We start from the raw sequence: 144179 nt of genomic DNA on the forward strand, positions 1-144179 counted from the left end.
AGTGCATCTCCCCATCCTCTCCCCACTGATTGGAGGCTAGCTGCCTCTGTAAAGTTGAAACTAAGATGCAAAGGTTAAAGTGCATGTTTTTAAAAGTCTGAAGTTTCTGTGTAATTTTAAAGGCTGTATCTGATCCAGGTTCTCCTGTCTTTGAAATCCCCATCTTTCAAACAGCTTCTAACAAATATGGCAAGAGACTTGGAAGTGATTTTTGCAGAACCTTGGCTTTTTAAAAATTGCTAACTTGGATAGAGTGTTACTTTTCTGCGTACATAAGAATAAATATTAGCATTGATTGTTACTTTCCTACTTTTTCTCCAGTTATGATCTTAACCAAACTTGATAAATTTCAGATGTATAGATGTATACTTAGCGATGTATCTACTTTATCATCAAAGGCATCTTCACTTGTAAGTTCAAAAAGTTCCAGCCACCGCCCCCCCCACACACAAAAAAAACTGCAAAAGGAAAAACATAGAAAAGCAGGTAATCTGAGAGCAAGACTGTATGATCCATTGAGCAGTTGATTGAATGGTTATGAGACAGTGACCTGTGTTTGGGAATGAGGATTTCTTCTGCCTTGAATGGAGCTACAGAGGAACCTAATCATTCACTGTAAATGTCTTGAGAAATGAAGTTTGCCAGACTGTATAGTAGCCAGTAGGCACTGGCTCAGATTTAATGATGGTGATACAGGGATTATAAAATGACAATTCTTTACTTGAGAAAAAAATAATTTTGCATTTTTTTTTTGTGTATTCTTTCTTTACTTCAATGCAGACAATTTATATTTGCCTTAGTTTTAAAGAACATGAGTATTTGTAATTGATGCCCTTCTAACTTCAAAAAGGATTAGGACCACTTTACAAAGCAAAATACCTATAAAGGAGAAAAATTAAAAACATACAGACAAAGAAACCAATACATAACTAGCTAAAAAGAACTGAAGAGTTTGGATCCTGTTAAAATAGGTCAAATTATTCTGATTTCTGCTAATAGCTTGAGTATTCAAAGTAATACTAAGAATTTACTATAATAGTTATTTGAGAATAATGTAACAGGCCATATGTGCACATATATGTGTATATATATACATACACACTATATATATATATATATATATAAATGTGAAAATACTAATGCCAAATATCTCCCTTTTTAAATGAAAGAGAATAAGTAAGGTAATTTCCCAACCTAATCATATTTTGCTATTTTAAAAATTTCTTTGGGGAATTCCCTAATGGTCCAGTGGTTGGGACTCCATGCTTCCATTGCAGGGGGCACAGGTTCGATCCCTGGTTGAGGAAATAAGATGCTGCAAGCCACATATCATGGCCAAAAAGGAAAAAAAAAGAAAGAAAAAGGAAAAGAAAACAAAAAAAGAAAAATTAAATATTTCTTTGTTGTTTGAACAGATCAAGAAAATATTTAATTCATGGATGGTTGCTTTGCTCATTTAATAGTGAGTTATTTATCAACAGCACAAAAACTAGTTTTGGCAATTAAAAACATGTAATCCACAAACATTTTACATCTGATATGCTTATAGTCTCAATTTATGACATTTCGTATCCCTCTTAATAAAAACAGCCAAATCAAGAAGCACAATAAAAACTAGCATCACAAGTTTAATGTATTTTAAAACATAGAAATATATTTAAACAACATATTTAAAGAATAATATAATAGACTTTCGTTTCTTATTCTTATAATGGTATACCATTAATTCAAAAATATATTACTTAATGTACCCCAAATAGAGTTATTATCAAATTTACTTTAAGATAAACTGTATTTTAAAACTACATTGCAATATTCCTGAATCACGAACAAATCCATAACATTTTAAAGCTATTTCTGATACAAATTTTACTTAAAAAGTCCAAAAGGGTGATTAATAAATGGTGCTTTATGAATATTTTAGATGGACTGTAAATAATCCTAGCCGTGGAGCCCACATAAATAGCAAGTTTTCCACTAAATGTCATTCTTCCAAAAGTCAGTGGGTTAAAGACAAGCCTTAAAAGGCAGAGAGAGAAAAGGGAGAGAAAATAAATTAATTTCCGAGGGAAGAACACACATGCACATACACACAACAGAACCTTCCCATTTGGAATTATTTGTGCTTGGAGGAAGGTTTACAAAATCCCCCTCGAAAATAAGGTTTTCAATGAGCTCATTCTCCAAGATATGCAAAATGGATTTCAGCTGTTCTTTCAAAATGGCAATTCTGTCAAAGCCATTCTGGGATTTGGGGTAATTTCCTCCAGTTGAGTTTCAGTGCTTTTACCCTAAATAAAATTCCTTGCATCCCATCAATCAGCACACTCAGTTATAAAATAGAGCTACAGAAAATGGCTCTGTAGGCCTCTTTGCTCGGGTATATTTTATGCATGCAGTGACTCTTGTCTGTGGGGAGGGTAGGGGAGCACATGTAAATGTTTCTTTATTTTGGACTGTTTTTAAATCTGAAAAAATGTCTGCAGCAGTAGTGTTCTAGATAATAGGCAGACATGATTTATTTGAGGTAAGAAGGTTGTACTATGCTTTTTTAGTGTTAACTTGGAAAGTTATGGACACAGGCTCAAGTCTGTCTCCACAGAATTCCTGAAGCTTTGAGCTCTTTGAAAAATTTACAACCCATGAGCCAAGAAGGAACGCTTTCCTACAGTTACACCAATTCTGTTCAAACAAATAGTTATGACAATTATGTGCAACCTTTCAGCTTCTGTGTTCTGCCTCCCATTTATTTATTCAAATCCAGTTCAACATTTCACTTTATCTAACGAAGCAGAAACTCTCAAAGAAAAATTGTGTTCCTCCAAGAATTTTTGTTTGGGGTGGTTATTTTGTTAAGTTTTATTTCTAAATAAATATCTTATCAGAGTTTTCATTGGCACAGCCTAACCAAATGCATTCAGTTTCCTTCAACAATACTTAACAGTCAAAGGAGTTCTGCCTAATTTCAGAAAATTATGTAAAAAGTGTAATACTTTAAAAAATGTTGAAATGGAATTGGACTCAGCATATCCTATTGAAAGTTAGACTGTGTGATCTATTGCATACTGCAGTGACCTATAAAATACATTTTATTGAAAAGGCATCCACAAAGGAGAATATATACCTTTAAATAAATAAAAGTGACTATATACATGATATTGTACATAGGTTAGAGAGATGAAATGAGCCAGACTAATTTTATGAAATTCCCCTTTTATCTGAAAGGATACTTTTTATTGTAGTCATAAACCTTAACACAGATCTTTTTCTTATTACCATTATTATCTAATATTAGTGGCAGCCACACGAACGCACTACCATATTTCTGTATTTTTTCAAAATGACATTGGAGCTGTCATCAAAGTACAACACAGAGATGGCGTTTAATTTGGTTGGCGCGCAGCAAGGCTTTGGTACGTGGTCAGGAAACATCAGATGAACCTGGGGGGGAAAAACATTTTGTTCTTTAAGAATTAAGATAGACATTTTGTCTGCAGCTTGAAAGTAATATTCTTGTTTTATCACTGACTATCAGCACCCCCTTAAGCTACCTCTCTTTCTTCTGTTTATGTTCCATGGCAGGGTGGGGTAGGGCTGGTAGTGAAGGGTGTATTCTTAAGTATTAACACCTAGACTCGACCCACCAGTTCTAATTACATGTTGGCGCTTTAAAAAATATTCTACCAAGGAAGGAAAACTCTCTCTATGGAATATACAGTGGAAATTTTCCTGGAGGAAAGAACATGGCAACTAGCACTGGGTTGCTTTTGGTTAAAATGACCACTTCTATTTACTTCATGAGAAATACAGAAGTTCTAAATGCAAAATCAATGAAGCCATACCACTGCACTGTAGAAAGATGTGGATCTAAGAATTATTTTTGAAAGGATAACTAAACAGTAAATCAATAACTTTGTTTGACAATAAAATTAAAAGCTGTGCCAACTCTTCATTTTCCATGATAAAGGAAGCATACAAATCACAGCAAAATAAACTCCAGGTAAAATCCAATACTTGCTTTAAAACAATGATTTCAACTATTCTCCCCATAAGTTCTTATCAGATTGGCCAGAGTGTAACATCCTTTGACTTGCTTTCTCCCCTAGACAAGTGCCAAAAAGCAGGCTAAGCTAAAGCAGAGGCAAGGAGCCTAGATATTTTAAAAATTAAATATCCATCTTCCCCACCAAAGCCTGAAAAGGCAGCTGTACATGGACAATGAAATGCTTAAGTAAAGGGTTTGTTCTCACTTTGATCAGACTGGCGGGTTTGCCTCTGATGTTCAATAATCAAGGAAGGAGCCAGAACACTGTACCCCATTTCCCACCCACCCCTGCTGCCCCCGGCCCTTCCTCCAGAGGAGTTGATGGGAAGTCCCACTGCAGAGTCCTTAGGGATCTACAAAGAGAAAATACAGCTCTTAGAATCTTGGCTGCACAACCTCCTGACTGAAATGATATAGGAGCCCTGCCTATGGACAGACACAGCAGGAAAAATGAGGTGATCGGACACGGATGTGAAATTTCCTAAGACCTCACAAAACTGCAAGCTGGATGGTTTCTCCCAATTTCAGATGCAGCCTGCAGCCCTCCTTGGCTTTAACGTCCTCAACTCTCACACCAGTGATGGATAACCCCCTGCTTCAAGGACCGCCTCACCAAGCCATCATTCTGAAAAAATGGGATTGTTCTTCAATCATTTCTCAAACAGTTGTCACAAACCTGCTCTCCTTTAACAACAAACACGTCTGTCTTCTTGTTTCATGTCCTTCATAGGACAAACACAGAGAGTGTACAATGCCGGGGCGGGGTGGGGGGGAACCCACCAAACTTCCCACATCCCTTAAAGTTCTGGGATGACTTTATGCTCCACATCCCAGGACAGTGATCCAGACCAGGGTCCTGTTCCAAGTCTGTGTCAGTGTTTTAAAAAATGTTTGTTTTTAGACGCTGCCTTCTAGACTACAGTCCTAAAAGCTGACAGTATATAATTATATATTTTTTAAAAAAGAAAAAAAGAGAGAGATGGGGGGCATTTGACAAAGAGTTTTTTCCATACTTAAGCATTGTATAGCCTGAGGGAACTTGGATGCATATCTAAGGAAACACAGGAAGCTCTCTAAGTCATTGACAGTACAAAGAGCTTAACTGCTGGGAAATTAAGTGGCATTTCTCTATAGGCTAATAGTGGCTGTTCTGTCGTGACTAGACAGAAAGACAGTGACCAGGCCTCTTCCTTTCAGGTGTGAGACAGCAGCGCTCCTCTCTCTGCGATTGTTTTCAGATGACTCACGTTTCAGAATGTGAATTCTCATACAGAAGAATAGAAGGCTGGACTCCACAGACATTCTTTTCCTGGAGGAAATTTGAATACAATATACCCTTCCTTGTACCACATACCTGCTCCAGTAATGATATTCTATATCAAGAAGTGCTTATATTTATAGATAGCAAAGATGAAGGAATATGAGAATTTAAAATAGCCCCAGGAATTTACTCTATATTTTGCATATGGCAACCTTATTGGTCAAGAATCAATAAAAAGAAGAATATTTCTATGGCACTGGCAACATCAAAGCAAGCATGAGCGAGCCTGCTGTTTGGAATTTAGACTCTGGTTCTTCACTTTAGACAGTGAAATAAGAGCCATAGCAAACTAAGGTTTTCTTTAAATCAATATAAATGTTGTTATCAAGAAGGAAATAAGAGTTTCTCCCTAGACATATGGGTTTTCTGGGTATGATATATCAAAGAAATCTAGGGTGGAAAAATCGGTGTTGGGGAAGGATAAACATGAGCAAATGTTTTCCATTCATTATTAAAAAGCAACCTGATAATTTTATGTGATTGTATTCTGAAATAAATGCATATCTTCAAACTTGGGCAAAAAAAGAATATTTATAAATGACTACCTTTAAAAATATATATTTGTTTTATCTCTCTATTTCCTCTCTAATCCAAGGTTTTGACAATATCTATGCTTTACTTGCCATAGATATGTATCTTTGGTGTCTAGCTATCTTGCAGTACCTCTGAGGTCAGAAAGATGCCAGCAAAGCATCAAGTCAAATGATTTAATCTGTCAATGTATACATACAGTTCTTTATTCATAAGGAAACTGGGATGTTATTTCCATCAGCTTTAAATTGTAAATTAAGTGTGAAAAAAGGTAACTTTTTACCTTTTTACTCCTCACAAATTCTAATAGTTACTATCTCTGTTGGTCATAAACAAGCCTCACCCACAAAGACAGATGTTCTTCTAATAGCTCCTGCTCTCCTACTACCATCCACCAAGTGACTCTACTCCCATCCCATCATTGTCTTGATTCTAAAATAATGTGTTCCCTTCCTTCTGTCCTAATAACTTTTAGTTGAAATGCTCCTATGAACCCAAACTTTAATGTGGGATCACATCATGTAGGCTATGCATCTTCTACAAGCCTCTCCCTAGTCTTCCAGAGGCTGACCTCCCCTCACCCCACATATCAAGTCACACACAGTAAGGCAGGCACATCAGACTCTCAAGGGTTTTCATGAGCTCATTAGATACAGTATGACCATTTAGAGATGATGAAATAAACACTTCATTATCTTTTTCACAAAAATAAGCCTAGATTATTAGAGATTAAGTCACTGTTATATTCCTAAGTGTGGAAGGGACAAAAGGAAGGCTAATTTCCACCTTAAAGATTATAAAGAAAAAAAAGTATCAAAAAATAGAAACCAATCTTCTACTTATACTCTATAATACATTGAAGAGCTTCCATAATACCAAAGTACGTTATAGAACATTCTTAAATGATGAGAGAAAAAACCCTCAGATGAAATTCAGTACAACTGTCATTCAATGCTTTTGCAATGACTGCTAATGAATTGTTAGGTTAGAAACAGCGCCTGTGTGGTTAGTCATATTGTCTAATGAAAAAATCAGTACACAATGACCACTTTATGTGATTACTCCAATTTTCCTCGCTGAATCCTTCCCCATTCTGGAATCAGAATTATTCTTTAGGCCAGCCTAAATTTCCTGACTATATCGACAATTGTTACTTTGGCACAATTGTTACTTTAGGAGTTTGAGAAGAGAAGAAAATGCAGTTCTAACTATAAATGGATGCTTTCCTTTGAAATAACTTTATAGGAAGTTTGCATAATAAACCACTTTCCATCCTGCAAAAAGAAAGCATACCAGAGTCTGAACTATGGCATGGTTGGTGGCATTCATATGGGCATTGAGTGGAAAAGAACATTCTCCATCACAATAAAATGCAGCATATCCTTCTGGTGCTATAATCCAGTCCTAAAATGCACAAGAAGAGAAGAAATAATATCACCAAAATAAAAACACAGAAAATCAATTCTTAAAGAATACTCAAATATAATTAATATAATATAATATAATATAATCTGGATTGGTTTCTCTTCTTGGTCCAACAATTACTGTAATAGGACAGCCTCCCCCAAGCCCTTAATTTATGGTTAAGTTAAAGTTTACAACAAAAGTATAAATATTTTCACAAGAAATTGTCCTCTGTAATTTCTCCCAAGAGGTCACTATGTAAGATATTCATAGCCTGTATTAACCCATGTATTCATGAATAAAGCCTTAATCATGAAATAGCATTCTAAATATTGTTTAAACAGGAAATGATGAACTCTGGAAAGTTCAAGTGAACCAGAAAGGAAAAGAAGAATAAACTTAATTGAGATCATTCTCATTACTTCTTACTAACTCATTCCTGCTTTAGAAGCTTGACAAGCTCCTAAAGCTGTAAGATTTGTGCCTTGTCCTATTTTTCTTTCCATTCATGTGTTAACTTTATAGTCTCTTTAAAAGAAATGAATTGGAGAAAATTCCTGAGCAATGTACGTGAAAAATTTTAGGAAGCTAAAAAGTTGGCACTTAAAATGGTGGCCCTGATTTTTTTTCCAGAGACGTAAAACTTGTCACCGATGTAAAATTATTGAACAATTCATGTAAATTTAAAAATGCTTACTTGTTAATATTATTTCTCAGTATAATAGCTCATATTCTGAGGATCCAATGTAATGGAATAATGTAATCTAGGCAATCCAATTTAAACTATTTCAACACAGAGCCATTAAAAATTATTTTGGTTAAATCCTCCTTCCCACCCTGTTTGTGAAGCAGATGTAAAAGAAAGCAATAAGATTTTTAAGTACAAGAAAAAAATTTTTTTCTGTAGATCTACCTTATGACAGAGACATAGTCAAGGATTCTATTTCTTATACCAATAGTTTGGGACCATAGGAGGCAAATGGAAATTGCTTGAGTTAATCTGAAAAATGGTATTAAAATGAAAACTTGGGGATATTTAAACAACAGGGGTTTTTTTTTCACTCTCTAAGTGTGCATTTCTTCTTCAGCGTAATTGTTTTTTTTTTAACCATAAACTCTGTTATGTTTCAATGGTGAAAGGATAATGGAGAAATAAAAATGATGTGGATAATCTATATACTGAATAGTCACGTCGAAAATAATTGGTTACTGTATAGGAAAAATTCCTGACAAAGATTCTGAGTAATTCAGGATTGATAATAAAGCAAAAAAGAAGCAGCCATGTTGGCTGACCATTCTTACCTGCCATCCCAGATCCCGGAAGCTCACGTAGAGTTCATGCTTCTTACAGGCTTGTTTTTGTTCACTTGTGTTATAGTCTGAAGATAAAAATCAGATTTTCAACAAACAGCAGTCTATCAGGTATACTAATATTTCTTTTGTGAGTTCACTGATAAAATCAAAAGGAGGCTGTATTTGAAGTCGTGAAACATGAGTTTGAATCTCAAACATGAGTTTGAATCTCAAACATGAGTTTGAATCTCAAAAGCCACTTACTAGCCACGTGAACTTCAAGCAAGTCACTAGCCTTGAATGTTTTCTTCTGTAAAATGCAGACAACACCATGTACCTTGAGAAGTTCTAACAAGGATCAGGTTGTATCCTTTGTGTTGTGATGGTGAACAGCCTGACACCTGGCACTCAATGAATGCTTTCATTAATTCACTCAAACTACAGTGGTGCTTACTATATTCATGTATATTAAATATTCAAACAACACTTCTTTTATTCTTCCATGAGACAAACACTGGGAGAGGACCAACTGGGATGCTACAGAGTTGATTTTATCTTAATAAATATCTCAAACTCAGGATACCCGAAGTGGAGCTTCTGATTGCCTCCCCCCTCACCCCCAAACTAGTTCCACCTATAGAGGACAGATAGCAACTTCCCAGGCAAAAGAAACAAACACAAAAACTGGAGTCAAAACGTACTCATTTTATTTCTCACCTCCACATCCAATCTGTCAGGAAATCCTTACACATTTCACCTCCAAATACATCCAAAATTCACCCACCCTCACCACCTCCATGATGGGTTCTGGTCCAAACCAGCACCATCTCTCTCCTGAATTACTGCCACATCCTCACTGCTATTCTTCCTGCTCTGCCCTGCCCCAACCCACCCCCATATCAAAGCAGCCAAGAGTCAGCTCAATTATGCCACGCTCCAGCAAAATGTCCCACCGCGGTTCCCATATCAGGCCATGACGTCTCCTTTTTGTTTTGCGCACAGGTCCGCTTTCTCCCACCTTGGGGTCTTCACTCTCATCCCACCCCCCTTCCCTGCAATGCTCTTCCCCTGGATATCTACTTATCTAAGTCTCAAAGCTTCTTCAGTTCTTTGCTTAAGCATCATCTTGTCAACAAGGCCTTCACTGACTACCCTATTTCAGATCCCAACTCCCACTCCGATATTTCTCTCCCGCCTTGCTCTGATTTTTTTTTATCCATTTTGCTGATCATCTCTTAATATGCTACGCCATTTACTTATTTATCATGTACTTTGGTTCTTGCCTGTTTCTTCCCTCTAGAATGTCAGCTCCCCAAGGGTAAAAATCTTGTCTGGTCCCATTTGGTGCTCTGATATACCCCAAATCTCAGGAACAGTGCCTGGCACACAGTAAGTACTCAATAAATATTTGAGGAATCAAAGAATGAATTCCTCAGAATATTCCAGAAATGACTTGTAGCAAAGAAAATACATGATTTCCAGGACTTATTTTGGAATATAATCTGAAAAACCCATAACCTTTGATAACTGATTAAAGGAATTAAGAATAGAGAATCCCCAATCACGTCTGGAATAAAGTAAAACACTGCAGAAACACAAAAAATCTCTCTATATTATTGTCTCTGGGGTTTATTCATAATTTATATAAATAATATTCAAAAAGCTAACCCATTTTAATTATTTCTAACACAAATAAATGAAAGAGGAAAAAATTTAGGGTGATGGGAGCCACAAAATAATTTATTTTCAAAGAAGACAGCTAATGTTTTCATCTAGGAATAAATGCTACTTTCACTCTGACAGTTGTCTCTGGTAAATCAATGTAGCAGTTCACTGTGAAGAGCAGCCTGTCTTAAGGTGTCACCTTCCAGTTTAATTATCCTCAACCTCTAAGAAAATGTACGCACATCAAAGATCCAAGGGACCTGTCTTAACGGGCCCTGTCGTCTGCCTTTCACAGTGACTTCAACTAATTATTTATTTAATGTGAGTCTAGAAAACAAGATGATGATTAAATTTGAACACAGAGACTCTTTTACTTCTAGATCAGAGTTATTCCTGTGTGCAATTACCTTCATTAAAACAAATTAAATATATAGATAATGACAGAAAATGGAGAAAAGGGAATTTATTCGAAACTTAGCATTATTCTTCTTTGGGTAAACTTTTCTCCTAATTGAAATAGCAAATGAAGTTAAGTTTGTCCAGGCAATAAACAAGGGTACTGTAATAATAAGTATAATACCATGAAATGGATAAGTTTGAACCCTGCATCATTTTTAGGGAAAAGGAATAACTAATTCTAATATTAGTTTGACTGCATAAACTTCTTATTTTTTTTAAATTTATTTTTGGCTGTGTTGGGTCTTCATTTCTGTGCGAGGGCTTTCTCTAGTTGTGGCAAGCGGGGGCCACTCTTCATTGCGGTGCGCAGGCCTCTCACTATCGCAGCCTCTCTTGTTGCGGAGCACAGGCTCCAGATGCACAGGCTCAGTAGTTGTGGCTCACAGGCCTAGTTGCTCCGTGGCATGTGGGATCTTCCCAGACCAGGGCTTGAACCCGTGTCACCTGCATTAGCAGGCAGATTCTCAACCACTGTGCCACCAGGGAAGCCATGCATAAACTTCTTGAGATTTAGAATTTTTTAAAAATAAAGTCAGCTATGCATTAGACCAGGGACCAGCAAACGTTTACTCAAAAAGGACAGATAGTATATATTTCAGGCTACAAGTTTCCCCCTCTCAGTGACTCAACTCTGCCCGAGTAGCATGAAAGCAGCCGTAGATAGTATGTGAATGGATGGATATGGCTATATTGCAATAAAATTTTGCTTATGGAGCCTAAAATTTCAATTTCATATAATTTCTGAGTGAAACAAAGTATTATTCTATTTCGAGTATTTTTCACACATCTAAAAATGTAAAAACCATTGTTAGCAATTGGGCGGTACAAAAACAGGCGATGGCTGGATTTGACTCTTAGGCCTTACTTTGCCGAACCCTGCATCAGACAGTCATGGGAATATTTATTCATTTATCCTTGTCTTAATGAAAGGCATGGAATGTGAATAAAGACCTTATAGCCAATAACACATTCAAGTATATCTGAAAAGCCATAAACTATGTCTAAGGTTATTTGAATTCCATGTTTATAAAAAAAGAAAGAAAGTCAAACTCAGAAGTCAAAATAGATCTGTTTCAACTATGCAGCTTTTCATGCAGGCTCAGTGATGTATATAATGTAACATCACATAAAGGTAACGAGCAATAAATTTATAACAGAATCTTGTTCCAAGAGTCTGATTTCATAGAGCATTAGGACCATATGCTTAGTCTGTCAGAAATAAAAATGAATGGATACTGAGTAAATGTTGTACCCAAACCAGCAAAGTCTGCAGTTAGGTTTACTAAATGGTTGGCAGAATAAACTGTGGGAGGAAAGGCAAAGAAATTAAATTTATATCTTTAGAAAATAGTGATTGGCAGCCCTTCAAATATGAAAATGAGATGGACATGATGCTGCTGTTGACAAACCTGCGTAGAAATGAAGAGTCGCACCAGAAACTACTAAACGTTCTGGAGCCACAGCCAACACTAGAAAAGTATGCTAGCATTCCTCAACCACAAGGCAGGTATCGCAGACACGTATTTCCCTCTTAATGGTAATACTATTGGGAAACCAGTTCCAAAATATTGAAAATATTGTTAAATACTTTATGCCAATTTGTTTATGATCAATTTCTGGAAACAATGCAAATTTATTTATATCTTTACAAGCTATATTTTTTTCTTCCAGTTTTATTGAGATGTAATTGACATACAGCACCGTACAACTTTAAGGTGTACAGCATAATGGTTTGACTCACATACATCATGAAGTGATGATCACAGTAAGTTTAGTGAGCAGTCATCATCTCACACAGATACAAAATCAAAGAAATAGAAAATTGTTTTCCTTGTGATGAGAACGCTTAGGATTTACTCGCCTAACAACTTTTGTATATAACGTACAGCAGTGTTAATCATATTCATCATGCTGTATATTACATCCCTAGAACTTATTTATCTTATAAATGGGAGCTTGTACTTTTTGATTACCTTCATCCAGTTCCCCCTCATCCCCCAATAATGCAAATTTAATCTTAGTTTGATTTTTCTTAATTTTTGATTATTTTGTCATAGAAAAAAAATTAAATACATGATTTAAAAAAATCCTGAGGGCTTCCCTGGTGGCGCAGTGGTTGAGAGTCCGCCTGCCGATGCAGGGGACATGGGTTTGTGCCCCGGTCCGGAAAGATCCCACATGCTGCAGAGCTGCTGGGCCCGTGAGCCATGACCGCTGAGCCTTTGCGTCCGGAGCCTGTGCTCCGCAACGGGAGAGGCCACAACAGTGAGAGGCCCGCGTACTGCAAAAAACAAAACAACAACAACAACAACAAAAACCCCAAAAACCCAAAAAATATCCTGTGATCTACATAGGGTTAGGGCTTCAATGGTCTGTCCAGTAGTCCCTGAAGAAACAACCTAATAAAGAAACACATGCTAACCTAGCTATGAAGGGCACAAAAGAAATAAGTCCAAAAAACTCCATATACCAGTATGGGTTTCTTTTTTCTTTAAAATCTAGCATTAGTGTCTTTAAGGAATAAAATGTAGGTGAATCTGTAAAAGAGAAGAAAAAAATCCAAAATAGAATTTAACATTTAAATACATCAACAGCTTAAGCCAAATATGATGAGATACTGTGTTTCAAAGCAAAGGAGATGTCAACATTCTCTTACTTAATTCCTAGAGGGAGATAACGGACGGACGTCAGCACCCACAGCTTCAGGATGTTCATTAATTCATAGAAAATGAAAATGACAAATGAATGAAGGTATCAGAGGTAAAATAGCAGGAATGGTGTTACCGTAGACTGTTCAATACTGTAAATTTTGATATGGCCTTGGGGGTAGATAAACCCCAAGCAAATAGCAATCCCCCCCAAAGATGAGGGATTTCAAATGCCACTGCTACTCTCGCTTAATCTCCATCTCCCACATCCAGTGAATGACTCGTCCAAATTTACGTATGACCCAGTAGGAATTACTGTTATTTATTTATGTAGGGATAATTGTGTTTGTCTATGTATGAGTGTGTGACACAGAACAGGCACCACAACATAATAACTGTCTGGTGTGTTTGCTTAACTCTGCTTAGCAAAGCCTCTGTGGATGATGCAACAAACATTCTCACCTTAGAGCTCGTTGACATAAAAACCCATCCACAAACGTGAGTCTCCGAATGCCTACCAGACATCTATGTGTGAAAGTTTCCCAGAGGCCGCCGACTCACTATTTTTGTTTCTGACCTCATACTCCTTACATTCCTTCTACTTGGTTAACAGGATAACCAGTCATCTAGTGGCCCAAGACAGAAAATTGAGTACGTTTCTCGATTTTCTTTCTTTTACCCTCCTACCCTGCATTAAATCCATCCCCAACCCCCTTTAACCAACACACCTCTAGCCTAGTTAACCTAGCAGAAGTGCTTTGCACTCTTGGTCACCTCACACTACCCGGACATCCTGTTTGGGAATTTGGTCCTAGGATAACCCTTCATCCCTGTCTCCTCCTTCCTCTCTGACCTTAAGTCTTTTGCCTAGTTTATGGAATTCCTTTTTCTCCTTTGTCTATACTAAAGTGCTGATGTTCCCACTGGGGGCTCCATCCTTGACGTTTCTCTCTTACCCTGGTTTCCATGGCAGTGTCAAGTCCTGTGCTTCATCTAACCATTGGGGCTCATAGCTGCGTCTTTTTCCTACACCTTTCACTTACTCTTGACACGCCCATTTCTGGAGTGCTGCCGGCTCCATTCCACATATTTTGGTTTCTACTTCTTCTCTCTCCAATCTATAATCTTCACTGTTTGGGGTATGGGACTAGACTTTTAATCATATTTTCACGTTCAGTTTTACCCCTTGGCATCTCATCCATCATTTTGATGCCAAATTGAACTTTTTAAAATGTGTTTCTGATTGTGAGACTCCTTTTTTTCCAACTGCCTGCACAGAAGCATCATAGTTCCTGACCATCACGCACCTACACGTTATGACTTGGTCCCTGCATGACTTTCTATCTGACATCACACTGCTCTCGCACAAGAACCTGCACACCCGACAATTGGACACTGGTACGTGGTTCTATAACTGTGCACATAAGTCTGAAATAGCTTCACCCACCCCTCCATTTCTGGAAAATGTCTATTCTTTCTCATGAGTCACACACTATCCTTACTTCTCCCACACTACCTTGTACCTACTCTAGTGGAATTATCTCCTGATTAGTACTAGCGGGCATGTCTTTCCCATTGTCTGTGGGAGCGCTTTTTAAGAAGCAAAATTCTTATGCTACCCATCTTTCATGAGCATATAGTTAATACTTGCTTGTCACATTGTGGGTGCTTATTTAACACTGAATAAATATTTTACAATGAACCATGCCCAGATAAATTATCTCTCTAGAATTCTCTCTAGATAGAAATTTGACAATAAGTGACCAGGGGTATGGGTACTGATTAGAGAAAGAGGATTTCTAGTCTTCTCTTATGTAAAAGTCTGAACTTTTTAGGTACCAGTTCTGAAAAACCAAACCTTAATTTGACAAATAATAATGATAATGCCTAAACCTGAATGAGTACGTACCGCTGTTCTCCATTCTTTACACACATTAAATAACTAATTTAATCCTCACAATTCATGTAATTTTACCTTATGAGGCAGGTATTAGCATTTCCACTTCACAGATGAAGAAACAGACACAGAGAGACGTGACATGTCTCCGAGATTACACAACTAGGAAGTAGTGGACAGGGTTAAATGACAGAATGATAGATAGATAAATGTACAGATGGATAGATAGATGAAAAACATCTATCAGACTAGATCTAGGAACCAAAACAATTGTCGTCTGAGAAGGGATTTTCAAAATTTTGCATATTCAGGGCACAGATACCAGCTTTTAGTGTTAATTACTGGAAAAACCATGTAGATTAATACCATTCTCACACATGCAGCTTTGCAGGATTTTCACTGCAGCATTGATTTTGAAAGCTCCAATTTAAAAACAACCAAAATTTCTTTTTAAGAGTGACGTGATTAAATAAACTCTGATACAAGCGTTACTGAATATATTGTAGCAGTTAAAAAAAAAATGAAGTCACCATTTTGAAAGATGGCTGAAATATGTTGTTTAAAAACACATAAGACCAACTATATGACAACAAGAGTGAATCCTATGGTAAACTATAGACGTTGGGTGATTGCGATGTCTCAGTGTAGGTTCATCTTTGGAAAGAAACACACCATCCTGGTGAGTGATGTTGATAATGGGGGAGGTATGCATGTGTGGAGGCAGCGAGTACATGGGAAATCTCTGTACCTTCCTCTCAATCTTCTTGTGAACCTAAAACTGCTCTTAAAAAGTATGTAAAAATAGGAACCCTCCTGCACTGTTGGTGAGAATGTAAATTGGTGCAGCCACTATGGAGAACAGTATGGAGGTTCCTTAAAAATCTAAAAATAGAACTACCATATGACCGTGCAATCCCACTCCTCAGCATATATCAGGAGAAAACTATAATTTGAAAAGATACATGCACCCCTATGTTCATAGCAGCACGGTTTACAATAGCCAAGACATGGAAGAAACCTAAATGTCCATTGACAGATGAATGGATAAAAAAGATGTGGTAAATATATACAATGGAATATTATTCAGCCATAAGAAAGGAAATAATTCCATTTGCAGCAATATGGATGGACCTTCAGATTATCATACTAAATGAAGTAAGTCAGATAGAGAAAGACAAATATTATGTGATATCACTTATATGTGGAATCTAATAAAAATGATACAACTTATGTACAAAACAAAAATAGACTCACAGACGTAGAAAACAAACTTATGGTTACCAGAGAGGATGGGGGGAGGACAGATAAATTAGGAGTTTGAGATTAAAATATACACACTACTATATATAAAATAGATAAGCAATAAGGACGTACTGTATAGCACAGGGAACTATATTCAATACCTTGTAATAACCTACAGTGGAAAAGAATCTGAAAAAGAATATATATGTGTGTGTGCATATATATACATATGTATATACACACACACATATAGAACATAACAAAATATATTCTCCAAAAGTGATGTATATACGGAGGAAAAGATTTGGAAGTACATGTATCAAGTTGATACTTGTGTATCAGTATAACCTATCTCAAAAGAATTAGGTGTAGGTGATCAGAGGAGAATTTTAGCTTTATTGAAGACTTGATTATTTTTAAATAATGAAAATGTATATTAATTATATAATATAAAACAGTCTAAACAAATAACCCAATTAATTTTTCCTTCTGGTTTTAATATTTTTGTCCAAGAGGCATGATTTTACACTGTATCCATTAGGCAAGAGATAGTGCCTGTCAAAGAGTTGGGAGTTGCAGAGTGTCCCCATTTTATTTATTTATTTATTTATTTATTTATTTATTTATTGGCTGCACCATGCACGCAGCATGAGGGATCCTAGCTCCCCAACCAGGGATCGAACCCTTGCCCCTGCAGTGGAAGTGCAGAGTCTTAACCACTGGACAGCCAGCAAAGCCCCAGAGTGTCCCCATTTTAATGCCTCTTTGAAAGACTTCTTAAGAAATCACCATGGTTCCAGGCAGGGCACCAATGATTGGATTCACCTTCAAAGATCCCTAGTACCAAGCTTGCAATAAGCACATTTTCAAGCAGTTCTGCAGTGAATCAGGACTTGCCATGTGCCCTGTAAACTCTTAATGTTCTATTTTTTTCGGCACTGATATAGTGCTCAAAACAGCATCTTGCTTTTGGTAGGTTCTTTAAAATCTTATCAACTTGGTGCCTTTCCATCTTAAAGGGTGGCTCCCTTAACACTTAGCTAATGCCTACATTTTCTTACCCCCAAACCCAAGTTCAAATGAAAATCAACTGTGCTGGCTCATTGTGAAACAAGCAACATCTTTCACAAAGTGTCTGCTCAACTTTCTTGCCAAAAACCTGAAGAGGACCAAAGAGGGAGGATTTCTGCAGAAAATCTGGGAGCAGTGGTTCTGTGCATAGGCACCTGAAAAAGGAACTTAGTTTTTCCCATACAGGCAACACGTTAAGGTCTTCAACGTGTGTTTGTGAAGTTGCTATTTTGTGTTAGACCCTGTTCTAGGCTCTCCACAAAGAAGAAAGAAAAAAGAAATGAGGTAAAGGCAGCAAGAATGACCTGGGTTCTCCTGCACTGTTGGAGACTTTTAACATTTGAGGATATGCTTTGCAAAAAAAAAAAAAAAAAAAAAAATGCAACCAAGCAAACTTCTAATACGACTCTCTCCCTTCTTCCTCCTGGCCCCGTTCTTAGTTATGGAGTCTTCACACAGTATTTTATTGTAAAAGCCTAGTAGTATTACAGCATTTACTATTTATATTTGGATAATTTTAAAATTTCACTGGCATTTCAAGTCTCCTAAGTATCAAATTTTATGTTTATATTAACCCCCTGTCTTTCAGGCCAAATCCTATGAGACTTTTTCCCGTCTGCTTGATTACTAACTATTGAAAGGTTAAGTCTCATACACACAAACCAGCTACTTTCTTTCTTCTTATTATCAAAATATGAGCATGTTCCAAAACCATCTACTGCATATTTCACAGAAATGGGTGCCAATGACACACCTTTTAAAAAGAAAATATTGGTCTATATTAGAATAATTTTGTACTCTGAATGGTGTTAGGAAACTGATGAAAAGTTACGTGATTTCCGTGCCATGTGTTTTATTCATCTCTAGTTATAGAAGCACATTTGTTACTTGTGGTCAGGAAGGGAAGATAAATAGAGTTCACCAATAGGGAGAAGGATTCGGATGATTTCAGTTGCTGGAACGCCTCTGCCAGAGTCATTATGAGCTCTAATAATACGTAGGCAACTTATCCTTTTTCCTTTGTAATTTCCTCAAAAATTATTTACTAGTCTATTCAAGATTTAACAAATCTTTTTCTTAATGCAGTCTGCTACATTAAATTAAAAACATTTCAACCCATTTCAGAACCATTCTACATGGAAAGAAAAATATACAACTTTGACAGGCTAGTATTTACAAGGAAGAGAAGGTCTTAGAAAGTTATTTTTCTCCATCTTTCATATTAAGCCATTACAATGTTTGCCAAACTAAATATCTTGTGAAGATTTTTATAAAATAGCCTTGTAATAAGGCACTAATATCACGTTTTACTTTCAAGTGAAAGAGACAGTTAAACTTACTTGATGGAAAATTATTTTAAAACATGGCTTTCTGCGTAGCATGTAATTCAGTATGATGCAATTCCATATAGAACTCTTCCCTCTGCTTCTGTGGCTAGATGCACAAAACAGACTTCTTTCTAACACGATTCTCCTGTACCTGCACTCTAGGAGGGTTCCAGTGAGCTCCACTTAGTATTTTTGTTGAGTGTCTCAGGTTCAAAAAAAATTCTGTATATTCTTGTTTCATTTATAATCATTTATAATCTTATCTATCACTCATGCATATTGGAGTAATAAAAAATTACAATATGACTTGTCAGTTTCTAGCAATTGGGAAAAAAATGAAGATTTTTTTCAGGAATAATGGCAAACACTGTCTAAGTGTGTCTTTTTGGAAGAGCAAAACATTCTAATTTTCTGAAATACCCTATGCAGAGGTCATATCTGTTTTGTTCACCAGCTCATTCACTGTGCCTCACAAGTACACTACATATGGTGGCCATCAACATAGAAGAATACACATTTTACAAATGAACAAATATGCCATACTAGATGGAATGTTCTAGGGCAAGGTTTCCCCTTCAAATGGGTTTATTTTTCATATAAGACAATTCCTAGGAATAAAATAGCCATCATTTTCATCTAAGAACAGCTTATGAAAATTTGTTGTACCAGGACTAAACAAGGTACTTAATGGTATAAATTATATTATTAAATTACTTCAGATTTTCTCAGATGAGTTCAGATCAACTGTACTTTTATCTCCCTTTCTATCAATTAATAGATTAAATTGCAAGCATAGTGGGATCAATTGTGCATTTGTAACATTTTGTTCGATTTCACATATGCAGGTATGTGTACACACACACTCAAAACAAATTATCTAGATAACAGCACTCCAAATAATTAATGGAAATATAAATATTATTTCAGTTACCATAAAATCTTCCCTGCTTCTCTTGTCATAAAAAATTTAAACTTCATGATTCACATGTACTGTTTTAAGTACCAAAGAAATCTTTTTATTTTGAGTATACCTGGTTACCCATCTATATTTGAGAGGCCCTGGAAAGGTCAGCTCACAAGTTGTGGAGTTCAGTTTGGGTTAGCCTTTGTCGATGTAGGCATTCCATAATTTTATTACTGCCAGCTTGATTTTAATTTGAACTGCATCTTTCAACATATGAAGGCAAGTCCTACTTACAGTATTTTAAAATGAATTACTGAGTGATTTGCTGATGAAACATTTGGGGGATGCGAGAAATACCATTGGATGATTTAATAGACCAAATAAAGGTATATCCAGAGGGTAAACTTATTGTGGCTACTTGATTTGCAACACATGACCCCACCACTTTCTGTGCAGAACTGCTGCTCTGGTTTTTGCTTACCTCCAACACTGGACATTCTGGAGGAATCCTGATGAGAGCCGGATTTATTGCGGTTTTGATTTTTCCGTTTGTTGGCTGCTCTCACAGATCGGAGAAGTACCTCGCTAGCCTTGAAAAAGGCCACCATGAATGGTTGTTTTGACTGAGGCCCGTGTCTTCCCACGAGACCAGCCGACTTTACATTGATGCTGTGTCCTAGAACAGAGCGAAGGAGCACTGGGTTTATGAAGAAGAGATGAAGTTTACCTGATGGGAATGAACTCAGAGGGTACTTGCAAAAAGGGAGACTTTTTAAAACACTATCAGAATGTTTTCTCTGCAGGCCAAAGATTCTTATAAACATGGAAAGTTTACCATTACAGACAATTATCCATGCTTGATTTTCCATTTTGTATCCCTCTTTGGCCACAGAACACCGTCAGGCCTTCACTGATGGTCCCTTCTCAGACCTGGAAGTTGGCAATGTTCTAAATGGAAAGGCTTGACTCCCATTAGCCTGGAAATGTCCATGTTAAACAGTAATTTCAAAAAATTAGCTACAGGCGCTTCTGCATTAGGTGCCTTATAATTTTCCTCCATGTGATAAAATCTGAAAGGCTGGCTGGGTGTTTCTATTTTCACCAGCTTCTTTGGAGACTTTCCAGTGTTAATTAGTGTTGATAGCCTCGCCCCCTCACCTCTGGCCTGTGCCCATCGATCTTTACAAAGCTGTGATCTACTTAAAGCTCTTCAAAGATCCTTCCAGAACCCCTGCTGGGATGGAGATTTGCTGTAAGCTCCAGGTCTTTCTCCATGTAAAGGATTTTGAAGCAAACTTGAAAATTACGGAATCCCTCCCCTTCTGAACTTGGACATGCCCGAATTATGTTTACTGAAAGGATTTCAGAAGATGCAAACCAAGCCTGGAGATGCTCAGGAAAGGAGAAAAATTCCAGGTGAGCTTGGATACTCACCTTGGTCTCTAAACCAGCCTGTGTCCCAGACCCTTTTGAGCCCCTGGAGTGGTTGTTTATCAGAAAAGGAGTGCACCCAGGGCCTGGGCAGGAATGGGTGAGAAGTGTCCTGGAGACTAGGAGTAGATGTTGATAAAGTATTTCTCCTTCTGGGATAGCAATAATAATTCTTATCATTATAAATGATAAGTATTATCATTATAAAAAAACATGTTTGGAGCCCATGCTGTGTACTCTAGGCATTTTTCTAAGTGTTTTCCATGCATTATTTAATGTGATTCCACAAATACCTTAGGAGTTAGATATTACTGTTTCCCCCTTTTTACAATTCACTCTTGCTATGATCTTCTCATTTAAAATAATTATCACAGAAAATTATATATATGTATATATGTGTGTGCATATATAAAGAAAACCATTAGTTGATATTGAATTCAATGAAAATCAGCCAGAGAGGACAAACTGTTTAACCTTAAGTTGTACTTTTAGGTGAGAATTACTCAAAAGTCACGCAAAAAAAAAAAAAAATTCTACTCCAGATACAGAAGTTACCAATCTTTTCAGAGTAATATATCATGTGGTTTCAAATGCGTGCATGATTGGCCCTGCCTTGCACCCAGAAAGATGTGCCAGTTTTCTTAAAATATTTATTCAGTCACGACTGTGGGGTAGCCTCAGTCCATTCTAAGACCTGACCCACCTTGGAAGAAAAGGGAATAGGTCCCTAAAATCAATGGCATTTTAGCAAATAAACTCTTGCTCTTAACACAGTTTATTTTGGCAGCATAAACACTTTTGTGTATACTTGTATTGTGCAGGGACCCTCTACCATCAGAAAAGGAGACTGTGTTATGTGAGTCTGTGCAGCTGTTGGGAGGAACACAGAGGTCCTTTAAATGTGGAGATATTGGTTAAAAAAAATGCGTGTGTGTCAATGCAGGCAGCATCCATCAACGTCCCCAACAATTGCTCATTGGGAAAACTTGTTGCTTTCTTACAAATATGAAAATGGCCACCGGCTTCCCAAATGCCACTTCACTCTGTCCTAGCAGAGAAAGAACTTTCAAATAATCAGAGCAGTAAACCTTAAACAAATAAGCGTATGGGTTTCTCTTTTAAATGCAAACTTACAGTGGCTCCATGCCAGAGTCTATATTTCTTAGAAAAACTATATCACTGGCATAAATGAAAGAGGCAGTTTGATTTGTGGTTGGAGTAGTTTCCATTCTACTTCCACTGTAACAAATGTATTAATTCAGCTCAGACTTCCTCCTTCTGGCAGCCCTTTTGCTGTAAAAAGAGAAATTAGAAGTTCCAGCCAAATACCATACCTTGAACTGACCCACCTCAATACATAAACACTTTTACAACATGTTTATTCAGGTGTAGCACTTGAAATTGGTTTAAGATGTTTCCAGTGACAGAGAGTGCAGCAAAAGAAAAAAAAAAAAAACAGAACTGAGAAACTTGACTGTGATGGAAGAGAATAACTGATGATCTGTTCTTTAAATTTTGGCTTTTTTTTTCAGTCTTGGAGCACAACATAAAAAGTATTTGTTGAGCTCTAAGTTTGATGTTTTAATGAAGTGATAATTTAACAGGAACAAAATTTTTACTTGTATACATGGATGACTGCAGAAATAATTTTTAATATATGATCTTTCTAATACTGAAATAGGTTGCCACACGATGGCCATGAATGGAATGCAGTAAAATCAGTTTTCCATTCATCACAATACACACTGACCCTTTTCCAGTTAAATAAGCATTGAACCCAGAGTTCCAAGTTTCCTTGGGTTTGCAAGAGGATTCCTTTTGTTATTATTCAAAAGACTTTCAATATTTTCATTTTTATCTGTGGAGAAAGAAGACTGCTCTAAAGATTTATATTTTGAAAACTGTAAAGATGTGTGTGTGTGACAAATATGGGTTTCTTGGGCTTTACAAAGGTAGATATTGTGTGTGAAGCAAAGTCCCCTTCAAAGCAACGTGAACTCCCTTTAAAATAACTTTTGATATTATTAAGTTTCCTCTTGGTTTCCTTTCCACTTCAGCAATGATGTGACTATTAAGATTCCATAAGTTCATACTTACTCAGTGGCTCTTGATCTTGAGCTACACTGTGGAAGCATTAACTATATGACCTTGTCCTTCAGACACATTATACCTCCCTTGATTATGTTGACTGAACCTTTTGAATAGGGCTGAACAGTTATTTTTCTTAGAAGTGCTAATAGAAACCCAGACTATATTGCAGGTATTAAAAATAGTGACTATTTTGTAAAATCTATTTAACAATGTTGAATTTTATTATTAAAGGTACAGGATGTTTTAGATACTGCAAATATATCAGTAAAGAAACCTACCTAAAACATTTTGATTTAGGAAAACTCTATGTAGGTGTGTATTACTGTGGTTTTATTTTTCAAAGCTAATCTTCATTTTTGACTTATTAAAAAAAGTAGGTAGGAAACATATATACATTAAGGATTGAAAATACAGTGGATAGCAGATGCAAACTATTATATATAGGATGGATAAACAACAAGATCTTACTGCATAGCACAGGGAACGATATTCTGTATCCTGTGATAAACCATAATGGAAAAGGATGAAAAAGAATAAATATACATATGTATAACTGAAAAAATAAAAAAGAATATACAGTGGAAATAAACATAACCTGGGGTAATAAAAAGAGCATTAAAATAAAAGGGTGATAAGGGACACCAGCTGGAATCCAAGCTTAATCATTTTAAGATTCAGACAAGTTTAGGCATAGCTAGAACATGGGTAAGCTAAATTCACCAGGCATATATTAGGAAGAGAATAGAAAAACCTGAAGGGAGAGAACTCATCGGAAGGAACAGGTGAACCCCTAGAGTACAGATTCAGAACAATGTCCCAGTGAGTATAAGGAAGCAGGGATTTTGAGTCTGTAACTCAGTGTTCCTTCTGGCCTTGCTCCAATGTTTGCATGATTAACTTCTTAAGAACCCGGGGATTCAAGAAAATCTAACAGACCTATTTTTACCCAAAGTCCCTGTAAAATCCTGGGAGGGCAAGGGAGCCCTACTTTGGAGTTTGGTTAATGGTGTGATACAAGTGGTGGCCAAAGATTCTTCCTACTTCAGAAGAGTGGCTTCCAAGTAGCTCCACAATGGTACAAGATGGCAGCACCAGAATGTAGGTAGGTCCAAGATGAGTTCCTGTACCAGCATCAGCTTCAGAGAGTGGTAGCATTTCAAAGGCAAGCAAAGCAGCAATTTCATGGCATTGGGAGTTTTAAGGTGGATAAAAAACTGTCCCAAAGTGAGAGGCAGGGCAAATGATGGGATGAAATGGTCCTAGAATAAGAGGACACTTCCCTTGTGTCACATCTGACATTGTACACTAGGAAGAGGGAAGGGTAGTGATCTGCTAAATGGGTGGGGTGAGAGCAAGAGAGGGAGAAGAACTTGATTGCTGGGAGTCAATTCAAGTTTAAATACACATGGGATCTCCCACACAAATGGGAGAGGAGATAGAAAAGTTTCTTTGAAGGATATACCAGCATTCCAGTGATTTCACTGATGACAGCTGGACCCAAAGAAACATGGTGCCCAATTATCCCAGGTTTCTGTATCACAGAATTCTTGAATCATAAAATAAAAGGGTGATGAGAAAAAATATGGGAGTCCAGAGTTTGATACGGGCAGAGGTATCATCTCTTGCATTTATGAAAAGAATGCCCATTAAATCTTTCCATGTGAATGTTTTTTAGAACAATTCCTATCCTGGCCATCTTGTTTTCATCTCGAAATTACTCAACAGGTACTGAGGGAAGAGAAGCAATTTGAGAAGCAAATATATGGGCATTTGTCAGTTTTATTAACTACAGAATGAATAAAGGTGGGGTTAGGATGGTATCATCTAAAGAAATAACTATTCTTTTCACACAGGTATCAAGAAGATAGTATGTGAGGCTGGCGCTTTGACTTACACATTTTGCCATAACTGAAGATGGATTCAAGACATCCAGATCTTCTCCTCTGATCCTTATGACTTTATATAAGCCTGGGGGTCAGGGTATTGTATTCACATCTGCCTAAGGACATAACTAACTATTTTCAAATTTAGAATCATCAAGACAGTAGGCTGGCAAGCCAAAGAGCCATCCCCAACTCACTAGTTTTGTATTTCAGACCATTCTTTTTGGAAAATGTGACTTTCAAAATGTTTATTTCTTTAAAAACAGGGTTATTAAAGGAGCCTCTGACAAAACAGTTCTTTAGAGACATGTTGATGTTATAAGGACAAGTGGTTCCAAATATGAGCATTTAGTTTCCTTCCAGAATACACAATTTGAAAAACATTCACTTGAGGATTTATCAGAGTCTAAACGTTGATATCACTATAAGATGTTAGCATAAATTCCACTGTTTTCTTTCCTATAAATCCACAGTATTGAACTCTTAACCCAAAACACCTGTGATGAAAGTTGTGCACAAATTACCTTTTCAAAAGACGCTTACAGCATCCTTTGTGGACTAGTTCACAGAAAACAAATCACTGCGCTGTTTCTCATTCACATATTCTCTTGCTCTTTGCTTAGTTTCAATCTGTGATTAAATCTGATTCTGGTACTCTTAAAGTACAGTTTCCGTGGCTCTAAATTATACTGGAATCATACCCTTTTTAGAAACAGATGATTTAAAATGTGCAGAATTCTCTACCCGGCATATAGACTAAATCATTTTTATATCAGATTTTAAGGAATGTGGGGGAGATAGAATTTTGTCTACTTAAATTCCATATACGTTTTAACTCAGTGAAATCTTAAATTAAGCAAATTGTAATCTTGCTATGAATTTCAACTATGTCATACTTTGATGAAAAATTTGCATAGTTTCTAGTTTTATAGTAAAAGCACAGACCTACTGCCAGATATTTGAAGTATCATAAATAAAATTTTACATTCCTGCTCAGAATTTTCCTGATTTTAAGATGGTTTACATTGCCTTACAATCTCAAACGAAAACAATGAAAAGCTGGGATTTTAAACTATTTCAGTGATACTGAAAACTCCCAGTAATGTGGTACTGGTTAAAAAATATATTGGTATTGAACTTCAGAGTACAAGGTAGTTACATTTTTTTTTAGTGATTCTTCATGGTGATTCTGGGCTTCTGTTTAACAAGCCAGGCTCATCATGCAATTTCTTTGCTAGATCTTTTCATTTTCTTCTTTATCCCAACATTTAAAAGAGTAAATTAAAAAATAACCACTTTGTTCTATATAATTATATGTTGACAATTATACAGTCATTATTAAAAAGTAACAGGACTTCCCTGGTGGTCCAGTGGTAAAGAATCTGCTTTACAGTGCAGGGGACACAGGTTCAATCCCTGGTCAGGGAACTAAGATCCCACATGCCGAGGGACAACTGAGGGACAACTATGTCCACACACCACAACTACTGAGCTCATGCACCTCAACTAGAGAACCTGCATGCCACGAACTACAGAGCCCACACACTGTGGAACCTGCACGCCACAACTAGAGAGAGAAAAACTTGCACTCCACAACTGGAGAGAAGCCCATTGCCACAACAAAAGATCCCGCGTGCCTCAATGAAGATCCCATGTGCCGCAACTAAGACCCGAACGGCCAAAAATAAAATAAAATAAATAATAAAAATAAAAAGTATCAAAAACAAAAGAAGGGTCAAGTGTAATAACATGTGTGAATAAGGATAAGATTCTGTAGCTGATGATAGAGAAGAAACATTGGGGGTATGACATCCACAGAGGGCAACAGGGGACCATGTCCTGACATGCTAACATGAATGGGGGGTTGAGTATTATCTGCAGACAAGAAATGTAGTTACAATTCCTGGTAAATTCCTGGTAACACTGCCATAGAAGAAATTCATTTTCCTCTAGGATTGGAGTATGGGAAGGATAAAGTTTAAAGGAGGAAGAGATTTTTTAAAGAGTTTCCGTTCTTTCTAAAATGTTTATAGAAGGGATTCTCATGCCCTGCCGTCTGAGAAAGTCATGGGGATTAGTAAAGAAATTGGGATATTTGGTCAGAAACACGGGTATGATGGCTCAAAGCGTGATGGGGGGAAAATGCAAATAGTTGAGAACTGTAGCTCAAGAAACTTCTGAAAGGTGGGGTGGGGGGTTGCCTGGAGGAAGAAAGGCCAAGAAACAAAAAGGAGAAGGGCCAGAGGTTTAGGCCTTGTTGGGGAAGCTTTCCAGAATATTCAAATTTTTTATTGAACTGAGGGTGGGGCTGAGATGATGGAAAAGGATTAGTCTCCTTCCATGGGATGTGGTCTGAAATGTGGAGGCTTACTGTCTCAGGCGTGACAAGTCCCACAAATGCTTTTTACCGGGACCCTATTTTCAGCTAGTGGAAATATGAATCTCAAACTAGGAATTGTAGTTCACCTTCACATAAGCACGCACTTACTTTTTAATAGCTCCTCTCTTTATATAGAGAGCCTTTCCCCTGAGGCCCTATGAGTTTTACAGACATCATCTGTCACATGCCCCCAAAAGATTGGTTAGCTGTTGATCTTACAGGTCTCATTTATTTTAAGAAAGCAGAAACATTCTTTTCACAAAACCATGGGAAGAGTGAATTATTTTTAGTCTCTTTTCCAGTTATTATGTGACTTCTTAAAATAAAAAAATGTGTACACACACACATATACTTCTTTCCTTTAAAATCACAGGGGAGTTAAATAAAACTATAATGAAAGCAGGGTTTCAGCAGAAATCAACCAAAACGTCTTCAAAAACTATTTTTACGTGTTAAGATATCAATGAAGAAAAGCTTTTAGACGTCAAACGCATTTGAGTTTGTTTCATAGCAGTGAAATTAATTTCAGACTCTGCATTTTATCTCTAGTGGATTAAAGTAGACTTTGCAACGAACTTAATGCAGTTACTTGGGAAATTTATGAGTGTCTAAAGGAAACATTCTTTTTTACCAGCTTATATGATATATTATTCAAAAAGAACTTTTATCATACAGAAAAACATAGTTCATTAAATGTTTGACCTTCCCTTTCAATTTGATACATGAACCTGTGAAATGATCATAAGCTATGTCTAGAATCTTTAGAATAGTCAAGGACTACCAAAATGGAGGAGAAATAAATCATTTTGACACTTAATAAAGAGAAAGAGTGAAAGGAATTAAATGTGTTTTCCAAAATACATAGTGAAGGCCTGATACTGAATACGTAATGTGTATACCATGATAAGTGTCTACTTTTTGCCAAAAAAAGAAAAAAAAGTGGAATTAAGACATTTGGGACTTAGTTCTTTCCTTCACATATGAAGATTGGATCACAAAACATTCTTCTGAGCAAAGAGAAGCAGAATCTTTCTTCACTTTTTCTCATGTCTCTGGCAACAGCAGAATGTGAGCTGGCCTGCCCCACATAAGGGACCAAGTGAGACCTCACGCCACTATGATTTCATGGTGGAGCCCAGAGCAAAAGCATCCTTCTGACCTGTCCACATGCAAAATAACAGTTGGGTTCCCAGGTGTTTATCTTTTGGTCAGCATGGGTCAGAAGCAAATCTGATCTCACAGCCTAAATAGAACTATCATGTTTCGATCAGTTTATCACCGCACAGAGAAATCATCTGAATACCTCCACTCATAAATAGAGCTGGTACCCAAAAGTCATAACAAGCAAGCCTTTCAAAAGCATCAGGGAAATTGGGATTTGGGAAGGTGAGCCAGTTCAGTCCTTCTGAAGTTAAGAAAGAAGCAACAGCTGCCATTTTGAAGCTTGGTAATTTATCAGTTGTTTTACATACATCATCTTATGTACTCCTCCCAAAAAAACAATGGTTACATTTTTAAAATGAATAAAATAAGGCTCAGACAAGGGTCATGCTTTTAACTCAGACCTGTCGACCCTAAGTACTACCCTATTCCTTTAAGTACACAGAGTTCCCCTTTGTTAGAGATTGTTTAGGGCTGATGCTTTCCTGTTGGGTCTCTGCTCCCCACCTTGAAAAGATTGGAGGAATCCATCCATCTCCTGAGTCTGGCAGTTATACACATATTGTGTTTGTCAAGGACACTGTGGTAGCTGCTGGTTTTGTGATGTTTAAGGTCAGACTTTCCTTCATAAGTGGGAAGACCATTCAACACTCCTTCCAACCATGACAACACAGGTGGTCCCCCCCTACTTTCCATTTCCCTCAAATTGAAACTTGACAAGTTCGACTACAGAGAAGTTGGAATCCATGTTCAAGGAGCTGAGACATGTAATTTCCCTATCAAGGTATTTTCCATCTAATTTCAAGTTTTGATCCCCACTTGTAATATATACCGTTGGCTTTGGTGGGTAGATGCTTTGGTTTGTTTTGGTTTTCCTTTGTCCCTGTGAGTCTACACCAGTTGAGTCAAAGTTTAGCCTCAGCACCAGTGACTGCTGATGCCTTAAAAGACTAAAGGCTCTCTCTTCTTCCCATTGTGCTCTGTACTCATGAAGCAAAACCAGCACTGCCCTTGTTCTGCAATATGTCTTTAAGAAATATGTTCAGCGATGTTAAACTTATAGGGGAAAGAACAATGAAAGAGACGGAGTTAACTCTGAACGATGAGAATACAGAGAATCTCATATTCTGCATGGCCCCAAATCAATACTACCATGAACATATTTACCCCTCATATCATTAGTCAAAGCAGAGTTAGAGCCTAGAATAGAGAATATAACAAACAACAAAAACTGGAATATGTTTCTGACCTTGGGATTTGTTTGGCAAGATGGGTGCTCCACAGTTACTGTTTTGAATTAGGGAAAATCCAAAACAGAAATACAGATGTCGCCAAACACTTCCATATCCCTTTTCATTAAGGGAAATCTAAAAAATGGTAAAATACCTCTTTCACCAGATAATGAAGGAGGACTAACTCCTGTTTTATCCGCTTACTTTAAATCATTGATTTCAAAATTCTTTTTCATGTATGTTTTTAGGTTGTGATGCTAAAATTTGGATAAGCAAATGATGTTTACCAAATGGCTCTCATTCAAATGTAAACATATTATAACTTAAAACAAGGAAGTTGCCTTTAAAACCTGGTTTTAAAACATTGTATATATAATAGACATAGTAAAACAGCAAATCCAAGTTTTCCAATTTATTACTGATTATATTCTATAGTCAAATCTATTTTTAAAGAAAAACCATTTTCTCTCTACCAATCATTATACAAAATTAAACTAGGCTCTGGACGCCCATTTCAGAGTACCAACCAGAGAAAAATACAATAGAGATAACAAAATGGATATAGATATTTAAAAAGAAACCAGCATCGTGATTCTTCATTTTCTAAAGAACTAAGGCATCTGTAAATTACATTCAAACCATTTTGTTCAAAATATGAAGTTTTAGCAAAGCAGTTATGGCTCACCCTCTGCTCATAGGGAAACAAAGTTAAAAAGCAAAGCTAAACACAGTGAAAAATTAAAAACGTGTTTTATTTCCCAGAGATTTTTCTTTTCAATTTTTTGAGGAAAAAATTACCTCAATATGTGCTCCCAAAAATACAATTCAGGGAGTCCTCTTTAGGGCTGGAATAATACCAGGTCACCTTCAGCCTTGATGCTGGGAAGGGGGAATGGCGAGATGAGAGAAAGGATGAATTTCATCCAGACTTTTTGCAAAATAATCAATTAATATGTTTTGGAAACTGCATGCTTGACTAGCATGCAGTTTGTTGCACCGTGATTGAAACTACAAACTTGAGTACCGGTTGACACTTACAAAGGATGGTGGGGGAGGTAGACATGAGGATTCTATGATGGGGAGTGTGGATTAAAGACAGTAAAACAGAGGAGAGAAAACAGAGAAGGAGAACCTAGCAAAATACATTAGTGAGCGACACAGGGCACAAAAGGAGGGGGACATTCGTTACAGAATTCAAAATAAATTAAATTTGGCTAAATTTAATTACATGTTGAAGCTGATCACTGGAAGGAAAATAGTTACTTTCTTTCTTCTTTTCAGTCTATAAATTTATCAAATTAATGATAATTGTGTAAGGAGCTAAAAGAAATACTGAAGTAGTTAGATTTTAAAAAAACAAAAAAATATGGTAAAAATGCTGTCACCTGTTGTGGGTCAGATCACAGTTAAATTCCAGACAGAAAATACAAAAACCCAAAGGTAATTACCAACAGATCCAACATAAAGTTCAATTTTGTTCTATAACAATCATTATTAATAGCATGTCCTGTTTGGAAATTATAAAAATGCATTAATTTTTTTCAGTTTGGAATTTATATAAAATTCATATCATTTGTGAGAGTCATAGTGTATAAGATCTGGATCTGGAAGATCTGGAAAACACATCATTTTTAGGTTCAAGGGTAAGATTCTTGAGCTTTCTAAGGCTGTTTCCTTGTGTACAAAATGGGAAAATAGTAAAGATAAAGTAGACATTCCACTTAAAAAGCTCACCAAATGACTGGCATCTAATACGCTCAGGAAATATTAGGTCCCGTTAGTTATTAATATTATTTTGATTGACCACCACAGCAAATACATGGTTTGAATATTTATTTTATATGAACTACAGATGAACCTAGCAAATAAAACCTGAATTAATCATGAAAACTAAAAAATACGAAATATTAGCATGGAAGAAAAAAAAAGTACTGCCAAAATCAGGGTTTAAAAAAAGCAGCTATTTGTATAGACAGAAAATAATTTTTGCTAAGTTGAGTGAGTTTGAAATACATAAAGTATAGTTTATAAAAATCGTATATGACTAAGAGAATTAATAAGAACTTAGGTTGAACAAAGTAGAAATTTAACAGTGCTCCTATATTTATGTTTAGTTCTCTAGCCATGAAAGGCATATTGATGATTTTGCTCATTTTTATGCAGTGGGAAAGGAGCAAAAATCTGAGCACACTGGAAGGATCTATGTTCTCTGATGTGCTTTAAGATATTACACAAGTTAGAAAATCCATAAGTCACAGCTTACGTGGGTTTGGAAAATTAACAAATACTGATCTTAAACCCCAGAGGAAATCTATGGCATATTTATTTTCAGTAGAAATCTAGTCATTTTTACCATAAAGATACAGGAATTCTTCTCAGTGGAAACTCTTCTGAATCATTCACATAAAATGACCAAGGCGGTTGTTTTGCTTAGCTATCTTTTAAATCTCTCTTATGGCTTGATTCATATCAAAAAAAAAAAAAAAAGACTTTCTTAGAAACTGACATATTGCCATAGATTTATTTATGTTTTAGTGTTTTTAAAATTCTATAGAAATATGATAGAAACAGAAGCCATTTTAAAACGTTCTGGAGAAATTTAGATTAAGTTTTACATTTCGTTATGATACTGAAAAATATATTGTGGCACTTAAAGAAAATATAATTATACTTAAATGTTGTAATAAGAGCTCTCTAGACACCTTAATAATTATAGATGTTCAGCTATGAACTTATCTGATCCTTCACGTGATCAGTTGGGAATTTGTTTATGCCTGGGTATTACCCCTCTTTGTATACACACACGCACACAAACACACACACACATTTACCTCAAAAGATGTCTAATATTTCTTACTTCCCTTTATCCATTTCTCCATCTCTGATTTTATATAATATCTTAAGTTTTGGTTTGAATGAAACTATTTAATACCAAGCTCCTTAAGATGGTACATATCTATTCACGGTACCCTCTCTGAATATAATATTTATATGTGTATAATGCTTAAAGTGTAAATATATAAATTAAAATTACCTGAGAAATTATCACAGGCAATATAATAATCCCCGGACAAAAGGTCAAATAAATAGTGAATTCTTCTAGTCACACGAGCTCATTCCCTCACAATACAAATAATTACATAGCCATTAACTCCCAGGTCTTAGGCACTTTATTCTTATGCCTTCAATCTGCCCTTTTCACACATTGATTTAATTTCTGGACTACAGGGAAAATTTAATTTTACTTATTCACTGTATTTATTTAAGTATTTGAAGATAACTATTCTTCAACTGTCCTCCTAATTTATTCTTAAATATTCATCCAAAAGTCAAGCAGGTATGCTCTAATTATCCTCAGCATTAAACATAAAGAAGTACTTCATTTATACTAATATTTATGTAAAACAAACATAGGAGTATATGTTCCTTTTTCCTATCAGAACATTTAGCAAGATATGCGATTTTTGCAGTTTCTTGGAAGTAGAGACTCTCATTTATTTGTTTGAAACCAATTGTCAGCACCATAAATTCAGCAACAGGGAGCCATATGGTTTTATGAACAAAAAAGACTTAATTGCTTTAAAAGATAAAGTTCAGATAAGGGAAGAGAATATTATCAAATCTCAAAATATTTAAGAGATCCTCCGATAAGTGGACATAATTCAACTTTTTGAACTGAGATACATAATAATGAGAAACTGTAGTCAAAACAGCCGGACAAAAAGAAAAATATCACCCTTGATCTCTGAATTTCTTCTGCTACTTATTAGCACTATGTCAGCTGATATTCAGATTAACCAGCCACATAGATCATTTGACCCTTGAGACAGATAAATAGTCATCTGACAACACAAGGGCTTAATTTGGAAAATTTTCCCCTGAGTTAAAAAAGACTGTGTTTGGGAATCTGAGGATAACACAGCAAACTTATTTAATCAGATACTTGCATTGAAAAGCAGCAGATTCCAGGACTTAACTAAATTTAAGCAGATATCTCATTAAGAATTCCTCATCTCTCTCAGACAGATGCTCACATTTAATAAAAGTAAAAGAATATCAAGTTAGTAACTCACATATTAATTTAATATATAATGACATGAGGACTTTAGATTATAAACTAGATTTTTCTAATTAGGAGTATATATTCTGTAATTTGAAAGATGTCATGGAATTTTTGAAAAATCTGATTTAAGACAGCATATTTAGAAGCTACCACAGCATATTGCAATTTTGGAGAAAAATTTTATCAGTGCTTTAAACTACTCTTCACATAATAAGGAACAATAGAAATAAGCAACAGTTCAAGGTTGTAGAAAAAGAAAACCTAATCCCATTTCTTATTAATGTAGGTGTGGCAGTTGTCAATTTGCAAGAATGAGCCCCAAAATTCCAAGTGGAAAGGTAGAGAACATGGCAAAACCCTGGGTAATAAAAGTTTTAAAATACTCACTTTCAGTTTAATTGTACTGATAACTGAAGTTAAGACCCTTTTTATAATTTGAATAATAATGTTGGTGGAAATAAGAGGATGAAATTGTTGGTGCTTTTAGAAAAGCTCTGAAATATCAATATATTTATGTACATATATAATTTCTAAAAATGGAAGGGAGAAAACTTTTGTGTACTAACAAGCAAAAAAAAAATAAAAAGCTATAACTTTACCCCTTTACAATGTCTGGGAAATATAGCTGCTAACCAACACGGGCTATATCCTGAGGAGGCAATAATTACAATGGTTTGTTTCCTTGACTTTCAAAGAGGTCTTCTATGATGTGTTTCCAATCAATTCATAGAGTATCTTCATTTTCTGATTTTTTTTTATGGGAAATATCACTTATGTAGTGGGGATTTTATGCAATTTGCTAAAAAAGTTAGCACAACATATATTAGGAGTTCTTGGGTCCCACACTTTAAAAAAGACGATCAATGTTTTTTAACCATGTTTTCTATGAGCATTAAACTACTGCTTGTAAGAAGCCATGTTGATGTGTAATGTTTGCTAATAGGTTTATGAAGCCAAATGATAGTAATTTACACTGAGGCATCTCTGGGTTGAAAATTTTTTCTGATAGTTATGTACGCCAGCCTTTAATCAATTATCCTCATATATTACCCTATAACAAGGGTCGTTACCCTTATATTCATTGATGCAGTTAGTTATCTCAAAAATAATCATGTCACTTTTTTATAAGAATAAAATTGTTGGGCCTCAAGAAAACTACCATATTAAGTACTAATAATTTGATATTCTCCAGTGCCTATGAAGACCTAGCCAATATAAGCAATCAATTGATCATGACACATATCTCTGAATGTTCATTTCTGTTGGCTTCATACCCTAGATCAGAGGTATTTAAAAGCTTCCTACCAATAATCATTTCATCAACCAAAATTATTAGACTTGCGCCTAATAACATAACTATACACTATGCTTCCAACTCAAGATTTAAGAACATATATCAACAATCTTACCTCTCTCCAGTGGACTATCATTTGTGAATTTATCTAAAGTCTTATTAAATCATCTGTAAAATCTCCACAATGAAAGAAGTGATCCTAATTTAAGGAGTACCATGTAGAGTTAATTCTCTATGCATTTTCTCTTTCAGTTCAACTCAAACACCTTTATTCCTGTCTCACCATGTTCCGGGTACTACTGCTTAATATAGTCTCACACTGTCCTTGGAAGGTAATTACCATTACACTCATTTAATTAACGCTATGGCTAAAATGTAAAGTATTTTGTCAGAGCCAAGATTTGAATCTAGTTTTCCTAACGATTTCTCTTAGAATTTATATTTCCAAAATGGAGGGATCAATTCTATTCCTTTATTCTCTTTATTTAAATTAAGTATCAAAACCTTAAACTCTAAGTTATAACAATAACTATAAATTTCTTTATATTATATTTAAGCATTAATGATAATGAATTTAATTTGATAGTTTCATACCTCTGAAATCTTTTTTTCTTTCTTGATTTGGCTACAAAATTTAGTGAAACTTTGAAATCTCTGACTTTAAATCTGAATTTTTACCTTGATATGCTTGGAAATTACGCCACAACTTTGTCCAAAGAAAAACGGATTTTAGAGTCTTATTAAAAAAGAACCTTATACTGTTTCTTGGACATTGAACAATACTCTGACAAAACAACATTTTGATGACTTGAATACAAATGAATCAGAAACATACGGATTGAATTTTCCTTGACATATAAGTGGGTTTGAATAGAAAGGAAAAAGTCATTGGCAAAATTTACTCTGAGTATTGCCAAACCTAAAATGTCTGAAAACATAGGGTTTTTAAAAAGACATTCTAATGATCCCAAAAATACTATCTTTGTTTTTCCATCTCTAAATTATTCTATAAACCCAAATTTGAAAAAAATGAATTAATTTACTTGGAAGGTTTAAACTATATAAAGCTTCAAACAATGGAAAATTACACTGTTTGGGGAGAAAACCCAAGTCTTAAAAGCTAGATTAAATTGCTATCTGGGTAATAAACTCTGTGTATGTGTATATATATATATATATATATATAGGACATATGTATAGTAGATATATATATAGGATATAAATATATATATAGGATATGATACCAATTACTGTAGTTTTATTAACAATTTTAATAAGGATCTAACAAGCCAGGTAATTAATGTATGTTTATAATTTAGGGAACTGAACATCTTAAATTATAAGACAGACCTAAATCTACTCATTTGCTGCTAAAAAAAGAGTACCTATTTTATCATAGAGGGTTATTAACCACCATGAGGGAGTGTTAGAAAATTCTGAAACTGATTTAGCACAATTGGATACAACCACTTGTATGGAATTTCTAGATTTTGCCGTTAAGAAGCAGCAATGTTTCCTTTCCATTTGCTTGCTCATATGTTTGCTTTATTTAGCTGAAACAGACATTTGGAACTCAGAGAATTATCTATTCTGCATGAAAAAAATCAATAGACTATCCTTAAACTCTCCTGCCAAATCCATGGCAGTTCACTTATCAAATTTCTAAAAAGAATATTTTACAAACTGACGTACTTTCCACAGGTCCTCTGAGGAATCATGATGCTACTTTTGATTTCAACAGTCTTTTGATTTCCAAATATATTTAGATCTCTTAGCTATTTTTTCTTTGTGGAAGCAAGATAAACAAAATTTAATAACTTATATCACTGACTTTCTCCTCACCTTATGATTGAAACGATTTTAATCTGTACCATGGTTTGTGGTATAAAATTCAGTGTTACACCAAATTGGTTTGGTTAATAATCACCCCAATTTACAGTTTGGAATGTCTTCTTAAGAGTAACATGTTCGGGCTTCCCTGGTGGCACAGTGGTTGAGAGTCTGCCTGCCGATGCAGGGGACACGGGTTCGTGCACTTGTACGGGAGGATCCCACATGCCGCGGAGCGGCTGGGCCCGTGAGCCATGGCCACTGAGCCTGCGTGTCCGGAGCCTGTGCTCCGCAACGGGAGAGGCCACAACAGTGAGAGGCCCGCGTACCGCAAAAAAAAAAAAAAAAAGTAACATGTTCATATATGTAAAATAGATAAACAACAAGATCCTGCTGTATAGCACAGGGAACTATATTCTATATCCTGTAATAAACCATAATGGAAAAGAATATGAAAAAGTATATATATATATATATATATATATATATATATATATATATATATATATATATATATATATATATAACTGAATCACTTTACTGAACACCAGAAACTAACACAACATTGTAAATCCACTATCAATTAAAAAAAAAAGGAGTAACATGTTCAATGACAGGTGGTCCATAAGAGCCTTTTAAGTCACAAACTCATTCAACAATCATTCAAAACATGTTTTTAATACCTACAACCTGCACGGTGCCAAGTACCAAGGGTACCATTGTGAACCAGAAATACACATCCATGACCTTATGAAATGGATATTCATTCAAATATGTAATCATGAAAGTGTTACTCTGATTGATTAAAGCAGCAAGTCTAGTTCTTTAATGACCTGTGGTCAAGTTACAAGAATATACACATAAATTAGATGTCATGTGCCTTCCATCATTTGTCTCCAAATCACTTTCCTAATAGCATCTGCAATCATATTTATACATGAAAGCTGTTCTAGCCAAATCTGGGCTGCAGAATGTTCTAGACAACACCATGCCTTTTTGCCGTTCTATGTATTTACTCACATTGTTTCCTCATCCAGGAACTACCTCTCTCCTCCTTTCTCACCACCACACCCTCTCCCTCCTCATCTTCATTTCTTGAAATCTTACCCAGCTGACCTAGCCCAGAAGTTACATGGACCACAGTTCTTTGGCTCCATTTGGACTTAACCATCTCCTTACGTTTCCTATAGTGTCTTGATTATATCACTATTTTTAGGATTTAGGGCACTTTAGTCTTTCTTAAGTAGCTATATTTGTCTGTCTCCCAGGTCATTGTCTCCTTAACACTTTGTCTTGCATGAATAGACACTCGAAGATTTTATGTCGAACAAATGAATAAATGAATAATAGTCAACAAATGAATTTGAAAGGAGACTTTCCTGAGTTTCATTTTTTCACGACTTCCAATTACTTTTGCTGAGAAGTAAGCATATTCAGATTCCATTGTTGCAAATAAAAAGTGATCTGTCTGCTCTGGCTTAAATACAAAAGGCCAGCTTGTCTAGCATATTTAATCATTTTAATATTTTCATATCAGACAATATTAAAGAACCAAAGAAGAGCAACAAAAGGCTGTGTATCTCAAACCTAACTTTTAAAAAAGGAATTTGGAAAACTTTGAAAGAAGTGAAATGTTAGTTTATTTTAGGCTCCAAAAAATCACATAAATAATATGTCATTTAAAGTAAAATTACCCCTAAAATATAAGAGAAATCAATCAAAGGAAAAGGATAAACAAAATATAAAGTAGTTCTCAGAGAGAAAAGGATGACTTGAAAGCAAGTTAGAACTAAATAGTATAGGGCCCTCCAATTTCTTCCCCTAGATACAGCTTCCTGATCTTTAAAAGACTGTAGCTCGAATTTGCTCACTGTTCTGCACTCAGAGTCCATTGGACTCTTAGTGTGTAGCGAAGTGCATTCAATAATATTATGTGCTGACTACCTCATGCCTCACTCAACTGCAAGCCTCGTGAAGCCATCTCTGTACTTGCTCACTATTTTATCTCCAGCATCAAGTCAAGCACACAGCACATCGCTACTCGGTGAGCATTTCTGAGCATAAGAATAACATCTGGAGCTTCTCAAAAAAGATTTCCTATAGACCTGTGGACTAAGAATGACACCTGCCATATCAGTAAACAAAGGATGTTGCAGCCAACAAGCTGCAGCCACCCCAATGGTGAGCCCTGAGGGAAGTTGGAGTGGAAACAGGATGCCCACCATCAAACCATCAGCCACTGCAGCTGCCCCCTGATGGTGCACCCTGAGGAGACTCAGGATGAGAAAGCACATGATACTGACCCCAGACAGCTGAGATGCATATCAAAGGAATGATTTCAGACTCTTGCATCTTCCCATATATAAATTTCTTAACTTGAGATGCCTGGTTTTCTTTAATTAACAATAATCTTTTGATGTTCTGACTACCTGGTCTTTGTTGTAAAAACTCCTGTATATCCTGGCTCCTCCCCTACCTCTTTGGAGCTCTCCTTTAGAGCTATCTGAGAGGCTGTGTCCTGGGCTTAAGTCCCCAGTTTTGTCCACCAAGTAAAATATAACTCTCAACTTTTAGGTTGTGCTTTTTTTTTTTTTTCAGTCAACAGATCCCTCCCAGAAGTGATTCTGGAGCTGTTGACTTTGACCAAATATTATAATATGTTAAGATCTAACTCAGTATCATTTTCTGCAGTTTTTTATGACTCTTTTGTTCCATCCCCATCCTCCTCTGTATTATGGTAGGTCCTTTGTCTGTTTCCCTATCATCTATTTTGATATATATTTCTTTTTATAAAACAGGTTTTTGAGACATACTTTGAATATGGTAATATCCATTCTTCTTTAGTGTACAGTTCTATACATTTTTACAGATTATATAGTTGTGTAACCACCACAAAATCAAGACATAGATCCATAGCATTTTATACATCGCTTTCTTTTGGTATTGTTATATCACAGTTGTTCTACTTGTTTGCATACATGTCTTCAACACAAGACTAAAAACTGCAAGAGCAGGAACAGAACTTAATTCTTTACCCCCCACACCCACTGCAGAGCCTGACAATAAACGTGTGTTCGGTAATGTGTTTATAAATAAGTTAACTAATCAATATATTGCCCTATCTTATAGAATGCACCACTTTGCACATTGTGTGTATAAAATATACATTGGTTAAATCCCACAAAAAGCTGTAACTCTCAATGTGTCCAAACCAGAACTCCCCAAAATTTATGAAATTCAGTGCTTACCATCTCCTGTTTCTGCACAGAGTTGTAAGCCCAAATTGTTCTGTGGATTAATCACCCAATGATTGCTGGTCACAGTGATATCAAAGACAAGCCAACCCACATCTAGAGCTTGGGCCTTTCTTGTGTCTAACAAGAACAGATCTGCATCCCTAAAAGAAGAAAGAGAACAGCAAAAAAGAGTTACAGGTTTGAATGAAGATCATCATTTCCTACACTTAAGTGAAAACACTGCAAAAGCATTCTTACAATAACAGGAGTTCATTAAAGGATAAGAGGAACAAAGGACTCAAGTGATGAGTAATAAGATACAGAACCTTTTATTGCTGGAATCTCAGCCCAAACCTGGTGCAGATTAGGAATATCTGACAGTAATTTCCATTTGCCTGCTCTTCACTGTCAAGTTTCCTTTACAAAGGGACTTAGTGGTCTTGATTTCGTCCCTGATAATCAGTGTTTTCCCAAACCATTACCTATAAGTAGCAGTACACTGGCGAGTACACAAGCAAGGGTTAAACTGAATAGAGACAGAAGTGAAAGTAGCTGCTCCAGTCTGGACGGATGTGGATTCTCCAAGGAGATGGAGGGCAGGCAGGCTGTGATGCAAGCCTCTGTTTTAGAGGGAGTTTTCCTTTTGTTTACCACTTTCATTATACTTTTTTCCATTTTTATTACATATATTTTTCATTTTTATTTCATTTTCTATTTTTATTATATAATTAATTATTTTATGGATCCCAGAGGCCAAGAGAGGGTCACCAAGTATACCACTGGATTAAGGGAGAAATCCCATAGATTGAGATATGGCTCTTCCCTGACTCACTTTAACACTTTCTTTGTGCACAAGTCCCCTGGGGACAGTAGTACCTATGCATATAAACTTGTATGTTTTAGGATAATCTCCACAGTGTTACTGTTATTAACATTTATCAATCTTAACTTTAGTATTAAATTTACAAATGTATGAGTATTTGTCAAACTATAATGAATTATTTTATTTATTATATCCTTACTACAGGCAGCTTCTGAGCTAAGTGCTACATCTTTTTGATGTTTAGTCATTATTTTAATTTGTTTTATTGAAGTATAGTTGATTTACAGTGTTGTGTTAATTTCTGCTGTACAAAAACATGATTCAGTTATACATATATGTATACACATCCTTTTTCATATTCTTTTCCATTATAGTTTATCACAGGATATTGAATATAGTTCCCTGTGTTATACAGTAGGACTTTGTTGTTTATCCATTCTATATATAATAGTTTGCATCTGCTAATCCCAAACTCCCAATCCATTCCCCCCCCCCCACACCCCTCTCCCTTGGCAACCACAGGCCTGTTCTCTATGTGACATTTAATCTTTACAATAGATTTTTATATTGATGAAATTAAGGCTCAGGTAGGTTGATGGTAAAAACAATGGAACTCCATCAAAGTAGAATAGAAATACACTATTATGCATTTTATGATTGTGCTGAATCTGACAGCATATTATTCATATGAGGAAGATCAGAGCTTTGTCATAATAAGCTATGTTAAATACTATTCTACTGTATTTTCCATCTATCTGTATCTTAGAAGTCACTTTAAAGGTGGATTACAAAATGTAAAAAACTAATTTTGGATAAAATCAAATCATGCATATTTATTATTTTCTTAGAAAAAAATCTATAATTGAAAACTGAACTATAGCAGAAGTAAAGAATATCAGTCAATATTTTAGAAGGTACCTCTCCATTTCTTTAATTAAACTTGATTTATACCATTCTTCCATTAACCTAGAGAACTTAAAATTAATGTTTTATGATCAATTATATTGTCCAGCTACCGTACACCAAAATATGCAGCTTTAATTCTCCTTCACAATTTTAATCATAGTGATTACCAAAGGAGGGTTACAGACACTTTTTCACATCCAATACAGGAATCAGTTTGAGTCACCGCAGACATACGACAGGCATATACTACAATTCAATGAAAAGATTAATTCATTCCACTTGAATTTTAAGGACCCATTATTTTCACAGTGTGTGGAATGTAAATCAAATTCTCCCTCTTCCTCCTAAATTGGAAAACCTACCAAATAAACAGAATCTAAGAAAATATGGATTATTCTTAAATTTTTGAAATATTTAAAAAGTGTCTTTGAGACTGTAATCTTGGAAATAACTTAATCATGTTATCAGCCTCTTAAACAGAAGAAAGATTCACCTTGTAGCTTGGAAAATACACAAGTGCTACCCTGCTTTCAAAGCCTGCTTTCATTTGAAATATGGTAAAGATGTTCTAATAAACTCTGCAAAGCATAAAATGCCATCCCTTGGTGTGATATAAATAAACATTTGAAAAACAAAAAAGAACAAAGAGGTAAATTCTGAGATCAATTTCAACTAGTTAACAAATATCTTTATGTAGTTATTTAGGTGTGTTTTCTATTATTTTTAAATTGTGCTACTTTTCCAGAAAAAAAATTTCTCTAACTATTCATATTCAAGTCTCAACACTGTTAAGCATGTGTATGAGGAAAACAGTTTCAGTTTTAATGAATATATTTAGAAAAAGCATCAGCCAACAGACCCAAGCAAACCCTAAATACCTGAATTTCAGTGATGCAAATCTAATTCATTGGAAGATAAACCTAGGCCAACAGTATGATTTGAAAAAATCCATATATTTCTAGTTCACCTCTGAAAAGTTATGAATGATCGGTTGTCTTCATAAGCTTCATGGATTCCTATTCTTGAGCAAAACTATTTTATTTTTGACTGTTAACTTCTATTCTTTAATTTCTCCTCTTTCCTTTTGTGTAAAGAGCTCTTCTGCACTACCTACAGACAAGAGAATATGCTTTAGGAGAGTCAAGTCTGTTTATTTTTTTTTTTAATTTATTTTTTGGCTGTATTGGGTTTTTGTTGCTGTGTGCGGGCTTTCTCTAGTTGGGACGAACAGGGTCTACTCTTCGTCAAGGTGCGTGGCTTCTCATTGCAGTGGCTTCTCTTGTGGAGCACGGGCTCTAGGCACACGGGCTTCAGTAGTTGCAGCACACGGGCTCAGTAGTTGCAGCACGTGGGCCCTCGGGCATGCAGGCTTCAGTAGTTTTGGCACATGGGTTTATGGCTCACGAGCTCTAGAGTGCAGGCTCAGTAGTTGTGGCTCACGGGCTTAGTTACTCTATAGTATGTGCAATTTTCCCGGACCAGGGATTGAACCCATGTCCCCTGCATTGACAGGTGGATTCTTAACCACTGTGCCACCAGGGAAGTCCTCAAGTCTATTTTTAATAAGCACAATGGTAATAATTTTGTAATTTTCATTCATGTAGCAACTTTCATAACAGCATCTTAAAAATAAATTCCTATCCATTCTGTAGAAATCGAGACATGATTTCTTTGGAAGTATAAAATTATTCCACTAAAGAAGAGCACTTACCTCCCTGGAAGTAGCAGAATATACTAAATATATCCTATAAGCAGTATAAAATAAACTTGTTAAAGTTGCCTTGCCTTAACACTTTTACCATTTTTTTAAGAAATTCTTACAACATCTAATAAAAGAAAATTTAAAATATTAATGCATTTAAAAGGAATGCAGTACAAAGAAAATATATATGTAGAAAAATATATTCATTTGTAGCAGAAATAAATCCATAATATAATTATTTTATATGATGTACAATTACAGTAATGAAACTAAAATTAAAATCTGCATTCTAGTAAAGGAAATAAAGTCCACCTACATGGACGTATGCAAGCATTTCAGAATGTTACTGTTTTAGTATCCTAAGGCTGCCATAGCAAAGTACCAGAGCCTGAGTGGCTGAAACAGTAGAAATTTATTGTCTCACAGTTCTGGAGGCTGGATGTCCAAACTCAAGGTGTTGGCAGGGTTGGTTCTGTTGAGGGCTGTGAGGGAAGAATCGCGTTGGCTTGTAGATGGCTGTTTCCTCCCTGCATCTTCATATCACTTTCCCTATGTGTACATCATTGCATCCAAATTTCCCATTTTTATAAGGACACCAGTCATATTGGATTAATACTCACCCTCATTTTAATTGAGTTACCTCACTAAAGAGTCTGTTTCCAAATAAGATCACATTCTGAGATACTGGAGGCCAGGACTTCAATATATGGATAGGGGAGAGAGAGGAACATGGTTCAACCCATAATACTATTTTAAAATATTTTTTAAAGGCAAGAATAATCCTGGATGTGAACATTCTGTGTTTATAGACATTATAGCAATTGCCCACATTGAAATGTTTTCAAAGACTAATACGTGAAAGTCAATTTATATTGATCAAAATAACTCATAATAATGAAAATTTGTATTTTTCTTTTTCAGATAGAATTTGAACCTTTGTCTTGAGTATGATACAGATCAGCATAATAATTTCTCATACAGTTAAATGAATCTATCATGCAGTTGTTAAATACAGAGTCATATTGAACAGATAAAGGATTTGCATCACTCAGATTTATTGGATATGAAATATATAGATATACTGAATACAATTAATCACAGGCAAAAAATAATATGTAGATATGTAGATACAGTTAGAATTCAATACAAATACATGTGAACATATCTTACTTCAATCATGACCAGAGGTTTAAACATATGTTTTCATGGGAAATTGGTAGGGTTGAAGATACTGCTTTGCAAGGGTGCTTTTTATTTTACTGAGAGAGGAAAGGGTTTTGTATACATGCCTTGGGAGCGTCAAAATACCAAAAGGGTAGGAACTTCACTAAAGACTGAGCAGCAGGAGCCACATTTAGCAAAATTTGAGTTATCATCATTCTTACCACTCTTTTAAAAGTAAAGAGTCTTACATATCTAAGACTATGACACTGGAAGAAATAAAGTGTATTGTAACAAAATAAACTAGAATTTGGGGACCAGACAGAGCTTGAACAATAAAGGAATTCCTCAGCCTCTGTTTCCCCATGCCTAAAAGATAGTATGATAATCACTGCCTTAAGAGATTTTGTGAAGACCAAATGTAATATAATCTGAAGATCTATCTGGAAGAGAGGAAATTTTAGTTGAATCTTTACCTAGGATGTCAGACATTTTTCCCAGAAATAGAACATACAATCCTAAAATTTGTACAGAAACACAAAGACCCAAATAACCAAAGCAATCTGGAGAAAGAAGAACAAAACTAGAGGCATCACACTTACAAAGTTATACTAATCAAAAGAATTTGATATTGGCACAGAAACAGACACATAGATCAATGGGGCAGTATAAAGAGCCAAGAAATAAACCCACATATATGGGTTAATTAATTTACAATGAAAGAACCAAGAATATACAACGTGGAAAGGCAGTCTCTTCAACAAAGTGTTGTGAAAACTGGACAGCTACATGCAAAAGAATGAAACAGGACTGTTATCTTACACCATACACAACCTTAACTTAAAATGAATTAAAGATTTGAATGTAAAACCATAAAACTCCTAGAAGAAAACATAGCCAGTAAGCTCCTTGATATTGGTCTTTGCAATGATTTTTTTTTGGCTCTGACACCAAAAGCAAAAGTGACAAAAGCAAAAATAAACAAGTGGAGCAACATCAAATTAAAAAACTTTTGCACAGCAAAGGAAACCATCAACAAAATGAAAAGGCAACCTGTGGAATGGGAGAAAATATTTGCAAATCATATATCTGATAAGGAGTTATTATCCAAAATATATAAAGAACTTATACAACTCAATAGCAAAAAAAAAAAAAAAATCTATTTAAAAATGGGCAAAGACATACAGATGGACAAGTACATGAAAAGATGCTGAACATCACTAATCATCAGGGAAATGCAAATCAAAACCACAATGAGATATAACTTCATACCTGTTAGAATGACTATTATGTATTAAAAAGACAAGAAATAACAGGTGTTGGTGAGTATGTAGAGGAAAAGGAACACTTGTGCACTGTTGGTGGGAATGGAAGTTGGTGCAGTCACTACAGAAAACTGTATGGAGGCACCTCAAAAAATTGAAAAAAAAAACAACTATCATTTGGGCCAGTAATTCTGGTTATTTATTGAAGAAAATGAAAACACTAACTCAAAAAGATATACACATCCCCATGTTCATTGCAATATTATTTACAATAGCCAAGATATGGAGACTACCTAAGTGTCCATCAACAGACGAATGGGTACAGAAAATGTGGCATATATATATATATATATATATATATATACACACACACAATAGAATATTATTCTGCCATAAAAAGAATGAAATCTTGCCATTTGTGACATGAGTGGACCTTGAGGCATTATAATAATTGAAATAAGCCGGATGGAGAAAGACAAACACTATCACTTATATGTGGAATCTAAAGTAAAACAAAACAAAAACAACAAACAAACAAAGCCCAAGCACATAGATTAGTGGTACCAGAGGCAGGGAGTGGGAGTGAAAGAAATGGGTGAAATAGGTCCAGAGGTGTAAACTTCCAGTTATAAAATAAATAATTCATGGGACTGTAATGTACAGCATGGTAAATGTCTATAGTTAATAATACTGTATTACATATTTTGAAAGTTGCTGAGAGAGTAGGTCTTTAAAGTTCTAATTACAAGAAAGAAAATTTCTAACTAGGTATGGTGACAGAATTTAACTGCAGTGATCATTTTGTAATATATGCAGATATTGGATCATTATATTGTATACCTGAAACTAATATAAAGTTATATGTCAATTATGCTTCAATAAAAAATACTTAAAAACGAACTAACAACAACAAAAAAATGTGTGAATTAGTGCTTTTGTTAACATAATATATCTGATGACAGCATTATACACAGACTCAAAAAAATGCTACTTTTATAACAACATAGATGAATCTGAAGACGATGAACTTTGTAATATCGTGATATATGATTCAAAATATGGCTATAGTGATGATGTCAAACGTGCATGTGAAAAGTTTGAAAAAAGTCTCTACATAGGGCTTCCCTGGTGGTGCAGTGGTTGAGAGTCCGCCTGCCAATGCAGGGCACGTGGGTTCGTGCCCCAGTCCGGGAAGATCCCACATGCCACAGAGCGGCTGAGCCCGTGAGCCATGGCCGCTGAGCCTGCGCGTCCGGAGCCTGTGCTCCGCAACGGGAGAGGCCACAGCAGTGAGAGGCCCATGTACCGCAAAGAAAACAAACAAACAAAAGTCTCTACATATATATTTTCAAAGTGAAACAAGGAATATGACTACATTAATGAAATTTTATATAATGTGATTAAAATATGTAAAAATAATTATATTAATAGACGATTATATCTTTTTACTATTTAACTGCTACTATCATATTCATTATATATCTATGTCTATAAACACATCCAATTATATAAATATTCAATTTCCTCCTCTAATTTCTTTGATCTTTAACTTGAGTAAACCAAATATTTTTATACGATCGTATCATATTCTTCTTCATGATCCTTCTTATAATCAGGTACACAAACATGCTTAGTAACATACTATGTGGTTTTGGATGCTTGAAATGTTAACTCCTTCTACTTTCTACATAGCTGAATAACAGAATTAATGAAGTATTCTCATTATAAGCCCCAAATAAAAATTATAACCAGGAATGCCTGGGAGTCTACCTCTGAAAGTGAACAAAATAAATCACTGAATGCTAGAATTAAGTGGGATATAAATTATGTGCCAAACTGTTATTTGATTGATGAGAAAACTTAAAGAGAAATCAAATTATTTCCCATGGTCACTCACCCAGTTGGAAGACCAGAACCCAGGTTTCTATATTCCATTTTCAGAACACTTTCTCTTATATCACTGTAGCTCCCTTTTTAGTCCCAAACCATCCTTTAACTGCCCTCTTTACACTGAAAGATAATTGGTTTTTGGATTGGAGTACTGAAAGGTTGAGCTGAGCTACCAGCCTAAAACAAGGTGGTAGACGTGGAGCCAAGGAGTGACCATGTAATCAAGTTAAGATGAGGTCATTAGCATGGGTCTTAATCCAGAATGACTGCTGCCCTTATAAGAAAAGGAGAAGAGACACAGAAGGAAGACAGCCATATGAAGACAAAGGCAGAGATGGAACTTATGTTGACCCAAGCCAAGGAATATTTGGAGCTACCAGAAGCTGGAAGAAGCCAAAAACAATCTCCCCCTAGAGGTTTTGGAAGGAGTATTGTCTTAACAAAGCTTTGATTTTGGACTTCTAATCTCCGGAAGTGTGAGAGAATAAATTTCTGTTGTATTAAGCCATTCAAGTTTGTGGTAATTTGTTACAGCAGCTCTAGGAAACTAATACACTCCCCTAGTTTTCAGAGATTAAATATTTCATATTAAATAGGAGGTGGTCAGCAATATCAAATACTGAGAAGAATGGGAAGAACAAAAAAGTGTCTAGAAGATTTGGTAGCAAGGAGAACGTTGGTGGATAATCAGTAGAGTGGAGTTATCAAACTGCAGTAGGTTGAGGGGTGAATAAAAGATAAGAAAGTGATGTATTTAAAGCAAAGTTTTATAATATGAACTTCACTAAGATATGGAGAATAGAAATAATGTGGAATAGTAGGAACAAGGACAGTCAAATAGAGGGATTTTTAGTAAACACAAGAAACATCAAATATTTATAGGACACATTTAAATACATATTTAAAAGATAGAACATCTTATACTATTTCAACACAATAAGAAATGTGAGTGGACAACACAGAAAATCTTCCAAAATAAGCTTGTGCTTGATTACTTCTCTATGACAGTGTCCTTGGAGTTCATGTGTATTGTGAAAACTTCTTTATAGATGAAATCACTTCTCAGCAGGGGGAATTAGGTAAACTAATATACATCAGATGAGTCCTTGGATGGGACCCCCATTCATCTTTTGCAAAAATCTATTTTATCAAGGATATTGTTTCATAGGCTTGTGGCAAATAAATCCTTCTGCTTGTTTCTAAATATGGTTAACAAACAGTTCTCATTGGTATATTATTACTTGAGCAGAAAGTGTAGAACTCATGGCTCCTCTGAGAAGTCTCATTATAAGTTTACCTTTATAAAGAAAAGATTGTAATTATAGGTGGAATTGGTATCTGCTAAATTTCAACAATGACTTGCTGTACTTAGGCTTTGCTTAGTAATAGAAAAAATTATTATGCCCTTTAAGTCATCTTTCTGAGGTTTTGTTTATTCTTTAAATGAAGATTAAAATAAAATCTACCTCATAAATCCCTTGCAGGGATAAAAAAACTACACAAATAAAAATATTATGCAAATTGCTATAATTGCAGTTTTCTTACCAAAACACATTTATGACAGGTAAGTATGTATATAATAAGTTGTATATCTTATGCTTCATGACAAAATTAGGGTCAGAAGTGATTTATGCAATCATTACTGTCAAAGTTCTTTAATAACCTGCACTTATAAATTTTAGATATAGAGATTCATTCATTTTCTTTAAATTTAGTAACATTTATTGATACATATAGCCCATAACGACCTTTTGTCCCTAAATTCCATTAGAGGCAAAAAATGAAGTTGAAAACATTTCAAAAAGGAAGTAAAATTATTTATGTAATCAACAAAAGATAATGAAAGAGAAATATTCTTTAGATTTTTATGGTTTCAATTATATGTATGCATACATATGTATGTATATATAGACATTAGAGAGAGAGAGAGAGAGAAGAAACAGTTAACCAGGAGCATAAACATTCTACTGTCTAACCAAGAAGCTCTAAATCTTGCCAAGAAAAGCTTTGGGAAGTTGTCTGGAAGATATACAGATACATTTCAGAGCAAAAGTTAAAATACTGTTCTATTTCCACGAGGCATGAACCTTACAGAGAACAGAGATATCTACACTTTTCCCAAACTTTCTACTAGTAAGACGTTTTCACCTCTTTCCATCTCCTTTTGTCTCTGAATAGCTTATCATGCCTAGTAGAAATGTAATGATGGCCACCCAAGAAGAAAGCATACATCTTTCTCTGGATATCTGACATAAATACACCACACCATCTGAGAAACCTGACATACAGCTCTAAAACAGAGCACATTAACAATGGATGCAAATTAATCAATGATATTCTCTGGGGCTTATAATGTCAAAATCTTCTCTCATGTGCAATTTCAGGTTTAAAAGTGTTAGAATTTGACTTTGTTAGCTGATTGATATTTTCAGATGGCAATTATTTTTTCTCCCAAAACAAATGTGAAATAACAAGCTTCTGTAAATCTCACAGAACACCAATTTTCAGAATATCTAATTCAATGCTGTATTTACATTTAAAAGGCACATATGCAAGCTGGTAAAATAGTAATATTAGATGGAATTGAATGGCAAAAAATGGGAAAACAAGTTGAATTCCCACTATGAAAATTCAATAACTTTTCCCTCTGTGGAATTTTTTAAATTGCCAAGATACTGATAATGTTAGCAGGTTTCCTGGCACTATATCATTCCATATTTTTCCCTTGCAGAGAGATCTAAACATGGGCTACTGAATACACACACACACACACACACACACACACACACACACGGGAGAGCGCCTCACTCAACAAGAAGCAAAGAAGTGAGACTATTACATACATAGTCCAACCACTTTTAATGCCCTCTAATGAATGAGTGATACACCCAGTTCAGGTTCCTAAGATCTCTTCCATATTATGACTCTTATGACCCCAAATATGAAATAGTCGGAGAAAAATTGACTTCATGGCATAAATTATTCCCATAATTTAGGTTTATAACTTAAATCTACAACTAGAGCAGTATTTCTCAACCTCAGCACTAGGGAAAATTTGGACCAGATCATTCTTTATTGGGTAGGGGTGTGTCCTGTTCATGGCAGAAGGTTTAGCAGCATCTTCCACTACCTACCCACTGGGTGCCAGTAGCCCTTCATCCCTCCACCCTCGCCAACTGGGACAACCAAAAATGCCTCCAGACATTGCTACATGTCTCTTGGGGGCTGAATCCCCTCAGCTGAGAACTTGAACTAGAGCTTGATCCCTGCACACTGCAGAAACACAAGCCATGCTTGTGTGCTCTCCTATATACCTAGAGCAGTCGGCACTGACCGTCTGAGTGTTAGTTATGCAGCTCTCAAGAGCTCATGAAATCTCCCTCGGTGGAAATTGTCGATGTGTATCCTGAAGTATGTCCACAGAAGAATCAAAAATCTTAGAGAAGCAGGAGGGGGGAGATGATGTCAATGTGAAACTGACTGTGGACTTGAATGATGACAGCTCAACTAAATATATCCAAGCAGGGAAGATGACAAATGACAGCTAGCAGGCTGGCTTAAAATATTTTCGCAGTGGAGCACAGAAATTGATATTCATAGCAGAACATTAGGAAAAGGTTGAATTCTACACAGCATATTTTCTTTGGGGAATATATAAATGTATATATTGTGAAAAAAATTAATTCAAGGAAAGCACTTAGCGCGGTGCCAGATGCATGTTGAGTGCCCATTAAGTGGGCAAGTGCTGACTGCTTTTCTTAGTAGTAGGACTACTAGCATTGTTCTCACTATTTAATTCTTTACACATTTAAACATTTTAATGCTTAGGAATATTTCTCCTAGGTGCCCTCTCTGTCTCTGCCTCTCTTTCTCTCTCTGTCATTATAGAAAGTTCTCCTACACTGTTGGTGGGAATGTACCTTGGTGCAGCCGCTGTGGAAAGCAATATGGAAGTTCCTCATAAAAGTAAAAATAGAGTTACAATATTCTCCACTCCTGAGCATATATCCAGATAAAACTATAATTCAAAAAGGTACATGTGTACCTATGTTCATAGCAGCACTATTCACAGTAACCAAGACATGGAAACAACCTAAATGTCCACTGACAGATGAATGGATAAAAAAGATGTGGTACATATATACAATGGAATATTACTCAGCCATAAAAAAGAACAAAATTATGCCACTTGCAGCTATGTGGATGAAACTAGGGAATATCATACTAAGTGAAGTAAGTCAGAAAGAGAAAGACAAATACCATATGATATCACTTTTGTGTAGAATCTAAAATATGACACAGATGAGCCAATCTATGAAACAGAAAAAGACTCAAGTCATAGAGAATAGACTTGTGGTGGCCAAGGTTGAGGAGGGGTGGGGGAAGGAAGGACTGGGGGTTTGGGGTTAGCAGATGCAAACTATCATATATAGGATGGATAAACAACAAGGTCCTACTGTATAGCACAGTGAACTATATTCAATATCCCATGATAAACCATAATGGAAAAGGATATGGAGAAGAATATGTGTGTATACATATATATATATATATATTTATATAAAACTGAGTCACTTTGCTGTACAGCAGAAATTAACACCACATTTTAAATCAACTATACTTCAATTTTAAAAAGTCAAAGAAATAGACTTAAAAAAAAAAGTTCTTTCTCATCTTCAAAGGCCCAACTCAAGGGTGAACTCCTTCTAGTGGCTTTCCCCAAGGGCCCTCACCCTTCCATGTGAAGAATTAATTTCCCCTTCATTTGTATTTTGTATTCATTTGTACAACACGTAGTACATACTTACATCATACTGCTTAGCGCATTGCATTATAGTTATTAAAGCCTGTGTGTGGCAAGCTAACCCCAACCCCTGCCTCAGGCTATGAACTGTAAGGATCTTATTTACTCTCCTTGTGTACCCTGTGCTGGCCACATGTAAGTTGCTCAGGAAAAGCATGTCCAACTCAGCTGAATTATCTGGAAAATTCAATCATGTGGAAACCTCATTTCCCAATAATGCCAGATACGTGAGGGGTGACTGAAGAGAAATGCCTTCTACACAGAATTTGGGGCTGTCAGCTTCACGTGAAAAGATTAAATGAGTGAAACGATGTGTATTAAGTTTTTACCAAGAAAAATAAAGATTTGGATAAATATCAGAACACTTTTAAATGGCACGCATTGACATATGAGTAGGGATAAACAGGGAGGTGGGAGATAGTAGGAATAAAACATATAATTTTAAGAGTTTTAGGTCTTGCTAAGATAAATAAGTGCAAAAAGAGATGACATCATGGGTCTGTCTCTTTCATATTTGATCACATAACATTGTCAAAGGATTTCTAGATGAGATGGTTAACAGACCAGAGAGCGTCTTGAATATAAAACATATCTATAAAACATCGGTCTAAATTACTTCAAGGATCCCCACCTTGAAACTCCTAGATGATATGTTATGGGAAGTGAGCTTTAAATATGTGAAATTATACACACACACACACACACACACACACACACACACGTCTGCATTGTCAAATGCACTGCCTTAAAGAGTACAGTCTGCACTGACTTTTCAATTGTTTCTTAGTTTAATTCAAAACACTATTACACACTACTATATATAAAATAGATAACCAACTAGGACCTATTGCATAGCACAGGGAACTGTAGTCAATATCTTGTAATAACCTATAATGGAAGAGAATGTAGAAGAAAAAAATATATATGTATACACACGTATGTATAACTGAACCACTTTGCATTATACCTGAAACTAACACAACATTGTAAATCAACTATAGTTCAATAAAAAAATTTTAAAAAAGAAACAGTACATAAATAAAATCCACAAGTTTGAAGACAAGTTTGAAGAGGTGACTTTAGGCTTGAAAATGTCTAGAGGTACAAGTTTATTTTCATATATCCATTTTAGTTCTTGATTTGATAACTATATGAAAACACAAATACTCAACAAATAATATTTGGATGTTAAAATGTGTTTCTCAAATTGAAATTCTTTCCATTTTACTGTGATCACATGATATATAAATGAAGTATCTTTAATCCTTCCTCCTCAATTTCAGAGAATTAAAGTCAAGGTTCCCAATTGGCAGGAATATTTTCCATAAAACAGGGGAAAGAAAAAAATTTATTTATCTTCATTTGCTGTGGGAAAAAAATGCCTCTTGTAGCTTAAGAAGAAAATAAGAGCAACTTATTTTTTTAATCCTTTATTTTGTTCAGTTTAGTTTTGATTTTTACCCCTCTCTACCTGGAAATGTTTGGATGGTTATTTGGTAAACATGTAACATACTGTTGTTTCATTACCTTCACTTGCTCAACTATGCTTATGCTTGTTTTGATTACAAAAGTAATTTTCACTATAAAAATTTAGAAAGTACAGAAAAGGGGGAAAATTAAAATTTAAAATTACCTGCAAGCTTTCAATGAACACTTGCTGCTTCCTTCCAATCTGTTTTCCACATGAATTCATCCTAACATAATTATGTATATTATGTGTAAATAAAGTTTGTTTCCTGTTTTGTTAAATTAACATTACAGCCTGAGCACTTTCCAGTGTTACTAATATATTTTTAAAATACAATTTATACTTGCTCTATGAAGTATAGCATTTCCATTTTCCATGAAACAAAGTGCAACTTTTTCTCTTCTGTTTAAAATTAAAATGTTCTCAGTCTATGCTATGGTAACCAACAATACTGTGAAAAACATTTATATGTGAATCCTTTTCTAATTTTCTATATCTCTGATACTTCTGTAAAATAAATTCATAGATAAGCAGTTTCCCATCCTCTTGAACTGTATTTTTTTTTACATCTTTATTAGAGTATAATGGCTTTACAGTGTTCTGTTACTTTCTGCTGTATAACAAAGTGAATTAGATATGTGCATACATATATCCCCATATCCCCTCCTTCTTGTGTCTCCCTCACACCCTCCTTATCCCACCACTCTAAGTGGTCACAAAACACCGAGCTGATCTCCCTGTGCTATGCAGCTGCTTCCTGCCAGCTATCTATTTTACAATTGGTAGTGTATATATGTGAATGCTACTCTCTCACTTCGTCCCAGCTTACACTTCCCCCTCCCTGTGTCCTCAAGTACATTCTCCACATCTGCGTCTTCATTCCTGTCCTGCCCCTAGGTTCATCAGAGCCATTTTTTTTTTTTTTTTAGATTCCATATATATGTGTTCGCATACTGTATTTGTTTTTCTCTTTCTGACTTACTTCACTCTGTATGACAGGGTCTAGGTCCATCCACCTCACTACAAATAACTCAATTTCATTTCTTTGTATGGCTGAGTAATAATCCATTATACATACGTGCCCCATCTTCTTTATCCATTTATTGGTTATTGGACAATTAGGTTGATTCCATGTCCTGGCTATTGGAAATAGAGCTACAATGAACATGCTGGTACATGTATCTTTTTGAATTACGGTTTTCTCAGGGTATATACCCAGTAGTGGGATTGCTGGGTCATATGGTAATTCTATTTTTAGTTTTTTAAGGAGCCTCCACACTGTTCGCCACGGTGGCTGTATCAATTCACATTACCACTAACAGTGCAAGAGGGTTCCCTTTTCTCCACACTCTCTCCAGCATTTATTGTTTGTAAATTTTTTGATGATGGCCATTCTGAATGGTGTGAGGTGATACCTCATTGTGCTTTTGATTTGCATTGCTCGAATGATTAGTGATGTTGAGCATCCTTTCATGTGTTTGTTGGCAATCTGTATTTCTTCTTTGGAGAAATGTCTATTTAGGTCTTCCACCCATTTTTGGATGCATTGCTTTTTTTTCTGAAATTGAGCTGCATGAGCTGCTTGTATATTTTGGAGATTAATTCTTTGTCAGTTGCTTTGTTTGCAATTTTTTTTTTCCCATTCTGAGGGTTGCCTTTTCGTCTTGTTTATGGTTTCCTTTGCTGTGCAAAAGCTTTTAAGTTTCATTAGGTCTCATTTGTTAATTTTTGTTTTTACTTGCATTTCTCTAGGAGGTGGGTCAAAAAGGATCTTGCTGTGATTTGTGTCATAATGTGTTCTGCCTATGTTTTCCTCTAGGGGTTTTAAGTGTCTGGCCTTACATTTAGGTCTTTAATCCATTTTGAGTTTATTTTTGTGTATGGTATTAGGGAGTATTCTAATTTCATTCTTTTACATGTAGCTGTCCAGTTTTGCCTCACCACTTATTGAAGAGGCTGTCTTTTCTCCATTGTATATTCTTGCCTCCTTTATCAAAAATAAGGTGACCATATGTGCATGGGTTTATCTCTGGGCTTTCTATCCTGTTCCATTGATCTGTCTTTCTGTTTTTGTGCCAGTACCATACTGTCTTGATTACTGTAGCTTTGTAGTATAGTCTGAAGTCCAGGAGCCTGTTTCCTACAGCTCCATTTTTCTTTCTGAAGATTGTTTTGGCTATTCGGGGTCTTTTGTGTTTCCATACAAATTGTGAAATTTTTCGTTCTGGTTCTGTGAAGAATGCCATTGGTAGTTTAATAGGGATTATATTGAATCTGTAGATTGCTTTGGGTAGTATAGTCATTTTCACAATGTTGATTCTTCCAATCCAAGAACATGGTATATTTCTCCATCTGTTTGTATCATCTTTAATTTCTTTTATCAGTACCTTATAGTTTTCTGCATACAGGTCTTTTGTCTCCATAGGTAGGTTTATTCCTAGATATTTTTTTCTTTTTGTTACAGTGGTAAATGGGAGTGTTTTCCTAATTTCTTTTTCAGATTTTTCATCATTAGTGTATAGGAATGCAAGAGATTTCTATGCATTAATTTTATATCCTGCTACATTACCAAATTCATTGATTAGCTCCAGTAGTTTTCTGGTAGCATTTTTAGGATTCTCTATTTATAATATTATGTCATTAGCAAACAGTGAAAGTTTTATTTCTTCTTTTCCAATTTGTATCTTTTAATTTCTTTTTCCTTTCTGATTGCTGTGGCTAACACTTCCAAAACTATGTTGAATAATAGTGGTGAGAGTGGGCAGCTGTGTTGTTTTCCTGATCTTAGAGGAAATGGTTTCAGTTTTTCACCATTGAGAACAATGTTGCTCTGGGTTTGTCATATATGGCTTTTATTATGTTGAGGTAGGTTCCCTTTATGCACACTTTCTGCAGAGTTTTTATCATAAACAGGTGTATTCTGTTGTTTTTGGATGGAATGTCCTATAAATATCAATTAAGTCCATCTTGTTTAATTTATCATTTAAAGCTTGTGTTTCTTTATTTATTTTCATTTTGGATGATCTGTCCATTGATGAAAGTGGGATGTTATAGTCCCCTATTATTATTTTGTTACTGTCCATTTCCCCTTTTGTGGCGGTTAGTATTTGCCTTATGTAATGAGGTGCTCCTATGTTGGGTGCATAAATATTTCCAAATGTTATATCTTCTTCTTGGATTGATCCCTTGATCATTATGTAGTGTACTTCTGTGTCTCTTGCAATAGTCTTTATTTCAAAGTCATTTTGTCTGATATGAGAATCGCTACTCCAGCTTTTTTTGATTTCCATTGCATGGAATATCTTTTTCCATCTCCTCACTTTCAGTCTGTATGTGTACCTAAGTCTGAAGTGGGTCTCTTGTAGACAGCATATGTACGGGTCTTGTTTTTGTATCCATTCAACCAGTCTATGTCTTTTGGTTGGAGCATTTAGTCCATTTACATTTAAGGTAATTATCCATATGTATGTTCCTATTACCATTTTCTTAACTGTTTTAGGTTTGTTTTTGTAGGTCTTTTCCTTCTCTTGTGTTTCCTGCATAGAATTTCCTTTAGCATTTGTTGTAAAGCTGATTTGGTGGTGCTGAATTCTTTTAACTTTTGCTTATCTGTAAAGGTTTTAATTTCTCAGTCTAATCTGAATGAGATCCTTGCTGGGTAGAGTAATCTTGGTTGTAGTTTTTTCCCTTTCATCACTTTAAATATGTCCTACCACTCCTTTCTGGCTTGCAGAATTTCTGTTGAAAGATCAACTGTTAACCTTATGGGGATTCCCTTGTATGTTATTTGGTTTTTTTCCCTTGCTGCTTTTAATATTTTTTCTTTCGGTTTAAGTTTTGATAGCTTGGTTAGTATGTGTCTTGATGTGTTTCTCCTTGGATTTATCCTGTATGGTACTCTCTGTGCTTCCTGGACTTGATTGACTATTTCTTTTCCCATGTTAGGGAAGTTTTCAACTATAGTCTCTTTAAATATTTTCTCAGACCCTTTCTTTTTCTCTTCTTCTTCTAGGCCCCCTATAATTTGAATATTGGTGTGTTTAATATTGTCCCAGAGGTCTGTGGGTCTGTCCTCAATTTTTTTCATTCTTTTTTCTTTACTTTGCTCCCTGGCAGTTATTTCCACCATTTTATCTTCCAGCTCACTTATCCGTTATTCTGTCTCAGTTATTCTATATTGATTCTTTCCAGAGTATTTTTAATTTCAGTAATTATGTTGTTCATCACAGTTTGTTTGATCTTTAGTTCTTCTAGATCCTTGTTAACTGTTTCTTGTGTTTTCTCCATTCTGTTTCCGAGATTTTAGAGTATCTTTACTCTCATTACTCTGAATTATTTTTCAGGTAGGTTACCTATTTCTTCTTCAATAAATTTGGTCTTGTAGGTTTTTACCTTGCTCCATCATCTGTAACATATTTTCTGTCGATCTTTTTTTTCTTTTGTTTTTTATGAGTGGTGCTGTATTCTTGTCTTACTGGTTGTTTAGCCTGAGACGTCCAGCACTGGAGTTTGCAGGCAGTTGGATAGAGCTCAGTCTTGGTGCTGAGATGAGGACCTCTGGGTGGCCTCACTCTGATTGATATTCCCTGTGGTCTGAGGTTCTCTGTTAGTCCAGCGGTTTGGACTCAGAGCCCCCACCACAGGAGCTCAGGCCAGACCTCTGGCCTGGGAACCAAGATCCTGCAATCATGTGGCTGGCGAAGTAATGGTCCCTAAAAGACACGGACATCCAAGTCCCTGGAACCACCTGGCTGATGCACGGCAATGGGGTCCAAAGTTGCCAGAAGGGCCGGGCAGTGGCCTGAGGAGCACAGGGTGGCCTTGTCTCCTCAGAGTCAGAGCCAGGCCATCTGCATTGCCTGCAGCACCCAGAGTGCCAAGGACTCCACTTGGGCTTGACAGAAGTCTGCACCCCGGATTCATGTCTGAGGCCCCTTGAACTGTATTTTAAAGGAGAATTTAACTATTTATCTAAAACTTGGGTTTTCAGGAACAAGTTCACAGATAGCTCCAACTGCTCATAAGTTGGGTGGTGTTCATTTCATTACTAGACTTAAGAATGTACCAATTCCTTTCATATGAATCAAAGATCAGCTAATTTTTTATTAAGGAAAGTCACCTAGCATCATTTTGCTTACTTTATCTTAACATAAACAGTAGCAAATGGTAGCTACTCTTATTATAGTAACCACCTACTTTTGGTTACCCTTTGTATACAACTCTCTAAATTCTAGTAAAATAGTTGTGCCTATTAAGCTGTTAACTGATATATTTATTAAGTATCAACTCTGGTCTTTGCATTGTGATAAGCACCAGTCTTTCCCACATCATTTGAAATATTTTTATTGTTCTGAAATACTTATTTTTGCTTTTATTTTTGTCTATAGATTTTTAAACTGAGACTCCAAGATGTACATCAATTTCCCCATGTGGGAATTCCGAAGACCCTGCTCTTATTACTATATGCTACCATTTTCTACAAAGGCTTTGAAATTCTACATAGAAACCTGAAATACACTAAGAGGCGTATATGCTGTTTCTATATCTTATGTCCCTTAAATGTCTTTCTTTGGCAGAGAAAGTGGAGTGTTAAAAGGGGATCCTAGATTTACAGACAATAGCACAGCACAGGGTTGCATTTTCTTACACTGTGGATTAATGAACCACTGACAGTGGATGACTGCCTTTTTCAAAGATAAGGAAGGCATTTTGTGAGATATTCTCCCACCTGGTCAATGATACATAAAATTGAAATGTACAGTATGCATGTGTACATTTGTATGTTTCAGACATTGAAGCAAATAATTGGGGGAAAAAATTCCATACCCATTACCAAAAACAAATACACAGAAGACAATAGGTATAGCATAACCCTACAGGAGAAAATCATAATTCAGCAACAATACTTAATAGTAAATGTTCAAAAAATGTGAACTTGGTAGAATTGAATCAATATTGAATTGAATTTACTGAATTAAAAATTTCAAAATAATTTTCATTAAATTGAGTAGAATCCTATCCAATCTCTGCCACCCTAGAGTCTGGAATGGTAGAGTGAGACAACACCAATCAAAGAGATACATGTACTTTAGATTTTAGAAATCATTTTCAAAGATTTAGGGAAAGTATCAGTGAAATTCTGGATCTTAGAGTAGATTAAGTACACATGTTAAAATAAGTAAAGTCTTAGCCAAATTATACCCAAGAATACTCAAAGAGCAGGCAGATGGAGTTGTAGAAACATTGAAAATAATATGTTTAACATCAGTTATAATTAGAGAAATACCAAAGTTTCAAGATAGACAAATGTTCCATTTTTAGAGAGAAATGAAACTTCCAAAAATTATGAGATCTGATTAAGCATCAATACTCATAAATATTTCAAATGTATTATTAATAAAAATCAGCATGGGTTCATTCATAAATAAATCTATATATTATTATCAATGGACTCTTCTATTAGTCCTTTATTCTCATCATTATTATGTTTTAAATTATGTAACTGTAGTTAACATACTTAGAAAATAGAGTGAAAGAAACCTCAAAGGGTAGCTAGTTCAATGGATGACATTCAAAAATATCCTGAGCAGGGCTTCCCTGGTGGCGCAGTGGTTGAGAGTCCGCCTGCCAATGCAGGGGATACGGGTTCATGCCCCAGTCTGGGAAGATCCCACATGCTGCGGAGGGGCTGGGCCCATGAGCCATGGCCGCTGAGCCTGCGCCTCTGGAGACTGTGCTCCGCAACGGGAGAGGCCACGACAGTGAGAGGCCCGCGTACCGCAAAATATATATATATATATATCCTGAGCAGATAGAAAAATGGACCTAAATAAAAGTTAGGACCTTTAATTGTGATCAGTGTAAATGTCTATATTTAGTTTCAAACAATTAATTAATAAATAGGGGCCTGCTGTACAAACATTTCCTGTAAAAAATACTTGGTATGTTGAATAACCAAGTACAAATTCAACTTTCATAAAAATATATTGTGAATGGTCAAAAGGTAAGATAATTCAAGTATTTTAGGATATGTTCATGGAAGAAGTATCCCATTCATGGGTAACGATAATTTCAAAACTGTATCAAACAAATTCATAGTGCTGAGACTAAAAAAAAAAAAAAAAAAAAAAAAATCACTTAAGACACTATCCCTTCTTTAAGGAGCTCACCAGCCCAAGTGTGGAAACAGATGCTGAAAAGAAGAATTATAAATAAAATATTTGTTAGCTATGGCAATATAATTAGATGGTATTTGGAGCATTATTTTCAATTCTAGTCATTTAATTTTAAAAGACACCCCCATTATTTAGTATTTAAAAGAATAATGTAGTATGCCAGGCTCTGTCCCTGTGAGAAAAAAATTAGTATCCTCATTTTATAACTGGAACCACAGGATTGAGATTTAACACAAAAAACAAAAAATTCACCCACAGACAAATAGCTAGTACGTGTTAGAGCTGAGAAAAGAACAGAGATCTTTCTGCCTTGAAATTAGTGCTCTTAAAATAACAGTGTACAGAGATCAGTATTTATTAAGGTGTGTCTTGCTAAACCAGTGTTTCATAGGATATTAAGTGTTACAGACCCAAAGAAAAAGATTCCATAGTCGAATAATTTTGAGGAAGACTAGGAAAAACCAAATTGACAAGTTTCTTTACCATAAAGACCTTGCAAGACTTTACTATTCTGATATGCATGGTGAATCTCCTAAAACACGGTCTAACAAGTAGACTTTTCAAATGCTTTTGAACCCAGAAGCTTTTTATTCTTTTTCTTCATTGAGTATTGTGAGGGGCTAGTGTTCTATGGAACACCCATTGAGAAATCCTACTCACTAGAAGACCAAGAAAAATCCAAAGGCCAGGAACTAGAAATATTCAGTAAGGAGAGAAAGAGGCCTTAGTGAGCTTATGACAGCTGTCTTTAAATATTTATCTCATCAAACAAGGACATAGTATTCCATCAAAGGGAAAATCTAGATTTAATGAATGGAAGACAAATTTCACCCAATATAATATTCCAATAAGAATTTTCTTTAAAAATGTAAGAGCTGTCCAACAAAAGTGCTAATCATTTGTAAAAGGTGTTACCCAAGCAATTTCTGCACTGGTCTGAAAACACCACTAAAGTCCCTTTCTAATTCTTATATGTGATGGCTCATTTGCAGTAATTATCAGCTGAGGTTATCATACATTCAGTATTTCAGATTCTCTGTCTATTTTTGTACCATTTTGAATTAAGCATTTTATAGACAGAAGACATACAGGTTAACTGTCAGAATCTATTGCAAATACAATGTCTTCCATCAAAATCCACATAACACTACACAGAGTTTACACTATGCCAGGGAAAAATAAAGCCACTCATCTCCAATTTATAAAACAACAAGTAATTTAAATCACCTTAATTATAAATTTCATATGTGCAGAATAAAATGAAAGTTTTCTCATTTACAAAATGAGGTGAAGGGCCTGAAAATCACATACAGGGGAGCATGAGACCCTCTAGCACACAGATTGGTGTAAGGAGTAGGAAAAGCTGTGAAATGTACAAGACACATTTCAGATCAGTTACATGTATCTTTCATGTGTCTATACCTGCCTTGATGCCATTACACTCAAAGAAGCATGATTTGCTAGACCACGTGGGTTATCAATGGATTTTACTACAATGTAACATTTATTTGCTAGGATAATAAGTCAGATATAAATTTGATACCTATTTGTGTATTCCTTGATGATCTGATATATGCTAATCTTAATTGTTTCATTTTCAAATCGGCTGTTGCTCCGGTCCTTATATATCCTGAATTCTGCTGCTGTCACTGCTTCTCCATGAGGAATCTGAGTAAGATCAAACCGGAATTCTTTGTAATGCCTTCGCTGGTGAGAAAAATCCTTGTCTCTTTCAACTGAAAAAAAAAAAAAAAAAAGGAAGTAAAAAGTTAGGCCTTTATAAAGTATGGAAATTAATGGTAAATTCTTTCACTTTGAAAACAAACAAGCAGGATGTTATAAAACTGGGAAAACATAAAACCACAGACTCATATATGTTTCCAGTTGAAGGAAATTCCACAAACCAACAGCCTTTAGTTCAAAAGCAATATAACCTCTGTGGTGTTATACAAATTCCTGGCTCCTAAATGGAAAGGTTATCCAAAAATGTTTTTAAAAGTGAAGGTTGTAAAGTTATTACTAGTGTGTATCAAGTACCAGAACAGAGAAGGTTTCATACAGGAATTAGCACTCTGTGATAGAAAGCTCCAGAGTTCCAGGTGAAGTCAATGGTGAGATTTAGCACAGTTGAGGGAGGAAAGTCGGAAGGAGGCCCGAGGAGCTGCTGGCACAGCTGGGGCTGTGTTTATGAAATTTTAGAGGTCAAGGAAACAAAACAAATGCATTTTCACAAGAAAGATTGTTTCTAAAGTGTCTTCCCGGGTGACGTTTTTCCTCCTTTTAGCAAATGCAAAGCTCTATCTTTTTTAATGCACTTTCATTAGTTCTTACAGATTATTGAGTACAACCTCCCCAACCCGTGGTGCAGCATCCAGTCTCCCAAAGATCTCTGTTCTTATGCAAATTTGAGAGAGGAACATATTTCCGCCTTCAGCAACCTTCCCACCAAATGAGGTCAGAGAATTTTTCCTCTTGGGAATATTAAGGAGTGTTGAGGGATTCAGGACAGTGTCAGGCATATCATTACATAATCCAGCTTTGTAAAATGATGTATTATTGGATACAGTCTATGCTTGTTACTGAGCAGTGTTCTTGGCCTTTCCTAATCAATAGAAATTGATAAGAGGCCAGACAAGAAATTCAGACAAGGCTTTATTGGGGGCCCTGCTATAGCAGGGGGGAGCAAAAACAAGTAACAGTTTCCCTTCCTTGCTCCCAAGTTGGGGCAAGCTGGTTCCTTATATGGGGTGAGGGTAGGGGTGTGTCCAGGAGTTGGGCCAGAGGGGTGGCTTGCCCACCCCTTACATGGTGTTGTGTGCAGGGGGCATGCACAGTACCTTGCTTTTGCTCCTGACACCCTTTTTTTGCTCCAGGCTCTTCAGAAGTGGCAATTGGGTTTTTGGCCTTTTTGTATCTTGTTGTCCATAATTTGCCCCAACTGCTCATGAACGCAACTATATTTAGTCCCTTATAGGTTTTTTTTGTATTTTATTGCTTGAGGAGAGATGTTTGTCCAGGTGCAAGCACTGCAACAAAGGGTCCCAGGTCCCAGGTCACAGCCTGTCTCATGCTGGGTACCAAAATCTTTCTTAAGGAACCACCTATTAAAAGGGTTCATTTTTAGTAATGCAATATCATTTGATGGAATTAAGTTTCTCAGTGCTGGTAGGTTTCTCAAAATCTCAGTTACCTAAGATAATATAGGACAGATTACAAAAAAAATTCACTGCAAAGCATTGTGTTCCAAGTGTCTCACAAACCTACAATAATTTTTTAAAATATATCCAGTGACATTTCATTGCTGAAATGTTGTTACAAGAAGATAAAAGATGTATGCTATATAAACAATTCACAATGTTCAAATATTGGATTAAGACACAAAAAATATCTCTAGGAGGTTAATTGAAATGATACCAACACTGCTAAAAATATATGAAACTTGGGATCCTTAACTAGAGGAAGGGTCAAGGTTAAGGAAGAGAGAAGGCAATCATGATCATCGAGGAGTGATTTTTGGGAACCCAGGCTGCTGGACTCCTAAATTCTAGTGCCAGACAGGGCTCCATGTCTGAGAGGAAGTTCATGACAAAGGAACCCACAATTCCTTGCCTTCATCCTCCAAAATAATCTCTGGTTTATTTTCTCCAGAGGAGTAGGAGATGGTTTAAGAGAGCTAGGAGCTCAGCCCCACCTCCATCTCAGATACCTACACAAGCAAAGAGGAAAATGTAAGCTACACCTGGACTTGGTGAGAACAGTGCTCTCGGGCTGCCTGGCTACACCAACACCACCTCCCATGACTCATGAGGTTTTGTTTTATTTAAGTATCATTATCTTGGTCCTAAGAGAGGTCCATTCCCCTGGAGAGATCATTAATTAACTTTCCCTAAATAAGGAGGATGACTACATTTTTAAGATCCTATTTTGGTCCATAATTTAAACCTCTTTTCTGTCTGAGCTCCAGCTGGCGTTAGTGTAGACTGCTATGAACGGGTCTCCATCTCCAAAGTGTAAGGACAGAAAACACCTACAAACTGGATCTCTAATAACTAGAGTGTACGTATGAATATTAAAACTAGCCACAACTCTTGTTTACAGAAAAACTACATTTTTTTTTAAGAATCAATTTTATTTATTTATTTATTTTTGGTTGTGTTGGGTCTTTGTTGCTGCATGCAGGCTTTCTCTAGTTGTGGTGAGCGGAGACTACTTTTCGTTGCGGAGCACAGGTTCTAGGCGTGTAGGCTTCAGTAGTTGTGGCACGCGGGCTCAGTAGTTTTGTCTTGCAGGCTCTAGAGAGCAGGCTCAGTAGTTGTGGCACACCGGGCTTAGTTGCTCAGCAGCACGTGAGATCTTCCCGGAGCAGGGCTCAAACCCATGTCCCCTGCATTGGCAGGTAGATTCTTAACCACTGAGCCAACAGGGAAGTCCCAACAAAGAACTACATATTTTTTTTTAAGAACTACATTTAATTCACTGTAAAATTGTCTTTTCTGATCCTAATTTAAACAAAGTAGATGACATCATGAAACAGTATTTAAATAGAACCGCTCTAAGCATTTTATTGATATTAACATATTACACTTCATAACAACCTATGAAGTAGGTTCTATTATCTTCCTCATTTTGAAGATGAAGAAACCGAGGAGGCAGAGAAAAGAAATACCTTGCCAAAGAATTTGAATCCAAGCATTTGATGCCACCAAGCTATGGTTCTTAAATGCCAGGATAGGCTGCTTCTGCTTCTAAACTACTACTTTGTCCTAATTTACTAAGTATTTATGCTTTAATAAAGATCTGATAAATTAGGAGTTTGGGATTAACAGAAACACACTACTATATATAAAATAAGTAAAAAACAAGGACCTATTGTATAGCACAGGGAACTATACTCAATATTTTATAATAACCTATAATGAAAAAGAATATATTTATAATATATATTAATATATGTATGAATCATTTTGCTGCACACTTGAAACTAACACAACATTGTAAATGAACTATACTTCAATTAAAAAAAAAGAAAAAGAAACAGAAGAGTGATCTGAAATCTTGCATTCACAAGTCCAAAATCCAAAAAGCTCTGAAAACTGAAAATTTGGTTTCAACTTCATTTGGCAGAAGAACTGGAAATTAACTGATTTGAGGTGACTTTAAAGTCCCTATTTATCTCACTTTAACTTACTGGTTTGCTGCAGAAATGTTCCTGGTGTTTGACTACGTGACACTGTCCCAGACTCTGCTTGAGGAGTTCCATACTTTATGATCTAAGCATTCATCAGTCATTCAAAAATATATATTCTCTATTCTGAAAGTCAATATTCAAAATTCTAAGTGATAACAATCATTATTCAATTTTTCATTAACAGTCAATTTTATATTTGAAATTTAGACAAAAATAACTATAGTCTTGGGCATAAGGGCTTTGACATAAGTTTGTTAGGGTCCAATCTAAAGCATGCACCTGCATAATGCAGATGAGTATTGAATTCATATTATGTAAAGTCATCTACTGTTCTGGAATCCCCTGTGAGATGTTAGTGTAATAAAGTGGAAAGCTAGAATTTCAGCTGTTATTATAAAATTTCAGCTTTCTGATCCAGGCTCTTTAACCTAACCCCTTAAGGAGGCAGATTTTCAAAGAGTTTAATAAAATTTTATATTAAATACACCACACAGAATAAAGTTGTAGTGCAGATTTGTCCAGTGATTCAAATTCCTATATCCTACTGCTTTGAATTATAATTGCCCTGGTAAATTCCATGGGACATGTTGCAGTGAGTAATGGAATAAAAGTAGTATTTATATAGCCTTGCACTCCTAAAGATGGTCACAAATATTCACAAGGTAATCTCAGTTACCTAGGGAGGTGTCAAATATTAATATCCCTGACTTAAGAATAAGAAATTGGGTGATAAAAATATAAATAAATAAAATACATTTATGCCAAAAAAAAAAAAAAGAAATTGGGTGATGACAGCTAGGCAATAACAGATGTCTGTCTTCTAAAGCCCATTGTAAATCTTTGTTCAATGTCCGTACCACCTACATAATGACATCCTACTTAGAGACTAGTTCGTTGTTAGTACAGGTGACGACCCTTGAACAGTATGGGGTCCAGGAGAACTGACTCCCTGTGCAGTCAAAGAATCTGCATATAACTTTGACCCCACAAAAACTTAACTACTAATAACCTTACTGATAACACAAACAGTTGATTAACACATATTTTGTATGTTATGTGTATATCTACATATATTTTGTGCACTCATGACATACCTAACTTTCTTTTAATTTTCCTGATATTTCTAGGTTATGCTGTTCATGTCTGAGTTTTTTAAATTGCTGCAAATCTCCAAAAAATTTTCCAATATATTTATTGAAAAATATCTACATGTAAGTGCACCCGTGCAGTCCCACCCATGTTGTTCGAGACTCAACTGTATATTCATACAATGTTAATCAGCAATATACAAAAATGTGGAGAACATGTGGAGAAGCAAGGGTTTGATCATCAGTGTGTAATTGGCGTCTAACACAATACAATGCCTGATCCGAAGAAGTCTTCTAATAAACATTGGCTGAATGAAAGACTATGAACAGATCAAAAGCTGGTTCTGTCTTTTCACTCAGCACCATCCTGCTGCATTTCCCATTGACTGAGAGCATGATAATTTATTTAACTCTCATTTGGTAGGGCATGTATTTTATTTAATACTCACTTATACCCATAAGTTTCTATTACTTGCTCAAGAACCCACAACCTATAATTGGGAGAGAAGAGATTTCAACCCAGTGTCAAGATTTCAACTCGCAAAGCCCTCAACAACAGGACCCTGTGTGTTTGTTTGTTTTTTCTGGATGTAGTTTTGTTTTTTTAATCTAATTATCCCCTCAGGAGAGTTGATATTTCAATGCTTACATTCTCCTCTACGAGATGCTCCTACCTTATAGAGGATGCCATACATTCTGGACTCCGCTCCTTCTAGAACTCATTTCCTCCAATCTTTATCTTAGCAAAAGTTGTATCATATTCACTTATTTAATACTGATTCCATTTATTATCTAAGAAAATGTTTATGAATAAGCAAGTGATTGTATTCACGACCTGAATTAGCATTATATAATATCTCTATTAGCATGCAACTTTTCCTACAACTATATTTTAAAAACAGCACAACCAAAACAGATGAAAGAGAACAGACACACACATTTCATATTCCTTAGATGTAAGCTTTTTATAGGAGCTATCTTTGCCTTGTTCATATTGTGATGATTTTATATATTAAATATATTATGTTTCTCCATAAATTACAGTGTGCTGTATAACACATTGCAATTGTAAATGGCTTGAGAAGCTTAAAACATAAGCAAATAAACAAATAGAAAAAAGTCATTATAATGTATACTATTTGGGGGTTTTGATTCATAGTATATTAAATATTTGGACATTTCAACTCACTTTTTCATTTCTATGTTACATCAACAAAACCATGTGTGAGTTTCCAAAACATCTTTATTATCATTTCTAATAAAATCTGTGTTACCAGATTAAAATCTGCCAGACTCCATAAAAGTCATAATTACGTTCCTATTTAGTGCTAGAAGAGATCTCCTCATTCCCAGACAAGACAAAAAAAACCAAAGTGAAACAAACAAACAAACAAAAAAGCAGAAGGGTAAGCTCACTCAAGCCAGACCCAGACTTGTCCAAGGAGATAAAACGACACAAGGGTTAAAACAGGCTGAGACCAAGAGGTTAACACTTGTCTCTGGTGGAGACCATTTCCTCATCCCATACCATAGACACCATTTCTCTCACTTGAAGTGGAAAGGAGAGTTTAGGAACAAATATAGCTAGATTTAAAACACACATCCTGTATCAGTTGATTCACCTTTGAAAACTGCACTTAAAAAGAGAACACATGTATATGTATAGCTGATTCACTTTGCTATAAAGCAGATAGCAACACACCATTAAAAAAAAGAGAGAGAGAGAGAGAACACAACCACCTGTCCAGACGGCTATTTTCATAACTTCTTACATATCTAACCAGATCAACAGACTGTATTTTGCCAAACAGCCATGAAAACATGACACTGATGCCTTGCACTCATCTCCCACTGTCATTTATGATACATGCTTGTTTTGAAGGTCGTTACATGTAAACCAGTGACTATCACCATAAATTAAACAAGCCCATCAACACAGAGTTGTTTATTTACCTGAGCTGATAGTGGTCCACAGTGCTCTCTACAAAAATTAAAGAGTTGCTTTCTGCATATACATACACACCGACTTACAGAAAAGAAACCATCAAAAATCAGCAAAATTGATACAGCTTACCACTCAAAACATGATCATAACGATGGTAGGGAATGTACCTCCTTCTGTCTCCAGGAAGCAGGTTTTGTGTCTTCCAAACATTTCCATCTATGAACCAACTAGAACAACTGAAAGGTCACCTACACTGACAGAACCAGAGAATGAATTTATTTTTATAGGTTGGTTTTTTAAAACAGTGGCAACATCAAAGAATACAAGAGGTAAAGTATGAATCAGAAGACTCACATTCCATGAGTCATGGGCTGAGAGTGAAAAGAAACAGGATCGCCTTTATAGAAGCACCAAACTACATTCTAAATGCTCTAAATTGCCAAAGTTCTGCAAAGATTAAGCTTCTTGTGTTTAAAGACAAGACATACGCTGAAGCCTTTTATTTTTGAGATATAACTTAACAGAAGTTAATGACTGATGGCAGTCTCTTTTCTCCAAACAGACACCTCTCTGAATGACTTTATCATAAGCAGAAATTGGATAGAAATGTCCTGACTAAATATTTTGCTGTCTACAGTATCTGAAGAGTAGAACTAATTAACAGAGGATTGCAGTTTTATCTATTTAGTGATTTATCTGCTGTCTTAAGGGGATGCATCCATGGGCAATCGGTCTTAATCTCCCACACAAGGGCTGTAACTTGGAAGATTCAAATAGAATCAGTAGCTGCAAGACAAAGATAGCGTTTTCCCAGGAGTGCAGCCAGCTGTTGAAAGAATACAGATCATTGTTTGCCGCTGAGTGCAAAAAATCATTAAGAGATTACTCATAGAATTATTACTTATCTGTGTTACATCTTAAAGTGAAAGAAAGAAAGCAAAATTATCCTGTGACTACCAAGATGTCTCCACAAGAGACTACCAAGATCCCGCAAGGCATCTTTCACTGACTAGTCCACTGAGAAACATAAACTTGGTCCTATAAAGGTCTATTCATTGGTCAGTGAATGCACATGTTACGTGTTTCTTTGAAAGGATAACCATCCCAGAGAGTGTGGTAAACTCCAGATTCCAGAAACCCTAAGAGCCTCTTAATACCACAGCCATGTGTGACTTGAAAAAGGGAAAATTGTCCTCCTGAGTGGTTTGTTTCAAAGAACAATTTCAATTGACTTTCGAATGTCCTGTAGTTGAAATACTCTTGCTGGTATTCATAAATGCTTCATGAATACAGTTTTATAAGGAAGAAAAATTGCAAAAGAAAGGTGAGATGGTTAAATAATTTAAATGTTGTCCTAAGATAGCTAAACAAATTAATTTCCTGAATCAATTAAATACACAACACATAATTTTGAAATTTACAAAATTGAATTAATGATCCAATAGTTATATATTATTTTGATTTAAAAAACATGAATGATTTAGGGACACAAAGAATTAAGTCTTAAAGAGAACAGACTTGTGGTTTCCAAGGGGGAGGGGGCTGGAGGAGGGAAGGATTGGGAGTTTGGAATTAGTAGATGCAAACTATTATATATAGAATGGATGAATAACAAGGTCCTACAAGATCCTACTGTATAGCACAGGAAATTATATTCAATATCCTGTGATAAACCATAATGGAAAATAATATGAAAAAGAATATATATATATGTATAACTGAGTCACTTTTGCTGTACAGAAGAAATTAAACACAACGTTGTAAATCAACTATACTTCAATAAAATTTTAAAGAAAAAGAATTAAGTTTTGTGTAAGACAGCTTTGGAACAGGGAGGAAGATGGTCTCAAGGTCTACCCTCCCTCCTCAGACTGGATGGGCCCAGCACTCAGCCCTCAGGGGTTAGTAGAATACAATAATAATAATAATGATACATGTCAAGCATTGGTATGAAAACTGATATGTTCAATAATAAATAAACAATAATAGCAATAATTATTGATTTCTTAAAATTAATATATTTCAATTTCTTTTTCTCCCTTATTTGATCCAATCCCAATCCTGGCTGTCAGGGGGCTGCTTTTCTCTTTCTCACATTCCATATATACTCATCTTGATTATCCTAAAAATAGCCACTGTGATCCCTCTAACTTTATTCAAGCCCCAAATATTGATTGGATAACTGCTCTGGGCCAAAGCCTAATAGTTAAGGAGATTTGAGAAGCAAAGAGATAGGAGCTCAGGATGAGAAGGACAGATGTAGAAAAGTACCGTTGTGGCACAATCATGTTGGGATTTGGGAGGGACATGTGTGGGGGCAGAATAAGAAAGGAAGGAGCAGCAAGCTGTGCAGCAGGCTTCAAGGGGAGGTCATTTTGAATTTGGTCTTAAAGGATTATCACCAGGGAGAGAAAGGAGTTCACATAGATGAAAAGAGATGTGAAAGCTTAGGGCCAAAGGAGCGAATAATAAATTGTTCATTGTCATCGCACATGTTGGGTCTAGGGTGGACCTGGACCCTAGACCTAAGATCCTCTAACTTAAGATGCTTCCCACATGTCGGAGGTTGAAATCCCAATTCTACTTAAAACCTCCAGTTTGAATTCTACAAAGACTACTTTGAAAACTCTCACCCACATTGATTTCTCCTGCTGGGAGCCCCAGAGCCCTTGTTCTCTTCCTCTCTTTCGAATACAGAGCTGTCATGATGGGACCACAGTGAACAGTTGGATTTGAGGTGAGAAGAATTTGAATTCAATCTTAGTTCCCTAACCTATTAAAAGAGTGTGATATTAGAAAAGATACTCAACATCCCTGAGCCTTTATTTATCCATCTTTAAAATGGAGGTCAATCATGAAAGACCTTCTCCACAGTGTGCTGTAGAGGTTAAATAATATTTGAGAGAGAGGATCATAACATAATGGCTGGAACAGAGCAAGTTCTCAAAAAGCAGTGGCTATTGTGTGAATTATTTTCTATTTGCACTGTAATTATTATGTCACCTTAGATTAATCCCATAGAGTAAGATACTTCATAGGAATATCCATGTTTTTCTTTTTGTTTTATCTCTTACCTTTGTATTTCTACATATACAACAAACAGGACTTTTAATACAGTAAATAGTCAATAAAAGTTTAATTGTAAAAAATTGCTACCTGGCTTAAAACGTAGCCACGCTGATGATCAAAATGTCAATTTCTTTATCTGGAATATAGATATATTAATAAAGGTGATGACTATTACCATTTTTTAATTTTGTTATAGTGTTTTAATTTTGTTATAACAAAATTAAAGAGAAAATTTTTTGGTTTTTTAATTTTGCTATATAATTTTGTTATAGTGTTATAGTTTTTAATTGTGTTATTTGTTTAGTTATAGCTATATAATTTTTACATAGTGTTATAGTAGCATTAAAAAAATCAGTCTAGATTTTTACAAGAGTGGGTAGTTAGAAAATAATTGTATTTACTTGATACCTTGTTTAGATATTTCACATCTACAAGGTAGAGAACACATTTTTGACATTCATATATTATTCACCAATCCAATCAGATTAGCTGGTTCTGACATACTTCCTCTTTAAAGGAGTCTGAAAGTCACTTACTTTTATCCCTGAAGACAACAATACATCCTGACATATAGGAAATATTTTGTTATTTTTTTGATTATAGGCATTTTATACAGGAAATAATTAATTGGAATTTAAAGCAAATATTCATCTTTTGTGGGTTGGATATTAATGTTAAACTTCAAAAATCAGTTTAGAATTAATAATCACAGAGGATGGTACCTGATTAATTCATTTTGCGTAATAAAAAATGAGTACTTAATGATGAGTAGATATGCTTAGTATGTAAATAATGGATTTCAGTTACACCATGTATAAATATTTGAGAAAGTTTGTGTTTACCTACAAGAAGTCAATGTAAAAACACAACTATCTGATAATCACCTTTTGGTAAATATTTATCTCATGTTTCCTTCAGTGGAAAAATCTGTGGGGTTTGTAGATTGCCTGGCAGCTAGAGGTCAACCATTCCAATCTCACCAGATTTCACTGAATGACTTTGTGAATCCTTCTCCTCCATCAGTAAAATAAAACAGTCCATTTTTAACCACCTGAAGGTGATAGAGGTTACAGTAAGTGATATACAGCAAAGAACCTTCCTTTATACTTGGGTACAATGAAATGATAGTTTATCTACAATGAATACTTGCAGTTATCTGACAAAAACAGGTCAAAGGTTTTGTGAGTTTTCTTCTGAAATTGCTCAAGGCCGTCTCTAATGACTGATAATTGAAAACAGAGACTGGGACTCCCAAATGTGATAGGTGACAGATGAGCAGTAGATTAATGCCAATACTTGGTTAGGAGACACTAAAAGTTCAGGGGTCACAGGAATTAGCCATTGTGCTACTGTGAAAAGACAGACATCAAAAGTCTATTATCCCCTTAATAGCTCTTCCCTGAGCCTGAAATCTGTTCTCACTTGCTTTGGTTATAATTTAGAGATCTCTCGATGCCATGATACACATGATGTCAAAGTGAAACCACTCACCCTAAGTGTGTCAATAGTTAGGGTTTGCATGTTTTTATTTACATAGTAAAAAAAAAGATTGTTTTCATATCACATTCTTAGTGTACTCTGCTCATTTTGGAGAATTTCAGAAACATCTTGTCCAGAAAAAAGAATAGTTATACTTAATGGAGAAGAGGAAAGCTAGAAAACTTGACATTAAATGTGTACAGAATTTCTCTATGGGGGAAAATGAAGGAAGTTTAAGACAGTTTGCATAGTAGAAAGGATATGAGAATTTCTGTAGCTGAACAAACAAATAAATGTCTTTCTCACATGAGCTCCTTTAAGTTTTAAATCAGTATGATAACTTTTATAGAGTTCACTCAAGTTCAATCTGTGGTTCAATCCATCATTTTGAAACAAAAGCAAACTCTACATTTTTTTCTGCCTGATGGGTTGCATCAGTGAAGTTTGGTACAGGAAGTTTGGTACTTGAAACTGGATCAAGTTATTAGAAACACAGTTACATGGTTTTACAGGTTTTCAGGAAAAGGAATAAAATGATGTATATGGATGTATTACCTATATATGCTATACCTAATATAAAGGTACCTGATTTATCTGTTCTGCTTAGGCAAGAACCACAAGCAGCCACTGGTGGCCCATGTTTGCTTCCTACCATGTGCGTATAGCTGTCTGCCTCCAGCACCAGATTTCAAGCTTCACAACAACAGCTTTGCTTGTTTCATTACTGGATACTCGGCTCCTACCTCAGTCTCTGGCACACAGTAGGTGGTCAATATACATGGGAAATGAATACTATAAAAATATAGGCATATATGTCTGATTCTGGTTCTGTTTGTTCGTTTGTTTCAGGAGGGAGAGTAAACGCAGACCCCATTAATCCAGCTTAAGCAAAAACCCCTCCACCATTTATTCTTTTTTTTTTCAATTGAAGTCTAGTTGATTTACAATTCAACCATTTATTCTTGGATGAGTCTTGCCCATGTTTTGAAATAGTATTCTTCCTAATGATATATTTCTTTTTCCCTTTCTTCTTTGAAAGGAATTCAAATAAATAATGATAACTTAGAATGCTAATGTCTTATATTTATTTTGTTTCCACTAGCTATACTGGTACTTAAAGACATAGGCTGGACTAATAGAATCTCTGATTCTTCAATGGACATATTATTCTTGAGGAAGGAGAAAAAGGTAATAGAAAAATTAACATTGGTCCATTTTATGGTTATCAATAGAATTGTACTTAGAATGATTTGCAGAATAAATTGTAGATGGTAATATTTATGCACTTTTGATTATAATATAATAATTTATACATTCTGATTAATTTTTCTCTATTTACATGAAAACATGAATTTCATTCCTCTATAATATGTATATGTAATATGTCTTTGATAACATGTTCATAATATTATTGATGTTCTTCCCAAAATATTGAAAATAGTTGCTCCTTTCAGAAATATGCTTTGTTGTAGTTAATTTCTTTTTTGTTAGAAAAAATTTATTAGAACTGCTTTTATTTGGTATGTTTTTCTAACATCATCCTTGAAAGTGAAAGTTCATTTCATCCGCCTGAGTATTTACAGATAGAAACTGGAATGCATAATACATGACCTGTTTAACATTTCTTTACAGCACATTATTAAAACTGTGAGTTAGATCAGTCAATACATTGTATTAAAAAAGGTTTTCTAAAATTGGAGACCTACTTAAGAACATGTGCTAGATTTAATAAAGATGTAACAAGTGCCAGAATCAATAAAGAAATCACATGACCTTCCCACATTTATGGAATGAGACCGCATTGTAGAGTCAAGGGACCCTTAGTGGTCTCAGGTCACAGAGTTTTCATGTGAAAAGTCTCATATTTTTGTTGATCTGGTTTCACACTCCTGGGTTTTTCCTTTGTATTGGGATTTCAGGCCAACCACAAAACTCAGAGCAAAATTCTGAGAAGAATCATTGAGCAGTATCTGGTTTTGAGTTCAAACTATACAAATCCTCCAAGATTCTTAAGATGCACACCTGGAAAGAACAATAAGTCTTCTGAGATCCAGCTCAGATGATCTCATTTTAGATTCAAATTTAATAACTTCCTGAGTCGCCAATCCAATTTTATATTAATTATCAGATGGCCTGTTTTCTGATGGTTTTATTGCTAATAGTTGGACTTGTTCTCAATGTTACTTCATAATCCATCCAACGAGCCCATATGTACTGTTACATAAAGAGACAAATTCAGCAATGGGAAAAGCTAAATACCAACCTCATTTAAACCACATATTCCTCCAAATGGGCAGGAACTGGTGAGACCTAGTACCAGAAGTGAGTACGAAGAGCAGGTATGAGTGTGGGGTTAAAATAAGAATGTTTGAGTATTAGATGTTTAAGTAGCTGGTGGATCCGTAGATCACCCTCTACATCTGTGCTAATGAGTGCTCTGGCCGCATGAGCAGAAATTTGGAAGTTTTCTGGAAAACTGGCATCACCAGCACAGTTGAGAATGTAGTATTCTGGAAACAAAGGAACTAGATCAACCCATGCATACTAAATGCTGAGTTCTGGGCTTCTTTCTCCACTCAATTTCTGGAATGTTGACACCCAGGCCTGTGCCTTCCAGATAAGAGAATGAAAGGGTCCTCTCATTGAAATCTGACCATTCCCAGAAGAAAGAATAAGTCTCCACAAAATGGCAAAGCAAGAATATCTTAGATAAAAAATAATATCAAGTTCCACCCATATGCTAAGAGCTTCTAATCAGTTTTTTAATCTCTTGCAATTAAATAAGAGCTGACAAGCAAAGATCACTAATAGCTGAGAAAATTCTCTCCCTTTAAATATAGAGATAAGAGTAGATTTTTTTTAAAAGGAACTTGTAGGTATTTCATAAAAAGAAAAAAAATTACTAAAAACTACCATAATATCTTTTGAGAGCCAAGAGAAGCTTTTGCACCCGTGAAACAACAAGATGCTGTAAAAGACAAACACTCAATGCTAAAACATCTCTTGGATATGAAGTTGAAAATCAATCTCAGTTTGAAAGATTAAGTTGAATAAATTTTCAAAAAGGACAGCAATTAGTCAAAGGAATGGAAAATAGGAGAGGAAGACTGAAAAAAAAAAGAAAGAAAGAAAGAAAAAAAAGCATTAGTTCAGAATTAGCCCTAATAATAGTGGTTCCATAAAGAGAGATCAGGAAACAATGAAGAAATCATCAAAGAAATAATTCAGTTCACTGATCCAAGTGCAAAAGTCTCAGGATTGAAAATGTCTGCTTTGTAGACAAAGCGAAGTTTCTACAAGTTTCTGGACACAAAATACAAGCTACATACATACATAGGGATCAGGAATCAAAATGGATTTAGACTTCTCAAAAACAACACTGCCATCTATGCCTTCAAAATCATGATGAAAAATTATTTCCGCCCTAGAATTCTATATTCGACTCAATTATCCATCAAATATGAAGGTATAATAAGGATACTTTCAGACATTGCAAGGTGTCCAAAATTTGATTCCCAAAAAATATTTCTTTGGAATTTCCTGAAGAATTTGCTCCATCAAAACATCATACTAAGTAAGTCAGACAAAGAAAGACAAATATCATATGATATCGCTTATATGAGGAATCTAAAAAAAAACAAATGATACAAGTGAACTTATTTACAAATCAGAAGCAGACTTAGAAAATGAACTTATGGTTACCAGGAGGGAAGGGTGGCATGAAGGGATAGATTGGGAGTTTGGGATTGACATGTACACACTGCTATATTTAAAATAGATCATCAACAAGGACCTACAGTAAAAAGTAAGAAATAAAAATAAGTAAATAAATGCTTCACAAGTAAAAAGTCAAAAAGCAAACAAACAAACAAAAGCAAAAAACATACCAGCCAGAAAGAAGATGAAGGCATAAGCTACAGGAAAGAGGAGGTTTGACAGAGGAGAAACAAAGATAATCACAGAATGATGATGAAGGGAGATCCCAGGATGACAGCTGTGCTCTGGACACAGCGACAAACAGTCCATATTGGAGCCATGCGACTCCACAGAAAGATACCTTAAGGCTAACATCACAAGATCCCATTTCCCGTTCACACCATCCTTTGACTCTGACAAAGTCTAGGTGAACCTGAGCCAGACTTGGACCCAGAAGTAGCTTTCCTTACATGTATTTATGAAGTTCCTGCTCTCTCCTCAAAGTCCTGCTGTCTGGGTCATCTGAGAATACTCACTTTTCCCATAGAAGTATTTTGTTTTTCCTATTTTGATGTATTCCTCCGAGTTGGCCGTTGATGACGCTGAGACCAGAAGCTGAGACTACAGCACAGCCCACATGCCCTCATGCATTTCAGCTGAGTGGGTCATACCTGGCCTCACCACACTACAGCCCCCTAAATTCCCAGGACACCACCTCCCCAGGGAGGACAATTAAAAACTGCCAAGCAAACTGAACCAGAATTTTATTCACAAGCTCTGTTTAGCTCATCTTCTGACAACATTCGTCTAAACACTTTGACTTAAATAAGGAGTTTTGTGCTTCCTATTAGTTTTAATAATAATTGGCTTTATATTTACTTATATGTGAAATACATCCAATTAAAATAAAATACGTCATTGAGGTAGAGAAAAATAACTTAACCAAGTTCATGTTTACTGTGATCCTTGAAGCATGCATTCAGATCCAGTTCTGACCACATCAGCGCCTCTTAGGAAATGTTCCCAAGAGGCTACAGAATTTCTTTTTGAACGTTTATCTTTATCCTCTGCCTCAGTGTTTATTCTAATTCCAAAACTCTACTGTTTCTCACTTTACCTTTGGACGTCTTTCCTTTATGAAGAAACCACAGAGTGATTTGGAATATCTAACACCAGGAAATATTTTCAGTAATCCTAATGTGTCGATCACCACAGTACAGAATATTTAGACTCTGCAAAACGCAAGCTTTATTGCTACAATCACACTTAAGTACACCAAGAATGGCTCTTGTGTGGAAGCAGAAAATACACTTGAAATTCTGTTTTGCTTTTCTCACCCCTAGATGTAGTTCACTAGGGCAAACTAGCATAATCCTGAAAGCATATGAACATCACCAGTTTATTCTACATTGCTCTTAACTCACAGTGAAACCAAAAGTAATCCCAAAGCTAAGATACATTTCACACATTTCCAGTTAAACTAGTTTCCTTCTTTTTTGCTTTTGAAGGACACCAGCTAAAGCTGAAAATAGTCATGGAAAGAATCATTCAGTGAAAGAGAGCGGACGATGGTCATGGAAATGGTTGAGGAACCCGTTGAAAGAGAAACAATGCGTATATAGAGAGTAAGGTGTTAATAAAGCTTATTAATATTTATGACCTGATACCTTCAAGCAAGAGATGCCAAAAGAATATGTCAACCAAGAGCAACATCAGAAGAATAAAGCAGAGTTTGTGTGTTAACTGTCTTAATGATGGAGCAGAAGTTAGACGCTACGGGGTCTCCTTTCTTCTTACTCAAACCACACAGGACACTCTATATTCAATCATGGAATCCTGATGAATTTATGAAGCTTAGCCTCAAAGCCTTAGAATGTTCAGAATCAGTAGTAATAATAATTATTATAAAATTATAATAACTAACATGTATGAGACATTATGCTAAATGCATATAATCTTATTTAATATGATGTATACTTAGTGAGAGAAATTCAGCTAACGTTTATTGGATGTTTATTATTCAGCCACCATTTCCAGCAGAGAAGTTTAGGGAACAGAAGGGAGGTAGAGAAGGTAGGAACAAAAAGTTATCAACAGAAAAAGACTCACAGACATAGAGAACAGTCTTGTGGTTGCAATGGGGCTGGGAGGTGGGGAAAGGATGGACTGGGAATTTGGGATTAGCAGATGCAAAATATTATATATAGAATGAATAAACAACAAGGTCCTACTGTATAGCACAGGGAACTATATTCAATATCCTGTGATAAACCATAATGGGAAAGAATATGAAAAAGGATATATACATGTATAGCTGAATCACTTTGCTGTACAGCAGAAATTAACACAACATTGTAAATCAAATGTACATCAATAAAGTTCTATTTTATTCAATTCAATCTTCTCTCATTTTATTGAACTTTTGTATGTGGCAGATACAGTACCCCGTGTCATGGAGAATACACCCCTCCCCAAAAAGTCAAACTTACAGTTCACATACACATATTTAAGCTGACAACACAGATGAGATTTCAGAAACAGATTCTATAATGTTCAGAAGGTACCAAGCAAATGGTACAAAATTCTGGGTGCAGTTCGTTTGAGAAGACTTTCTTGTGAATAGTAGTCTCTATTTAGTCACTTGATGTAACCCAATTGACAGGGAAACATTCACCTTTTACTTAATTTACTGTCTAAAAAAATAAATGTATGAGAACCAAAACCCTGTCCCAAATTCCCTCCACCAAATTCCCAACAATGAAAAGATAAGAAAATGCAAGATTTCATCAAAAGCAAGTATAATATGAATTGGGGCAAAATGTCCTAATTGAGCGGAGGTGGTCTCTTTGACTTAAAATGCATATGTACAGGAAAACTTGGACTTGGTTAAGCAATGCTGTTTTACCTTTTGCACTACATACTACCTTGCAAATAAATTCAAATGCCAAAGCGCATTTCATTCATATTTGCTGAGCACCTATTTCATGCAAGGTTCTCAGCTTGAAGTTGTGCAGGAAGCACCAGAATATATATTATAAGCACGACTTTTGTGCTCAAGACTAAACTACATTGTTCAGAGCTCAAGGGTATATAGTTCTATTTTTCCATCTCCCTCTACCTGAGGCTTGAATTCTGTCCAGTTTTCAGGCACCTATTTTTCCTTTCCAGAACGCCAACTTTAGCCTTCATTGTGTTCAAGAGGAAAGGCAACAGAGAGAGAGCAGATTTGCAACACTTGAAAAACACTTCAGTGGCAAGGGACTGAGAAAGGAATTTTCTGTCAGAAACTATTTGGAGGAAAGTGTTACAGTTTTCAATTTAAATTTAAAGCCAAAGAGAGAGCTGAACTTAAAGTTAAATGGCACTAATTTCGAACTAATATTTAGGCACATCTACACCACTGTTGGTATGTTTGCAGTACATTTTGATTTAACACAAATAAAGCACTGAATTTGTTCTTTCTTCCTTCAATAGTAAATGGAATAATAATACCATCTTATTATTTATTTAAGCGTAGGCTACATGGCACAATTTTCCCAACAAAAACAAAGCAAAACAAAACAAAAACAAATTAACACAATTTGTGAACTTGGTTTAGATATCTAGAAAGGCTCACAAAAATATCAGAGAACAAATAATTATTATAATTACAAGTGGTGCTTATTAAGCATTTAAAGTATACTATGCAATTAATTAAGGGCTATAGATGCCTTTTATTAAATACAGTATACAAATCTATAACTAAAATTCAGAATAACCTAAAAAGTGATTGTTATTAAATTTTTTCAGCAAAACTGTTAACATTAAGAAGTAAACATTAACCAAATCCGAGACCATATGCATACATAGAACCTTTTACAAAGACTAGAGAGCCTCTTTCAAAAGCAAAAACAAGCAAACAAACACCTTCCTCCAACACTCTAATGGGGTTTAGGTCTAGCAGTCCAGCCTGAAAATCTAACTTGATAAGTCTTGGTGAACAAAGTTTTGTGATGAATCAGTGGTAAGAATGAGATTTTTAGTCCACTGACTAGATTCCCAGTTGACAGGCTCTAGGCTGTAGAGACCTGAACCTCCCCCCAACAAACAAACATAAGTAAGTATCAGTGGAACACCTTCCAGATCATCTAGTTTACCCTCCCACCCTTCAGCCTGGTGCCAACTAACATATTTCAAAAAGCATTGTCAATTCTGGACTTCCATGGCTGTACTTTGGTAATTTCTTATTTCAGTGCGAAACATCAGTGTTAGGAAGTTGATAGATCTATCTTGAATAATATCTCACAGCATAATTTAAAAACACTTCTTCCATTGAACTTGAGGGATATAAAAATTCAAATCATAAGAAATTGTGGAAGACTAGAATAAATAAATAATAAACAAAGATCTTTAAATTAATAAAGCATAATGTTATCAAATGTGCATTTTTGGTATTAAAAGTATGGGAAGAAATACTGAAAATTCTATAACTACAAAAAATTTTAAAATAATCCTTTATATTTTATAAAATATAACTAATTTAGATAGATAAATGGATAGATAGATAGATAAAGATAGATGGACAGTTATTTTGAACCAAATCAGTCCAGTCTTTTTAAGCTATCACATTAAATAGTGTTTTAAAAGCTTCTGGAGGTATTCTCCCCATCTGGACTTCCAAGTTACTTATATCATTTAAAAAAATATTTCTCTGTCTTATCGTTACCCCAGAGAAACATCTATAGGATCACACATTTCATGGTGCTTTTGCTGCCATACCTCTGTGGAACTTTATAAATACCAATGTGTTCCACATCCCTTTTCCTTTTAATTGCATTTTGTAATTTCACACAACTCAAAACAAAACTTTAACAAATAGGTGTATAGAAATGACAGTGAGGACAAATCTTAGAGTACTATTAGATTGACCCATTTTGAAAAAAAATGTATCAATAGCTGAAGTGTTAGGAATCTTTCTCTAGTAGATATTAATACCATGGTTTTTATGGGAATGATATTTGACTAATTTTCCCAGTGTAACCTGTTCACCACAGGTCCTTTAATAATTATTATTCCATTTGATGTTTTAACTTATCTCCTAAATTAGACTGCTTTAAATATTTTCTAAAATGAAAATATGGTAAATATGAAATGATGGAGAGAATGATATTTTGCCTTCTTCTTTGCTCACTGATACATGTTCCATTTTCTTTCTATTCCATCTCCTAGGTGACTTTTAGGACATACTGAGTATCACATATCGTTTTAATGAGGTGCCTTCACTTTTTTATTTCTTGTGGCATTATCTTCTTAAAGCTTCATAATCAATAAAGCTTAAAGCTTCTTAAAGCTTCATAATCAATCTTGGCAGAGGCCAAGAAAAAGACAGGGGACCAAGAGTGAGACTGCATAAAGGTTGCTGATAGTCCAACAAACTCAGAATGTAGTAAAATGACACCTACTAGAAGCTACTATAGGCCATCCACACCCAATAAAACTTCCCTCCTTCCTTCACTCTCTCCACTCCCCTTCCCCCATCTCCCTCTTCCATATATATATATAAAATAATCAGCAAAATATAAAATGAAAGGAAGTGTCTTTTGGAGAAGAATATATTTCAAAGTCCCACATGTTGCTATTTCATTTAAAAAATTTTATTCTAAACACATGAGTAGCCTCACTCTTACCAACATGCATGTTTTAATCCATGGTAGAAGGAGGATTTAGACAACTCATTCACACTGAGGTAAAATGTGAATATATATATATATATATATATATATATATACAGAAAGAGAGAGAGAGGGGAGTTACTTAGTTCTTTCAGGGTCATAAAGATAGTGTCCTATATTTGTCTAGGGGCATTATAATTTTAACTTTTTCTTTTAATTCTAGGATCCATCTATAATTATCCATTAGTATGTGTATAGTGTGAGGTAGGAATTGAAGTTCATTTTTTCTAGATATTTACCCAGTTGTTTCAGCCCCGTTTGTTGAGAAGATTATCCTTTCCCATCCTTTCCTTTCCTGTATCCTTTCCTTTCCTGTATCCTTTCCTTTCCTATATCCTTTCCTTTCCTCCTTGGCACCTTTGTCAAAAATTCTTTGAATGTAATTCTGTGGGTTTATTTCAGCATCTCTACTGTTCCATTGCTCTATTTGTCAGTTCTTACTCAAATACCACATTGTCTTAATCACTGTAACTTCATACTAAATCCTGAATTATATAACAAGTCTTCCATCTTTTTTCTTCTTTTTCCAAGAACATTTTGGCTATGCTAGGTCTTTTGCGTTTCCATATACATTTCTAAAGCAGTTTGTCAATTTAGAATTTTTTAAGGCTATTGGTATTTCGACTGTCATAACATTGAATGTATAACTCAAGTTGGGGAAGATCGTCATCTTAACAACATCGAGATTTCAGTGAGGTCAGTCTATCCCTTCATTTGTTTAAATCTCCTTAATTTATTCCAGCTATGTTTTATACTTTTTAGTATAGAGGTCATATATCTTTTGTTAAATTTATTTTTGATGCTGTAGTAAATACTGTTTTAAAATTTTATTTTCCAATTTTTGTTAGATGCCAGGATATGAAAATACAATTATTATTTTGTACTGACCTTGTACTCTGTGACTTTACTAAATCCACTAATTTTTTGGTTAGTGATCATGTCGAGTTTTTAAAAGGATTTTGTACATGCTCATGGTGTCTGCAAAAAAAGGATGTTTTACTCCTTCTTTTGTAATCTTTGTGACTTTTATTTCTCCTGACATGATTTACTGGCTAACAACTCCAACAACAATGTTGAATAGACATGGTTAGCATTCTTATTTCTTAACTTAGAGGGAAATCACCCAATGTTTTACCTTCCCGTAGAATGTTAACTGTAGATTTTGTGTAGATGTCCTTCCCAATAGTGATATTATTTGCCTGACCCTGGAGATTTTCTTCTAATATTTCTTAGAATGCAGTGGCCTTGCTTTGAACTCCTCCTCTTTCATTCATCTAAAATATTGATATATCATTATTTTAGCCATCGTTGTAAATGATATATTGCAGAGAATCTGTACGTTTCTTTCTTTAAAAGCTGTTGAATTTTGTTTTGATAGAAAATTAAATTTCTGATAAATCCTCTTAATTCTATCAGGCTTCATGATTAAGAAATTGTGATTTCTTAGAGTGGATCTTAGTTTGTCTTTAGTTCTAGGGTATGGGCCCTACTTTAAGCATCCTCACTCCTAAGGTATGGCCTTTCTGGGGTCCTAACTGAACGTCAGCAAGGTCTCTCCAGCACTAGCTGGGCTGGATCTCCCGTGCCACCCAGGACTTGATCTCTGGTTCAACAGTGGCAGCTGCTCTCGGCTCTCTCCCCAGAGCCTCAGCCTGCACAAGTAGAGGCCAACCCTTGACCAAGTTCTGGAGGGGAGCTCAGTGCCTCCACACAGCTCACTCATCTACCCTACCTTTCCCTGAAAACTGAAGCTGCCCCAGGAGCCCCAGACCTCAAACACCCCCTTTTCCCAGGCTGCTGCTCTCAGCCTAGACTCCACCTTCCTGCATTAAGGCCTCCAAACTGCTCCACACAGAAAATCAGGGCAGGGGTAGGTCTCACCTGTGTGTTTCCCATTCCTTTGGAGATTATAAGCCTCCACTGCCCGACATCCAATGCCTAGAAAAGTTGCCTCAGATATTTTTTTCCCAGTTTCTTAGGTTTTTTTAGTTTGTTTTATTTTGTTTTTTAATATTGAAGATATAAGTTTAAGACCAGTTAGTCTGTCAAGGTTAGAGAAAAAATATGTTATTTATGTATTTTTTAAATGTTTGAGCTAAAATAATATATATCAACATTAAAGAGTTATTTTTCCTCATTCATCTAATTACTTCTTTGCTATGAGGCTAAAATCTGCTTCCCTGTACCAGAGGTAGTCTCCTAAGAATAAATATCATTAAATCTATTCCCTGGCCATTGATACCACTTTTTATGAAAACTTTAAAGCCAAAAAATAAAATAAAAATAAAGTAATACTTTTCCAAAGTCTTTTTTCATAGGCTTATTAAATTAAAAAAAGAAAATGATTTACATGATGACATTCTACCATGTAAAAACACCTTTCTACTTTTTCTTTGAGTATCCTCAGTTGGGATACATGATTTTTAGGCTCACTGATAAATGATTAGCTTTTAAAGCAGACTGGCTGGTTCATTGGAATGCTTGGAACAAGTATAGTTTTTTTTAAGTTTCCTTTAAATAGTTAATCATTTAAGTATTTTACAAACTGTATAAATTAATACATTTCTGAAGTCAAGAAATACAGCCAACTAAAGCATAAGTATACATCTCTATAATGGCATTTGGAGCAAAAACTTCAATAACTTGCATACTGGCATAATCATTTGATCGTGCTTGATGTAATGTTTTCTCCCAAGGGCAGAATTTATATTTTTCTGCATGACTCTAATATATAGAGTCATGAATTTCACTTTGGTTAGACTGCATTTAAAGAACGAGATGGTTCTTCTATAAGCACAATCATTTAGGAATAATGAAAGCTGTAAATAAAATTTAAATAAGTATAAATCTAAGGGACTTCCCTGGTGGTGAGTTGATTAAGAATCCACCTGCAAATGCTGGGGACATGTGTTCGATCCCTGGTCCGGGAAGATCCCACATGCCTCTGAGCAACTAAGCCTGTGCGCCACAAGCTCGTGAGCCTGCACTCTAGAGCCCGCGAGCCACAACTGCTGAGCACCGCAACGAAGAGTAGCCCCCACTCGCCGCAACTAGAGAAAGCCCGTGTGCAGCAACAAAGACCCAACGCAGCCAAAAAAACAAATAAAATGTAAAAATATATACATATAAATCTAAAAATATAAATTATGTTTAGATAAAAGGGTTTGTAATAAGTCAAGTTGCTACTGAAGATAATTTGAGCACCTGATGAATTTTTTATATAAGATTTGTTTTTCAGGCTTTGTTATTTCAACCTTAATAGCTGAAAAGCAGACATGAATAATAGACTAGTTTCTACTTTGGTGAAATTTTTTTATTCTAATAACAAAAATTAGGTACTAGTTTTGAGCTGAGACTTTACAAAATTATTTTATTTAATAAAATGGAAGAAGTATTATTTACACTATGCAGTGGAGTAATCTGATATTCAGAGAAAAATATAATTTGAAATAGAAATTATTTATTTGGTGTTCTATCATACCAAATGCAGTCTTTGATTCATAGTATTCACTTAATAAATGAATGCTGAATAAATTAACAAGGCTTTTCAGTACTGTCTGAGCCAAGATTCAAATGCAGATTTTCATGGCTCTTAATATCCTGCCCTAAATAATATTCTGCAGGAAATTTGAATTCTCTGAATATTTTAAAAATTCACATTATCATCCTTCTGTTTAAGTAAAAAAAAAAATTGTCCTTGAATTTTAATTAGGTATCAGTTACCAGGTTTTTTATAAAATGTCAAACTTGACCCTCAGTAGCTCCATCTCTACCAACACATACACTGAGAGAGGACAGAGGGAGAAGCCTACAAAGGAATCAGCATTTATGCTACAGGATGAGTTGTTCTTTGTTTAAAGATGTTCCCACCCACCCTTTGGATAAAACGTTGTCTTATTTATCTGCACACAGCAGGAGCCAAGGAGTTGATTGCTCTGTCTTTTCCATTAAGCTACTTCCCCCGCTAAGATTTTGCATCCAGAAGTTTTGCAAGCAGAGTTTGGAGATGGTCCACTGATAATTTATCAGTTCTTTTAACTGCACTGCTGTCACCATGCCTCATCAATCGAATTTTGATTTGGATAATTGAATAAAAACGTTGTCAGGTTTTCTTTCCTCTGATCAATCTGAAGAGAGCGAGTTTTTTTTTTTTTAATTAAAAATAACAACTATCAGCTGAGGGAAGATATAGTACCATAAAGTTACACAATTTTATAGCTACAACAGATTATGCATATTTGTGAACTCTTTTTTTTTTTTTTTTTGCGGTACACAGGCCTCTCACTGTTGTAGCCTCTCCCACTGCGGAGAACAGGCTCCGGACGCGCAGGCTCAGCGGCCATGGCTCACGGACCCAGCCGCTCCGCGGCATGTGGGATCTTCCCGGACCGGGGCACGATCCAGTGTCTCCTGCATCGGCAGGCGGACTCTCAACCACTGCGCCTCCAGGGAAGCCCTGTGAACTCACTTTTAAGACTGTATATTTAAACTAGAAGCAATTTCCTTTTTATGATGGCGTTTTTCCTTGAGAGTGATGTTGTGAGTTCTACAAAGAGATTACATTGTTTTCCAAACTCCAATAACTCACAGCAGATCGTTATAATTCAACAGCTATTCAATAAATGGAATACCAATACTTTTATTAACAATTTTATAAATTACATAACTTACTGAAATTTCGTTTTCTTGCCCTTTAAAATCTAGTAAATGTACAGTTTAACTCTTGCTATAAGTAATTTTGAAATTCTACAGAGAAATACTTATGAAACTTATCTAAGAAAAAGCTATAATGCTGTTTAACACCTACCAAAATATTTTCTAAAAGACTTAAATGTTTAGCTAAAATGATATATTTTGAAATATTGATTTTGACATGTTAACTTCATTTTAAGTTTATCAAAAGCCAAAACATGACACCTTGTATATATCATGTAGCTTCAGTTTAATTCACCATGTACATGATGGTCAGCTGTATTTATTATTTCCTACACACATGAAAAACCATAAACAAATGCTATTCTGCAAGTTACTTGAAACATACTAAACTTTGAAATCCCCTAGAGGACATTCACCATATGTTATGGCTAATATCTTTACCCTGCACATGCACAATAATGAGAAACAGAGCTGTCATATTTACTTCAGTGGACACTTATAATGAGATTTATATTTTTGCCGAGAAATCCGAGTTTCACAACAAATCAGATACACTGAGACAATGAAAAATAAACATGGAACTTTATGAATTATTCCAAGATATGATTCTACCATACAAATTACTTGACGTCTGTAAGTAACTAAATCATCCTATAGCAAATTCATCTGAAATGTAAAATGAGTCTATAAAGCAACTCTTGAAACAAAATTATCGTCTGGATGCTTTGATGTAGAGAAACAACCAGAAGGTGGAGGGATTTCCATGAAAGTGTGAATATGTGACAATTCATTTACTGTGAAGACGAGTCTCTCCTACTAGCTGTAAGATTTTTTTTACTTACTGAGCAGAGCTATAGATGATAGCAATAGAGTATTGCTACTTGAAAAATAGTTAAATAGCCAATATACTTACTTGGATTAAAATATGAGGTTGATCCTATCACAAAACCACAAAAAGAAGCCTTTCAGAGAAACTCAGGGAAGTGAGAATTGGTTTTCTCTCATACAGAGATAGAGTATCATGCTTCTGTCCTTCTGTAATTTGGAGGGTATACTGTGTACCTCCTCGGCTCAGTTTACTGAAGTTCTCATTATCAGGAAACATATACTGTACCATTAGGTAGCTGTTTTAACTCCACATTCTCATACTTTTCTAGAACCAAGTATTTGGGAAGAAGAACACCAAATCCATTTCCTTCTCCTCCCCAACCCCCACCCCCACCCCCAATGTTCCAATGAGACAGGCTGGGACCAGGGACCTGGGACCCTCTGCTGCAGGGCTTGCACCTGGACAAACATCTCCTCAAGCAACAAAACACAAAGAAACCATAAGGGACTAAAACTAACTGCGTGCATGTGCAGTTGGGACAAATTATGGACAACAAAATACAAAAAGACCAAAAACCCAACTGCCACTTTTGAAGAGCTGGGAGCAAAAGCAGGGTACAGCACATACCCCCTGCACTCGACACCACCAAAGGGGTGGACAAACCACCTAAGCCCCCACTCTGGCCCGACACCTGGTCCTGACCCTACCCTCACCCCAGATAAGGAACCAGCTTGCCTCCCTTAGGGAGTGAGCAAGGGAACCCATTACTTGTTTTTGTTCCCTTCTGCTGCAGCAGGGGCCCCAATAAAGCCTTGCCTGAACTTCTTATCTGGCCTCTTATCAATTTCTATTGATTAAGGAGGCCAAGAACCCTGGTCGGTGTAACACTAAGGCACAGAAAACCTCAGAGAACACAATGCTGTCCCTAGAGTTTGGAAATTTACAGAGCTGTGACATTTAGTAGGAAGACCCACACAGGAGTCCCTTCCAAGGAAGAACTGTCTTGGGCCCCACATCATCTTTGAATGGCCACCAGACTCAACCTTGATAAATACAAACTGGGCATTCTTTAGCACATAACAATACTGAAGAGTTTTTTTAAGAACTTACAGGAAAATACCAGTAATTTAGTGAAAGTTCAACATGGAGAGGGAAGTCTGACTTGAGTAAAGACATTGTCTTGAAATTATTGAAGTACTGACTTGCTACTCTGTACTGTAGCCAATGTATAATCTAAATGTGATACATTGATAGTAAAATAAAATGGAAAGGAAAATGCAAGTACTGATTGGATAATTTTCATTTTGGTCATATTTTACTTATTATTACTGAGGACACATAGTAATTGTTTGGAATGGTCCTCACTAAATTATTAGAGAGAAAGGCTGCCCAAAGTAGGCTAGAACAGATGGCAACCCAAAGGGCTCCTGAGGGCATTATTTACATGCTCACTGGGAAGATTATAATAGTTCCTCATTTTCTCCACCTCAATATTTGGTCATTTTTCTTGTGTATCCTGTCTTCAGTTAAACTTGAACTCTTATCCAAACACTTATTACCATCCTCTTTCTCTTATAGTGTGCTAATGTCCCAGTTTCTTATCACTTTACACTAATTTACATGTTCCTATCTCCCTGAATGTCTGCTCTTTTATTTCAATGTGTTTTTTTCAATAGAATGGCTTCTGACATCACGTCTCTTAAATTCCAATATTTTCATTTCTAGTAAGTTCAAACAACTATTTTATTGTTTCATCTACTAAAGCAAGACTCAAGTCTTTATATATTTAAATATATAATATTTTAAAATAGTTTTCATTTTATTCTTCCTGTATATTACATTTAAGCATCAGTTGACATTTTATAATTAAGTGTAGGTGTATTATGTTTGGGATACTTTTCATTACAGAAAAGTAAATATTTAGAGTTAAAAGGTAGTTTCAAAATGAAATCTTAGCTCTAAGGCAGAGAGAGGAAGTGACCCCTGAAGGCTAACTATGGACCAGGCCTGTCCCCAGCCTTGTGTAACGACAATTCCATTATCTCCTATAGTGGGAATTACGTTTCTACTTTATAGATGTGGAATCTGAGGTTCCAAGAGATTTATTTGCCCAAGTTTGCAGCTAGAAAGTACTGGAGCTGGAATGCAAAGTCAATGCATTCTAAAATACACTTGTAGGAATTCCCTGGCAATCCAGTGGTGGGAATTTGGGGCTTTCACTGCTGAGGATGCGGGTTCGATTCCCGGTCAGGGAACTAAGATCTCGCAAGCCGCGTGGCGTGGTCAAAAGTAAAAATAAAAAATAAAATATACCCGAGCCCATCTAGTTATCTTCACCAAACCCAGGATTCACAAACATAACTTACCGTCTTGGCCTGTCATTCTCAGCCCTGGCAGACTCCACACTTTCTTTCCTGCTAAATATCTTGTAATGTGTCTTTTTCTATCTTGAAATAAAACTCTTAGATAATGTATCCTACCCACCTTCATAGTTTCCAAAACATCAGTATAAAATCAATATTATAAAGTAATTTATAGGTACAGCAGAAATGGTCAGAAGTTTACATCACCAGAAATGCAACAGCCTAAAATGTACACTTACACTGCCATCAGTCATATTATTTATCAAAATGGGAAAGGGTGCCTCTTAAAATCTTGGACAAAAACAAAATTAGTATCATCATCCTTTGACTTACAAAATAAATGCATTAGTGGAGAAATCAGTGTGTATAAAAATGTCAAAATATTTGGTATTTTTATGCTAAATGGGTTTAGAATCTAGTTTTGGTTTTTCACGTACAGGAATGTCCAGTAGGAAATTAGAAATTTTTGTAAGAAGCAGAAAATTCTGCACTGTGTGGAATGTCCGTTTTTATATGGTGTTTAGCACCCCCACTAACAAAATAACAGTGATACAGACCAACATTGTGAAAAAAAAAACTGCACTCCAAAATTTCAAAAAGGGGCCAAGGGCAAGTCACATCACGCCTATAGATTTTTTGTAGATATCACTAATATTCTTAATGAAAAGTACTTTTAATTTTATTCCAATTAATGTTCCCTAGAAGGATAAATGATTCTAACATTTGCGGTTTGACTCTTAAGCCATTATTTTTAAAACAATTTTTAAAGACTCTTATTTACTTTCTTAGTCAAAACTTCTGGTGTAGCCTAAGTTCCATTTAGACTTCCTTGTGTGAGGCCAAAAGTTTCTACTTCCACCCAGAATGCTTCTTTGTGTATCTTTCTATAACACTGCTTGTAAAATGTTCTGTTTGTTGTTCTGTTTCCTGGAAGACCACCCTAATGTATAAATAAATATCCTGCAAAAATTCAGCTGACTCCTGGTTTCTGGTTGACCAATTGCTGTCACTGGTGTAATCATTCAAAGTCCAAAAGAATGCAAATTTGTAAACAGAGAAAACATTGCATCCCAGTCACTACATTTTATTCTCTATCTTTTGACTCTATCTTTTGTCACCACTCATAATTTGATATATTCATCCTGTTCATAAGCTCAATATAAATATACACATACACTTATACACACGTACGTAAGTCATCTACAAATGATAGATGGGATTCCAGTGAGAAGAAAGTCCTTGTTTATCTCATTTCCTACTGTAACCTCAGGATTGAAAACAGTGCCTGGTACATAATTGGAGCTCAATAAATATTTGTTGTTGAGTGAGGAGCTGGGACTTTGTGGTCAGTGGATGGCCACAGAGGACTTTTTCGCAAGGCATACTATCACTTCCTAGCTTTCAACTTCATTTTCTGTAAGTTCTCTCATGTCTGTCAGCCCTAAGACATTATGGCTTGACTGTGCTGTGGGAGCCATTTTCCTCTTCTATCCAGTCAAAAAGACTGGGGATTAAACCAGCGCTTAAAGTGCCTCTAGTCTGAGCATGATCCCCTGTAAATCTTAACTGAGAAATTAGGCAGACGCTGCTTGAATATCTTTGGTGACAGGAAACAAACACTCCCTGTAACAGTGCACTTCATCTTTGACAGCTGGGACTGTTACAAAATCCTTCCTCATCTTGTGCTCAACTAGGCTCACCAGTAATTTAGTGCTATTGCCGGTTATGTCAAATTACACTTCTGTGCAAAAGCAATTCAAATATTTGAGGATAATGATTAGCCTTACTGCATTTTTCCTTTCTCCAGGCTGATCATTTAATCAGTTGTTTATTCCTTCAGGAATTTTTTTTTTTTTTTTTTTTTGCGGTACGCGGGCCTTTCACTGTTGTGGCCTTTCCCGTTGCGTGGCACAGGCTCCGGACGCACAGGCTCAGCAGCCATGGCTCACGGGCCTAGCCGCTCCGCAGCATGTGGGATCTTCCCGGACCGGGGCACAAACCCGCGTCCCCTGCATCGGCAGCCAGACTCTCAACCACTGCGCCACCAGGGAAGCCCCCTTCAGGAAATATTTATTGTGAGCCTACTGTGTGCCACACACAGTTCTGGGGATTGGGGGTGGAGCAATGAACAAAACTGACAATCCCAGTCCTTACGGAGTTCATATTCTAGTGGTGAAAACTGTAATGACTGACTAAGAATTGATGAATACAGAAATAACATCAGATGGTGATAAAGGCAATTTATGTGTGTACGTATGTATACATACATGCATGCATGCATACATTCATATAGAATAAGAGGATAGAGAGTAATATGGGTGCTGTTTTATTTTTATTTTTATTTTTTTCTGGTCAAGGAAGGGCTCTCCGAGGAAGTGGCAATTAAGTAAAGTGAGAGTAAGCCACATACATACTCTGGGGAGGAACATTTAGGCAGTGCAAAGACCCTGAGGCATAATGGTGTTTGACTCGCTTAAGGACAAGCAGCTTAGAACCCCAGTGAAATGCAGGAAGAGTTAGGGCAAAATGTAGTGAAGCGAGCCAGAAACTGAATTACTTAGGGACGAGGAGTTTGAATTTTATTCTGTGTAATAGAAAGCTTTTAGATTTCCTTCAAGCGCTCCTGAACTAATGAAATGATTTAGAACACGCTCACAACCTGCAGTGATCTCCCAAGAATTTATTGAACTTTCTCTACATGTCTTTTAAATCATGGAGACGGGAAGGAAATGAAAACAGTCCTAGATTTTTCTGATCAACCATTATAATAGGACAATTTCCACCCAATTCTTGATAATCTACTCTATTAATAAAGTCTAAATTGTATTCCATTAAATACATATACTTTCTATCAAGCGTTTTCTCTTGAACTTAGGGTCAAAGAACATTCTGAAGTCTTTTGCAGCACACATGGTAATTGTCAAGATCTGTCAGTGCTGTATTTTTCTTTGCTTTTAGAGCGAAGCTTCCAGTTTCTCTCAAATACATCTCCTTTTCTTAGAGGACCTGGATTCAAATTGCAGTTGCCATTTACTAGTTGGGCAACTTTGACCAATGACTTAACTTTTCTATATTTTAATTCTCTGTAAAATGGGGATTAATAATAGTATTTATATAATAACGATGTTGTTGAGGATTAAATGAGATAATAGATATAAATTGTTTAGAACATGCCTGGTGAATGATAAGCAGTAGATAAGAGTTAATTCTTTTCACCTGACATGAAGCCTATACACATATAGAGGTGGATTTATATACATTTATAGACCATATATGCATTATAGATTTCTTATATACATATCTATTCCTCTCCCTCCTTCCCCTCCCTCATCCCTAACCAGGGGTACTGGGCCCCAATCACACATGCATGCTCTTGTATTTCCACACCACTCTACCCCACAGAGCTCTATTCCAGTGCAAGCCTGACCCCACATAAACCTTATTTGGTGTGCGTTTTCCACCATCCCCTCTGTCTACTCACAGCAATATGCTCTTTTCCAACAAAAGCACTCACAATAATGCTTATCTGACAGCAGCACTGCCATGTGCTATAAGCTATGTGTTTGTTGTCATAAATTCTTTCATCAAATATTTATTTAGCATCTACTAAATGTATATATCTGGAGGCTGTTTGGCATGTGGTTGGATAGAATAATTTCCAATCCCATCTTCTTAACTTATTAGTAGTGTGACTTTGGGGAGGTTGCTTAGCTTCTTCAAACCTCAGCTTCCTCATCTGCAAATGGGGCATAAACAACAGGACATACATGATACAGTGTAGAATGGTTCAAAGGATAAAATGTATTTTCAGCATCAAGCATTTTGTGGATTGCAAAGCACGGCCATGGTAAAAGGTGGCTATTACCATTATTGTTTTGATCCTTCTGTTGTGTTTTGTTTGCATCTTTTGCTATTTTAACAGAACAAAGAAAAAGGAGAGCCATTTATGATTTTCTTCTCTTAATTTTCCCCATTCCAAACGGATAGGCAGTTCTTTGTGTGAACTTCTCCTTCAGGGGATGATTGTGTTTAATGACAGACAAAGAAAACCTTCCTGGCTTTTTTAGGCCTGTAACCTAATGTCACTGATGGGATTATGCTAGGTGTGTCAGAGATGCAGAGAGACTAAATGCTTTTGAAGGGAGATGGGCAGGAACCACAAAATGGAACAGAAAGATTCCCCGAGACCATGGAAGGAGTCCAGAGCCAGGTCCTTCTTGGAGATAGTGGGTGATAGCACCTCTGAAAGGAGTATGGAAAGTGGGCTTCCAGCCCCAGGGAATATTATTGGAAACTTTCTGGAGAGAGAGACTGGCCACAGAGCCACTGGCCCTCATAAGAATCTGAGGGCTTGGAAAATAGAGAGGACTTCTGCTTTTTCTTAACAAGATTTTGTATCATACCTTTAAAACATGTGCCTATATAATTTTGGTAAAAATAAGAATCAACCTAGAAGGATTAAGAATTACAAAAAGTACTTGTTCATTTTAAACACTAGTCATGTCTACATCGTTATTACTCTGATCAGATGTCATAGAAAGCATCTGATAAGAGGCAATCTACCTGTTTCCTCTAGTAAATCACAGGAAAAACGACTTTAAAATTATGAAAATCTTTCTTTTTTTTTTTTTGCGGTATGCGGGCCTCTCACTGTTGTGGCCTCTCCCGTTGCGGAGCACAGGCTCCGGACGCGCAGGCTCAGCGGCCATGGCTCACGGGCCTAGCCGCTCCGTGGCATGTGGGATCTTCCCGGACTGGGGCACGGACCCGTGTCTCCTGCTTCGGCAGGCTGACTCTCAACCACTGTGCCACCAGGGAAGCCCAAAAATCTTTCTTTTTAAGATTGGGTTTTGTCAGATTTTTAAGAAGTATATTTTATTGCAAAGATATCTTGAGTGTATCAGTCTACAAAAAAGTTGAAGATTACATTAATTTTCCAGTAAATTCAGAAAAAAAAAGACACTAACCCAAATTTTCGTATCTCCCGTTATCAAAAAAATTTTAAAAAATAAACTTCAAGTACCAAGCATCTATAGTAAAAAAAATTAGAAAAAATTTCTGTTTATATATCTGTCCTCACTGGAATGAAATTGACCTAATTCAGGAACTAAGCTATTTAAAATCTTGCTTTGCAAATAATAGGTGCTCAAGAAAGAGAGAAGAAGGAAGAAAGATTTGCAGAAAACTCTGAAATTTATATGAAATGGAGATAGTAAAAAGATTTTGGTGTAGGTATTTTAATAAAATCTATTTCTGATGATAAAAATACACATTATATACCACTTGGAAAAAACAGTAACAAAGTATATAAAGAAGAAAATTAGAAAATCACTATGAATTTAATTTCCAGAGTTTAAGCTAATTAAGAGTTTGGTTCATTTTTTCTCAGGTATTCTGTGATATATTTTTAAAACGTATGCATAAGAGATTATATATTCCTTAACAGTGGTTTGATCCATATCTGTATTATATTCCCTCTTTTTTCAATTAGAGTCTTGGTGCTTATTTTAATTTATATAAGCTCATTATACAGCTAGTATGTTAACATTTATATTTTATATTTATTCCAAATATATATATTTTTAATCCAACTGGTTGTTGTTCTTCTATTTCTATTCCCCTTTTCTTATGTGGAGAAATTGCTCATTTGTGATATAATTAAATCTAGCTCTCTTTTTCCCAAGTTTTTTCCACTTCTGTTAACAGCAGAATTTCTTCCCGCAATGAGTGCTTCAAAGTAAACATTAATATGTACAGCATGGTGACTACAGTTAATAATACTGCATTGTATATTTGAAAGTTGCTAAGAGAGTGGACCTTAAATGTTCTTATCACAAGAAAAAAAATTTGGTAACTACGTGTGATGATAGATGTTAACTAAATATATTATGGTAATCATTTCACAATATATACGTATACCAAATCACTATGCTGTACACCAAAAACGAATACAATGTTACATGTCAAAATAAATAACAATTAATAAATTAAGGTATTAACTAATAAACATTAATTCCAATTTGATTTTTAAGTGTGCATTTATTGTATATTAAATTATAATTTATGGTAGTGTTTGTTTCTTAGCTATCCTGTTTCATGGATATATACCCTGTTATATACAAATACTATACTACTTCTACTATCATAGCATTATAATATGTTATAATACTTGATAGGGCTTTACAATGTATATTAACATATGGTAGGACATTCCTAAACTTCCTGTTCAACTAGGTCTTAACTAATTTTCATTTCAAGATGAACTTTATATATTTTGTCAAGGTCCAGGGAAGAAGATCCAGTTAAGAGTTTTAATTGGAATTATAATAAGTCTATATGCATGTAAAAAGACAATACTTTATATCTCTCTTCTCATTCAGGAAATAGTTTGTCTCAATTGATTTATACCTTTTTTTTTTATTTATATAAGGCTTTAGTCATAAAGGCTGTACACATTCTCGTGGAGGGTTCCAATTAAACTTTTTACATGTGTTGGTGTTTGTTGTTACTTCTGTCATTGGGATGTAATTTTTTCATTACAGTTTCTAACTGACTGTTGTTTATTTTCATGAAATCTGTGTATTTTTAATTTTAGTTTTATTTCTGCACATTTAGCCAAACCAATTTTATTCTAGTACCTTTTCAGTTGATTCCTAAAGTGAACAATAATGTTAATGGTGTATAGTTAGACGTGGCATTTTCCAGAACTCCCAAATTTATGTTAATTATTGATGGTGATAACCAGCACACTTAAGTGTTTCTGCTGTTGTAGTTAGGCCTAATGTGTTAGGCTTAATGTGTAGGCCTAATGTGTAGGCCTAATGTGTTAAAATGTTTGTTTTTGATATATGATAGATTTTACCATGTGAGTAAAATATCTTTCTATTCCCAGTTCTCTCTCTCCCTCTCGCTCTCTCTCTCTCTAACAGGATTGGGAATTGAATTTTATTGTACACCATTAATTTTTTATGAAGATCATTGGTGTACCAAGAGTAGGCTGTTAGAGCAATCCATGCCGGGTCTAGGAAAGAAAGGGATTCATTAAAGACAATAATAAAACCAGCTATAAGTCATTCTGCTTTTCATTATCACCATGCCTCAGCAATTCTCAGTGATAAAATACTCCTCTCAGAAAAAATGTTGTGTTGATCAGAGTTCAAAAAATTGCTGTTATTACTGTTGCATTTTCATAATTCATATGTGAGTTTCAAATTAGCACATTTTTATTTTGTATCCTTTAATAAACATTTCATTATGTGGATGTCAATGTGGAGAACTGATGGTTATACAGCAAATCCCAATGCACATGGGTGAGTAAGAAGTTAAGTTCAGTTATATATATATTTTTTACAATCACTGTGCTTTCATTATTTATACTGAATATACTGTTTAAATACAGGAATGCATAGTATCACATGACTTGGAGACAAATAGCACCCAGAGTGAGCCTGAACAATTCTGAACTTCAGAAGTTTTTACCAAATATAACAGAATTTTATTATAAATTTTCTGAATATGAAGATATTTTAGCACAAAATTTTCAAATATGAAAACTTTTGAAAACCACTAGAAATAACCCAAAGAAACACAGACAGACAGTATTGCAATTTTCAGAAAAGTGAAATAGGATTTTTACGAATCTCAAATTTATCCTTTTGTTTTAAGACCTTCCTTAACTATTTGTATATCTCTTGCTGTGCTGAAAGAAACTTCTCAAAACTATAATTTACAAAAATTATACTTTGATAAAGTAGGAGTAACATAGATTGATGAAAATGGCTATACTGATACTGAAAATAATTATAATGTAATTGTAAATTACAAATTACAAAAATAATATAAAAAGATTGCTTTTAACAAAATCATTGACAAAGTTGCAGAAGAACTCTAATCTTGTTTCTTATGTATTTGACCAATATTGATATTTGTCAGTATTTTTCTTTATTTTCCTTTATTTCCAAAAATGTATTAATGTAATTTAAAAGTGTTAATCAAGTACCCCTTTTCTTATTATACTGTATTTTTTTATTTTTTATTATTTTATTAAAATACATACATATATATATGTTTATATACGTCATTCAATAAGGAAATTGTTCACTGTATTTTCTTTGTGGTCTTATTTTACTGGATTGATTTCATTATTATTATTGAAAATAATTTGTCAGACAGAGGAGCCAGGTGTATGACTCTGATTGTCAATATTCTAGGTATGCCATCAATCAAGATTATGTAAGTCTTTGAATTGACAGATTCCCTGATACTAAATTATCCATTCATTTTTAGGATCAAACTCATTTGGTAAAGATACATGACTATTTTAAATTAATTTCAATTTGCAAGTATTTTAATTAAGACTTTGCCACAGGATTCTTGATTTTGATTTGCAAGTAATTTTAACTGAGATTTCTGCCATGCAGAAAAAGACTCTTTTTCATATTTTCCTATCCAAGTTTGCTAATTTATTAAAAATTACTTTGTAGCTATTTCTTTTAGCATTCTGGACCAGTTTATTTAACATTTGCATTTCTGTTTCTTAATTTGTTCACTCCCCTGCCCCAAATGACAAAGCTCCAAATCTTTGACAAAATAATATTTTAATCAAATTTTCAATAACTACCAGTGTTGTTTACCTATTCATATTTCTCATTCTTGAGCTATCTCATTAAGATTTTCAACTTATTAGCATAGAATTAACGTAGTACTCCATAAAGTGTTGTCTTTATAATTATATATCATTTATCTATTTGTTTTCTTTCCATTTTATTTATTTATTTAATTTTTTTTGTATAATAACAGTTGCCAGAACCTCACTGATTACTTGGCCTTTCACATTAACAGCATTTAAATGAATTAATTCATAGTTTGTCTTCTAATTCCATATATTTTTTTTATTTCTGTATGTTATCCTTTCAGGACTTAATGGGGCATGTTGAATAAAATACTTAATTCATTAATCTACACTCATTTCTATTTTTTTTTCCTTTTAGTATGAACTCTCTAAAGGCATGAATTTATCCTAGAGTATAGCTTTGGCAACCATTCTTATGTTTTGATAAATTTTCATGTATGGTATTTTCTAAAATTTATATCTTAAACATTTAATTTCTGTCTTAATTTGTCAAGAAATTTATTTATTTATTTATTTGTAAATTTATTTATTTTACTTATTTATTTTTGGCTGCACCAGGTCTTCATTGCTGCACACAGGCTTTCTCTAGTGGCAGCGAGTTGGAGCTACTCTTTGTTATGGTGTGCAGGCTTCTCATGGTGGTTTCTCTCGTTGCAGAGCACAGGCTCTAGGCATGTGGGCTTTAGTAGTTGTGGCACGTGGGCTCAGTAGTTTTGGCTCACAGGCTCTAGAACACAGGCTCAGTAGTTGTGGTGCACGGACTTCATTGCTCCACGGCACGTGGGCATGTGGGATCTTCCCGGTCCAGGGCTCGAACCCCCGTCCCCTGCATAGGCAGATGGATTCTTAACCACTGCACCACCAGGGAAGCCCAAGAAATTTATTTTTAAATAGAGTTATTATGTATTTTATGAATATTCAACAGTAAATATGGTATATAAAATAACTGCCTCTTTGTAACGTACTTTCACAAGTAAAACCTGCCATTAGTTCTGTGGCTTTTGACAAATGCAGAGGTCTGTGACCACCACCACAACCAAGATTCACAACAGTTCTATCAACATCCTTCAGCTTCTCTCTAATCAAACTCTTGTCTATCTTTACTCCCTGGCAAACACTCATCTGTTCCCTATCTCTATAGTTTTGCTTTTCCTAGAACTTCATATAAATAAAATCATACAATATGGGTCTGGTGGTTTTTCACTTAGAAAAATGTAATTTAAATTCATCTATATCTTAACATGTATCAATAGTTCTTTCCTTTTTATTGTTGAGAATTCCATTGAATGGATGTGCCACTGCCTGTTTAACCATTCAGCCACTGAAGGACATTTAAGTTCTTTGCACTTTGGGGCAATTATGAAGAGAGCCTCTGTAAACATTTATGCACAGGTTTTTATGTGAACCTAGGATTTCATTTCTCTATAGTAAATACCTAGAAGTGAAATATCGGGGTCACGATGGATAATGTATGTATAATATTATAAGAAACTGCCAAGATTTTTTTCAAAGTGGCTATGTCATTTTGTGTTCCTACCAGCAATTTATGAGAGCTCCATATCTTTACCAGCACTTGTACTGGGAGGTTTTGTTGTTTTGTTTTTTCCTTTTTAGCTATTTTTATGATGTGTAGTGCCATCTTACTGTGCTTTTAAATAGCATTTCCCTAATGACTGATGACGTTGAACATGGTTTTATGTGCCTATTGGCTTTCCATAACTTTTATAATATTTTGGATTTATGTATCATCCAATTAGTGATTTATGTAAACAGTCCATGGAATCTCAGAAAAAGTATATACTCTACACAATTTGATACATGTCAAAATATTTCAAAGTACAATCCTTAAGATATGTCAATTAATTTAACTTCATTAATTGTATTAGTCAGGTACATTTTTGTTTTATATTTGTGTGGGGGGTGTGTGTGTGTGTATTCTATCATGCAGTTTTAATCGTATGGTAGGATTTCATACTACAAATTTGTTTTTATCAATTTTTACTTCCACTTTTAACAATTTTTGTTTTGTGCATTTTGGTTTATTACTTCCCATATAAAGATTTGGCAATGCTGGAGTTTTGTTGTTTTATATAGTCCATGATCATAGTGACTTGCTCTGTTCGATGTCATTCATTTTTTCTTGGACCTTAGACTTGCTGATATAAAATTCTGACCTTTAATTTCTTCTGCTTGTATATCTGTGATATACTTTATTCCTTGATTCAGAATTTATCTAATTATTTGATTGTCACTTTAGCTGAGTTATTTTAGCAGTTAGGACACCATCGTACTAATATTTGGATTTCTAACTGTTGCTTAAATGTCTTTTTTTAAAACTATACACTATGATACAGTATTGAACTTTTCAGGGCTAAGAGATATTGATAAGATGATGAACACATGTAATGAAAAATCATGATTTAAAGACCAGATTTAGCGAAAACAAAAGTGCAGGCATATTCTGGCACTCTTCCTAAATCTCAGATGTAGCTATCAGCCAAGAAGGTACTAAAGAGGTCAAGGTGCTGGAAGTGGGTCATGAGTATTCCACATCATTGTGATCATTTAAACAAGGGCTGATGGCAAAAGTAATTCCAAACCATCTCGGGATTCTGTGAAAGAGATTTAGACTCAATAAACAAACTTGATACTAAACTAGAAAGTATGTTTTTTGTGGGTAAATGCAGGCAATGGCTAATCAATTTAAAAATAATGTGCATATTTACTTAGTGCTCTTTCTCTCCAATCCTCAAATGCCACCTTTAAGTACTATAATCAATGAGATACTTATACCCCTCTGCCAGCTCTGTTCTTAGGTCATCTGTAAATGCATGTTTTATAATTAAATTACAGGAGATTATTTGGGTGTAAGGTTATTTAGACCAAATTTATTTGTTCAGCTGATTTTAATTCTCAAACTGTGGTTCCTTGAAGACTATGAATTCCCCATTCTTCTTGATTTCTATTCCAGGAATCAGCTACATTGCACCTTTGAGCAGTTATTTCTAGAGTGGGATGTGGATGGAATATTTTCCAAACTCTTAAATAACGGAGTGTTTTCCCATGACTGTTATACACAAATGACAAGTGAGGTGGAAAGCGAGAAATCAAAGCATAAAAATTTTAAAAATTAGAAGTGAATAATTATTAAATACCTAAGCACAGGAGGAATTTCTAGGCATAAGCAACAATGAGATAAAGTAACTAGAAAAATGAACAAAAATATCAAAATATGACTCCCCAAAGAAACGATATAAATGGCCAATAGATATATAAAAGAATCGATCTTAGAAGAAATACAAATTCAAAAAAAGATGTTTAAGATTATCAAGAATGTAAATATATTAGATTTAATTTAGGTTTCAGTATGATAAAATAGTTCTAGCATTTACTGTTGGTGCAAAGAGTAATTGAAAGAAGTTTACTGAAAAAAAATTTAGTAATATTTTTCAGGAGATTTAAAAGACAATTATACCTTTTTTTCTAATAATTCACTTTTTAAGAACAGACTCTAAGAAAAATGATCAGAAATTGTGAAAAATGTTTATGAACACTTATAGAGAGAGAGATATCCATTACAATGGAATATATAATAGTAAAAACTGGAAAAATTACATGCCCAACTGTAAAAGAATGTTTACGCAAATGAATTTTTCAGCTGAAATATTACTGTCGTTAAAAGTATGCCCATAAAGAGCATGCAAAGAAATGAGAAAAGTCATATACTAAAAAATCAAGAATAAACTAAGGGTACAACATTGCATAAACATTGCTCAACTCTATGAAAAATGTATGTTTGAAAAGTATGGAAAGAAATATATAAAAATATAAACAATGGTCATTCTAGATAATAGAATTTAAACTTTTTCCTTCTATTTTTAATATCTCATTAATTTTTTATATTGAATACATATTGAAACAGTAACATTTGGATATATTGGATTAAAGAAAATATATTATCAAAAATAATTTCAACTGTTCCTTTTTAGTTTTTCTTAATGTCATGGATTTTTTTCTTTTTTTAATTTCTTTTTTTTAAAATATCTTTATTGGAGTATAATTGCTTTACAATGTTGTGTTAGTTTCTGTTGTATAACAAAGTGAATCAGCTATATGTATACATATATCCCCATATCCCCTCCCTCTTCAACCTCCCTCCCACCCTCCCTATCCCACCTCTCTAGGTCGTCACAAAGCATCGTACTGATCTCCCTGTGCTATGCAGCAACTTCCCACTAACCATCCATTCTACATTTGGTAGTGTATATATGTCAATGCTACTCTCTCACTTTGTCCGAGCTTCCCCTTCCCCTCCATGTCCTCAAGTCCATTCTCTACGTCTAAGTCTTTATTTCCTGCTTAATTTTGGAAATAAAGTGGCCATGGTGTCAGCAAATTAGCTTATCATAATGCTCTGCTTGCCGTATTTCCAAAATGGCTTTTATATAACAGGATTTCCACGTGGAAGAGCTTTTGTCAGAGTGAGTTCCCTGTAATCCCAGGTACCCATGGTGCTCTGTCAGAAGAGTTCCAGCGTCCAATGTGCACAGGAAACCCTATAACCCACATCCTCTTTGCAGAGATTCACCATGCCCGTTAGCATAATAAAGATACTGAGAAGTCTCCTCTTGGAAATATCAAACTCTATTTAATTACTGTTTCTCAGCACCCTTCAAATTTATTTGACTATAAAATTTCAGATTCACTCCCTAGAAGGACTTGAAATGCTTTCAATGAAATCACCTTACAAATACTAAGAATTCTGATTAAAAAGAGTCAGTGATTGAAAGTGCCCAAGAAATTTAAACAATCATGATTCAGCATGGGCTTGAGTTATTATATGTTAGTGAAGTTAGTGAAATTAAAAATGATTTTTGATCCATTCATAAACAATAATTTTATCTTCTGACCTTCTAAGTACATCTCAGTCTAAATATTTAGACGTCAGATATTGAGATTGTTCACACTTCCCCTTACTTTACAATCAGGCCATGGGTTGATTGGGTAGGAACAGTTAGGTAAAGGGAGGAAGAGAGAGAAATAAAACAGAATTTTTAAAAAGAAACAGGTGCCATCTTAGATGCTCATCGTTACTCTGCAGATACCGCTTGACTTGCTTTTCAAAGCAGAAATTAGACCTCAGGCATTTTGCTAAGAGCTGATACATGAACAATCATCCCTACTTTTTACAAGCCCTTTTTTGATTTCTTGGCTTGGTATTGAGGCTGAGGGCAGCTGAAACTGAGGGCAGCTGCCCTCAAACACTTCATCCCAGAAATACTTTCTCTTGGAAAAAAAATTAATTACCCCAAGGTCTTAGCTTATAATTTATAAAATACGTAAGAAGCAGAAATAATAGATTTAACTTTGGTGTGAGATAGGGGCAATGAGTGAGTTATGTGAAAGGCACTCACTTTACACGTGCAAGAGATTAGGGCTGTAGCTGCTACAGATCAAGAGATATGCATTCAGTGTGGAGTGTTCAGTTATATAGCATACAGAGGAGACTTCAGCCACAACTAGCAGGATGGAGCAGAGGCTAGCTGCCAGAGTTCCCATCTGCAGCAGCAGGAATTTCCTCACTTGTAGGTAGATGGTCCTGTAGCCCAAACTTCTATTCTAGTAGGTATCTCATGACATTCACTGACCAGTCCAGGATTGGGTCAGAAAAGCTGTGACAAGGCACTCATCCTTAGGTGCAGGGCAGCCCTGTTATGTGTCCTCCTACACTGGCCAGCACTTTGATAGTTTTCCGGCATCCAAATGAACTCATGATTTTTAATTCCAACCTCCAACCATTGTTTTTGAGGCCTGTTACTGTTTGCAACTTTGAAATTCTACCTCTTTTCTAGTTTGCCAAACGTTACTCCTGTTCATCCCAAGTCTGTCTTTGGAAGGTGGGAATCAACACAAATCCCCTTTCCATTCCTCATTACTGGCCAGCTGGTTGCATGGCACAAAGGTCAGTATCACTGGTGTCTTCAAAATGCTTGCCTCCCTCTGCCTTGTGAGTATTATGAGGATTTGCCTCCTTCAGAAGGCCAAAACATCCCAGTTCAGAAGAAGGCCTGGAGGAGTCCAACTCCAGGGATAACACTCTTGGTAAGTTCATCACTAGAAATTTTTTTTCCCTAAAATGTAAAGCATTACTAATGAAGTAAAAATATTCCAAATCCAATATGGGAAGTGTTGGAAAAATATGTAGAACTTGATAGAATTCAAACCATGTCCCAACCAACAGTCTTCCCAACAGCATCTACAAAGGCAACACAGTACAGCAGGGAGCAGCTTAGATTCTGAATCCAGTTCCTCCTCTTACAAGATGTAGTACTTCGGACCAATGCCTTAACATCTCTGGATCTCAGTTTCCTCATCTGTAAAATAGGGTAATTTTGTGGGAATTAAATGTTAGCACTTGAAATGCTATTAGCACTCTGTCTGGTAATTTATAAGCACCAAATAAGTGTTAGCTGTGGAAGACAGTGAATTTCAGTAGAGCAGAAATCATTATAAATCTTAAGGGCTTCTTTTATCATTTCATTTTGATGATCTGGTGTTTGTTGATATGAACTCACAGGTAAACACCAGTCAGGGGCATGGAGCCCCAGGAGACTTAGATCCACATTTTGCTGTATAAGTTCATTTCATTGTCACAGCAGATTGTTGGTAAAGAGTAAAACAGTGGTAAAATATTTGTCAATGTTTCTCAACAATCAAGTTGAAGTAATAATGGTCTAATGCTCAGGATCCTGAGTAGATTCAAAGACATGTATCCAAGAGATCTGTATACCAATTCTTGGAATTCTCTGTTATTCTCTACATGATAAAATGTGTCTTCAATGACTCATTATATCCTGAATCCACATCATGTGCAGTGTCTACAGTGACAAAGGAGACACTGAACACAAGCTTGTTAGCACACAAATTAAGAAGTAAGTTAGGGTCTGGGGTCAAAATTTAGACAGATCAAATAACTTAAAGTTGAAAAATTGTATGACCTTTACCCCTATTTCCTAAGTACAGCACAAATAAATAATGAATGTTTAAGCCACACTTAGGTCTGGAACATGCAGTAAGCATGCAGTGTAAAATGTGAACCTTCTTTTGAGATATTTCCCCTAAAATCACCTAGTGATTTTAGGGGAAATATCTCCTATTGGTAAAGTTCTACCCGCTACACAGCAGGTTTCAGAGTCCCTAAGCTTTGCTGAAGATTGGTTCTACCTCTGCCTTATGCTTTTTGGACTAACAGGCTTCCTTAGGTTCTGTTTGCTGGTAAGAAGCTCTTTTTTTTTAATTGTCTTTAAAGTAATTTAGGTTTGAAAACTATTTTCTCTGCACACAAGAGATTAATTCTGCCTGGTTATTTCAACAACAAAGCAACACATTCTTTTAGATAATGTTTGTTAGTGCTTTTCTTTTTACTTGGTGCTGGAATTTTTGTGTGATTTCTTGAAAGTTGGTGACACTGAGCAAAAGAATCCTGGCACAAGAATCAAGAACTCTGGGCCTGGACCTGGTTCCTCTTGCCCTGTGATCTTGGCAGTGGGACAGGCAGAGTCTTTCCACAGTGCCTGACCCAATAGTAGGTAGTCAGTTCCATTTGCCCAATGACTGAATGAATGACCTGTCAGATCTCCAGTGCTCACAGATGTGTACTGTGGGGTCATATCCACTTCCCTGAGTGCTGTATGGTAAAGTGATGTAGAAAAGTGAAAACGATGATTATTGTTGTTAGAAGTTGCACTGCTATCTATATATTTCAAAAGTAGGTTACCTAAGCTAAAGAGTAGTGACAAAGAACAAAAAAAAGTATAGCCAGACAGATCGTGGTCCTAGTACTGATTCTGCCATTTACCAGGTTGGTGACCTTTGTTAGTTATTTAACCTCTGATGAGTCTCAATCTTCACACCAATAAATGGGAACAGAAAAATATTTACCCATAAAACTGAGACACAGATTAACTAAAATAATGCGTGTAAATCACTTAGTCCAGTTCCCAGCACAGGAATTATACTTAATTGTTGTCATTGTTGCTACAACTATACTATCATTTAAAATTATGTGACAATGTCATATACTTTAAATGTACCACATACACACACAAAAAAACCAATGATAAACAGCTTGCTTAATTCTGATAAATTCTCCCTCCAAGTAAATAACTATAAAATGCTAACTGTTTTTGATATGGCAGTATGGAACAAAAAAATCCTAATTGTTGATTTGAACATGTCAATAAATTTTGGAATCCATATTTTAGTTTAAGAACTTCACTCACCACAATGAAAACTTTAGCAAAGAGCATCGTAATGACTTATCTTTAGCATGTTATCAAATAATGAAAAAACAATAAATCCATATTTTCCCACTCAACATATTAGGAAATATCATAAGTCTATGTGATGACTTTATAATATGTATACTGTAATCAACAGAGGTCCACAGTTCATGCATGGCCTTTTGTGTGACTTTTTGGATAAAACTCATAAATTCCCATCCTGCTTTAAAATATTATAACAAGAAGCAATTCAGGAAAATTAATAAAAGGATCTGACTGTCATCTGAAAAACAAAAGAAACACCCAAAGAAATAGTCTAGGAAAGTCAAAATGCTTAAGGCTGAATTGTTTGAAATAGAAACAAAATGATAATAATAATACAAATAGTAATGAGAACAGCTACAAATTAGAAAATCATAAATTCAAACATGATCTGATTAACAGACAACACTAAAAGTGCCAGGATTGAATGATTATTTGAACAGAATGGCTTTCCTCTTTTAGAGTTCAGGAGTTTATTCACCAATATTTTCATCATGAATCAACTTTTTGCAAAATTAAAACTAAAGAAAAACACAAGTTGGCTTCTGAAAATAAGCTTTTGAACTCAAGATTTTTTCTTCCTGTCTTTCAAAAGGGTCTTTTAGAGAATGCCCAGCCTTCACCACCACATGTTTTCTAATTCTATATTATCACTTTGGCCTGCCATCAGTTTCCCCTTCTCCATAACAAGCAAGGTAATATCTGGAACTAAAGTAGAATGTTGGGTTCGTTCTAGGAAAGGGACAAAAAGTAATTGAAAAGCACCTTTCAGCAGCAACTCACAGAAAGTGTTGCCTTCAGGTGATCACAGGGAAGCCCCACAGTTACCCAAAGGCTCAGTCATGAACTGACCTTTCCTTGGACACCCCAAGGAGGGAGGAGATCCCATCAACTGACCAATTTGAAGACAGAGTCCCTGAAATTCAAGTTCATTTTCTTTTGGATGGAGCAAAAGTCATGTGCATAATGTTCCACAGTTTCAGATAGAAAATTATCTGACAATGTCTGGTGGACTGGGCGTAGAACACCAACTGAAACATTAGAACAGCATGGATATCCCTCTAGTAGAAGGAATTATAGTAGCAATAGGGATTGTTAATTGCATCCTTTGCTCATGTCGGCTCAAAGACTTATACCCTTGCCTTATTAAGTCCTAACTACAATTCTGCATTATGATCTCCACTTTACAGTTGAGGGAATAGTCCCACGAAGTGAACTAGTTTCTTCAAAGATATGCAGGTGTTAATGCAAAGCTGATTTTCGAAACAGTGTGACTCCAAAACGCTTACACTTAAACCCTCCTGAGAGGGTTAGAGAACCAAATAACCCCTCCTCACTCTGAGCAAAGAAAACATCTACAAAATATTAACCATAAGGCTTATAGAATTGATGACCTTCACCTCTTCCTCACTAAATGAGTCTTCAATGTCTGCATCAAAGTTATTTGCAGAGGAGCCTACATAATTTCCAAGTCGAACTCACCCTTCCTCTGCTTTTGATAATTATAGAAGTAAAAGCAGGTTAAAATTTCCATCCTTCAAAGCTTTGAAGGGGAACAGTTTATACTGGAAAGAAGCTGTTCTACTCAAAGCTCCTCTGGGATTAAAGGGTAGGGGAATGGCTCTGGCCTCGAGGCTTAGAGGTTGGTTATTTATGAGAACTAAACAGCAGACACACCTGCTCCCCCATGAAATTCCTCATCTGTGAGTCACAGGAACTCTGCTAGGGGAGAGGAAAGGTAACAAAGAAGAAAGACAATCATCCGAATTTGCCTCCTCCTGAAATGAATTTTACCTGCAACATGCACTGTGGAGAATTTTATATGGTTCCACTCAGAATTCACAAAACTTTAACACACAGTCACAGGTCGTTTCAGGAAGAATGACATAGAATTGAGAATCAACAGGCCTAGAGATTGAAAACACATATTGCCCTTTATATTTGCCCTATGAGTCTGCGTATATTCTAGCACTTTCTTTACTGAGTTTTGTGATTGGCAATGGTAGTCTGCTGTTTGTATTGTGGCTTTTGTTTCTAGTTTCAGTTTCCTCTAAAACAGTTTTAATATATCATGTGAAATTACTGATCCAGATACAATTTAAGAATTTTTTTTCAGCATGCCATGCCTGTTTTTGCCACTTCACCAACTTGTGACATAATTAGTTCTCACACTATATTATGATTATCTCTTAAATTTTGCAATAAATTGACCAGGACAAGGATTAACATACCTATCAGTAACTTGCACTGAAATTGAAGTGATTCTAGAACTCCTGTTGACTAAACATTCAATATGCATTTATCCAGTTGTCCCCAATATCTTCAGTTGATGTCTCAATATACACTCTCCCTGTTTCTCTGCTCAGCTCTCTACATGGAGAGGCTGACTTTTCAGGAGCTGATCCAATGGGCTCCACGGCCCTTGGCTTTCAGTGAAGATCAGCCAATGGGAAAGGCAGCAGAAAAGTAAGGTCTGGGTATTTACTGCTTGACCTCCCTCCCTGCTGAGTCCATAGGGGTTGGTTGCCTGGCATCGTTCTCACAAAGGCCACTGTTCCCGTCAGGGTGCCTTCCCTCTACAGTCCTCCTCTAAGCTTTCTGGTAACTGTTTCTGCTCCCGTTCCATCCTAGGAGTCATGAAAGAAGGCTCCCCTGCTTTTCCACATTCTGCATTATCTCCAGTTTTTCCAGAAAACCCCACCTACAACATTAGAAATATTATAACATTAATTAAACTCTCCTCAAATGATGCACTTTGTGCATGTTGTCTCTTTCCACTAGGGATAAGAAAAGGATGAATAGGGCTTGATTCCTGCTAGTGTAACATGTCATCAAATATGTACTCAAGAGGGTCCCGCATCGGGTCTAATACCCTGCTGCCACCATCTTGGAATTCTTGATAACTCTTAAACAAGTGGCCCCATGTTTCCATTTTACATTGGGCTCCGCGAATTACTTAGCTGCTCCTGCAAATGTGGTACAGATGTTGGCTACAAATGAAATTCCAGTAACAATAATGGCCATTTCGTGAGGTCTCACTAGGTTCCAAATACTCTTCTTAAAATTGTATGTGATTAACTCATTTAATCCTCTCAGTACCCAAGGAGGAAGGTGGTATTATTATCAGCAGCACTTCTTAGGCAAGGAATGAGAGGCACAGTGAGATGTAACTTGCCCAAGGTCACCCTGCAAGAAAGTGTAGACTATGGGATCCTAATCCAGGCATGCTGGCTTCTTCTATGCTACTCTGCAATTAGGTTTCATTTATAATGAAATCTTAAAGCCGTTTGAGCAGTAATATGCCATGGACTCAGAATTCTGAAAATAGACTGCCTCTCCCTCTATAGGAAGGCTAATAGCAAAGTTTCACTGAGGTCAGGAAATCTGTGTGCAACAAATAATATTGAATTTCTCATATCAGGACAGCATAGCTGAAGGGGTCTGTAAATGTTAATAAATCTTTTGATGTTGACATGTTTCATAGGCCTGCATAAAATCTAAGTGAGATTTGCATCTAACCTCTTTAAACTATTTTTTTTATTGCAAACAACTTAAGGAAAGCTGTTAAACCACAAGAACAATAAAATTGTTATTTACTTCCAGAAAGAAGTTAAATAAACACAATATGTAAGAGATAATATAATTAGATGTATTTATTTCTAAAATGCAGGGTTGTTTTTGTAAGGCAAGCCCCAAGACTCCATTGTTTATGAAAAGTAAAATGAAAGGACACATCATCGTAAAGGCAAGGATCTTCATCATCTTAGAAATTATAAAATAATTATTAAATAATTAAACCTTTGTTTCATTTCTATACCAATCAAACAATTTAACATTACACAAGGTCTGGGTTTCTATGTTTTGTATAATGTGTATGTAATTCACTGCCTTCCAAGTGTAGATATGTACTTTCTTTGGTTATGAAGGTTTGTTGTTATTTCCCTTTCTCCCAAAACCGCTAAAGAACCTTCTTGCAAATCTACAAATGACATTTTTTGCTTGTTTTAAACATTGTACACTTTAACAGATTTTGTTTCTACCTTATTAGATTATCATTTTATCACAGCCGTTTAGATAAGACTCGTACAAACCTGGGGTTACTACTTAGTTGAGTAGATTCTTGTAAACATCTCCAAAAAAGGCAGGTGAATACTCCCACTATGATTTTTATCACACTGTCATAATTTTAAGCTCCATGACTGGATCTTAAACATTCCCGTTAGACATCAACATCACAACAGCTTCCTTCTCCCCCCAAATAAATGAGCCAGTTGTCAGGGCTGACTGGTGTATTTTAAAGGATATCTTAGCCAAGGGTATTATTTTAAGAGATGAGCAAATGGGGAAACCCCACAGCCCAGCCAATAAAATATGAACTGAAGGTGCAAAGAAGCACTCATAAATATTCCCTAGAACAAGGGATGCATTGTTTCCCTCCCAGCCTTTCAGTGGCTCCTCTGATCTCAGCCCCTCTCTGCATCAGGGAAGCCTCTTCCTTTAACCTATGTTTTTTTCAAGCTGAGTTACTACGTTATTTATGACTGTAAATGTGAGTAGCCCGTCTGTGTGCTCCTTGTACACACACACACTGAGAGCGCCCCCTCTCTTTGCCCCGCTTTGGTGTTTCAGTCCGGAAGGATGAAAGGATTTCCCCCTGGAGCCGATGTGGCTGGGGATGTGGTACTAGCAGCAGTGTCAGGATGAGGTAGACAGAGGGTTTCCCCACAGCCTCCACCTGCAAGGCCCAGAGACGGCCCCTAACACTCATTCCATTCATTTTCCTCCTTTCCAGGGCTTTAAAAAATACTTTTACTCTCTCCATCTCATCCTCATTGTTCTCTGTCTCCAACCGTTACTCTTGATCTCTTTATGCCCTCTCAACATCTCTCTTCAACTTAACAAAGGAAATCCTCATTTCTTTACAGACGTGCCACGAGTATTCCATAAAAATTCTATTAGCCAATGGGTTTTATAAACCAAAAATGGATCGCATTTTTGATTAGCGTTATTTTTGTTCAGTGGTGCGTTTTTCCCTTTTTTTTTAACTTGCCCTTGAATTTCCCCTTTTAAATTTTAATACTGTTATAAAATAAGAATGGCAAAAACAATTAAATTCAGTCCATGGGATCCTGGGGGAGAGGTGAGGAGGCGAAGATGAAAGGCATGGTAGAGAAACAGTTAAAGGGGATGCAACAGCCAGAGAGGTTCTGATGCCCTGGGGAGCTTTTCTCCTGATGGGTGGAGGCTGCAATGGGCCCATCATAACCTTTTCCTTCTCAACGGAGAGAAAACAGGAGACTGTACCTCAATGATGGAGCTGTGACGAATTGATTTTCAGCTCATCTAAGCCTTTAGCCACGAAGAAACAAGGACCAAAGGCAGACCCCAGGAAGGGTGGGGGCAGTCAGGAGAGGGATGCCAAGAAAGCCTGAAGCTGGAGAGGCCCTAGAACTACAGAGGAAAGGCCAACAAATGGGAGGGGCAGGAGGTGGGGAGGAGAGAGAGAGGTGATATTACAAAAATGGAAGAATGAAAGGGAAGGAGCTGGAGATGGTGGGTGAGCAGCCCCAAGCCCTTCTACAGATGTTATCATACCTTCTTCTCTCCGGCCATGACTTCTGATTAAACTTCTAAAACTAGCGATTTGTGAGTGACCGTTCAAACGTGCAAAAAACTTCTATTTAAACTATGATTATAACTATCTCTGCAGCCATGCCCATCAATCAGCAAGGACATAGCTTTAGAGAAGAACGAGAATCCCCCTGGGGTGCATTCATGAATGCCAAGGGTTGATGAAGAAGAGAGAAAAAAGTCTCCACCCTCAGTGACTTCTTTTCTCTTCAAAAGTGAAAAGTTGTAAAGAATGATTGTTTTACCCAGTATTACCATTTGTGATTCCAGGCATAATCCATGAATATGTACTATAATGGTTTTAGATCATCTTTCCTTCCATCCCATCCCCCTTTCCTCAAAAAAAAAATTTGTGTGTGTGTTTATAGGTGTGTTTACGTTACACAAGTGTTAATAACCCTGTTGGAGAGACTACATAGATAGGCATCTTTAGGTAGATCTGTGTATAAATTCCTCTCCACTGGGCACTTGAGTCAGCCAAAACCAACAATAAATATCAAAGATGTCTCTCAAAGCTGTCAACTGAGGGCATAAGCATTTTTTTTTCTTCCAATACCAAGGGAGTTTAATGATTTGGGGAAATAGGGGAGAAGGGTTTAAGCATTTTTTTCTATTTCATACCTTAACGTGTTAAATATGTTGTCATGAAACATGAAAAAATGTAAGCATCACATTTTTATACTTTTATGCTTGAGAATGAATATACATTCTTGAACTGTATCTGAGTATTTGACTCCAAACCAACTGATCAAAGCCCATTAATAAACCCGGAGCTCTTTATCAGGGAAATACATGTTGACAAAGAATAATACAAAAGTGAATTTCCTATGTTGACTGATTTTTGTAATTTCCTCTAAAACATCTACAATGTTATGTCATTTTAATTTTATGATCACCAAGTAATCAAATTGGTTTCTAACTAAAAGATCTTAAAAATACACTACTTGTTTATGTAAACTAGAGATATGCTTAAATGTTGCAAGCAACTTACCTAATCATTCTTTTAATTTGCAAAGGTATTTGATATATAAACTAACCCTTAACATTTTTGAAAAAGAAAAAATTTACCAGAAAGATATTTTTGTTACTAACTAAATAGTGTGGAATTGACTAAGCAAAATTCCACTGATATTCATTAGTTTTAGAGAGAAAGCAGAGAAGTCAATCTGTAAAAGCTATAGACTATGAGACTGACAAAAGTTGGCCTAAGAATAATGAATAAAATAAGGTGGAAAGTTTCTCTTCACACAATTAATAATTAATATTTGTTTCTTCAAAGTGAACAAATACTAAAATAATTTAAAGGTCAGAATAATGTGTTTGGTTTCATATTTAGTTGTTTACATTGGCCTTGAGGCCATTTATTCACATTTTATTTTTTCTTCTAGTAAATTCTACTCTATTTTATGCTTATGAACATAAAACTAATCTCATCTGAAATTTTAAAAAATAGATATTTTTTTAATTATGATTCAGAGTTTGAATTAAATTTAATTGTTCTTGGTGAGTAAAACTTATATTGGAAAAAATGTCTTTCTGAATGACAAGATAATTGTAGAAAATCCATTATTTGACTTGAAAATGACACAGCAGGCATTAATAACAAGGATGCTACTAGATCCATTTTATATAATTCAACTTGTTATGGGAAATGTCAACAGATTCTTTTCACATTTTTAAATATCAGGTGACTTCCTCAGTACAAATCCCTTGCCTCTTGCTAATTTGATCATTTGCCCTCAATCTCTACTATATACATATCTTTTAAGATACTAAAAAAATAAAATAAAATCCTCTTGAGTCTTACAGAAAGTGAAAAAAGTTTACGATAATATTGGTTAATGAATTTTACAGTAAGAAGCACTGAAATTCTTAGCACCGTTAATAATGATATTACACTCTTACCTTTTCTAAGTATACTTTGACCTATTTTATTATGGAAGAAATATAGAAGTTAAAGCTTTTTACTAAGTAGTGATTGACTATAAGCTTTGGACGCATTAGAAGGCATGGTCTAAAGATAATAAAATAAAACTGTGGGTCAATTTTCCTCAGAGACTACTAGGAAAAACTCACTTAGTATCACAATCAATTTGTCAGTAATTTCATGTGAGACATTTCGTTTGGAATTATTAAATAAGGAGAAAACAATATGGTCTATTATTGAAGATAAATCACTACTCAGCAAGTTAAGCATGATAAGAATATATAAATAAATAAAAATTTTCTGAAGCTTATATTCAGTATTGTTTCTCTAGTGTAAAATGAATAATTATATTTCATGGTATAGTTAATAAACTGCTTTGTTATTATAATCCAAACAAATAATCAAAAGTCTACTGATTTAAAAATATAAGTATTCTTTAATGACAAAAATGGTCCTAAAAGTCCTTGAATAAAACTCTTTATTATTGGTTTTGGCTTTCTTATTCTATGTAGATTTATAAAAATCAATGGTGCACGGGTTCAAAAATCATACTTCATTCCTTTCTGAAAAAACAAATACACTCTCTTGTGAATGATCAAAGTATTCAATTTTAATATATTATTAGAAAAGATTCATGACTGAGCTATTGTTTTATAAAGTACATAACATAACACATTCTTTCCTGTCAGATTTTAGATGACCTGAACTGATTTTTTCAGTGATTTATTTTATGAATATGTAAATCATGCTAAATTGCATTTTTTCTATGAAAATATTAAAACTTACTTAAATTAATGAATAAGCTTGAGAAATTGCTACAAATTCAAACATACCATGAGTCACATTTGCATGCCACTCATGAAGAAAAAGCAAACTAATTTAGAATTAAGATATATTTTAATGGCTTGAAAGTTCCAAAGGAACCTGTTAATTACATGTAGAAGAAAAGGCCCCCATGACACCCGATTAAGGCAACCAATGATGACTTACTAAAACTTATAATGAGAGCTTTGTCTCCTGTAACGTGAAACATATGATTTATTAGGCACCTTATCCTTCCTGCTAGGATTGCTCAGAGCAAATGATCAGGGCATATTAAGCAACACATATTATAAAAGCATCATGTGTTATTAAGATTTGTTGCTATCTGACTTTTCAAAGACTATTTTTTGAGATATTATTTGAGGAAGTTTTAAATTAGGTGTGTAATAAAACGTCAATTTTAAGTCCAAGTAGATTGCACTTTTAAAATAAAGTTTTAAAAGTTATAACATTAAAATTGATTAAATTTATTGATTAAGTTTTGTCTTCAAAAATAAATACACTCTATGTGGGGTTTTTTTGAATGTTTAAAGATAGTAAATTTTCACCTTCAGTCACTACTAAAAAATTTAAAGAAAATTACAGCCCCTGTAAAATCATTTTAAAGTGGTGACTCTTTAATATTATTGCAAGATGAAATACTGGGCACTAACTTATCATTTGATATTGTCAATATCAATTTTCTAGGTATCGTCAGTATCAGCACTAAAACATAATTTTTAAAATTATTCTCTAACCATCCTGTTAATTAAAGAATTTTTCAATTGAAATTTTTTTATCTTAAATGACAAGGAAAGTTCTGTATAGGTAAAGCATCATAGCATGTTTTACATTTCTCTTGCCTCTGAAAAAAGTCAAAGAAGTATAATATATTTTAATCATTACAGTTAAAAAATGTTAGATTGAAACTTCTTTTCCAAAATATTTTTCACAGGATTTCAGAATCTATCCCTGAAAGTCTTTGATAGTAATCTTTTACAATATTATTTAAACTTAATTAATTTCACATCAATATTTTCACAGTAGTTTCCTCACTAAAATGAGAGTTCTTAAGTGGCATATAAATTACACTTATATGCCTTTTAAATTACTAACCAAAAAATGGTCCAGAATGTCACTTTTACTTTTCCATCTGTAAATACTTGCATCATCATCATCATTATTATTATTACTATGACTATTATTTTGCCTATAGCTTAGCTATCCTCATAATTTCTCCTTTTTTTAAACTATTGCCTGTTTATTCATACATTTAAGCAAAGTTGAAATTTTAACAAGATGTGAAAAGACCCAAATTTACCCAAACGATGTGTTTAATTTTAGCTTTTTATATTAAATATATATATACATATGACTTTGTTGCCTAAGGCAAAATCTTATTTTATGTCAATGAAAGAAAGGAAACAGAAGCTGGAGAGGAGAGTTATAGAAAATGACTATATATAAACATGACCACCTACCAGGCAGCTACTTTACCATTAGGAAAACGTCCACTTCGCAATAACATAGATTAACAAATAAACGAACAACATACCTAAATTGACAAAGCTCATGACCATGTCAGCATCATTCAGAAAGTTGGCATCATGTAGGCTGGCTAGAGGAGGACTCTGGGTGGTCAGGGGAGTCGTTCGAGACAACTGGATGCGGCGAGGGTACCCATTGGGAGAGGCTGGGGAGCCCTTCCTGGCTCCCCTGGTCTCTGCTGCCAGGGATGCCCTCACAGAGTACTCCGGCTCCTCGGGGTTCTCCTCACTGGCCATGGCGTTGTACAGGTCCAGCATAAAGAGAGGTGCAGAGGAAGCTTGTTTTCCAGGTGAAAATGGTCTGGGTCTGTGAGGCAAACCCAAGATAGAAAGAATTTCCCTCTGTATTTCCCGTCTTTCGTGGTTCCGTAGTCGTCTATAAATAAAACTGGAGTGAACATGATTGTCTCCCAAACTTCCTTTCGCAGAACCCACTAGAACCCAGCAGCTCCAGAGGAAACCCACAATACCCCTAAATAAAAATACAGTCAGATGCATTTTTGTCCAAAAGCAAAAGTTGATATTTTTTAGTCGTTCTTGTCCTCTTACCAAAAACAAAAACAAAAAAATCTAAGTTCTTAGGAGGTATATTTCCCCAGTAGCTGAAAAACAAATTTACCTATTCTTCATGACAGTGACATTTCTGAACACACATCCTCATTGATTTTCCTGCCCTATTTTTAATATATTGGAATATGTCAAGAGTAGTTATTTCTAAGAAAGCTGAAACTCAGATTTCCAGTTATCCACAGTTGTTAAGAGTTTTTGCTGCATGGATAGAGCAGAAGACGGCTAATATTATTTGATCAGATGACCTATGCATTCCTATATCAATATATGATAATCAGGCCTTTGGTATTTGAATGAACGGAAGTTGATCTTCTAATAAACTGTAGTTCCCAAAGTGATCTTCACTTGCTCTTGAGTTCTTCTCAACCCTTGAGCTCTTTCCAAGACAAATCCTGACTTCTGAATCACAGATCTATGCTGATCTGCACCTTGGTGTTGGAATATATATTTGTCCGGCAGCTTGGTGATAACTTTAACATCTTTTGTGTCGTCTTAGTGTAAAACAAGACTCAAGGTTGTACTATTCAAGTCAATGTGTTTTCCTGAATTTACTTGCAAACCTTCCTGAAAGTCCCTTCACTCTCTTTCTCCTTCTTACTGTTAATTCCACCTCCAGCAGACACAAATATACCAGCCCTCTTCAAGGGAGATCTAAAGAGTAATGTAAGCACAACCCTGCTGGGAAAGAAGAGGCTTCTCATTGTAATTTGAAACTGGTAAAGCAAAAAGAACTTAACCCCTTTGCTACCAGAAAAGACTTCATTTTCGCAATTTTATAGGCACGCATCTGACACAGCACAGTGATGCATGGAGCATATAAGTTCTGCGGGGGAAAAAGCCAGTTTTCAAGCGGCAGACTGGAAATTTGGTCACCAATTTTATAGAGGACCCTTTCAGATCTTTCTTTTAATAGTACACATTTAATACACTTCTATATTAAGTCTCAGGTTGTGGCTGAATTAGCATGAGATGTCTCCGTTCTGTATTTGGGATTATTTCTAGTTTTTATAAGTTATTAAAGCTTACTTCTTGAAAAATAAAAGGAAGCGTCATAAATTGAGGTTAATTTGTTGTTAATGACAGCCAGATCTCTTTAGAATAAAATACAGTAGAGAATTCACCACCAGAAAATATATTCTAGCTCCCAAAGCAGTAGTTATAATAATTCCATAATGGTGATGAGATAGCCCAGGTATAATGATCTTTAAACATCAAAATTTTAAGCAGAAAAGTGTATTCATATTTCTCTTGTTAACTCGGTGCATTTGAAATAAAAATAGCCTAAGATATGGTGTCATGATTCTCAACTTTCAAGTCATTTCAGTTGAAATGTAAACTGACTTACAAATTAGATATTTCCCATAAGTTGTACTCAGTACTTTGATTTGCCTTGACCCATGCAAATAAACACAAGTCAAATATTCTTCATGACTACATGCAGACTGAAATTTGTGTTTTTAAAATCTGATGGGTATAATGGGGAAAGTGCACACCTTTCTAAAATACCATACTTAATCCGGGGAAATGAGCAAAGTAGGTGTTTATCCTTAATGTTTAATGCCTTTAAAATTTGGAAGTCTACAACATTTTTGTGCAGCTATAATTTTCCTTACAAGCTCTCCCTTAACCTTAGGGCTCACAGTACTTTCATTGTCTGGGATAGCATTCTGATACCAGTTGCAGATTTATCGAGCAAATTCTCAAACTATTATGAAATTTTAATGTTTTTCCTTTACTCTACCTAGAGGCACCCGGTTTCTTATTTAATTTCTTTTTAAATATTTCCTCTGAGTGTCTAAAGCAAAGCCATGTTTCTCATAAATCTACAATTTATTGGTGAAGGCAAGATACCAAAAGGGCTTGTGGAATCTTATTGTCTGCATAATTTTTCTTATGCAAACTCACTGCAAACTTGATGACACTGTTGAATATTTGCCCTACTGAAAATACTTTATTAATAGCCAGGTAGGATACCACAGTAGCAGACCCAAATACTGACATACATGGAGAACGTCTGTAGCATCGCTATCCGTTGAATAGCAGTAGGGTAGTTTGAAAGGAGGTGAAAGAATACTGTTTCAGTAAGAAATGGTTGAAACCACTAAAATTTTTGAAACTGTTGATTTCATGTACAAACCAAACTAAGAACTTTTTGGCCATTGGTGCAGATCCAAATCAATTACTTGGGGATAAAAAAATTTCTCCATTTCTCCTCTGCATTTATTAAACATATCCCAGATAAAGGATACTACAGTTTTTCTCTCTACATTTTAGAAGCAATGATCAAGGTTATGAATTTGCTTCCTGTCTCTAGAGCACAGCAGAGTTACAAGTAAAAATTGGTTACCCTTGAGGAAGAAACAATTCTTATCTTCCACACATGCTGACTTTTTTCCCTAAGATCCAACAGAAAAATAAAAATAAAAATGAGTCTAGGTGTCACAAGTCCCCCAAACTCATTTTCCCAAAGTCTGATTTATAATATCAATCAGTGTAATTGTAATTTAATTGCTTCACCAGGCACAGAGCCTACCTCTAGACTGGAAATCAGTTGCTAGCATTCTTGGTCAGAACTTCTCGTATCCACCCTCCCCCCACCTTCCCTTCCAACTCAGACTAGATTTGGCAAACATTCATTTTTCAAAAGGATCAACATGTGCAAAGAGAGAAAGAAAATAAAGAAGAAAAAAAACCTTCCAGGAAGAGAGGGGAAATGCTAACCGCCAAACGAAAAGTCAGATTCATTTTTAATTAAAAGTAAAGGTGTTTTACCACATCGTTGGGATTGCCGGGTTGTTGTGTATCTAAGTAAATATGTGAGAGCAATTTAGAAGATTAAGTATTTTGCAATGGCAAGGTATAAACGTTCCAAATTTCAGAGCATGTATTTAAAAGTCGCATAAGTCACTGAACAGACTGAAGAACTATATTCAGTATGAAATAAGTTGGGACAGGAGAAACATCCAGGGCATCACAAGAATTGTTCCTAAAGATAAGCACATTCCAAGAAGAGGGGCCTTCATAAAAACCCACCTCTCAGGCGTAGTATTTGCCTGAGGTATATACTAATATAAGAAGCCTTCTGGTGGGAAACAGAGATAATCGAATGTATGGAAGAAGTCCTTCCCCACTGCCATTCCTCCTGTTCATTTTTCTCTTTCCCTCACAAAAATTGGACATATTTAGTCCATGGATATGCAAACTGACAACGGATAGACTGATCCCATTTTCCCCAGCCCTTCAAAAGAAAGTTGGAGCATTTGTAATTCTGTGCTGTTCTGGATGGGTCTTTCTACTTCACTCCGGGTTTTGTTGTTGTTGTTATGTTGGTTTCTCCTTGAAACAAAAATTCCTAACTGAAAGATGTGACTGCAGTGAAAGACAGATACCCAATGTCAGTGGTGTCTGCACTTCTAAATTATCTTTTAAGTTCGAAAACAATTCAAAATCATCTGAATAGGATCTTAAAATTCTTAAGCAGAAGCTATCTTAGATTGCGTTGGAGGAAGTGAGGGGTGAGAATGCTTAGGAGGTTGAAGAGGCTACAGCCATGGGAGAGTCCAGGGGAGACACCATCTTCTAGAATCTTCTTGGTGAACACATGCACAAGTGCAGAGCAGAGCAGCATCTGTGATATGAAATTGCTCTCCGTTCACTCAAACATAGCACATATACAAACAGAGAATATGGTGTGCATAGGAAAGGTCTGAAGGAAAAGAGTGGTGTTACAACACCACCATCTGACTTGGATTTGCCTGCAGTAACCTGAAAGGGATTGTAATTGTGGAGGCTATACCAGCCTCCACTTTCTGTCCGGTTAATAGTTGTTAAAGAAACCTTGGAGATGAAAAATAAAAGATAGTGACCCAAAATGTTTAAAATATTTAGTATTATTTTTTTTAATGAATGGTGACATCATGTAATACTTGTAAGTGAACAGAGGATGTGTCAATATGCTTTGTATTATTACATGTTCCTAAGATTGTTTTATATTATTTCATTAGAGTAGGTAGTCTAGCAGTTACTTAAGTGAGAATGAACCAACATTTATCATTAAAAAGGAAACACTGTTAATGAAAAATACTGTTCTAAGGATTCATCTGACAGATAGACTCGAATTAACTGACCCCAAGACATTTGGTAAGTCAAATGATTAGGGGAGATATTTTATCCATCATCCAAATTGACAGAATATTTAGGTAGGTTGACCATTAAGCAGTTATATAGTTAATCATGAAAGAATAATCTAATTTGTAGAGCACTTTATAATTTTAAAAACTCATTCACAACAACTCAGCATTTGGAATGATTTATTCATTCAACAAGCATTTATTGAATGCCTATGTGTGACTACTATGTGCTATATGCTTTACATATACAAAGAAATCAAACAAGATACTTGCCCTCACAGAGTTTACAATCATATATTACAGTTTCAGTTGACTTAAGGGCATAAAATTATTGTTTAAATGTGGTTGTTAATCAAGAGATATTTCTACTTTTTCCTTGAGAGTTTAGCTAGAATGCAAGCAGCATAAAAGTAGGGGCTGAGTTTATTTTGTTCATCAGTGTCAAACAGTACTATTAGCAGCTCAATCAATATTTGTTGAAGAGACAATTTTTTAACAAAGATGAACAATATTCCAGGGACTTTTTTAAGGGCAATAGTCTCTGGAAACATTATAAGTTACAAGGATTCATTAAACACACTCGTTTACAAATTGCTGTATCTCTTAACAGGTAGGCTCACCTACACCAGGGAAGGTTCCTTTCATGAGGAAACTGGTCTATTACAGGCCTCATCCCACAGCTGTGAATCAGAGTGCAAATGTCAAAAAAACATCATGTAATGAGTCACATTAGCACTTGCAAAATACCTTGGTCTATCATTACAGGGAGCTCTGATGAGGTGACTCCCCACTGAATTAAAGTGGCCTTTGACCCAAAAGAGCAACTTCTGTTCCTGTCAATTAATATCTCATTCCTTTGACTTGTAATGGCTTATTTGTTTAATTTAGTTTTGGGTTTTGGTGCTGTTTTTATGACCCATATTACAAGGCAAGAAGCCATGAAAGTGACCACTTTTTGTTTAACAGACATTAGCAATGAACACCACATCTGCCAAGACTCGAGCAGAGTCTACAGAGTTGAGACACACACTGGGACGAAGTGAAGTCTGAAAATGCCTGAAGCGTGGGAAGAGGCGTTTGATAAAGCATGCTGGGGAGTCCCAAAGTCAAAGTCTTTCAACCCACATTTTTCATCCTTCACACTTTAGCGAATGGAAGACTCTAGAAGTATCTGCCAACATACTAACCAATTCAAAATTTGTAGGAGTCTTACAGATCAATGAAAGACATGACTACCATTGTATCCCCATAATTCCCACGAATGGTGATTTAGTCCTCAGTGGAAAATACAATTTATAAATGTCACTAGTCATGATATGTTCAAAATGAGACAATTCAAAGGAAATTTTTAAATTACTTTACCTAATACAAACGTGTCTCAATAGCATACTTACTATTATCTATAATGCTTTAATTAAATAGCCCTACTTTTCCACTTTTTTTTTTTTAATAGGAAATAGACACTATTTCATACACGCCTCATCAAACATTTTAAGGTAAAGCTTTAGGATAAATTTAGAGCCTAATGAATTAGCCCCAATTATATCACAAAAACTGTCCAACAGCAACAGAAAAAAATTGTGTAAATGTCATCCAAGACCCATTCCTATTCTGCAACATGAGAGGATATGAACTCTGTTCCCTAAGACAAAATATGCTGAGGAAATATAACTAATAATGATGAGGATGGACATTAATGATTAATATTCAAGCTGTAAGCATATAACACTATCCCTTTAACACATAAATTCTCAAACCAGGTTACACATTACAATCATAAATGGGGATCAGGGAGAACTTTTAAGAAATACTAATGGCATTGCTAAGAGAGGAGATCTTACTAAACTAGACTTTTTATATTGATCATTTTGCAATATATACAAATATTGAATCATGTTATACATCTGAAGCTAATATAATGTTGTATGTCAATTATGCCTTAATTTTAAAAAGCACACACACACACACACAAAAGCTAATGGCTGGACCACACAGAAGACCAATTAAATCATAACTCTTAAGGAGACATCAGTATATTTTTTAATACTGATTAATAAGTAGCCAAATTTAAGAACCCCTAACAAGTAGTCTTGGCAACATTCAAACCACTACACACATAAGAGGTTGTTTCAGTATCACAATAGAGTTTCCAAATTAGAACAAGACCTTTGATTTTTCCTTGACTGCTGCTAAGATTCTCTGGTATGCAATAAACTGTTGTTTAAATTTTTAAAGACATACAAAATGCTTGCATCCAAAAAACGTTTCGCACCCGTTTATACACTAAATACAACTTATTTAGCACCTACTATAGCAATGAATAAAACACACAGCCCCCGCTCTTTCCAAATTTAGAGGTTAGTTGTTTCTAGAACAATTTCCTTAGATATCTGTATTTGAATGTTGGGCTTAAAATGCAATTTCTTAGACACACAATGCTATTGCATCATAGAAAGAATATATTCCTCAAAATGACATCTGTTTATCGCACAGTCTTCTTTGCTCTCATTTCCAGTTCCTTCTTGGATTATAACGTAAGGTGAATCGCAAGGGCTGCTCCATTACATAACTCTTTAAAATTCAATTTTAAAAAATAGTCATCTTAACTCACATAGCAGGTGTCCTTCATGCCTATACTGGGTATGTTCATTTCTGAAAATTTCCTACTGTCCTGGTTGTTGGAGGGTTGTGTGTGTCGTGTGTGTGTGTGTGTGTGTGTGTGTGTGTGTGTGCTCGTGTGTGAATGCACACAAGTTCCTCAGAGCTGCACATGCATTTCTGAAGTTCCCTCTGGCACTGGGACTTCTCTCCATCCTCATTTCCCAGGTACTTTCTATATTTAAGAGCTATTGATTTTCTCTTCTTCACCCTTGCATTCTCTTGATATCTTTTGTTCTTCCATTTTACAATAAACTCTTTATCTTGGTGTCTCCATTTTTAAAAGCCTTATCCTGCCTAGCTCCCTTATCTAGAACTCTCTTTCAAGTATGTGACTGTTTCCTTTATCTCTCACCTTTCACCACCTCTCTCTTCCTGCAGGGTAATCCTACCCTCCCCCTTCCTAATCTCCACTTCTTTCTTCCTTCTAGAATGGTTGTATTTTCTATCACTGTATGTTCATTAGCAAGGCAGTGATAACACTAAATTGCAGTACAATAATATTCTTCCCATTGGATAAATTCATTTTACTTTTAAGCTGTTTCAGGAGAAATAGAAGAAAATATTGTAACCTATCAATCCAACTCTAGATCAGTGTTTTCAGATGCAGATACAAATACTTTTGAAACGTTCACAACTTTTTAATATTTCTGGCTAATATATTAAAAATAGCAACAATAATAACTCTGAATTTGAATGTGATATGCAGTGTTATAGTGAAAATATAAGAAAATAACCTAAATAGGTATTGAAATTATATCCTGCTGCCAGGCCACACCTAGCATAATGGATAATTATCTTTGAATCCAAAGCATTAACTTCTTATTCTCAATGTTTTTATATTCTGACATGAGATACATTTCTTTAATAGAAGGCCTTAATTATATATGTAGTATGATTTAATATTGATAAATGATATGATAATGATGATGATTGATAAATGATATGATAATGATGATAATGATGATAAATATGATTTAATATTGTCTTCTAAAATTTCTTTTAATACTTTTCCTAGAAAATTCTCTAGATATAATGTTTATCAATTGTATGTTATCTTCCAATTATTTTAAGGAAAAGAAAGTTAAGCCAAATCAGCTACAATTTCTAATGTAATCCAGGAATTCCTCATATGTAGGTATACGACTCATTTACATATATTTTCAAACATGCTTTCTAAATCAGTTAAAGGCTCATTAGATAAAGACCAATCTGATAAGGTCCCTTAAACTGAGTGGTTTATATGCAGCATTCAGGACTGCTTAAGCTTTTCAAGTGCTTTCTAGGTGGGAAAAGTTATTTCCCTGAAAGGCTGGAGCAGTTCAGTTACCCTGAGCTTTTCTCTCCTAAATCTATAGATGTTAATGGATGCTTGATTGCAGGAGAACTTGCTGGCATGACCCCTCTAACCAGAATGAAGTACTGAATTATTCATACACATGGAATCAGAAGCACTTAGAAGGGTAAAATCAATAACTACAAGGCATGAGCTTAAAACTCACTGCCCTATAATATATACTGCACTATAATCTATATACAATTTTCTTTGCAAGTATCCAAATGCCATCTGGATGCTTGAATCTTTTCCTAGGCACCCACTATACTTTATCACTTAACACGTGTTCAGAGAATGTCAGCCAGGAAACTAGATTTATATCTTGGTTTTGCCACTTAACTATCTGAATGACCTTGGAAAAGTCATTTTGGAATCATCCAACTAGAGAATAAATAGGAAGGAGTAACTTTTTGGAATCTAAGTTTCTTCACCTGTGAAATCAGAAAAAAAACAAGACCTCAGCCTGCATAAGATTGAGCCCATTAAAGGAGAGAATACATGAATAAATGCTTTGTAAAAGTTGATGTATTTCATAACTCATCATGGGCAAGTGGCCCAGTAGAATTCAATTTGTGTAAGCTTTTCCATTGGTTGATACTCACTGATAACTGGAGACAATGTTTGTACCACTGTTTAATCACTGGATGGGGAGAAAAACACTTAAGAATTACTATGAAAAGATCATTCTCCCAAAGAAGGTTGTGATGTCTACAAATAGAAAAAGGTAGACAAAGCCAGGAATTTTATGGTTATCTTTGCATACAATTTCCTAACAGCTCAAAGGACACAAAGCCTCTCTCTCCTTGGTGATATCCTCTCCCTGTTTTATCAGCCCATCTCCATTCTGGTCCTAGGGTATCCCAGTGCAGTGGCCAAAAAAAAAAAAGAGCCTTGATTGGCTAACTGCTCCTCCACTGCACAAGAAAGAAAATGTAAAATGCACATCTACCCCGAGATTTTCCATTAGTGTTAATGGAAACTTGGTGAGTGAAAAGAGGGGAAGAGTTAGCTTGCTTACCTTTGACTCAAGTAAGCCACACATGATCAAGAACTGGGAAAAAGGATTGTCCAAAGCATATGGGCAAAGACAAAGGAGAAGTTCGCTCTCCACAATTTAGAGCACTAGGTTTCGGATCAGAATTGATTCAAGCAGTTGTCTCAGTACTGCCCGCTTTGTTCCAGGTGAGAAAGGTCACTTAACACCTCTGCTTCAGTTACTTCATCTTAAAAAAAAGTGGCACTGCATTTATTACTCAGAATGCTGTCTTTGAGAGATGTACTGAACAATTCTAACACCTTTACAGAGCGGTGATCCAAAGCATTTAGCAATAGAATAAGCAAAGATATTTTAATGGCTCTGGTGATGCAGAGGAGTTATAGTATGCAGTATTTTCCAAGCAAATTTAATGAGCTGACTGCTGTTTTGCAAAACACACCCTAGGACTAATCTGCAACCAGCACATTTTGGAAAAGAATTAATCTGTCTCTTGTTATCATTGGAAAGGCAAGATAAAACAGTGATTAAGAGCCTAGGCTCAGAAACCAGAAAGAATTTGAATCCTGGCTCCACTATTTCCTAGCTGTGTAACCAGGCTTTGCCTCAGTTTCCTGATCTGTAAAATGGGGTTAATTGCAGTTCCTCCCACATAGGGTTTTATAAGGATTAAATGAGTTAATAAGTGTAAAAAAAACTTAGCACTGGACCTGGCACATAATAAATAATAAATGTCAGTTACCATTAGATTTCACTGCTTAGTGACCAATTCCTGGAGGACAGGATTTTCTTCAGATGTCTCACTAGACCTACCCTTCACCCCTCCCCAACCCCCGCATGCCTGCACACAGCATTTGGCACATAAATACCCAATAGAATGAATGTTCATTCATCTGTTTCAAAAATGTTTACTAAGCATATATCTGTAGCTAAACAACAGCAACCATTAAACAAATCAATAAGTATTTACACATCTAATTACCTGACTCATGCAGCATCAAAGTCTATGGAAGGTAGGCCATGATTGTGACTGGTCCACAAAAGTGTTTTCACATTGATAATGCAGCACAACAAAATTCATCCACAGTTAAATACACAAAAGGTCCAAATGCTAATCTCCTAAAGGACGTTTTCTTGTGCCAATATGATCTTTACCATCACTAGCCAAGGGCAGCAGATGAGCTATAATAAAGGAATCTAGAAATAGGTGCTTTTAATGGTAGTTTTCTTTAGCTGAAAAGACAGTTTCACTTTTTCAGATTGTATAAATACCTTGAGAAATACTCCATGAACAAAACCAATCGTAATACAAGTCCAAGGTGAAAAAATCAGTTCATGACTTTCTCTCCTCTTCCTCTCCTTGACCAACTGAAGACAATTTTATTGTCACTTGCATTCTTTCAATTGACAGGAAAGGACACAGAAGAAAGATGAAATAAAAACTAGTCAAACCTGTTCTGTCCTAGAAATTTTTCTTAGGTTAGATGGTAAAGGAGGTTTAAAGGAATAAGTAAAGTCATTTAAAAAGACTTTGCCACTAACACAGATAACTGAAAAAAATGTTTACTCATTTTGATAAAATCAGGTATAAAAACTAATTTTGGCTCACCAACTAAAAACAGCTATCATTTAAGTACATAAAGGCTGTCTTTGAAAGTAATTTTAAAGTGAAAAGTACTATGGATGGTTCATTAATTTGTAGTCAGTATTATTTGCCAAATATAGCCAATTATAATTTTTATATATAGTAGGTGGACAGAGATAAAATCCCCAAGTCCAAAAATGTAAACATAATAAATGGAAGAGTTTATTTTTTCCCCACATTTATGAGAATAAAAATGAAAGTTTTCTGGTGTTGGACCAAACTCAAAACAAGATTCCTCAACTTCTGTTTTAGAATTTTGATGCCAAGCTTTAGCTAAGGAAGTAACAATCCACAGCACTGTTGCGAACCTCTAAGAAAGAGGGTTTTATGCAAATACTGACAGGCTCTGACCACCAGAGGCAATAGAAGGCGCCACCGTAATTGCAGTCTCCTTAAGACATAACTTATTTCAGTCTAAGAAGGAGAGCCAATATTTTGTATTTTAATTAAGAAATCTGGACTTTGTTTATAATAATTGACTGTTAGGTCAATTCTTGCCAGGATACACTCATAAAAGAGTTTTTGCCTCATGTAAGCTTTCACTTAAGATTTTGTAGCAGATTTAGGATTTGGGATTGAAATCGTTTTCAATTACTTATTTTAGTTGCTTTCATTGTAATATTAATAGCTTAAGAATATATTTGCATATATTTTCAACCTACTCATCAGTGGTCTTAAATATTTATTATTCGCTTGTTGAAGAAAAATTTTAATCATAGTGATGAAAATATTTTGTCTGCTATGAACACAAAAGCCAAATTGTTTTCCTCATTAACTAGTTAGACCTGAAAATGAACCTATGCTTGCATAGTGTTATAAAATGAATCAATTAATATTCAAGACAGAGTAGACCAAAGAGATAATTGAATAACAAATGGAATATCTTATATGTGAATCACCCATATGCTGATTTTAAAAATATCCGGTTATTTTTGTTGTTTCTTTGGCTGTTCAGGTTAGTGCATTCTATACAATAAATCCTTTAAAGTTCCTGTTGTCAAAAAAAATTTTTTTTCTTCTCAATCATAGTTATCTTTTGGCACATGTGATAAGAGTAATATTGCTTAATGTTTGTTTTAAGTGTAAATTAAAGACAGAATACATCTGAAAATTATACTTCTAGAAAATGAGGTTCCAGAGGAAACCAAATGGAACACTGCCACCTTTTGGTTATACAAATTGTAAAGCTGCAGAAGTTCACTGTAGGTTTTTTTAATGAAAATGTGTAGACATACTTTCAGCTTTTAGAAATAATAATCCTATCTCTGTTGGTATGAAAATATCCATCTTTCGTTTTTTGTTCCTCAGTTGTGGTCCTTTATTTTTAAGTATTTTGCAAATTTGTCCCCAAACTCTTGAACTTTAGAACCTGGAAACAATTCTTCCTGTTTATTTTGTAAAGAATGGCAAGTAATGACCCAGTAATGAAAAACACAAAGGGACTTTTATATCCTAGGGCTCTGTTGTGAATATTTCTATTACTTCTTTTTATACCAAACCCGACAGAACAGGATTTTTCAATGACACACTCAAATTCCCTGAATCACATATTGCATTTCTTTCAGCTAGAGGGATTTATGCCTTCTCACCCATAAGTATTTTATGTATACAGTTTTAAATTATAGGGTAAAAGAAATGATACAGTAGGTGCCTAGGTACATATAGGGACTAATTGGTGGGTGAGAAGAAATAAAGGCCTATATATAGACATAGATTTTATTTAGGGCAGGATCTGAAATTATGATGTTTTTCTAAGCATGGGGACAAAACAAGGAAAATAAAGAATGGAAGAGTAGACAGACTTTATAAATAAAGTAAATAAAGGAACTGGTTGAACAGCATATTATACTATTTTTTTAGTCCAGTTCCTACAACATGGCCCTCTGGCTATAAAAGTAGAAAAACAGTAAATAACATATAATCAAAATAATAATAAAAGTATACATATGAATTTAAAGAAAAGAAAGAGAAATTCCTGGGAGCCAGCAACAAAGGAGAAATGAAAAACAAAACTTTGTAAAGTGACTCAGTAGATGTTCAGGGGGTCATTAGACTCAAGGAAGGCCTCATTACTAGAGGCCACAGATTACATGCCTATTTGGGATAAGAACATTACCTTGGCACATGTGAATTTAGGTGCAGGACCTGAGATCCCTATAAAAAGCTAGGAAAATGAAAGAGTGACTCCTGAGTGATAGAGGAAAGGGATAAAATCACTGGGGAAGTAACAAGGATATTTGATTTGGCTTGAGGATCTTAGTGGGAAAAACAAAATTCCCCTTTAAAAATTAAAACAAAAGACTTCACGATACTAGTCTTCAAGGATGATAGTAGAATCCTCAAGCTTAGAAATTAAAAACAAAAAACAAAAAAACTAGTCCTAAACCAACTGAACAAACATGAGTACATAGCATCACTTCTTAGGGTGCACAGTATCCCAACAGAGGATATCCTTACTGAAGAGAAGTTCAAAATCACAAATTACAAACTGCACAAAGAAACAATCTAACAATAGCAGGAGTCATCAAATAAAACAGCAAGAGGTGTTGCCCATGCCAGCCTAGAGGCAGTGAAGCCAACTGAAGTAGACTGTTTCAAAATATGCTTAAAATGGGGAAAGAGACAACAGAAGAAATCAAAACCATATTTTTTTTAAAAAAAAAAAAAAGCAGGACATTTTAAAAAAAAATAGGATGATTTGGAGAAAAAATTTAATCGAATTTTTTTTTAATGATTACCAAAAATTTTTTTAAATCAATGAATGATTTAAACAACCAACAAGATACAACTGAAAGAAAACTTAATGAACTAGAAGATTTATCTGGGAAGTTTACCCAAATGCACTACAAAATATAAAGTGAAAGACATGAAAAGGAAGTGTTGGAAATCTCTGCAAAACATTATGGCAGGTTTCTCTTCAAGAAACTTAGGGTCTTGGTCTCCATGTAATATTTTTAGACAGATTTTAGGAACTTCTACCCAGATGATCACCACTGCTGTACTATCAAATATTGCTTGAAATAATCAGAAAAGGATTCTATGTGCAAGTTGCCAAATAGTGTTTTTAAAATTATTGAAGTGAAGAATTTTCACATGATCTACAATGCAGAAATTTGAATTCTTCAAGACAATTCTAGCTTTGCAGTTAGGTCCTCTTGAGTACGACAAGCAGCCTCTAAAATAGCTTCCTGGTATTTGTGCCCTAGTGTAATTGCCTCCCCTCAAATGTGGGTTGAACTTATCGACTTGCTTGCTTCTATGAGTAAAAGAAGTAATGGGGGTACTTCCCTGGTGGTCCAGTGGTTAAGACTCCACGCTCCCAATGCAGAGGGCCCAGGTTGGATCTGTGATCAAGGAACTAGGTCCCACGTGCTGTGACTAAGACCTGGAGCAGCCAAATAAATAAAATATATATATTTTTAATTTTTAAATTTATTTTTGGCTGCTTTGGGTCTTCGTTGCTGCACATAGGCTTTCTCTAGTTGTGGTGAGCAGGGGTTACTCTTCATTGTGGTACACAGGCTTCTCGTTGTGGTGCTCGGGCTTCTCATTGTGGTGGCTTCTCTTGTTTTGGAGCACTTGGACTCTAGGTGCACAGGCCTCAGTAGTTGCAGCACGTGAACCCTAGGGTGTGCGGGCCTCAGTAGCTGTGGTGCATGGGCTCAGTAGTTGGGGCACACTGGCTCTAGGGTGCACGGACTTCGGTAGTTGTAGCGCATGGGCTCAGTAGTTGTGGTGCACAGGCTAAGTTGCTCCACGGCATGTGGGATCGTCCCAGATCAGGGATCAAACCCATGTCCCCTGCACTGGCAGGTGGATTCTTAACAACTACACCACCAGGGAAGTCCCTAAATAAAATATATATATATAAAAAAAGAAGTAATGGGATCTTACTTCCAAGATTAGGTAATAAAAAAACTGTGGGGTTTCCCTGGTGGCGCAGTGGTTGAGAGTCTGCCAGCCGATGCAGGGGACACAGGTTCGTGCCCTGGTCCGGAAGATCCCGCGTGCTGCGGAGCAACTGGGCCCGTGAGCCGTGGCCGCTGGGCCTGCGCGTCCGGAGCCTGTGCTCCGCGGCGGGAGGGATGCAGCGGTGAGAGGCCCGCGTACTGTAAAAAAAAAAAAAAAAAAAAAAAAAAAAAAACTGTGGCTCCATCGCAGGTGCTCTCTCTTTCTCCCTCTCTGGCTCTCTCTCCCGAACCACCAGCTGTCCTGTCATGAGCGCATTCCATCAGCCTATGCGGAGGCCAGTGAAATGAGGAACGGAGGGCTTCCAGCAACCACACGAGTGAGCATGGAAGCAGATCTCTCCCCTCATCCACTGCCATCAAACCATCAGAGGATACCACAGCCACCACCACCAGCTGAACTGCAGCATCATTAGCGGTCTTGAGCCATAGGCATCAACTTAGGCTGGGGTCAGATTCCTGACCCACAGAAACTATGAAATAATAAATGTTTTTTGTTTTAAGCTTCTAAGTTTGGGGGTTATTTGTTATGTAGCAATGTTTCTTACATGAGTGAGATGTCCCTTAACTTAGGAAAAGTATTTGTACCAGTATTTCACCAACCATAAAGGAATGTGAAATTATATCACCTGAGGGTCCAGTTTCTGAAGAATATGGGTCAACCATCAATCAACTTTACAAATATCAACTCATCAAAGAAATTAATATCAAACTCTGATTTCTGATTTTTAAAAACTGCTAAGAAACAATCTATTTAGAAAAGATAATCTAATGGGCATGTCATCCATCCACTCCTTGAGAAAACTTGATCTAAGGGTGAAGTGTAAAATAAGCTATATTAGCTTAGAACATCTATAATATTGATGTTGAGGACACTGTCCATCTCTAAATATATTCCTCTTAAAACATCACATGGAAAATTTGTTTTAAAGTTTAGTACCAGGGGAAAAATGTTTCTTCTGTAATTTCATTCATTCATTCTTTCGCTCAATAAATATTGTATTTATTGTCTTACCATAAGTTAGTCATTTAGATTGGTACTGGGAATACATTTGTTAGGAAAAATAAAAGGTGTCTCTGCTCTCATAGAAGTAAAAGTCTAAGGAAGAAGGAAACATTAAACAGCTGATCACAAGTAAAAAGATGATAAGGTGGAAGATTTAACTAACACTTTAAGATGACAAATATCAGACATCAAACATAAAATTGTTCAAGGGAGGTTTATAAAAACCAGTTAAGCATTCCATAAGTCCTTCACCTCAAGAGTAGCCAGTGGTCAAAAGTAGAGAAAACTGCTAGTGTGTTGAGGGTCCCTCTTCCTTTTTAGGGGAGGGTGTCTGCTTCTAACAACAAACTGAATTACAAGGATTTCAATGAGTCCTTCAGAGGACTTAACATGTGTGCCTTAGAGTTGAGAGTTGCAATGGATGGTGTTTTACTCCCACTTAGAAAATGTTAAAGGCAAGAAATCATTTGTTAATGGTTCCAATGGTGAGCAAAGGACAGTGGCTGAGTTGAGATGGGCTCCTATTCCAAGAATTCAATAAAGCAAAAGTTATTTGAGGGTTTTCTATAGACCAGATTTGTGCCACAGATGGTGGAGAGTCAATGTGTTGAACTGTGTTAGGATCCAGCCCACAAAGGCTACCTCGAGAGTGACCTAGCTATAGCAGACAGACCTTAGAAGCCATAATCCTGTATGATCTCATCTTAACTAGCTACATCTACAAAGGAAATTACATTTCCAAACAAAGAGGCATTCTGAGGTTCCAGGTGGACGTGTAAGCTTTTATGACAAAATAAACAAAAAATAATTTACATTAATGATGATACAACACTAAAGACAAAAGATAGATAGATAGATAGATAGGTGCATATACATGTGCATATAAATATAAGCTCAGGCATTAATATAATTGCAAAATGTACTTTCTTGGGAAAAAAATTTATTTTCTTATTCTGAGATTTTGCCTTTTCTGATTTTTTATATTAAAATGTGTTTTTATGTTTAGTACATTATAGTGAGAGCAGACGGCAGTTCTTTTTTTCATTGGCCTTAAATAAATTTAAAATCTAGCAACTTTATGTCACTAGAATTTGAAATTTTATTGGCTTATGAAATCTAAAAGTCTGGGGGTCACACAGAATCTAAGGATAACACTTTCATATGGGCTGCTAGAGGAGCAAAAATGCAGAAAAATACTCATCAAATAACAAAGGTACTCTCTTTCCACTAATACAATTGCCTGTTTTCCTGCTTTTTACTCTGTTGCCCTCACAGCTGCTAAAATTGTTTTTATTCCTATTTTTACCTCTGATCTCTACACCATATTTCTCAATCCATTCACTCTTCATTGTCTTACTCATCATAGTTAAAATGATTACTTACTTCAGTGTGACCATTCACAAGGTCTCTGAATTCCTCATCTCCTTACTTTCTATTATTGAATGAAAAATTCTTTCAATTCTATGATAGTGCTTCACAATTTTCAAAAGTTTCACACACATGATTTCATATAATCCCATACTAACCCTTTTAACCCCATCCCAAATTGCCCCTCCTCTCTACCCTCTCCCCACTGGTAAACACAAGTTTGTTCTCTACATCTGTGTTCTCTATATCTATCTCTTTTTAGATTCCACATATAAGTAATATCATACAGTATTTGTCTTTCTCTGCCTCACTTATTTTACTAAGCATAGTGCCCTCCAAGGGAATCCATGTTGCTGCAAATGGCAAAATTTCATTCTTTTTTATGGCTGAGTAATACGTCATTGTGTGTGTGTGTGTGTGTGTGTGTGTGTGTGTGTGTCTTCTTTATCCATTCATCTGTTGATGGATACTTAGGTTGCTTCTATGCCTTGGCAATTCTAAATAGTGTTCTATGAATAGTGGGGTGCATGTATCTTTTCAAATTAGAGTTTTCCTCTTTTCCAGATATATGCCCAGGAGTGGAATTGCTGGGTTATATGGTAGTCCTATTTTTAGATTTTTGAGAACCCTCCATACTGTTTTCCACAGTGGCTGGAGGAATCACACTCCCTGACTTCAGACTATACTACAAAGCTACAGTAATCAAAACAGTAAGGTACTGGCACAAAAACAGACACAGAGACCAATGGAACATCTCCTTAAATTTTTAACATTCCCATCTAACAGAACTAATTCCTCAGGTCATGCCTACTGACTGTATTCTCTGCCTCTGTTCACAGCACCATGCTCCATCAGCTGGGTCCTCACCATTGCACCACAAGTCATTTATTACCAGATTGCTGCTTCTGTTAACAGCACCATGCTCTATCAGCTGAGTCCTCACCATTGCACCACAAGTCATTTATTACCAGATTGCTGACTCTGTGTTTAATGTGTTCCCAGTGGCTCCTCCACTAGCCTAGTCTTCTCAACCTTCCACCCCAATTCTAAACTCACCTTACCATCTTCAGCTGATTGTCATAACTTACTGAGAACTTTTAACAAACCTGAAATGAATCCCCATTTTACCTCAAGATGATTCCATGCCTCCACCTACTTTCTTTTTCTTTTCCATATTCTGTGAAAAGATGCCTTGACCTCTCCCATCTCCTCCACTTGCAAGGATCCATACGTCTTACTTTGCCCAAGATCATCCTTTACCACTCATTCCCTTTTGGATGTTTTCCACCATCAGCCATTGTCAGTCATTGGACAAACACACACTCCTTACAAATACACATTGGTCTCAGTATAACACAAACTCTTTGCTTTCACTTGCCAGTCCTGCAAATTATCATTCAATCCCTCTCCTATCCGGACTTCCACAATTCTATCACTATGCATTTTGTCAACTATAGTATTAAGATTTTTTCTCCACCACTTAGCTGAAACTGTTCCCTTACATGTCAACTGCGATATCCTAATTATACTAGAAAATGAGTTTTCTCCATTCTTGATTTCTCTGATAGATCTCAACAGCATTTTGACACTGTACAGTAAGTCTCCTACATATGAACCTTCAAGTTGCAAACTTTCAAAGATATGAACATGCATTCGCATGTCCAATCACATAAGTTAGTTCACATGTCTGGTGTACATTGTCACGTGCATGCATCCTCTACAAGTGGTTGTGCTTTTGTGTACTTTACCGTACAGTATTGTATAGAGTACGGTAGTACAGTATTTTTATTTCAAGCCCAGGATGTCCAGAAGCAAGCGTAAAAGCAATGGTGATGTAGCTGCTACTGCTAAGAAGCACCAAGTGAAATGGTGGAAACAAAAGTGAAAATAACTGAAGAACCAAAGAGAATCATGACACAGGAAATGGCAAGGGGATTTTCTTTATTTGAGGAAGCACTGTTAGTTTTTGAGGCACAGGACCCGAATATAGAACAGTATGTACACGAAGTTTGCAGCAGCCATTCAGAATGCAATCCAGTGCTAGCGTGTTATCTATGATGAGAAAAAAAGAGCTACTACCTAGACATCACTGGATCATTTTTTCAAGAGGTAGATAGAATCCAGCAAGGAACCTTTGCCATCAACATCAGGCATGAGTGAAACTGCAGCTTGCCTTTCATCTCCTATTGCTGATGATCCTTCAGCTCTACCATCTCCCACCTCCTCTTCTTGCCTGTTCACTCAATGCCAGCCCCTGTATGCCAGCTGTTATACTGTACTACTGTACTTTTCAAGGTACTGTACTGTAGGATTAAAAGTGTTTTCTTTATTTTTGTGTTTGTTTGTTATGTATTATTTGTGTGAAAAGTACAGTACTGTATAGCTGATTGTGTTAGTTGGGTACCTAGGATAACTTTGTTGGACTTACAAACAAATTGGACTTATAAATACCCTCTCAGAATGGAACACGTTTGTATGTAGGGGACTTACTGTAATTACAATATTTAAAAATGTTGACTCATTATTTCACCATGAAATTTTTTCTTCTGCTGAATTATATGGGACTGATTCTCCTCTTTGTATTCTAGGGAAGTTTCTGATGCACCTTTTTCACTAGCTCTTTGTTTTCCACTGCTCCTCTAAACACACACACATATGTATATGCAATTATATATAATTTTATAACATATTAATATAATATATATGTAATTTTACATGTATGCAATTATATATTTTATAATATAGCATATATTATATATAATTTTATAATATAATAATATAGTATGTTATATATAATTTTTATAATTTAATAATATAATATGTTTTATATATACATGTGTATGTGTGTATATATATATATATATATATTTTTTTTTTTAATCTCAAACTTCTGTGATTTGGCCTCTTTCAGCCTCACTTTGCCTAAAGAGATAAAGTCTACTTTTCATGTGTTAGCTAACACCATCCTGAAGGTTATGACCAAACCAATATTTTCAGTCCTGACTTATTTCTCAACTTCAAGTTCCACATCCTCAGTTGTCCATTGGGTACTTAAAACTGAATAAGCCAATGCCACCTTGGTCTCAATATATAAAAAATGAAATTTATTTGTTCCCCTTTAAAACTAGAGTCCCCTTTATCCCATAAAGGCCCTCATACCCTATAGTCACTGCCTGTTAAGTGCTCTCTACTCTGATACTATACAAGACCTTGGATATAGATACAGTTTCTATCCTTAACAAGTAACATAGTTTCTACCTTAGGTCTAGTGGAGAAGACAGAAGTATACCATTTGGTGTATTTTCAGAGAGCTAAGCCCAGATTGCTGTAGGTGCCTATCTCAGACTATAGATGATTCTAGAAGAACTTCTGAAAGGATGGTCTCTAAGCTATGTCCTGAACAAAATGTAAATCACTAAAAGAGCTCTTGTTCCTTTTTTCTTTGAGATTATTTAACAACAGTACTCAACCTTGTGTGTGCATCACAACAACCTGTAGAACTGTTCTTCAAAATTGAAATGCCTGAACCACAACTGAAAATCCTGTTCAGCAGGTCAGAGTGGTGTTAAAACCATTTTATTTTTACAAAGTCCCCGACTTTAAACCTTCATACTCATTTAGAATATCACTGATTCCTCCCTCATTGGAAAGAACCAGGATCAACCACAAAGGGAAAGATTTCCTCTGAACGTGGGAAAGAACTTCTTGATCACAAAAACTGGAAGAATGCCCTGGGCTGCTCTCAGATGTTCACCCTTAGATGAACCTTCCAGTATCTTTCCCTCAGTTATTGGGATACCACCTGTAATGTATTTCTATCAACATGAGTAAGAGTTGTCTTATCTCTTATGCCTGTCTCCTCCAATAGATAATGAGCTCCTTGAAAGCAGGGATTTTTGCTTTTTCCTGAAATGTTTATAAATTAATTAATTAATGGAAATTAACCAAATGAACACTGTCTAAGAAATATTCTAGGAAAATGCAAGAGCAAATATGCAGAGTCCTAAAGATCAGAAGGAGCATGTGCATTCAAGGGTAAGGTGTAAGGATGGCTGTGGCCAGGGATAAGGCTGGGGAGGTCAGCATGACCCAGGTTGTAAAGGGTCTTGGATCCCATGCTATAGTTTTGGGACTTTATCCTAAAGGTTATGAGGACCCTTGTAAAATGTTTATAAGTACATTGAAATTAAACAAATTTAAGTCATAATTTAAAGTCACGTACTCAGGTAGGCAAAATTTTAACATCATTTTTCTAGAATTTCACTTCAAACTCATTTTTTAATCTACATTATCATACTGTAGTGAATTCTATGGAAACATGATTAGTTCTAATTTAAATGCTTTCTACCCAAAATTTTCCTTCCACTTTCCTTTCTCTTCAGGGGTATTTAATTTTATGTAATGAAAAGAAGGCATCTGGTCTCTGGCCATTGGTATCTGTTCATGCTGTCATCTACTGAAATGCAGAGTCAAGCATGGCTCCTGGGGTCCTAATTGGGTCAATTAGATGAATGATATTACCATTTGCCAAGAAAGAGGATAGACAAATAAGAGCAGGTCTGAGGAGGGATCAGAATGGAGAATGCTATCTTTGCAGAGCTGGAGAGACAATCAAGAGATTAACTCAAGCAAGTAGGTGGGCATCTGGGGTCTGGAGATCAGGAGAAAGAGCCAGGTTGGTGATTTGGGATTAATCAATGCCATGCCTGGGAAAGGTAGATGCTCAATAAACACTTGTCTAAAAAGCATTAGAAGTGACTGTTGAAACAATGCCAGTGCAAATATAGAATAATAAGATATAATGGCTGAAAACAGAAGGTTAGGAAACACCAGTATATATGAAACAGGTTAAGGATGCATTCATTGTTCTTTAAAGAGCAGCTGTGTAGGAAAAGAAACAAAGAAATAGTGATGTCACAGAACCCAAGATAGCAGAGCATGCAAAAGGGTGGGTTAGATACAATTCTCAAATAGTTTAGTGAGGTCAAGTAAGATAAGGAATAGAAATCATCTGTCACTTTAAGCCACAGATCGATCATCAAAGACATTTACCTAAAAATTTTCAGTGGTGTGACCTTGATGGAAACCAGATTTCAAAGTGTATGGAAAATGAAATAATGGAAATAATAAATGAAAACAACCATTTTATGAAAAATCTGAAAAGGAAAAAGAAAGGGAGAGATAGCTGTACTCAAGGAAAGTTAAAGTAAAAGAAAGTTGGATATTTGCCTGCCTTTAGAATTGCAGAACATAATTTTTTCACTAGTCAGTTTAATTAGTCTCAGATCTTGGGTGATAAGCTTTTCTTCATTATCTATCTATCACCTTTATCAAAATCACTTGCTAAATTCTCTGAGTTCTTTCTGGGTAGCAGTTTCCACATTCGCTTATTTCATTCTCCTATAAACACTTCTCTAAAGCATGAAGGCGTCACTGTCTTCCTTAGCCACCTTTTACAACAACTGAACTTGATCTTACTGAAGTCTTGCTTTGGTCAAATCACACACCTCCAAAACCTTTTTTTTTTTTTTCAGTGCTTTCCTATTGCCTATTAAATAAAACAAACACTACTTTTATTTATGGAGAGGAAAAAAACTCAAAATTGTTGCTCAGTTCATACAGTTAAACATTTCTACAAGATGTTACCACTTTTCATGCCATTTCCTCCACCTAGAGATAACGTCCTCTCTTTTTTCTCCACTTATCCAAATTCCACTCACCATCTAAGGCTCAGGCCAGATGTCATCTCAACAAGGATATTGGCTTTGATCTCCTCAAGTGGAAGTGAACCCTCTTTCCCAGGCAATCTGGCAGTCTTAAATTTTGACAGTTTCTATCACAGTTTTCACACACCATGTGTGCTAAAGTGATTGTTATGTTTAACTCCTATCAGACAGAAGGAGCTTAAAGATTGAGAGTTTGTGTATTTCTCAGCCCTCACAGAGCTTTATACAGTAGATTTCCAATAACACCAGTAAATATGTGGATCTGTTTGTCAGCAATATTAATGCAATAAGAATGAGGAAAAAGGTCAGAAAGGTCAGGTGCAAAAGAGTGGAATAAAAAAATTTTACTATCTATTTAGTAATTGCAGTATTCAAATACCTCTATATGTACAAAGACTTCTTAATTAAGGCTGTGAAAAATAAGTTTAAAAATAAATTCCATATACACAAATAATAATGATACTAATAGTAGGATCCCCAATATACATTAAAAACACCATGGAACTGTGCACTATGAAGGGATTCTATGTCTTCTGGGAAGTGCTGGGTTTTTATCCTGAAGGAGTGTAGTAGTGAATGAGGACATTAAGAATGATGGTCCAGGGCTTCCCTGGTGACGCAGTGGTTGAGAGTCCGCCTGCCGATGCAGGGGACACGGGTTCGTGCCCCGGTCCGGGAAGATCCCGCATGCCGCAGAGCGGCTGGGCCCATGAGCCATGGCCCTTGGGCCCGTGCGTCCGGAGCCTGTGCTCCGCAACGGGAGAGGCCACAACAGTGAGAGGCCCGCGTACCGCAAAAAAAAAAAAAAAAAAAAAAAGAATGATGGTCCCGTGGAAATTTGTTGCACTAAGATGTAATTCCCATTTGATTCAGAAAATAAGTTTGTAGCATATTTTATGTCCAAAACACTCTGTGTTAACATAGTGTGTAATAGAAAGATGGTAAGATACAGGACGTCCCCAAGAATCTTATAGTCTAATAAGACAGACAGGAAGCTGTTAACAGCAGGAGTTTATTGCTCCAGCCTCGAAGGCCCAGCACCAAATTTAAGATGTCCATGGTGGTCACCAGGGATCCCAATCACGGCCCCACTGTGGTCCCCAATTGGCTGCCATCTGAGGTAGCCATGGCAGCAGCACCTTGACCTACACAGACCAGAACCAGAAATCCCCCACTGGACACCTCCTGCGGCTCCAGCTGTGGCTTCTCATTCTGTGGAGCTAGGGCCTCCCAGGTGTGATGGCTGCAACCCAGGGGTGACAGCTACATCACAGGGGTGATGGCTGCCACCTAGTGCAGAGGATAAGCCGGGCTCTTCCTGCATCCTGCCAACATTTATGCTATCTCTTCCCCTCTCATCCTGGTCTAATGCCCTTTAACTCAGATTTATTGTAGACCAGAGCTCTCCAGTAGAAACAGAATGTAACTCAGTGTCCCACATATATAATTTTTAATTTTCTATGAGCTACAACTTTAAAAGGTATAATGAAACTAGTGAAACTTGTTTTAATAATATATTCATTTAATCCAATGTGTCCAACATATTAGCATTTCAACATGTTATCAAAAATTTATTAATGAGGTATTTTGCTCTTTTTATACTAAGTCTTTGAAATACAGTGTTGTATTTTATGCTTGTAGTACATTTCAATGCAGACTAACTACATTTCAGCCACATGTACATAGTAACCACCATGTTGCAGAGTTCAGCTATAGACATTTGATATCCATGGGGAGACTGAGGTAGGAAAAGGTACTTAACACAGTGGATGTCTGCCTTGGCCACCTTAGACTAGCCCAGTAACTGGATTCTGGCAGGGGCATGTGGTCCTCTGAGCCCTGACAGTGGGAATTATCATGCCTACACTTATCTTTAGGAACTGGACATCCTAAACAATGTTGAATATAAACAGTGATACAGAACATTCCTCTTATTCCTGATTCAAAAAGGAGTGTATCTAACTCTCCCCATTAAGCATAAGTGCTTTAGATTACCAGTATATACTGTCTTCTATTTTTAACCTGTTAAGGTCTTTTTTTTTTTAATCATCAGTGCATCAGTGGGTTTTGAATCTTATCAAATAATTTATGTACTTCTATTAAGAAAAGTACATAGATTTTTTTTTCTTTTCTTAATCCATTAATATCACAAATTCATTAATAGACTGTATAATATTAAGCAAACTTGAATTTCTGGAATATTAGAATTTCAGTGGGTTTTGGGGTGTTTTTTATTGGGGGGGTTGGTTTTTGTTGGGTTTTTTTCTTTTTTTTTTTTTTGGTTTTTGT

General features: G+C 35.6%; 1 protein-coding gene across 1 annotated transcript; it reads right to left on the minus strand.

Annotated features, from left to right (window-relative positions):
- Nucleotides 1–1440: 1440 nt before the first annotated feature.
- BMP5 (bone morphogenetic protein 5) lies at nt 1441–119710 on the minus strand. Its single transcript, XM_067753469.1, has 7 exons — nt 118498–119710; nt 63147–63339; nt 40422–40570; nt 20290–20484; nt 8604–8680; nt 7191–7301; nt 1441–3441 (listed from the first exon to the last, which is right to left on the minus strand). Exons 1-7 carry the CDS (start codon nt 118985–118987, stop codon nt 3292–3294), a joined length of 1365 nt encoding a protein of 454 aa, XP_067609570.1. The 5' UTR covers nt 118988–119710; the 3' UTR covers nt 1441–3291.
- Between the last annotated feature and the right edge of the window lie 24469 nt (nt 119711–144179).

This window comes from Pseudorca crassidens, chromosome 10 (genome assembly GCF_039906515.1).
Source record: "Pseudorca crassidens isolate mPseCra1 chromosome 10, mPseCra1.hap1, whole genome shotgun sequence".
Classification (NCBI taxonomy): Eukaryota; Metazoa; Chordata; class Mammalia; order Artiodactyla; family Delphinidae; genus Pseudorca; species Pseudorca crassidens.

What these genes read in the sequence shown, in the direction of transcription:
- BMP5 (XM_067753469.1), bottom strand. Translation starts at nt 118,987, where the DNA reads ATGCATCTGACTGTATTTTTATTTAGGGGTATTGTGGGTTTCCTCTGG. An exon ending in ATCAAGGAATACACAAATAG is followed by an intron (nt 40,571 to 63,146) that starts GTATCAAATTTA and finishes TTCTTCTTTTAG; the next exon opens with GGATGCAGATCTGTTCTTGT. An exon ending in ATGCCATAGTTCAGACTCTG is followed by an intron (nt 3,442 to 7,190) that starts GTATGCTTTCTT and finishes TTTCCCCCCCAG; the next exon opens with GTTCATCTGATGTTTCCTGA.